The sequence below is a fragment of the Mus caroli genome, unplaced genomic scaffold (genome assembly GCF_978045245.1).
Source record: "Mus caroli unplaced genomic scaffold, Mus_caroli_1 scaffold_11, whole genome shotgun sequence".
NCBI lineage: Eukaryota > Metazoa > Chordata > Mammalia > Rodentia > Muridae > Mus > Mus caroli.
Window position 1 is genome coordinate 118,559,742 of NW_028227266.1, and position 144,179 is coordinate 118,703,920.

The following is a 144,179-nucleotide window of genomic DNA, read 5'->3' on the forward strand; positions in this document are numbered from 1 at the left end:
GAAGAGGCGCCATGACCAAGGCAACTCTTACAAAGGTAAGCTTCAAAGCCCACCCTCACAGTGACACACTTCTTCCAACAAGGCCACACCTCCTAAGGGTGCTGCCTCCATGGGACAAGCATATTCAAACCACCACAGTGTGCATGGCTCTTGAATCTCATGTGCATGGATTTGTTTGGGTGCCCTTCCCAGAGTGGAAATGAACTTGTGTGCTTTTAACTCCTCTAGATAAAGTGATGCTGTTTTCTGAAACTGGCTGTATCAATTTATTCGCTCTCCAAAAGTACACAAGAGTGCTTGTCTTTTCTCATTGTTGCCAACATTTGATTTTTATTGGACTCTAATTTTTTTTTTTTTTTGTAGACTCGGCGGACACATAATGGTATTTCCCAGTGGTTTTAATTTGCATATTTTTCCTGATTGCTAATTAGGTTGCGCACCCTTTTATATGTTTATTAGTTATTCAGATTTCCTCTATTATGAAGAGCCTCTTCAAATCTATTTTTTTCTATTTTATTAATTAAATTTGTTCATTGACAGTATCACACATATACATAAAGCATACTGACCACTCTTCTCTCATGCTCTTCCATCTTCCTGATAGACCAGGCCTCTCTTATCTTCCTAAGCATCTCTGTCTCATGCACATGCCTATTGGTTGTTTTGTGAGCCACTGGGTTTAAACAGGGCTGTCTGCGCGGCCCTGGGTTTGGAGCTATCCACTGGATTCTGGTGGCTCAGCGGTGGATACACAACAGAAGACAATGATTTCCCAATATCTATCAATAGACAATAGTTCAGCAGTAAAGAGTACAGCCCACAGGCCACACCCCTTCCATGACTGATGGTCAACAGGGCCAGTCTTGTGGGGGCCCAGTGCAGGTAGCTGTGCTGTAAGCTCATGCTCGCAAAGGCTGTGTTGAACCTAGGGGGCAGCGCTTTCCAGCCTTAACCCTTCTTCTGGCTCTTTTAGTTACTTGTTGATATTTATAGGATTCCTCTAGTCTTATGTGCAGCCTTTCAGAAAACTTAGGTTTGAAGTAAGTGGGCATTCTATAGAAATTATATATTTGAAATGTTTTTGTTTTTTCTAAATCAAGGTAGTCTCAGTGTAGTCCTGGCTGGCCTGGAACTCACTCTGTAGACCAGGCTGACCTCAAGCTCACAGAGGTCCTCCTGCCTCTGCCTCCCAAGTGCTGAGATTAAAGGTGTATGCCTGGTTATGTTTGAAGTGTTTGTTGTTGTTGTTGTGATTTTTAAAGATTTTATTTATTTATTTTATGTATGTGAGTACACTGTAGCTGTCTTCAGACATACACTAGAAGAGGGCATTGGATTCCATTACAGATGGTTGTGAGCCACCATGTGGTTGCTGTGAATTGAACTCAGAACTTCTGGTAGAATAGCCAGTGCTCTTAACTGCTGAGCCATCTCTTCAACCCCCTATAATTAAAGTGTTAAGGTCCTGCCTGACATTATTTGCCTATTTTCTGGAGCATTTAATCTGTTTTTATGTAATGGAATTATTGGCATAATTAGTTGTTTGAGAAAATAGTTCAGTTGGTAAGGTGTTTGCTGTGTGGCTGTGTGAACTTGAAGACCCAAGTTGGAATCTTTAGGGCCTAGGTGAGAGTTAGGTGCACCTGGTGTGTACCCCCAAACTGGGGGGGGTGGTCTAGGGGGTGGAGACAGGAGGATCCTTGGGACTTGCTTGTCAGCCAGCCTAGCCAACCAGTGAGCTCCAGGTTCACTGAGAGATCGTGTTTCAGAAAGTAAGGTAGAGACAGCTGAAGAGGGGTGCTGGCTGGTTTTGTGTTAACTCGACACAAGCTATAGTAATTTTGGAAGAGGCAACCTCAATTAAGAAAATACTACCTGCCACCAGATTGGCCCACAGGCAAACCCATGGTGCTTTTTTTTTTTTTTGATTGATGATTGGTGTGGGCTGGCCTAGCTCACAGTGGGCAGGGCTGCTCCTGAGGTGTAGTCCTGGGAGCCACAAGGAAACAGCTGAACAATAAATGGGGAGCAAGTCAGGAAGACGCACCCCTCCTTGGCCTCTGCATCAGCTCCTGCCTTCAGGTTCCTGCCCCAACTTTCCTCAGTGACGGACTACAGTATAGAACTGTAAGGGACATAAACCCTTTCCTCCCCCAAGTTGCCTTTGGTTGCTTTATCACAGCAGTAGCAACTCTAACTAAGGCAGGAGGACACCTTATGTCAACCTCTGCCCCCCCCCCCATGCATGTGCAGTACGCACCACCACACTACATGACTGTGTCTTTTCTACTTGTTCCTCTTGCTCTGTTTCTAATGTTTTACCATATTGTGTGTGTGTGTGTGTGTTCATGTGTGTAAAAGCGCATGTGTACATATGTGCACATACGTGTGGAGGCCAAAGATCAATCTCCGGTGTCTTCCTCAGTTGCTCTCCATCTTCTGATTTGAGATGGGCTCTCTCACCTTGACCACTCATTTGGTTAGGGTAAGCTGACTGCTCAGCCAGCCCCAGGCTGTCCCTTGTCCCCCATCTCTCCCTCCTGGTTGCTGGGATCACAAGCATATGCCACCATGCCTGGAGCTTTTTTGACGTAGGTGCTGGGGCGATCAAACTCCAGTCCTCACACTTCCATGGCAAGCCATTTATCCCCCAGACACCTCCCAGCCCCGTAAGCTTCTTTCCTAATTGTTTCTTAGTGTACTCCTCCCTGTCTTATTGGAAATTATATACTCTCCCTGCTCACTAGTGGTGACTCTAGTAATTAAGCCACACATCTTAACTTACCAGAGTCTAAACATAATAAAAACCTTTATTTTCCTCCCGGCTAACAATGCGGCTTTCTGAGCATTACTGCACCACATCCTCCCAATGTGTTGCTTGTCTGGTATTTAACTAGGCAGCAGAAACGTTTAAATATGCTGCCCTGTCACTACTGGAACCTAAGAACTGCCCTTTCATTTGTCTGTTTGATGCCTTCAGCCCGTGTTTCAGCCACTCACTCAGAATCTGTCGGATGCCACAACCAGGGTATCGAGGAAAATGTCTTAACCTTTGTCTAAAGGCAAAAACCTATGCCTGTCCTTCTCGGTGAGAGTGTTCTTTTTAAACTATGTCTGCAGGTTGATTAGCTTAATGGGATAAAAAATTAGTAGTTTTCTAATTTAAATTTTAAAAGCTTTTTTAAGAAAAGAATTTCCGTGAGTTTTGCACTTAATAACATTTCTGCTCTGTCTCTCATCTTCTAACTCCTCCTGTGTCTCCCCCACGCCCTCTCAAGCTCTGATCCACTTGTCATTGTCCATTGTCACACACACATACATGTGTATATATAACTATATCCTATATCCTGCTGATAGTGTTCTGTGTTGTGCATATACATATATATGTGTGTATGTGTGTGTGTATATATATATGTATATACAGACACACACATATATATGTTTTTAGGGCTGACCCCTTGGGATTGGATACCTACCGAAGAGTGGGTCCCTGGGAAGGACTGGTCCTTCCACCCTCAGCAGCCATTAACTGCCTGTAGCTTTTCATCTAGGGTGCAGGTTTGTAAGATTTCCCCCACTCACACCTGCATGACAACTGGTGTTACCACTGTGTAAGTCTTGCTTAGGCAGCCATGGTTTGTGCTATGTCCTGGTTGTCTGGTTCTTACAGTCATTCCCCTTCCTCTTCTGAGACATCCCCTGAGCCTTAGATGTGGATATATCAACTGGGATTGGTCAGCCCATGGTCGGTTGCTGTCTGTGTTTTGACCAGTTGTGGATCTCTTTAATGATCTGCCCCGCCCTGCAAAAGCAGGCTTCTTTGGTGAGAGTAAATGCTTCACCACGGGAAGTGTTTATTAAAGAAAATGCATGTTTTATGGATGTTTGCATGGTCAGCACCACTGCTCTGTCTGATCTCCAGAGCTGAGGGCTTCTCACATATTCTGATCGCAGATGTTCGAGTGCCATCTCCTGTGGGGTAGGTATGGGGCTGGATTCCCACGTGCCCGTGCTTTTCACATCTGCCCAGACCAGCTCTTATCTTATAACGGGGCCACTAGGAAAACTCCAGAAGTGGATTTAGTGAAGTTTTAAAAATTACAATGACTTATTCTGCGTGTGACGGGGTAGGCGTGCATGTGCCGCAGTACACGTGTGGAGATCAGAGGATAACCCAAGGACTCAGTTCTCTCTTTTCCTCCCCGAGAGGTCCCAGCTAATACTCCTCTGGGGTTGGCAGCAGGCGCTTTAATGCACTGAGCCATCTCACTGAGCCAAGATTTAGTGAAACTTGACGCTCTTGCATTTGCATTGAGCACATTCCTGAAAACTATGAAGGCCTCAGTTTGCACTGTGTCCCTGTTTTAATGGTTCCCATCGAACCTTGACAGATGCCTCTGTGTGGAATAAACACAGCGTGTATTTGTTTCCCAGGGATGCTATAGCACAGTACCACAGGTTAGGTGGCTTCAAGAACAGACATGAATTTCCTTATGTCTAGTCTTCCTGGAGGCTAGACATTAACGACCAAGGCGCTGGCTGTGCTCTCTCTGACATCTAGGGGAGAACCCTTGTCTCCCTCACAGTCTCTGGGCTTCTGAGGAATGTCAGCAAGTTTTCACATTCCTTTGCCATCAGCCAGATCTGTCTTCACACAGAGTTTTCTTTGCATGTGCACTGTCCTGCTGCACGTCCCCTCTGGATGTCCAAACCACACTCATAGAGTAACAGCAGCCCTCTGGCATTAGGGCCCGATTGAGTACGGCCACATCTTGGTTTGGTTATCCCTGCAAAGAACCCACTTCCAAATGAATCCGTATTAACAGATCTCCTATTTTAGGACCTCAATAGATCTTTTGGGAGGGCACAATTCAACCTACAAATTGGGGTAGGAGGTAGGATAAGAAGTACGGTCATAGACAGAGTCAGTTGTCGACTTGACATACTCGAGAAGAAATGCCAAATGAACTGCCTCCATCAGACTGGCCTGTGGCCATGTTTTCGAGAACACTGTTTTGATTGCTAGTTAATGTAAGGGGACTCAGCCCCCTGGGCAGGCACAGGGGGACTGGGTTGTATAAGAAAGGCACTGAGCAAGCCAGAAAGCAGAATTCCTCATGGTCTCTGCTTCAGTTCCTGCTTCCAGGCTGAGTTTCCGCCTTGGCTTCCCTTGATGATGGAAATTCTAAGTTGGAAAGTCTAAGATGAAATAACCTTGTTCCTCCTCAAATTGCCTTGCTTTGCTTTTTTTTTTTTTTTTTTTTTCTGATCAGTGTTTTATCACAGCAACAGAGACACAAACTAGAACAAATACCTCTGAGAATAACACCATCGATTTTGTAAAAAACAGTCTGCTATTTGGCTACTTCTAATTTTTTCACATTACACTGTAAAAATAAGATGGTCCCCAGGCTGTCTGTCTACCCAACTGTCTTGTAAACACTTGTGCAAATGTAATTTCAGATAGTTTCTGGTTTGACTGCATGGGGCTGAGATGTTGACAGAGTACTCGGCAGTCTGTGTCTGTGTCCCTTGGATCAGTGGCACCCGGGACTAAGCACTGCCAGGTTGAACTCATTTTTCAGATGTGACCTGAGAGTGTGGCTTGGGCTGTGATGGCTCACACCTCCACTAGCCCATCACCATCGTGCTCCTGTGCACCTGTGGGTGCTGGCAGTCCCTGCTAGAACTTGGAAAGCTTTTGGTCACTGCTGGGCCAATGGTGTCAGCGAAAGGGGGATTAGCATCTGTGAGAGACATACGGTGAATCAGTCTCTATGGTTCATAACTATTTCAACAGAAAATACTACCGTGCAACACACAGCCAGTGAATCGACCTGAGCTTTTTGATCATGGCTGGGAACGTCTCAAGAGTTCACAGATGATGATAACTTCCGTGAGGATTCCGTGTGACCAGCTTTGTCATGTGACAGCTAATCTTCACTGCCAACTTGGCAGGCTTTAGAATCACCACCATAAAAGCACATCTCTAAGTGTGCCTGTGACGATGTTTCTAGAGAGGTTTAACTGAGGAGGGAAGACTCATTCTAAGTATGGGTGACACCATCCCATGAGGGAAACCAGGTGGGGCGCCAACATCCATCTCCCTCTGCTTCATGATTGTGGATATGATGGGACCCATCAACTCATGCTTGGATGGTGTACCCTAAATCTGTGATTCAAAACACATACATATACATCTATCTATCTATCTATCTATCTATCTATCTATCTATCTATCTATCTATCATCTCTATCATCTAACTCTATCATCTACATCTATCTTCCGTAAGTGGTCCTATTGAGTATTTCGTCACACCAATAAGCAAAGTGTCTAACACACTGTCCTAGTTTGCCTTCTGTTGCTGTGCTAAATATCACGACAAAAGCCACTCGGGAATGAAAAGGTTTATTCAGCTTACAGATTATAATCCTTTATTGAGAGAATCCAACGAAGGAACCTGGAGTCAGGAACGGAAGCAGAGACCATGGAAGGAATGCTTCTTACTGGGTTGCTTTCTCTGGCTCATGCTTAGTCAGCTTTCTTAAAAGCCAGGACCACCTTCCCAGTGATAGCACTGTCTACCATGAGCTGGGTGGGCCCTTATACATTAATCATCAATCAATACAATTTCCCACAGACATGGCAGCGGGTCAGTTTGATCTGATCTTAGGGCCCTTAATTGAGACTCCCTCTTCCCAGATACTCTTGGTCGTGTCGACTTGATATACCAGGGTATACACCAAATAAACTTCAATTCGTCTGTGGAGCTTAGCTCCTGTTTTGTTTTTTTGTTCTTAGAGCAATGTTTGCCATATAACAGGTACTTACAAATGTTTGTTGGATGGATAAAAACCTACTAACTGTAATATTTTATTCACCAGATTTTTCTTGAAATATCCATTAGCCTTTAATTATACTAATTGTGGAGTCCTGGTACCATGGGACTATGGTGGCCTTCTTAAAGTTCTATTATGAGATATAAAACAGAATCTAGAACATAATCCAAATCTGCCTTGGCCAATCACAGAAGGAAGATCTGGACATGGCAATGCTGTCCTCCCCATCCACTGGTCTGAGTACCACTGAGCTTTGAGCATGAGACTGAGTTGTCTAATCGGTTCCTAGTCCTACAGACTTTAAAAGTGAGAAACTGGGTTCATAGGGGAAATATCTTAGCTCTAGGTAGCCAGGCAATCAGTACAGAGTTAAAATAGAGTCAGTTAGGGCTAGGTGGTTAAGAGTACTTTCTCGTCTTGCAGAGGACTTGAATTTAGTTCCCAGCACCGACATCAGGCGACTCACAAACATCTGTAAACTCCAGCTGCAGGGGACTCAGTGCCATCTATGGACTTGTACTCACATGTACAATTTCATATATATATATATATATATATATATATATATATATATATATATGTATATCGCAGAGCATCAGGAGCCCTGAGAGTAAAGGGAAAGTAGCTCATGGCACATGTTAGTATCATACATGTATGGGGAGGGGCATAAACTGATACTTTAAGATATATAACAGTAGGGGTCTGGGGAGATGTCTTGGTTTATAAACAAGCACCAGGACTTGAATTTTACCTCCCATAACCTATGTAAAAACACCAGGTATTTGGAGAGTGTGCCTGTAATCTCACAGCTGGGGAGGGCAGAGGTAGGTAGATCCCTGGGGCTCATGCCCTGCCAGCAGAGCCTACGAGAGCTCGAGGCCAGCGAAAGACCTTATCACAAAAAGTGCCTGAAGAATGACACCAGAGATTGACCTCTGGCCTCTAAAGGCATGTGTACATGTGTACACATAACACACACATGCGTGTGCACACACATACACACAAAAGATATGTTACTCTGGCTATACCTTTAAAAATATCAATTTTAATGGCTGACCCACAGGTATTGTCCGGCAGCTGCGAGCATGCAGTCATGCAAACCCTCATTAGCAGTGCCATCCCTATGCGACAGTGCCACCCCTATGCAACAGTGCCATCCCTCTGCGACTTCTCCAAGATCGCCTGAGACCACCAGAAATGTCCTTGCCATGCGTCTCTGGAAGTTCTGGTTCCGAGAAGTTGGTAAATTACATCTCTGGTCACAAACAACCCAAAGCGATGTCATCTTCTGAAAGTTCGGAAGAGACGTCAAAGTGGAGGAGTACTCTTGGCTTTTGATACCTATTGGGGTGGGGGCTTTCTCAAGGATGTCCCTATTCAGCTCTGACACTATGACCAGTGACATGCATCGGTGAGGCTGTAAGTCGGTGCCACCTCTGGAGGGAAAGGGTCAGCACGGCAGAGGAAGACATTAGAACCCGCCCCGTGCATGCTGGAGTGTCTTCACTGAGGTCCAGGGCTCTTCCCTTCCTTAGCAGTGACTTCATCTTCATTTTGCATTGAGCTAGATGTGCTAATGTTAGCCCTGTCACTCAGGCCCCTGGTGACGCTGTCATAGGATGGTGGGAAAGACGTAGCAGAAGCAGTTTCCGATTTGTCTGGGAGCCCACGGTTGTCATTTGCCATGAATGTAACATAGCCTTCCCCGGGGAGCGACACGCCATCCTCCTCAGCCCTGGGCACATGCAGGGGGTTGGAGAGCGTCAAGGAGCGTTGCAACATGTAGTTCCGATAGGCCTTTTGAATGATGGTGGCTGAGATGTCTTCCTGCTTCCACCGGAGGGTGGTTGCTATTGGCTCATAGGATGCTTTTGAAAGGTTAGTTGCCATAAACTTCTCTTCCATATTAGTCTTCAGAGAATCCAACTCCCCAGATTCTCCCAAGACATTCTTTGTGAAGGCAAAAAGGATGTCCAAACAGTGGATCTTATCTCCGGGGACCAACGGCAGGTCCATCTGGATTAATATATTCTGATTGGGTTTTGGGATTCTAAGAGGGCCAGAGAGCGTGTCTGCAAAGTCTGAGAGGGCAGAAAAGGCAATGAACTGGGTGGCCTCTGGGTCAAACTTCTCCCAGGTCTCATAGAACATGTCAAAGTCGTCCTCACTCAGGGGCTCCGTGCTCTCTTCTGTGGCCACATTGAAGTTCTCCAGAATCACTGCAATGTACATGTTGACCACGATGAGGAAGGAGATGATGATGTAGGTGGTGAAGAAGAGGATGCCCACCGCTGGGCTTCCACAGTTCCCCTTGGAGCCATTGCTGTTGGGCCGGTTGGGGTCGCAGTAGGGGGGTCCTGTGTTGAGGATGGGGCTGAGGAGGCCGTCCCAGCCAGCCGACGTGGTGATCTGGAAAAGGCACAGCATGCTGTTGCCAAAGGTCTTGAAGTTGAACATGTCGTCGATGCCAGCCTCATCTATGACATTAGCGAAGCTGGCCATGCCGAAGATGGAGTAGATGAACATGACGAGGAAGAGGAGGAGGCCGATGTTGAAGAGGGCGGGCAGGGACATCATGAGGGCGAAGAGCAGCGTGCGAATCCCCTTGGCTGCTCGAATCAGCCTGAGGATACGGCCGATCCTGGCCAGACGGATGACGCGTAAGAGCGTTGGGGAGAAGTAAGTTTCTAGTGAGTTAAGGATTGCAGAAAACAACAGACCTGTGAAACGGCAGAGAATTATCTAATTAGTGTCTCAGATCGTGAGCTCTGATTAGGTTGGCTGTGATCACATTTCTCAGTATAGGCATCTGTATCCCAGGAGTCTGGGTTGGGAGCCTGACCTAGGTGTTGGTCCGACAGACCATTCAGCAACTGTCCACTGCAGTAATCATCCCTTCCTTGGGTGGTGTTTCAACTTTTCTGCTACATTCTTATCTTTCTCCCTACCCAGAATATCTTATTAGTTAGCTTCTGTGGTTTGGTTAAAACCTTGTCTTCTTCATCTTCTTCTTCTTCTTCTTCATCTACAAGCATGTATAGGGATATCACAGTGAATCCCATTAATTTGTTCAATTAATATGTATTAATAATCACAATGAAACCCCCTCTCTTCCACAGCCAAGTTCAGCTGGAAGTGACTGTGGTCTAGTCCACGTACCCATAGTGCTTTGCTTTCAACATGACAGTACCACCATACCCACTTCTCCTTCCTGGTCTGTGCTCTGGGTAGGCCAGGACCACCCTATGATTCATCTCCCTGTCTCCTACTGTGAAGATTGACTCAGTTCCTGGCACACGGGCACACAGATAATTGTACGGAACTCACACTAATTATAAGGGAGGCTAGGAGTTGGGTAACTTGCTGACAGATGAATGAGATTGGTTCTGAATGGCCAGCTGCCTGCACAATGGTTTTAATTTATCTCTTTCATGTCCAGCTGTACTTGAACCCTAGGTTAGGGCCCAGAGATAGGCATTTTCAGGGTCAGTTATGTCTCCCATCCTACCCATGATGAGGAAGGGCAGGAAGATGAAGAGTGCGTGTAGCCACTATGTCATCTCCTGTGGGATTGTGTGCACATACGGGTTACGGATGCTCTGGGAAAGTTCTCGGGAAGTCCACTTCAACTCTGGCACTCTTCCTCCCTGGAAGGTTTCTCTCCTTCCAGACAAGTGCTGTGCATCTTTGGTTTTCCCAGGATTGTTCAGGAGAGAGAGAGAATGCACACTTGCAACAATAAATGTCCTTCTGGTGGGAAAGACAAAGAGGAGGAAGCAAAGGAAGATGGAGAGGCAGCCTCTTCAGGCAGTTTCCACCATAGTGGACTCTCCTGCCCAGTGGATGGGGCTGCCACAAAGGGACCAGGAACTGGTAGTTGGAAGCCCTCATCACAGGGCACAGGACACATGGTTGTTCTATATCATTGATATGGTTGGCCAGACAAGCAAGCTCCCATCCAAATGTCCTTGTGAATCTCTTACTTTGAAAGACAGATGAAACAAAATAAAAAACCCAAACCCACTAGCCAACCGACTACAAAACCTCCTGTTGTGTGAAGTCACATGAGCCTGAGAGGGAGGGCTCTCGTTTGTTTGCTTTTTGTTTGCTTTTTAAAGGAAGTCTCACTCTACAGCCAAGGCTCGCCTTGAATTCACTGTAACCCAGCTGACCTCAAATTCACAGTACTCCTCCTGCCTCAGCTTCTCAAGTGCGCGGATTATAGGCACTTGGCTTTACTAGCTGGGATACCACACCCAGCCAATAGTGTAAATCTCAGCACTAAGGAACGAATGAACTGACTAATTAGAAGGGAGAAGACTTTCAGAGGCAATGGATGCCCTTATGGTGTTGACTGTAGAAATGCTTTCGTGGATATACAAACCCCCAAGCCTGACAAGTTGTATATATTTAGTACATGCAGTATTTCTTTTTGTATGTCAATTTTTACTCAATAATGTAGTTTTAAAAATCCCAGCAACAACCCAGCAGTAATACCAGGACAAAACAAAGACAGATTTAAAAAAAATCTCAAACAAATAAATGCCACCCAAGATACGGTTTTAACACTGGAGTCAGGGTTGGGAGGATGGCTTGCCATCACTTGTATAAAGATGCTGCCAGGGATTGGTAGCAAATCAATCAGTGGGAAATTAAACCCATGAGAAGTGGGTGGCCCAGGGTATAACTGGCCAGTGCATGTTTATGATTCAATACCAAATTGGTGAGTCAGGATGTGTCCTTTGAAGAATCAGAGGTCAATTAAACCACAGGCCCAGGGACAATGTGACAGTCTTCACTGTCAACTTGCCTGGACTTAGGATAACCTGGGAGACGCAGTTCAGGGTATGTCTCAGGTCATTTCTGAAAAGTTTAGCTTTTAGATCAGCCCTGAACGTGGGTGATACCATGCCACGGGCTGGGGTCCCGGACTAAATGGAAAGGAGAGCTCGAGCCGACTGGGAACACAGTATGACAATTCACCCTACGCTATTGCTGCGGCCTTTCCCTCAGATGGCTGCATTCCTTAGGAGCCTAAGCAAGTTTGTTCGCTCAGCGGGCCTTGGTTGTTGTGTCGAGGGAGCACAGCCTGGTCTGAGTTTGGATTTACTCTGTAACTTTGACCTAACATTGCTAACCTCCAAGGCCCCATTGTAAATATATAACATGAGATCAGTGGCCCCTCCTACACAGGGCTGCTGAAGATCTGTAGCCCCCAGCCTGGTCCTCCTACACAGGGCTGCTGAAGATCTGTTGCCCCCAGCCTGGTGCTCAGAACCCCGTAAGTAGGCAGTTAGAGTGGCTTCGTTTCTCACATCAGATCTCAACCCCAGAACCACTGCACCCAAAATATAGGGGCTTCACCAACACCCAGTGTCTTTATAGCATTGATCTCAATGCATAGACCCTCACTTTTCTGTTCCCGTGATAACAAGGTGAAGCTCTCTGAACATCATCTTCTGGGAACATCCTGTGGGTATTTAAAGTCTGCTGCCTTTGAAGGCTGCACAGACTGGGATCTTCTAACCTAGACCATGTGCTGGGAAATGTGAGCTGAGCCTGGGGAGATGGCTCCCTTATAAAGCAGGGTATAGGAGCATGCGCAGGTAATTCCAGTGCTCTTACAGCAAGGGGGGAGGTGGAGGCAGAAGGATCACCTGAAGTGTGAGCTAGTTAGCCTGGTATAAAACTCGGAGAACAGTAAGAGTCTTTGGCTCAAACAATGTGGAAGATGAGGGCTGATACCAGAGGAGCCTTCTGACCACCACATGGACATCATGACACATTTGTGCCTGCACACACACACACACACACACACACACACACACACACACACCGAGAGAGAGAGAGACAGAGAGACAGAGAGACAGAGAGACAGAGACAGAGACAGAGACAGACAGAGAGAGACAGAGACAGAGAGAGACAGAGACAGGCAGACACATACACACCATGAGAGAGACAGACAGATAGGCAGACAGACAGGCAGACACAGGCACAGGCACAGAGAGAGAGGAGGGATTTTTTAATAAATCAAGTTAGCAGCTTCCTTGAATTGAAAGGAAGAGCTAAACACCCCCAAGCAGGCACGAGGCTCCCCCAGCACACGGCTGCCACTTACTAGAAATGGACAGAATCACCACGATGAAGTCGAACACATTCCAGCCATTGGTGAAATAATACTGCCGAAGGGCGAACATCTTCATCACACACTCGCCTGTGAAGACGGCCACGAAGAACTGGTTGATTTTGCCCAAGACCTTCGTCTTCTCCTCGCTCTGATCGTCAGTCTCCACCATCATGGTGATCATGTTGAGGCAGATGAGAGCCATGATGATGATGTCAAATGCTTGCCTGGTCACAATGTCAAACACAAAGCCCTGGTACTTATTCTGAGAGAGAGAGAGAGAGAGAGAAAGAGAGAGAGAGAGAGAGAGAGAGAGAGAGAGAGAGAGAGAGAGAGAGAGAGAGAGAGAGAGAGAGAGAGAGAAGAGGAAACCTCAGGCCAGGCTGTTTCAGTCTCCTGTATCCAACTCCTAGCCATGAGGGTTCCTCTAACTCCAGTCTTTCTTACCCCATTCTTCCTCCCTTTGCAAGCCCTCCAGCCTATAAGCTGACAGTGTGTGGTTTCTGCTAGTTATTTGCCTCTATCACCAAACTGCAGCCTCTCTGAGGGCAGTTCCTGTGTCCACCTTGCTTACAGTTTGAGTTCTAGCATCTGCATAGTGCCCTCCATGCAGAAGGTCCTCAGGAAATTGAGGGAACAGAAGACAGAACGAGCACTGCGAGTTAAATGCCTCAACATTTGATAGCTGACTAGTGTGCACTATATCTATAACTCTCGCTGGATGGATACTGTGTCCAGGGTTCCATGTGTGTGGCCACAAGGGTCTGGGTGAACAACCTTCCAGGATTCTTCCAGAAGCTTTCAAGTGGGTGGGGGGAAGTGCTCCTGCAAAGCCAATATCTACTGATGCTTCACAGTGGGGGTGAGGTTGCTACCCTGCTGGGTTAGAGCAGAGAATCAGACCAGAGAGGACCTGGCTCTGTGTGTGACTACTGGCTTAAGCCACTTAGCCCCTCCCATGTCATCACTGAAAATGCAGAGAAAAATATAGAGGCCGGTTCATGGTTACATGACTTCTACTCAAACCATGCAAGCATCAGATTAGGGTAGGCAGCCCAACTTTTGGCTGTTCCAAGCTCAACCTGTGGGCAGGGCTCACATCACGCTCTGTGCCCTCAGGGATGGTGAAGGGTGATTGACAACAGGATAGCCCAGAGTCTATTATTTTCTCATAATGTGGAGTATGTGAAACCTACTCTTAGTGATTTCTATAAGAGAGAGCACTATAGAATAAAATCACCCAGTCTTGTAGAGCCTTTAGCTTTCCCAACAATTAAGACAAGATTCAGAATGTGGGCTTTACCATAGGCAAGGGGTGGGGTGCCTGCATGATTGGGAATTCCTTTTGTGGTCCTGTGTTAGCTCTGCCCTGAGCAACACCCACACACAGTGTCTCAGCCAATGCTCTGCTTGGCTCCCAAACACATCGGTGGAACATTCCAGAGACAGATGCCGGATGGAAAGAAAGCTGGTCCTGGGAGGAGTGGAGGCCTTTGTGCCCCTCCGTTTGACCATCGGACTACTGGTACACAGACCCTGAGCAACTGAATTTCCCTAGGAGTCTCATGCTGGGTGAAGGAATAGAAGAGCAAAGCCCTGTGCCAGCCAGAGGGGAGCTTGTCTCCCTGGAAGAGATTTTTCACAGTTTTGGCAACTGGTCAAGCTACAGGATAGACTGGAAGTGAGTTAGTGACAGGTCAGTGACAGGCAGGACCACACTTGGCCAGGGCTTCCTATGCATATCTCCCACTGTCTATTTCAACCTAAAACTCAAATCAGGACTTAGAGGATAGACTCGGGCATCTGTGATCTCTTTATTTCTTCCTCTTTATTTGTGGCCATGTTGAATAATCTCCTCTCTCTGGTTTCCAGTCTTACTTGTCTCTCTACTTAGCACTTTGAGGATGGGAGTTAGAGTCCCACTTGTTAGGTCTGCCAGAGCCAGGCTTGTACCCTAAAATTTCCAGTAATATTGGATAAAGTAGGAAAAATCTCCCTTGCATTTCCTTCTTTGTTCTAGGCATTAGGTAAGATCAGGCTTATGTGGCTGAGCAGGTGGTATCAGGTTATGAATGCTGGCCAGAACACAGACCATGTTGCCTGGAATTCCAACAGTAGCTCCATATATTTGTATCTACAGGGCAGTTTTTGAAATGGAGCCCACCTCATCCCAGGGATAATGAGAGGAAGAAGCTCCAGTGGCCTGTGGGCTGCTGAAGTGTGGAGAGGCTGGAGAGAAACATCAAAAGCTTGCTTACTCTAAGGAGTGGCTCGAACACAGGGCTCTGGTTTCCTCGGGAGCTCAGTGATGGTGTGAAGCCAGCGAAGGCCCTGGAGCTCAGCTGCTTGCTTCTTAGCCTCTCACTTGAGTCTCACTGGCTGGACTCAGCTCCCACCTGAATCTGTTAACTTTGAGGTTGTTCTCACCCACTGATGTGTGCGCACAGGTGCTTGTGCACATGTGTATGTGATATGATGTGTATAAATGTGTGTGTGTGTGTGTGTGTGTGTGTGTCCATCTTCAGGAAGCCCAGCACACTCTTGCACAGACTCACCCAAACCCAGTTATCTTCATCTTATAGGATTTTAAAGGTGCCCCTGCCATTCTAGAGCCTGGAACCTCCTGCGGTTCATTCCTGATCCGATACTTCTGACCAGATTCTAGATAGCAACAAATCGATTCTCATTATCGACACACAAAGTGTGTTGAACGTGACAGCTCTCTCCTCCCTGTAAATGTCCTGACAGCCTGGACTCACTGGAGTAACCCATAGGAGGGCCACACCATGGGGTAGAAATTCTAACCACCCTTACTATTTTGTACTGTTTCCAAGGCCACCATGGAAGCCTAAGGTTGTTGGGCAGTATAGAACTCATCAGACAAGCGTGACGGACGCACCCACAGAGCTGCTTTCACTTTATTTAAACTTCTCACTTTTGGGGCCTGGGAGCCTCATCACTTCCACCTCTAAACTCACCCCAGATCTCCCCACACAGAGCTGGCCAGGCTTCTGTTCAGCCCAGGCTTAGGATGAATTAATTTGCAAACCTGCTCAGGAAGAGAGAAACCCAGGGGCTCACCAAAGGCCGTGGGATGGGCTTCTGGGGTTTCTTGGAGCCCAGCTTCTTCATGGCATTGTAGTACTTCTTCTGCTCCTCTGTCATGAAGATGTCCTGGCCCCCTAGGTAGAGGAGAAGGACCTGCTGATGTTATTAAAATAACAAGATCCCCCAGACATGCCAAAACCTGAGTGTTCTGAGAGGAAGGGCCACGTCAGCCTTCCTATCTCCTCTGCGAGAATGATCAGGGAAGGCCTGGCCTGAGAGGGAATGGCCCATTGCAGACTCCCTGCAGAGGTTTGTTTCTACAGCCAAATGCTCTACCACAGTGCTATGCCCACTAAAGACTCTGAGGTGAGCACCTGGGTAAGACCCAGTGCCCGGGTTTCTGAAGCAAAGCTTGTTTCTATTCTACAGTACTGAGAGTGGAGAGGGCTTGGGGATAGGACTCTAGGAGTAGATGCGGGCACAATGGGAAAGTGTTTTATACCTTTAACACTCCTATCTTATATTATAAATATAGCTAAATAATTGGGATAGGTTCCTATGAAGCTACGGGGAGGGTGGAGGTAAGAAACTCCTTCCCCAGAAGGTTGGGATTCTGAGAGTGCCTACGGCGGCGGCGTTGGTCCTTCCTGAGACGTCCTGACTCTGTCTCTTGGGGGCTTAACGCTAGAGTGGCAGGTGCTAGAGCTCTCTCTCCCTATCGGAACTTCTTAAGGCTTCCTCTGGGACTTTGGCTCCAGCTGAGGAGGCCACAGTCACTTTCCCAGAGAATGGGACTCTCGAGGAGCATGGCTAACACTGCAAACATAGCTCCCCAAGCAGTAGCTGCGGCAGTCACCAGACATCGGTGAGGACCAAACCCAAGGATCGAATATCAGCTTGTCCTACAGACAGGAAGCACTGTAAGTCTCACTGGCTTCTAGCCACGAGGCCACGGCTGACTGAGGGAAGGGAAGCCCAAGATTCATTGCTGCGGCGGACACGCCGGAGGCCCACTTATCTTTTTTTTCTGTTGATTGAAGTTGTCAATGATGACCCCGACAAAGAGATTCAGCGTGAAGAAGCCACCGAAAATGATGAAGACGACGAAGTATAGGTACATGTATAGGCTCTCCTCCCAATTGGGCTGACTGTTGATCTGTGGTCAAATAAAACAGGAGATGCAACGAGGGCGAGTGGCTTAGGTTCCCCTGAAAGCCAATGCCAAGACATGACCCTGGAGACATGACCCTGGTTTTTTATCCCATGAAGGGGGGTTTGAGGGGGCTAGGAAGAAGCCGCAGGTGAGAGGTGCTGAAGGGGTATTAATAACTAGGTGGCTGCTGCTGCAGGCAACTGTAGCTCCACCCTGGTGGAGAACACAACCCACAATGGGACCACCAATGAATAAGGAAGTATGATGCTTGTCTATGAACCCCACAACAAGAGGTGTCCAGGAACATCCCACCCCTGTCCTGCTGGGTGAAGCCACGGAGCAAGATCCGAGGAGCTGAGAAAGGCTTCAAACAGAGGATGGGAACCCCAGGGGACGAGGGGACACTGGCAGGATGTCAGTTGTGCCTACCATAGCAGGAAGGGGCCCTTCCCCTCACCAGTACTACTGTTAGGATTTGAATGTGGAACGACTCCCAGAGGTTCATTAGTGTTTGGATATTTGGTTCCCAGTTGGTGCTGCTGTTTAGGAAGGTTGTGGAACATTTAAGATAGAAAAGCTGGCTGAAAGATGTGAATTATTTCCTGTCTACTCTGCTTCCTGACTGGGTGTGCAATGGGACCAGATGCCTCCCTCTCTTATCATGTCTTCCAGGCCAGGGGAGACCATATCCCCTTTGAACTGTAAGCCAAAACAACTTCTTTACATTGTTTCTTGTCAGGTGTTTAGTCATAGCAACAAGAAAAGTAATACATCGAGCCACCTCTCTACACAGCTGTTGACGCTAAACAGTGGCAGCAGATATGCTGGAGAAGTCTAAGGAGCACGCACAGAAGGAGGCAGGCTAGCAGGGCTCAAAGACCCAAAAACATAGCCGCTGGATGTTGCCACAGAGATGGGTTGTGGGAAGCTGTGCGTGCCTGACTCTTCTGGCACCAAGGCCTTTTAAATTTCATCACACAGAGTCGCTGCAACAGGACACACAGACGGGAAAGCACACGAGTGGAGACTCACATCTCGAGAATCGACAGCTGCATACATAATGTCCATCCAGCCTTTGAAGGTTGCCTGGAAACGAGAAGGTGGATGACAATCAGTGTCTGTCTGTTTAACTGGACCCGTCTGGCTCTAGGTGGCTCAATGGGAGAGAGCAAGACACTGGGTAAAAACATCTTTAAGTTACCTGACTAATTTCACATGTCTCCATGTAATCCAGAATAGCGTGGTACCAAAGACATGGAACTTCCTAGAACATAGCTTGAGCTGGGGCGCTACTTGTCTAGTGATAGGGACAACAGGTACAGGCTGTTCTGTGCCCTGCTGGGCTGACATTTTCTCAATCATTTCCCCGCTAATGCATGTGACAAAGATAAGAAGAAACACATCTGAAAGTGTGAACAAGACCACATCTCTTGTCTCCAGTTTTACCATTCTTTCTTTTCAAAAGGTCAATGGTTTTAAAATGTATGTATGTATGTATTTATTTATTTATTTAAAATTTTAATTTATTATTCTCTCATATACTACATCCTACCCGAAATTTCCTCTTTTCCCTCTTCCCCACCCAGTTTCCTGCCCTTATTTTAGCATTCTTTGTGTGTGTGTTGCCTGTTTTCATGCACATGTGTGCAGAAGACAGAGGAAGTTGTCTAGCATCCTTTTCAATTGCTGTCTGCCTTATTCCCTTGAGGCATACTTGCTCACTGAACCCGAGGCTCACACTTTATTCTTCAGCTAGGATGGTGGCCAACAAGCTCTCCTGATGCTTCTGATTTCACACCCCCAGCACTGGGGTTAGAGGCGAGTGCCGACACACCCAGAATTTTACATGGGCGAAGAGGATCTGAACTCACGATTACATAGTAATTGCTCATGAGCCACCTCCCAGGCCCAGGTTTAGCATCCTTGAAGTCTCAAAAGCAGATGTGCTTTTAACATATCCCAGGCATGAAAGAGACTTAGCTCTCTCCAGCCTGTTACAGGGTCTGATGGGCTATTTGAATAACACATTTGTCCAGTTTTCTCATAAAGCCCCAGTTCCTGCATCCTGTCCTGACTATCATCTCCAGGGGTTAAACCTAGTGCCTGATAGACCACAGCTACACAGCGGTTACTTGTTCCTTCAACGCATGAACCAGGGGGTGGAATACAGGAACTCATAGGCAAATAAATGGGACAAATGTGTAAGTAACTGTAACCACACCACAGTGAACACAGGACTGAGTGAAGGTATAGATATAGACAAGTGTACAGCATGAACACACTTGGCCGTTATCACCAATAGTATCCATCATCGCAACAAACTCAATTAGCTGTAATTGATTTATCATACAGGAGATAGCAAGAAGCGAAAGATAAAGCCCTGTATACAAGCCTGCTCTGTAACCCTACCAATCACAAGCCTCATGGACGGTCCATCTTTTTATTTTATTATGTAGACTTAGCCAACAGTATCCCTGTGAGCTCACACTCATTAGTGAGGTCTTCTCATCTAGGGCTGTCATCTGTGGAAATAGAGTGGTTTCAGCTCACACTCAGTGCTGCCTCTTGTAGCATCTCTATGTAGCATCTTACGGAAGTATCTGGAAGCTCCATTTACTAAGCAGCCAAAGGCACAGAAAGGATGGATCTCAGACTTGACTTACCACCTGGAGAAGCGCGAGGTAGCCCATAGCAACGTTGTCGAAGTTGACTTTGACGTTAACCCAGAAGAAGTGGCCAGTGTTGTTTTGATTGTAACACTCAGACTTGTTAGTCACGAATGTCGAATTCACGACGGAAAATGGGTTGCTTCTGGTGTCGACACATCTCGAAAATTTCCCGGCGAAGAGGTTCACACCCATGATGCTGAAGATGAGCCAGAAGATGAGGCAGACGAGGAGGACGTTCATGATGGAGGGGATGGCGCCCACCAGGGCATCCACCACTACCTGGTGGGAAACAGAAGAAGACCTGAAATCCCCAAATGCCACTTGTCTGTGCTTCTTACACACATACCTGCATGTGGAGACTGGAAGACAGTCTTCAGTGTCATCTTCAGGAATCCCACCCACCTCCTCTGAGGCAGTCTCTCATGGCCTAGAACTCACCAGGTAGGGTAGGCTGCCAATGAGCCCCAGGGATCTGCCCACCTCTACCTCCCCAGCTGAGATTATACACATGCACCTCCAGGCCAGTCTTTTAAATTATGCTTTTTACATGGGGTCTGGGGCTTGAATTACGTCCTTATGTTTGCAAGGTGAGCTCTGTGCTGACTGAGCCATCTCTCCAGCCCACAGCTGATCTGAAAACTACACTGCTATTTGCAAAGCTATAGTGATGGCTTTGAGCCACTGGTGGAGGTGAGACTGGGAGGAAACTGACTGCAGTGAAGGACAGGGTGGGCGGGGAGAAATCAACAGGACATAGAGGCTGTATCCAGAGCCAGGACACCTTCAGGTGGACTCTGGCTGAGGTGCTGGGTGGAGGTTATCTCTACATTTACGCAGAGTACCAGAAAAAAGACTCACTTGAAATGCAACAGTGAGAGCTCTGGACGTACTTAGGGATAAGACCAAGAGGTAGAGAATAACCAGGTCCCCTTCCCTGAGGGTGTAAGGTCTGAGTCATGGGGGTGGTGGCATTTGTGGGTGACAAGAAAAGAGGTTCTTAAGATCAGACTTGAGGGAGACAAGAGAGTTAGATGACACAGTGTCATCAGACCCTGATCAGGAAGGGACAATGCAGAGCTGATAACTGGAAGTGGGACCTGTCACTTTGAGACAGCGGTATGGAGGACATAGCGGTGGGGGAAGTTAGAGAAGGTTTGCAGAATGGTGCTAATCAGAAAAGTTCCAAAACGGGGTCTTACCCTCATGCCTTCGAATCGAGACAGAGCCCGCAGCGGCCGGAGGGCACGGAGAGTCCGAAGGGCTTTGATGGATGCCACGTCTGAATACTCAAGGATCTTGGCTATGAGGCTTGTGAGGGAGATCTGGTGCAGGCAGAGACCAAAGCATTATCCTAGTGTTCTGGAATGTCTCTGCCCAGCCTCCTACTTCCTGCTTGCTCTGTCTCTCTAGACAATTGTCCTGGCTCCCACTTTTTGCTGAACCTTGAAAGTCCTTTTCTTTTACTGAATCAAAGTGTTTATTACTGTATATTAATTATACATAACGATGGACTTTATATTTTCACACACACACACACACACACACACACACACACACGATATTCACCACCCATGATTCCCTGTTATCTCCCTCATCCACCCACTGACCCCTCCCTCCTCCAATCAGATCCCTTTGACTTTCATATCTTATTTTTAGAAGACCCAGTGAGTTTCATTAGGGTTGCTTACAGGAGCACAGATATCTAACGAGTCTGCACCACTAAGAACAATGGCTCTCCTTCCTCCAGCAACCACTAGCTGTCTATAGATCCCTGGGGATGGGTGGGGCCTCATGAACTCCTCCTCAATCGTGACAGGGTAGCAATGGACCCAAACTTGTGCAGGTAATCACCATTGCCGAGAGTTCATGAGTGGGATGTCCATGGCACACCCAGCAGACCACATTCTACAATGCGCCATCCCTTCCTCTGGGTCTCCATTCTTTCTGCCCTGTCTTCTGTTATGGTCTCAAGACCTATTCATTACACACATGGAGTTCTGGGCAAGAAAACTCATTCTCACTCACTGCTATCCCAAGATGCATGCAGATAAAACTCCATTTCCCTTCCAAGGGCCCTAAGAACCTTAACGTTTTGATTGGCTTTCAGAGACCTAGGCGGCTGAGGTCCCTTCATTGCACGCATGATAAAGCTCATCGTGGTGGTTTGAGAGTGAAATGTCCCCCACAGACTCATGTATCTGAACACTTGGTCTCCAGCTGGTGATGCTGTTTGGGCAGGTTATGGACCCTTTAAGGGGAGAAGCCTTGCTGGAGGAAATGCATTGCTGGGATCATGGAGGCAGGGAGAGGGCTGACTTTGAAGCTTTACAGCCTTGTCCTACTTCTTGTTTCTCCCCTCCCCCCAAGCACAACCCCTGCTTCTTGAGTGAGGGCGAAAAGTGACCATCCAGTTTCCTGCTCCTGTGCCAAGCTTCCCTGTGGTGACGGACTCTCTCCCTTTGGAAGCATAAGCCCAAATAAACCATTTCTTCTCTACATTGCTTTTGGACATGGAAATTTAACACAGCAGTAGAAAAGTGACCAATATGCTTATTTCGAAGGATTTAGGGTTACTCTTGACTGTCTTTGCTCAGAAAATCGTGTTGGAACGAGTCTTGCTTATATGTATATGTTTAGGTTCCTCTTGGTCCCTTTTTTGTGACCTGCTAGATTGGGACACTTTTGCCCTTTTGTGAAGTGAGAGAGTCAAGTGGAAAGAGGGGATTCAGAAGTTAGCTAGTTCTCATAGCTGGCAGTTGTCTGAGATCTAGATTCAGTGGACATTTGAGGTACAACTGAGCAATGAATCCCTGTGGGTCTGCCAGTTTGTTTTAGGTGGTACCCCAAGGGCAGCAAAGGACACAGGCTGTCATGGAAAAATAGTCACCCTTCCCAGGAATCTCCAAGATGCTAGGGGTAATGTTCTGGGGACAAGCTTAGCTTGATGGGGCTGGTACCCAGACCCACAAGATCCTGGTTGATGTTGAACTCAGGCTGACCTTACATACTCTGGTGCTTGCACTAGGACTCCAGAAAGCAAGGGGTTGACATGTGGATCCTTGTGTCTGAAACAATACCCTTTCTCTTAATAGGCAGTCTATCCTAACAGACCCACAACAGCCAAAACAGACTGGATGGACCTCCTTCTTGCATCAATACAAGGCTGATACCATCAGGCACCCAGCTCTCTGTCTGTCTGAGGACAACAAGGTTTGGGGCAGTTTTATGTCAACTTTTTGCACATCCTCCAGGGAAGCCTGTTTCTGTTCATTTATAGATCAGGTTCTGCTTCTTTACTGTGGTTGTGATGAGACACCCAACAAAACACAGCTAAGGGAATGGGGGGCTCATCTGGCTTGACCCCAAGCTACAGTCCATCAGAGAGGAATCCCAGCGGCATCACGGCACAGCCCTAAACAGAGCAGAGGACCACGCAGGGATCTCTGCGTGATTGCTCACTGCTTCTGCTCATCTGTCTTCACTGTTGTGCAGCTCGGGGGCCAGCCCGTGAAATGGGGTCAGCACACACTCAGGGTAGATCTTCCGATTCCAGTTGACAATCAAGGCAACCCTCCACAGACATGCCTACGGGCCAACTAGATCTAGAGAATTCCTCAGCTGAGACTCTTTCTCCAGGGGATCCCAGGTGGACATCTGAAACTGACCATTAGACTGGAACAGGAAGGATGGAAAGATGGTGGACCACGTGGAGAAGAGGAGGATGGGTAGATGAGTGCTTGGGTAGATGGTAATGAAGGATGGGTGGACGGGAGGTTAAGTGACTGGCTATTCAGTTACAAGGATGAACCAAACAGTAGATGGAAGGGTTAAACACCAGTGGGTGGATGGACAGAAGGAAAGAGGCAAGGATGAAGGGAAGACAGAAAGATGAATGAGAAGGGATAACTAGATGGAAAGGGGGAGATGGGAGAAGTGAAGATGGATGGACTATAGGAAGGAAGGAAGGAAGGAAGGAAGGAAGGAAGGAAGGAAGGAAGGAAGGAAGGAAGGGAGGGAGGGAGGGAGGGAGGGAGGAAGGAGTGTGAATGGTGGAACAGATAAAAAGAGGGATGTGTGGAAGGAAGGATAGACAGCCACAAGGGAGAAAAGGCCCCCTCCTCTTCCTCATTTTCCTCCTCCTCCTCTTCGTCTCTCTCTTCTTCCTCTCCTGATTCCTCCTCTCCCTCCTTCTCCTCTCCCCCCTCCTTATCTCCCTTCTCCTCTCCATTCTCCTCCTCCTCTTTTCCTCCCACTCTGTTTTTCTTGAGACAGGGTTTCTACATAGCCCTGGATGTCCTGAAACTCACTATGTAGACCAAGCTAGCCTCGAACCCACAGAGATCTGCCTACTCTGCCTCTTGAGTGCTTGGATTAAAGGGGTGCGCCACCACATGCAGCTTAAGAAGAGACTTTAAGGTGACCAGGACTGAAAAACAAAGACCTCTACACAATCACAGCAGGCAGCAAGCCAGAAGACAACCGTTCCTTTTTATTTCACGTGCACAGAACTGTCACCTGTGATTTTGATTTTGATTCTCAGTGAGTCCCTGTGGCACGGTGGCCTGATACCACTGGCTCACTGAAGGGAGTTGCATGCAGACCTGTTACAGAGGTATTGCCAACCTAGGCTAGACAGAATGTTCTGTTCTGGAGCCCAGCCAGATTCAGAAGGCAAATACCAGATGTGGACATGTTTCCTGACATCACAAGGCCCTGGTGCAGGTGGCTGCTGAAGGAGGGAGACAGAGACAACCTACAGCTTACCCTGCTCTCAGATAGACAACAGTGAGCAAGTAACACAGGTTGGCATATTGAAAAGCCAAGAAGGAGACGGCCTGCTAGGAGGTAGGGCAGTGGAATGGGTTAGCCACTGGAAGGACGGTAGCCTGAGTGTGGGGCTCACAGCCGGTGCACTGATGCAGGGGTTAGCAGTCAGATGACAAGAGTCCCTACGTAGGAGTTCCAGCAGGACCTTCTGATGCCTTTACTGGTACCAAAGAGAAGCCAGTGCCCTCCGCTCAGCCATAGCCACACCTTGGAAATGACTGGAACTTCTTCTAAATACTGATGCCTAGAGTTGGCCCAAGACCAGAAAAGTTGGAATCTCCCAGAGTCCAGGATGCGCAGGATTGTTTTTTAAAAGCTCCATGGGTATCTTTAACTCAGTCATGGAGACCATGAAGCTAGCAAGCAGATGGGTTCTGTTTGAAGACCACAGTGCTCTGAGGTCCAGAACCCTGGTGATGGGTGAAGGAACACAGAAGCCAGGATGCCCACATTATCTTGCTGTAGTAGCTTTACTTAGCAGAAGCCAGAGACCTGCAGGCTCACCCGAGGGTCACCATCGTGTCTGAATTGTGAGCTTCCTGGAGCTCACCACTCACTGACATGCAAACTTACCCTGACTTCTCACTCAGTGCTTAAAGCAGCTCCTGAGAGACAACCGATCAGCGTGTGTTTGTTCTAGCCTTAGGCACCTGCCTCTGGTGAGAGATTCCCAGCTCCACCCCCCACAGCCCCACTCACATTCACGATGAGGAAGTCCAGCCAGCACCAGGCATTGGTGAAATATTTTTTGAAGCCGTAAGCTACCCACTTGAGCAACATCTCGAATACAAAGATGAAGGTGAACACTCTGTCAGTGTACTCCAGCACAGACTTCACTCGGGGCTTTTCTTCCAGGTAGTTATCCTCAAAGGCCTGCAGGGCAGGGAGGAGAATGACCAGGATCACAGGAGTCCTGACCCACAGCAAGGACCCCCCCTCCCCCCAGCCTGCCCACAGCGTCCGGGGAACAGCTTCAGCAGAAAGTGGAGGCGGCAACTTGAGTGGGACATAAACGGAGACTATGCAGCCCACAGGGACATCGAGCCCCAATACTGCACAGGGCTGTTGGGTACAAGTGAGAGAAGAAACCTCAAGCTGGATTTTGGAGGCAAACCAAAGCGATGCTCATAGTGACTTATTTTAAAAATAAAAGCACAGAGGGATATCCGCAGGCAGTCCACAAGAGAGGAAAGAGTTGCCAAGAGACTTCTGAAAGTGAGCGTTTTATTTCATGGGTAATCAAGGAAATTCAAATGAAAAAGAGACACCAATTTTTCCTTTTATCAGAGGCAAAGATGAGAAAGAACAGAGACGGTCCCAATGCTGGCGTGTCCATTAGGCATCCCCTCTCAGGGATGATGGATGGGAGTGAAAGACAGCCAGTCTTTGGGAGCCAAATAGGTGTCAGGAAGCTAGTCAACTTATCTTTAAGGCTGGGCTAAAGACACGGGTGCTACCAGTGTCTGCATGACTGAAGAGTGTCACACGAGGCTTCAGTCCCCAGCTGCTGGGAGTAGCTTCATGGTTTGGATCAACATGAATCCACTTTGGGAAGTGTTTAATAGATTTGGTGCCCACCGGGGCAGTCCGAGGCATCCACAGGGAGCCTTTGGTTTATATATGTTTGTCTCCATGTAGGACAACTCTGTGATGCCCTGGACGGTCAAGGCACCCCTGGGATCAACTGAGGCTGGACACTGTCTCTCAGCTCCTTCCTTCCCCTGCTTTCCTTCTGAGCTTCATCCACAAGTTCTCCTCAATAAGCTGATGGATCAAGAGACATGGCTTTAATATCTGCATCTTGGAGCAAACCTAAGCCAGGCAGGTATTCATAAATCTCCAACAACCATTCAACATCTTTGGGTATCATTCACTCTCTCCGTCTATTATTCAATATTCTTGACCATCATTAACTATCCCTGACAGCCATTAAATACCTCTCTGATCATCATTCAATATCATTCAGTATTTCTGGCAATCATTCAACATCTCTGATTGTCGTTCAAAAACCTCCAGTAAGTACATAATACCTCCAAGGTAGTGTTGAAGACGGGTGGTCTATGTGAGGTGTGAATACAGGCGCTAACTGGATATACAGGGCATGTTCCGATAATGTCGTGGCTGTTAAGTGAGTTTACATGAACATATTTCCTGAGACATTATAGAATGCACACATACATTTATTTTATAATATTTATATATTCTCTGCATGAGAATACTGGGAGAGCCACACCAAAGTGTTTTCTAAGTGGGTTTCTCTTTGAATGACAGGAAAATGGCTGATTTTCCCCCTTTACCTTTTTTTTTTTTTTTTTATAATTTCCAAGTTTTTTTTTTCCATTTTACTTTGTCAGATAAAAATTCATGTTTTTTTTTTTTTTTAAGCACTCAAAGTAAAAGCATAAAGAAGCCTAAATTTGGTGCATGTCTGTTTGGTCCCAGAGGAAAACGAGCCAGGGATTGCAGGGAAGCTGCTGGCGGTGGGGCTGGGGCAGAACAGCTGTTTCAGGATCTGAGTGCCCCCTTGGGAACAGGGAGGCTGGCACTAGACTATAGAAGAGGAGAGAGGAGGTTGCAGCAACGGGTGCAGAGAACAAAGAAGGGGACCTTTGGGGGAAGGCCTATGGAAAGATGGGAGCTGTGAGGTGTAGGGGAAGGGACCCATTCACTTAGCAGCTTTGGCCACTTCCTCGTCCCTTCCCCCACCCGGCACCGGCTTCTCCCCGATGCTCTTCCTGATGGCCAAGAGATGTACACTGAACAATTCTGGCATTTAGTCAGATCTCGGGCATTCGGTAGATTGCTTTCTTTTTAGAGAGCAAATGACACAGGACAAGCAAGACAAAAAGACACGGATATGGATAGAGCTGTAGGAAATTGGGGCTCTAGCCCCATTTCCTAAACAGATTAGCATGGACCCCAGCTGAGCCCTTGATACCAGCGATCTCATGTATGAAGCACAGCCAGCTTGGGACAGAAAGTCCCTCCTGGTGTCTGTCTACTTTGCTTAACTAGGACGAGCACTCAACAGTGCCCTGAACCTAAGTCCATGGGAAGAGGGCTCCTTTCCTGGCTCCCCAGGGCTCAGCCTTTGGCCAATGGCTTTGGGAGCATCTCAGATCCTATCCCATAAGACCTTGCTATTCAGTGTGGCTCTTGGCGGCTAGTGTCAGCCTCAAGCTTCAGTTTGTTGGAAATGCAAGTTCTTGGGTTCAGTCACCAAGCTCTCCAACTGGGCCTGCGTTTCCACAAGCTCTCCAGATGCCCAGATGTGAGGAGATGGTGCTTGAAGGAACTGTGAGATCTGAAGAAGTAGCAGGCATGCGGTTTTTTAAGACAAATGAAGACGGTCTTGATCCTCAGAAAAAGGCAGTGTGTGCTCGTGAGGTCGGGGGGTAGAAAGCCAAGGGTTTAGAGATCCACGTATGGGTGAAGTTAGGTTTTGCTACTGCCTAGTTGGTGACATTGGGAGAGTCCTCTGACCACTTGAGTCTTAGTTTTTCCATCTGTTAAGTGGGAGACATGCCCTCATTGTTCGAACAGTTTGTATCTAGGTTTAGAATATCACACGTGAGGTGCTGAGCACCTCCCATGAGGTGAACAGGGCTAACGCTCTCCTCCCATCTGTGGCTGGGAACTTTTAGCTCAAGCCTTGGGGTCAGCCCACCAAGGCAGCTCTAAAGCCTTTAGATGGAAGGCCAGGCTAGTTGGAGGCCACTGAGGCAGGGACCCCCACTTCCTCCTCCTTACCAGCGCTCCGCTGCTGAGCAGGATCATGAAGATGATGAAACTCTCAAACCAGCTGTGCTCCACAATGCGGTAGCAGGTTTTGCGCACCTGCCAGCCTGTGGCCCAAGGAAACTTACTGGTGTTCACTTTGCAGCAGGGACAGCGGCGAGTGCAGCCTAGGAGGACAGATGGTGGGCAGAGCCCTGGTTAGCTTTAATTGTCAGTGATGTAGGCGGATTCAGCCCACTGTGGGCAGCACCCTTCCCTAGGCAGGTGGTCCTGGATTCTGTAAGAAAGCTAGCTAAGTGTGAGCCTGTGATCGAGCGCAAATAGCATTCCTTCATGGTTTCTGCTTCAACTTCTTGCTTGAGCTCCCTGCCCTGACTTCTCTCAGTAGTGACCATGACTTAGAGGTCAAATAAATCCTTTCCTCCCCTTGGATGCTTTTAGTCACAGTGTTTCTCCACAGCCCAGAGGGTAAGCTAGAATAGATAGTGACAGATAATGCAATAGGATGTCGCTCTGGTCTGCAGAGAAACCATTGTGTGCACCACTGGGGGAGACTCCTTTTCTGGAACACAAGAGGAGTGGTCCCTCCCAGCTTGTCTTCCCGATCTAGCTCATTAGGGGTGGCTTTCATCATGGCCTTGATATTCAAATGCCTACCCTAGGTTCCTTCCTTAATATAAATGAACCTAGATGTCTCTATCCTTATGCCCACAGATTCCTGGAAGACTGATAAACCCCAAGTCCTGAATTTGATGGCACTGGGAAGCTACAGCCTGATCCATCCATCCATATTAGACTGGGGGAACCACTGGGATAGGACCTGGGTCCATCCAGCTTAGCTAAATGCAGGTGGAAGCAGAAACTCAACAGGATGTTGCTTCCACAATTTTCACTTATTTAAAGCCACCAAGGCTATAATCACCTTCTCAATAGGAAGTATTTGTCTGTTCATCCATCCTACAAGTGTCTATGGAGAACGTAATGTGCCTCACTTTTGTAAATACTAAAGGGGAAAGTAGATCCGTATAGACCCACTTTATGCAATGTCATCAAAGATTTAAGGGAGTAGACACCCATGACCCTTCTGGGGGTCCTTCACGGCCCCAGCCAGTCCACAATGACACCAGTATAGTATCATTTCCCTCTCTCACACTCAATAGGACTGGTTTATAATTTCCCGAAGCGTTTGGGGGGCGGGGAGGTGGGGGGGAAACAATGTGCTCTGACACAGATGTCCCAACTGGTGTGAGCCTGTTTGGTTGGTTCCTGTGAATGCCAGGTCATGGTTCTGGACACAGAAGTGCTTAGATAAGTGTTGGGCAGGATGCTGACTCTGGATAACATGAGCGTGAGGAGGCCCATGACTCTTGTACCTTCTGGGAAACAGTCATCGGGCTCGTCCAGCTCCTCCGCCAGCTCAGGGATCTTCCTCAGGATCTCCTCTGGGTCCGGGCAGTCCACCGTGCTGCCCTCGGAGGAGCTTGTATCGTCCACTCCCTGCAGGGTAGAGGCTGGGGCAGTGAACGTGGCTCTTTGAAGACTCTGGTACATCTGTACAAGGTCACTGTCTATCTGTGGGGCTGCGATCCCTGCAGGGCTCAGGCCCTGCTGTCTGCTGCTTTGGCATCCTCGTGTGTCTGGGTCTCAACACCTAAGGCCAGGACACAGATGCTCCCCGTGGAGCCCTGAGGCTTGGCCGAGCCAGGATGTAAACCTCCGGGCCATGATGGAGAGCTGGCAATGGCCCGAGACACCATAATTACATCCATAAAGATGCTCAGCTTTCAATGCACTTGAATATTTAATCGGGGAGCGGTGTTGTGGGGCCCTGCCATCCTCCCAGCAGCGCTGGCCTGTAATGTCTCCAGACGAATTCAATTAGGAGCCAGAGTTAGTGAACCTGATCGCTTGGCTAATGGAGCCAAATGGTAGGGAGGAACCCCATCTGTCACCGACAGGCCCCTCCCTGCCTGGCCAGGGTCATGGCCAAGAAAACAAAAACAAAATTAAAACCTATGCTCAGAAGTTACGTACTGAAAGCAGGGAGTAGGGAAGGCTAGTGAGGGGGTCTATTGAACAACTTAGAAGGGACGGGATGCCCACATGCGGAATGTCACAACCCCCACCCAAACTGCATTTCGGTCCACTCTGTTATCTTAGTTTGCTGCGGTCAGCCTTGCCTGGGCTCAAAGCCAGGAGCTGACATTCCTCACACTGAAGGGCTTGATAAGTCGTGTGCGTGGGTGAACTGTGTTTGTCTTATCTTGGCCAAGTCCAGTGGCTGTCACACAGCTGCACTTGGGGCCGAGGTGTCAAGTTAAAGCCTCGAGTTTCTTACAGTGGCAGTGAAAGTATCTGGAGCTCGTGTGCATGCGCATCACATGTGCATCACATGTGGGAGTGATTGTGTGAGAGTGCATTCGTGCACACACACACACACACTCTCTCTCTCTCTCTCTCTCTCTCTCTCTCTCTCTCTCTCTCTCACACACACACACACACACACACACACATATGCCTGAGGCTAGAGTTAAATGTCTTCCTTAGTCACTCTCCACAAAAGCCAGGGTCTCCCACTGAATGTGGAGTTCGGACTTGGAACATGGAACACGGACTTGGCTAGAATGACTGGCCACTGAGTGCCAAGGATCCCCTTGTCTGCCCCCTCCCCACAGCACTGGCATCCTAGGGGTGCACTACCAAGCCTGGCCTTTTTACTTGGGTACTAAGGGATACAAAGTCAGGTCCTTGTGTGCTCCCACCAAGCACTTTACTGACTGAACCACCTTCCTTGCCCCAAGGCGCTGACTCTTAGCAGGCATCTCTTTGCAGAGAGACTCTCCCCCAGGATTTGTAAGTGACACCACGGTTTATTTTTACCTCCCCAGCATCCTGCAGCTGAGTGTTCTCCCGGCTAGGTTTTTGTGAGGCTGTCAGTTCACTGTGCACCTGTAGACAGCCTCCCTCCACCCCAGGCTGCTTTTGGCGAGAGAGAATGATGTGGACAAAAGACAGAGGGGGGCATCCCCGGGAAGACTCCCCCGCCCAGGGAACACCTCCGACTCTTACTGTTGTCTCTGGAAGATTACCTGACTCTCTTTGTTCACGGTCTTTTGTCCTCTCTTTCTTGGCTGTCATTTTCTGGGCACTTACTCCATTTCAGGCAGGAACTGAACATTTGACAAGCAGCTTCTCATCTAGGCTTCCAAATAACCTTTCCAAATAGGCACTGCACACAGGCCTGCATGGGCACGCTACACAGTTCTATATAGGCACTGCCACAGAGTTCTATGTAGGCATCCCACACCGTCCTATATAGGCACTGCTACAGAGTTCTATATAGGTACTGCACACATTTCTATATAGGTACTGCATATATTTCTATATAGGTACTGCACACAGTTTTATAGAGGCACTGTCACACAGTTCTATATAGGCACTGCTGCTCAGTCCTATAGATGAAGACATACAGGCTTAGAGAGTAGAAGGTGGCTCAGGTCCTACAGCCTGGGGGACCCACACTCTCTTCCCATCCTCACAACTACATAGGGGTGAGTTTCAGCACTGTAGAATGGTGTGATTCACCAGAGGTTGGCAGATGGTCCTGCAGTGGGGTACAGCCTTGTCCAGTCCCCATCCTCCTGTAGTGCCAACCCTCCTGACAGCATCCGTCCAGCTGTTGGACCTCTCTAGTAAGCTCACATACCTACCTCGGCAGGGACCCGAGGGCTCTCTTCCCTCTGCCATCTCTCCCCCAGGTATGGAGCCAGGTCCTCAGAGGACATCCCGGAGGGTGGGCTTCGGGCTGCCTTGTGATCTTCACACTTTTGGACTTGCTGCAGCAGCTCCTGCTGATGAGAGAGGGCCCGTCTGGGAAATTGAGTCAATTTCATCACTTCTGAATCAGAAGAGCTAAGGTCTTCACATGTGCATCTTATGTGCATAGGTACCTAAGTGTGAATTAAGCTTGGGGGGGTATAGGTCTGTATACAGCTCCTGGCTCCATTTGCAGGTACATGACCTTAGGAAATTTATCTAATCTCTCTCATCTTTTTTAGCTCTATCTGCAAAATCAGGAAGGTAAGGTTTATTTCACGTTGTTCTTCTGATCACTAAATATACGAATGCTTATATAATACACTGCAGGAGGTTTGGCTCCACAGATGGTAACCATGGCCATCAGAACCTGCCAGAAGTCAAACTGGTCATGGACTAAGGTCATTTGAGCACTCATACCCCAAGGACCTCAAAGTAGCCGAACATGGCCCTGAGCTGCGGACAGCTATCACCGAGTTCATGTTCTTTACTCCCGGGAGGTGACACTCTGGCCTCGGCTGCCACTCAGACAAAGGAATCTCGAAAATGATAGTTGATAGCAGCAGCTGTTAGCGTACAAATGACAGCTGTAGGAGATGAAGGCAGTCAGGAGAGCTGTGGGTGCAGGGCATAGCTTTACAGCCTGGCCAGCAGCCCTGAGTGTCCCTAGGGACTGCCCTGGATCCCTGAACCTGGCATTGAGCACAATGGATGCCCTGAGTCACCAAGGTTTGTGAGGGCTGATGTACCAGCTTAAAGCACTAGGAACCCCTGCAAGGTATTGAGAAAGACTCATTATCAGAAGGCTCCAGGGTGCCTTCAGTTCTTTGGTTCTGAATGACTGTCATTTCCTTCTGAGGTCTCTTCTCAGGAAATAAAAGGCCTGTAAAGATGTCAGGGAATGACCAGGATTTTTCCTGTTCTGACAGAGATTAGGTGAGCCTGCTTTCTGGTGGCCTCTTGGTACTGCAGGCCTGCCCTTAGCTGTTCCTGTAAGAGCCTGGGCCACAGCTCACTTGCTGCCCCTGTGTCAAGGAGCATGTAAGGGCAAGTACCCTGGAGTGGTCTGCGGCTTACTTGCCGCCCCATCCCCACTTGCCTCCTCAGGAGGCTGACCCTTTCCTCTAGGCTTTGCTGAGGTGGGTGCCTACCCTGGAATGCTGGGTGTGGCTTCAGCTTCTATTCAGCCTGGTTGCCTAAGCCTGGTTTGCCAGGAGCTCACAGCTCTGACACTCTGGTGTTGGAAAACCTCTCTGATGGCTAACCTACTTGGTCACATTTAGAATCCCCATGGAAACACACCTGTGTCCTGTACTGAGTAATGAGCACCAGAATTGATCTGTCTCTGTTACCTGACTGAGACCCAGTGTGTCTATGTTGTCCTCACCGTGAGAGACCTGATAGGTCTTCAAACCATGAGCCAAGCAAGTCCTTCCCTCTCTGAGTTGCTTCTATAAGGTATGCAGTCACATCAGTGAGAAATGTAACAAACGCAGCCTCCTAGACAGAAGTTCTCTCTTCTGCCTAGAGCCACTCTCTGCCCAACAGCCCCTCCACCTTCCTGTGGCCATCTGTCCTCTGAAGAGACTTCTCACCTGCCCTTTGGGGCTCTCTTCCTGCCAGGAGCTCTGAGAAGCCTGCTCCACATCTTCCTCGAGCTCATCGAGGTCGGATTCCCCCTCAGCAATGGGCACAGAGACCCACACGTTAGGGTCAGTGATGAAGTCCCCGTGGTTCTCCTTGGGGCCACCAAGAGCTGGCTTTGCCAGGTTCCCCACTGTAGCATTGACAGCATCAGTAGCAATGTGGTTCTCAGCTTTGCAGCTGCTGAGTGGGGGTTTCACCCCCAGCTGGGTCTCCACCTTGGGCCAGCGGAGCCGGCAGTGGCTTCTGATGTAACTGGTAATGGCCCGACTGGCCTGATGGCCAAATACCTGAATCCGGGCCAGTGCTACCTGCAAGTTGTTCACCTCTCCATCATCTTCTGGGGCTGTGAGGTTGTCCGCGCTGAAGGAGTTCAGCAGTAAAGCGATGAATAGGTTGAGCACCTGAGAAAAGGCACGGAAGGGAAGACACATCCATCACTTTGCATGGGCAGCTGGGAGACACAGAGAGATGGCTGCTCTGCTTGGCCTTCTTCCCCTTCATTCAGTGCATTACCCTAGCACATGGGAAGGTGTCACCCACATGCAGAAGGCTCTTCCCTCATCAGTTAAACCACTCTGGAAATGTCCACACAGGCACACCCAAAGGTGTGCGTCCTAGGTGATTCTAAATGCCACCATACTGACAAGCGATATCTGCCATCCCAGAGATTTTCCAGCATCTTCACTGGCATAGTCTTGATCTCTTTGAATGATTTCTTGGGCTGTCCCTGCCCACCTGGAAGAATGGAATCTTGGCAGAATGTATTCCCTGGGCACAGCTGGAGAGAGTTTTGGGGCTCTTTTGGGTGCCCTGCACATGTGGACCCTAATCTTAGCCCTTGACCCTAAGGCTTCTAAGCACATAGCTCTCCCCGTGCAGTGGGGGATCATCCTGGCAGCAGAGGGACATTTAGAGGAATGGTGGGCTTGAGGGTCTACCATTAAGGATCAGCAGAAGGCATTTGTACCCCAGGAGCCAGGGTGGGAGACAGACAGGTGCCCTACTGTGTTTTGATCCTCTCAGCTGAGCTCCCTCCCTCTTTTTTTCTTCCATTTTTTATTAGGTATTTACTTCATTTACATTTCAAATACTATCCTGAAAGTCCCCTATACCCCCCTGCCACTCCCACTTCTTGGCCCTGGCGTTACCCTGTACTGGGGCATATAAAGTTTGCAAGACCAAGGAGCCTCTCCTGCCAATGATGGCCGACTAGGCCATCTTCTGCTACATATGCAGCTAGAGACATGAGCACTGGGGGTACTGATTAGTTCATATTATTGTTCCACCTACAGGGTTGCAGACCCCTTCAGCTCCTTGGGTGCTTTCTCTAGCTTCTCCATTGGAGGCCCTGTGTCCCTCCCTCTTTACTACAGACACAAACTGACTGACTTCTGGAGTCCTCAGTCGCTTTGGCATAAGAATGGGGCTCTTAGAAGATCAGCATAGGGAGGCACAGACACTCACAGGGAGAGGGGGTAGAGAGCCAGGGTGGGACTAATTCCTTCGCCAGAGGTCCATCCCCCCAGGGCCTAGGAGCACCTGGGGGTCCCATCCAGCTTGACGCCCCATCCAGATCCAAGCTGAGAGTGCTTTTTACTCTCTTGAAGAAAACAATTTGAGCACCCTAGACCAGGCAAGAAACTTTCCTTTGACAATGAATAGCCCATCCGCCATTCACTGAGTCCCTAGACTTAGCACTTGTCCTGCCCACACATGTGAGCAAATACCGCTTTCTTGGCTTTAAGTAAATTAGGGTTTTGGAAAGTCACTCTCCAGTCTTGAGTCCCTCAGCTAAAGAATGCTGGACGGAAATTTTCCTACTCTGTCTTCAAGCTCACTCCTGGAAAGCCAGGCTGCATGGAAGCATGAACACTTCCCAGGGTGTGGCCCACATGGCTTTGGTAAGTTTGAAGGCACTCCAACCATTCAAGACTGTATGTGTGAGCGTGTGTCTGTATATGAGCATTTGCCTGTATGTGTGAGTGTGTGCCTGTATGTGAGCATTTGCCTGTATGTGTGAGTGTGTGCCTGTGGGTGTATTTGTATATGTGAGTGTGTGTCTGTGGGTGTGAGTGTGTGTCTGTATGTATGAGTGTGCGCCTGTGGGTGTATGTGTCTGTATGTGTAAGTGTGTGCCTGTGGGTGTGAGTGTGTATATGCCTGTGTGTGTGAGTGTGTGTCTGTGGGTGTGAGCGGGTATGTGTGAGCGTGTGTCTGTATGTGTGAGCGTGTGCTTGTGGGTGTTGGTGTGTGTATGTGTGAGTGTGTGCCTGTGGGTGTGTGTATTTGTATATGTGAGTGTGTGTCTATGGGTGTGAGTGTGTGCCTGTATGTGTGAGTGTGCGCCTGTATGTGTGAGTGTGTGCCTGTATGTGTGAGTGTGTGCCTGTGGGTGTATGTGTCTGTATGTGTAAGTGTGTGCCTGTGGGTGTGAGTGTGAGTGTGTATATGCCTGTATGTGTGAGTGTGTGTCTGTGGGTGTGAGCGGGTATGTGTGAGCGTGTGTCTGTATGTGTGAGTGTGTGCTTGTGGGTGTTGGTGTGTGTATGTGTGAGTGTGGGCCTGTGGGTGTGAGTGTGTGCCTGTGGGTGTGAGTGTGTGTCTGTGGGTGCCTAAGGACAACCCCTGCTGGTATTCCTCAGAAGCAATCTAGCTTGTTTTTGAGACAGGATCTCTTGTTTGCTCAGAACTCACTAAACAGAGGCCGGGTGGTCAGCAGGTCTCAGGGATCCACCTGTCTCTACCTCCTCAGTACTGGGGTTACAAGAGGGTGCTGCCATGCCTGGCTTTTTTTAAAAAAAAAAAAAAACATGTGTTTTGGGGGATTGAACTTAAGAGCTTCATCCTTATATAGTGAACACATCACTGGCGGGGCTGCCTCCCGGCCTGTGATTCACCTGTGAGGGGTCAGCACTCACCACCAGGTTGCCTAGCACCATCACTGTCAAAAAGAGGATGAGGCAGATGTAGTCCTGGCTGACCTCCATGCAGACCCACATGTTCTCGATCCACTCCCCACAGAGGATCCGGAAGACGACGAGGAAGGAATGGAAGAAGTCGCACATGTGCCAGCGGAGCCTCTCACCATTCCACACGGAGATGCCATCCCCGCGGCACCCATAGTTCTCTGAGAGGAGCTGCTTTCCCACCAGGGCGAAGATGAAGACGATGATGGCCAGGATGAAGGTCAGGTTGCCCAGGGCCCCCACAGAATTGCCAATGATCTTGATGAGCATGTTCAGGGTGGGCCAGGACTTGGCCAGCTTGAAGACCCGAAGCTGTGGAAAGAGACGCTGTCTCAGGTCTTTTCTCACCATCTCATAACTGAAGTCTTCACTGGAAGCCAAGCTTGTGGGACAAGCACCAAGACATCTCATGAGTTTGGGGTGGGGCTCGAAAGAGGCTGTTTGTGGAGACTTTTCTTTTTACATATCACTCAGAGCTCTGATCACCTTCTAGTGGTCCCTAAATTGAAATGTACTCCACCAACTGGCAGATCCAGGGCCTCACACTAGTGAGGCTTGTCTGCCATCCGTTTCACAGCCACAGACCGGATCCTTCCTGGATACAGAGCTGACCTCTGATGTGAGTGAGTTTAGCTGTACCTGGAGCTCACAATAAGAACAGCCTCAAGACCCGGAGAGGGGCTAGCCTCCTTTGCTTAGGGCACAGTCAACTGCATTGGACACACATTGGTCAGTATTTTTGGGGCATTTTTATCCTGGGACAGTTGATAGCATCTGTTGTTGCCACTAACTCTGAAACACGAAGTATGATTTCATAGACCCAGAATGCACCCTGGGACTGATCAGCCAACTCCCTCGCCTTATAGAAGTCTAGTCATGCCTGGCATGGTAGCTAACTGGTCTGTGGGATATGTGGAGAAAGGTGGTGGGGCCCCTTCTCTTGTGGGATTAACAGTCAGTGACTGAGATAGGATGAAGACAAACTTTTCATTGTAGGGGGCGGGCTCATGGCTTGTTGTGTCCAATTCCAGTGAGATATTTCTGGTTTATCTTCTTATATTTTATTTTCTTATGTTTTATTATTATTCCTTAGAAGCCCGTTTGTTTTCTAATGAGAGACAGAAAGGAAGTGGATCTGGATGGGAGGGAAAGTGGGAAGGAACTGGGAGGAGTCGAGAGAGGGGAAACCAATCAGGATTTATTATGTGTGAAAAAAAATGTATTGTCAATAAAAGGGGGGGGGCAGAAGTGAGGAGAGTATTGAGGAAGACATGGGAATGTTGACCTCTGACCTCTGCCTTCACAAGCCCAGACATGTGTACAGTTGCCCCTTCATGAGCACACAGACATAAGTGCCTATGTAAACGTACACACACACACACACACACACACACACACACACACAGAAGGAGGGAGAGAGGGAGGGGGGAGAGGGGGAGGGGAGAGAGAGACTTAAGTTGAGATCTACAACAAGGGAGGAGTCCCATGCACAAAGATGCTTTAACATTTGAAAATAAATTTGTGTAATACTCTAGTTCTCCAGAAAGAAATGTACAGGCTCCAGTGTCGACAAGCCAGTCAGTGAGTGTGGATGGGACACCTGCTAGGAGACACGGGCAGGCTTAGGTATTGGCACCTGACATACCTCTATATCTATATATCTGTCTATCAATCGTCTATCTATAATCAACCTGTCTGTCTGTCTATCTGTCTGTCTGTCTATCTATCTATGATCTATCTATCTATGTTAGGCATTTATGTTTGCCTTAACTGGAATTCACTAAGAAAATGTGCAGTTTTCTTAAGTGAGGTAGGAGGGTTAGACATTACCATTAGAATCTCCTTATGGAGACTGGTGATTGCCATCATTAATCTGTAAGGTTAGAAGCGAATGGTGTATACTCCTCAATCTAGGACATGAATGGAGTCATCTTTTATTACCTTTTGTCTTTATAAAAGACAAAATAAACCACAACCAAGATCTACCCACTTGTGTTCCTGACTCTCAGCCAGTCAGTCAGCACACATTAGGGAGTTTGTCCACTTCTGGGGGTGAAGGGCCGCAGCCCGCTGGCTCCTGCTGATGCCCGAGTGAGCAGTACAGGCCAGGAGTGCCCTGTGTCTGCACTCCCACAGCCATCACCTTTGTCCCTCAGCTAATTGTCCTCTGCAGTCTTTGTCTAGCTTAGCATTATGACGGAAGAAACTCTTCCCACACTCATGCAACCATTTACAAACAATTATTTTGGTAGGTGTTGAATATTCATCTATCGTTAATATACCACTTCTTTAATTAATCAATCAGAATTAATATAAACACTTCACTCTGAGGGAAACAGGCTTGAGAGCAGCAGTGGTATTTATTCACTAGAACTGATGAGAAGCCAATCTCTCTCTCCTTAAACTTCTTTTCTGCCCTCCCCTCTCTCTATTCTCCATATTTCTCTCTATTTTCATATTTCTTCTTGCTCTCTCTTCATATTCTCTCCTCTCCTCTTCTCTCTCTCTCTCTCTCTCTCTCTCTCTCTCTCTCTCTCTCTCTGTTTCTTTCTCTCTCTCTCTGTCTGTCTCTCACTTGGCTAGCATGCTCAGAACACTAGGCTTGATCCCCAGTAGTTCACAAACCAGGAGTGGTGGAGCACACCCATAATCCTAGCCCTTGGGTGGTGGAGGATAGAGGAGCAGATGTTCTGAGTCATTTTCAACTGTAGAACAAGCTGGAGACCTGCTCTACACAGGCGCTGTCTCAAAAACCAAACCAAAAGGAAATATCTTGTATTTGAGTATCAATTTGTGGTTACCTATGTTTGTCCCGACATTCTAAGACAGGCACATACTATGTGCAAATACCTCACTAATTTATAAGAAATGAAAGGGAACAGAATCCAGAAGTTTAGCTCCTTGAAGATTTGGGAAAGCACACTTCTAATAACCAACATGAGGCAATGAGATCACATCTCTGGGAAGTGAAAGTGGATTCTATTTTCTAAGGAAAAGAAGCCCTTAAGACAAGACCACACTAGTGATGACTCAGCATTATTACTCTTGAAGAAGAAAGGCCTGGGGCAGGAAAGGGAAGAATTGAGAATCAGGACAGAGCATGAGCTTGGCGTGTGTGCCACATGATGCAGACCGACAGCCAGTTACATGTGTGATGGAATGATATTCCATAGTAAACCAGAAGCCCTGAGTGGAAAAGACCATGAGCTTCCAGACTTAGAAAGCCCTGCTGCCCAGTTTTCCATAAGTGGGAGGCACACTTTGAAGGCTGCAAGGTCATCTTCAGGTGCAGCAAGATCCCTTCTGCAGGAGCCCAGCCAAAGCCATGGGACCAGCATTGGACTGTTAATATTGGCGAGAGACAGAACTTCCCTGGATCCAGTTACTGAGGTTTCCCGTTCTCTACTTACTGGTATATATCTTTTGAGGAGCTTGGGGTAGATTCCAGGTCCTTGTGCGTGCTATAAAAGAACTCTATCACTGAGTATAGCCTCCAATTAAAAAAAAGATATAAAATTAAAATGCTTGATGTGGTTGTTAAGTTGGAAACAGATCATTGTTATAAAATGTTGTCCTGGGAGAAAAGTAAACAGCCTTGCCAAGTTTTGATTTTGACTAAGCTAACTATTGATGCTCTAATTTCTAAATTAACTACCCAAACAGCAAAAGCAGGATATTTAGCTTCTAAATCGGTAAATGGGGGGGGGGGGCATAATTCAAAGACGGGTAGGGGAAAGGGAAGGGAGGAGGGAGAAAAGCAGAAAGAAAGGTGAGCTGTAGATCAAGTTAATGATACATATCCAAATCTACCTGTATTTACAATGAAGTGAGCGGGCTAAGTGCCTTGGCTGGAACTTAAAGACTGGGTAGCCAGAGCTGAGTAAGGACCCGAATCAGCCTGCATGTGATTTGCAAGAGACGCATAAAGGCTATGAGTAGAAGCATAGATACAACATACTGGGAAAACTCTAAACCAGAAGATTATTGCCAAGGAAAATAGACCTTTTTTTTAATTATTATTCTTTTTTTGTTTTTGTTTTTGTTTTTGTTTTTCGAGACAGGGTTTCTCTGTATAGCCCTGGCTGTCCTGGAACTCACTTTGTAGACCAGGCTGGCCTCGAACTCAGAAATCCGCCTGCCTCTGCCTCCCAAGTGCTGGGATTAAAGGCGTGCGCCACCACTGGCCGGCTTTATTATTATTCTTAATAATAAAAGTTTGTCATTACCAGGAAGGTATAAAACTTAAAATATGTGTGCACTTGATAATCCAGACTCAAGACAGAACCACTCAAGCACAGATACACCATAATCATAGCGGAGATATTTTTAAGCACCACTTTCCCAGTAATTACTATAACAAGCAGTAGACAACAAGAAGCCGGGATATAAAATGCAGCGTGTCACAAAGTCCCTCTGCCCGCAGCACAGAGGCAGCGCTGCAGTGCTGCAGCCCACAAATGCAGCAGACACATCGTAGGTAAGTGTGTGGGAATATTTCTGATATACCGAGCCAAGGAGAAGAGATAGATAAAACGTAAAAGCCTTAAAATCTATAACATACATTGTTTGACTTGAATACAACGGAACTAGAACCCAGCAGCACAAACGAGAGATCCCACCAGCAGCACAAACGAGAGATCCCACATGCTATGGGATGAAGAACCGAGCCTCTGATTAACCTTGGAGTCCAAGGATGAATCAAAGTTGAAATTAGGAAACGTTTAGAACCAAACAAGGAAAATCTGACAGATTAAAGCCATCCTTAGAAGGAAGTAGAAGTCTTACATGAATTATAGAAGAAAAAATAGACCAAAAATTATATGTTAAAAAGCTAGGGGAGAACAAAAAAAGCAGGATGGGAAATGTAATTAAGATAAGACGCACGATTAATTGAAATCGGAAAACATCAATGATGTGGTGAGAACCAGCGAGCTGCAAGCTGCTTCTTTGAAGAAGTGAGTTAAATCGATGGCTCTCAACAAAACGGATGAAAACTAACGATTGCCACCATCCCCAGGAACGGGACAGCACAGACACTGATGACATAGATCCTAACAAAAGAGAAGAAGGCATCCACAACTTCACGTCAGTAACGCCGAACACCTAGATAAGGAAAGTCCGAATCCGCGACAAAACAATTTACAAAAAGCCAGCTTGAGAAATAAAGTCCGACTCACTTCAGAACGTCGGAAAAATCATCACTAAGGAAAGTCCTGGCCCCACAGATGGCCTCCCTACAAGCTCCACCACACGCCCAAGGAGCAAATGATTCCAAAACCACACGGAGATTCTGCAATAAAAAAAAAAGGTGTGTGTGTGGGGTATTTCCCAGCTTTTGCATGTATACTCAATACTAAAACCTGGGAAAGATTATGTAAACTTTAAAAACCTACAGGCCAACTCATCAAAATGGATGCAAAAAACTCACACTTACAAATTATTAGCAAATTGACCTTTTCTGTTTGTTTAAATTTATTTATTTATTTATTTTGGTTTTTTCGAGACAGGGTTTCTCTGTATAGCCCTTTATTAAACATTTATTTTATTGAAAATGCACCACAAACAAGTTGGGTCTACTCTACGAATGTAAAGATTCAGCAACAGAAACTCGATTTTGTTTTTTAATACTGTGAGTGTGTGAATGTGTGTGCGTGTGTGTCTGTGCGGGTATGGGCATGCGGATGCAGTTGCCAGCAAAGGCCAGAAGGGGGTGTAGGATCCTCTGGAGCAGGAATTACGGGAGGTTGTGAGCCACCTAATGGGGATGCTGAGCACGGAACTTGGGTCCTCTACACCAGCCACATATGTTTTTAACCATTGAGCCCTCTCCCTAGCCCCTACATGGCTCTCTTAATGTGATTTCCTTTTTCTTTTAGGGGTAGAATCAATCTGATGTTTTTGCTTTTTGACTGACATGAAAAAATTATGCATATAGGGACAGGAGGCGATGTTTCTGTTTGTGTCCAAATGTGTAAGATCAAATTAGGGTAATTAGCATGCATGTTGTCTTCAACGTTCGTCACTTCTTTCTGGTGACACTTAGAATTCTCCCTTGTGCTGCTTTGAAATATGCAATGCATCTTTGTTAATTATTAATGTGATTATCTTACATGCAGAACAATAGTCTGGTAAAATTAAAGACCTATTCAGGATAAGTTTTTCATTTAAGAAAAACCTGCAAAAATGTCAGACTTGTTGAAATGTTGAAAGTATCTCTTAGCAGCCAAGAAAATGAGGCTGGCTGTTATTAAGACTTCTTTTTAGCAGGGTACTAGATGTCCCAGCCAGTGTGGTCACATAGTTAGAATCAAATGGCATGGGGGTTAGAAAGGAAAAACAAAATGTATTGTTTGCACATGATATGATCATGTTGAAAAATCTAAAAGACTCTATGGATGAATCATCAGAATTAAGAAAGGGGACGTCTGGGCTCAAAGATATTGACTATCAAAATGCTAGTTAAAATTAGCAAAGACTATTTCAAAATATGTAAGATCTGTGTGGAGAAAAGGATGGAAAATTATAAAACTCGAGGGACCGAGCTAGGCATAGAGGGTACTACTGCCTCTGTAGGTCAGAGGATTATGTAATGCAGAGTTTATATCCCTTCCTAAATCGACGGCTAGATTATTGCAGTCTGGATAAAGAGAAGACTCAAGAGTTTGTGTCTGTGTTGCTGTGGACATAGCTGGTTTCTCCAGCCGTAACGGAAGTGCAGGGGCCAGGATATTCTTAGAGTAAAACCAGGTGGGTGTATCGGCTACTCCTCTCGCGGCTGTAATCAAATACCTAGCAGGAAGAATCTTAAGAGAGTTTAGGGAACATGGTCCATTATGCTGGAAAGGCACGGAGGCAGTGATGTCAGAGTCCTCAGCGGGCGGGGGGAGGGGGAAGGGTAGCAGGGAAGGGGGTGTAGAGGGCTGCTGCAGTTCAGCTTCCCTCTTTTTATTCTGTCTGCCCCACCCTCCACCTGCCCCTCACAGGCAGGGCGAGTGCTCCCTTCCCACTTAAACCTCCTTGAAGCACCCTCACAAACACACTCAGAAGTGTATCTCCTTGGTGATTCTAAATCCAGTCAAGTTGACAAAGAAAGTGAACCCCCACAGCAGGCGACTGTGTTTACAGGCACAGACATGTTCTAAGCTGCAGTAACTAAGATGGTATGGTACTGGCACAATGATAGAGTGGCAGAGCCTACCTTAAATCACGTCAAGATGGGTGGTGGCATTCGGGGAAGGGCAAAAGGAATTACATGGGATTTCTTCTCTTCTCCTTTCTTTCCTTCCTTTCCTCAACCAATCCCAACATTTTTACTGAGTCTCTCCTTATAGACGGCTTGTGCTTAGTGTCTGGGGTAGGATGGCAGAAAGGAAATCCCTGGGTTTAGCCCTATGAATTCTCGGGATATGGCATTATAATCTTAAAAGAGCCGCTTGGTTTGACGAGCGAAGCCAGGTTCAGATACCGGAGTGTGGGAGGCCCTCTGTGAAGAGGGGATGAGTCAGCCCAGAAGGCCCAAGACCAGCCAAACCAGGTGAAGACCTGGGAACAGGTGTCTGAGGCAGAGGATGGGTGGCCAGGCCTGTGGCTGAGGAAAGTGCAGAGAGAAGAGGGGCGGGGCTTGCTGGAGCCTCACAATCGCCACAAGGACTTCAAGGGGACTCCACTGAGGAACTATTTGTGACAAATGGCCCTTGCCAGTTGAAGGTGGTCATGAGAGTAGAAACTGTTGGTTTGGGGGGGGGTGCTTATAGGGAGGTATGATGGTATGATGTGCTTGACTTAAAACAGTTTTGAAGCCGGGCGTGGTGGCACACGCCTTTAATCCCAGCACCTGGGAGGCAGAGGCAGGCGGATTTCTGAGTTCGAGGCCAGCCTGGTCTACAAAGTGAGTGCCAGGACAGCCAGGGCTACACAGAGAAGAAACCCTGTCTCGAAAAACCAAAAAAAAAAAAAAAAAAAAAAAACCAGTTTTGAAGACTAAAACAACCCAAGTGATCGTCTCGGCTGTGTCTCTTCACCCAGGAATGCACACAGCTCAGGGCCAGCTCCGGCTGCGGGGTGAAGGGAAGGGGCTGGGTTTTTGTTGATAATGTAATACTGGCTGACAGAGCATGGAATCTCACCAGGCTGTAGGGAACATGGAAGGGAGCCTGCACGCGAGATTGGAGGATGCGGTTAGGGGATTGTGAACGGACTTGCATGTCACAATCAGAAGTTAGGTGTGTAGGAGACCCTCCCCTGCCTCCCTCTCACAAGAACAGGGGAGACCTGGTTGAGCCTCCAAAGGACACAGTGTCCACTGGCTCTAGTTGCTAACAAACACGCCAGTTTCAGTCATTTTTTTTTTTATGTTATGGCGTATCCTGGGAATGGCCACCCTAGCTATTCAAGTTTGTCTTTTGCTGGCTTCTAGGAGTCACTCAAATGCCAAGAATACTCCATATGGCTTGAGGACTTGAGGACATCAGTGACCTCAGACTCTCAATAGTGACCTCACTTACAGGTGGCTGATGGAAGCATTTGTGTGGTGTGGAGGGCAGACATGGAGACCAGTGATTGAGTGGAGGAATGCCTCCAGTAGAGGGCGCCCTGGAGCTGAGTTTGGAGAGGCGCCTGTGGAGGCTAAGAGGAGGCAGGCTTTTGTGGGTGCAGTATTGGGCTCTGAATTGGGCAACCAAGAAATAAGGGAAGGCCTTTTTGAGGGGGGACGGAGCTGAGACTCAGCAGTCAGGCAACGTGGATTTGAGTTCCAGGTCAGACACTAGCTCGCTGTCCTGGCGTTCGACAAACACTGAGTTCATCATTTAATGATGGTGTGTCTCAGTTTGGCTCATCCTGAGGACTTTAAAAGCAATAGTCTCTCAGGGTTGGGAGCATAAAATGAATCTTATTATTTCAAGAGCCTAGGTAGTACTATGGCTTAGCCACATATTCAGAAAATGTTGGCTGAAATGTCCCAACGTTGTTGCTGGGGCTGCTGTTTGGTAAGAGAATGGAATGCTGTTCCAAAGTCCCTTTTTGATACAAACAAGGAGATGGAGGGACAAAGAGATCAACCACCCCACATTACATCAGTGAAAAACTGGAATTGCCAAACTGAGTCTCTAGGTTCTTCAGAACCATGGCTTGCCTTGCTCCCATGAGAATAGGAAGGGTGTTGGGAACCACTGGTAGAGTCCCCAGACACACAGTGCCTGTCCCCCAGGGGTCAGCTTTCCTGAGCCTGAATGGGAGCTTCCCAAGTGGCCAAGAGAAGACATTACCAAGCGGAAGGTGCGGAGCACAGACAGGCTGCCCTTCTTGGATGCGCTCAGCTCCAGCAGGCTCACGGTGACGATGACACAGTCAAAGATGTTCCACTTCTTCTGGAAGTAGTAGTAGGGGTCGAAGGCAATGATCTTGAAGGCCATCTCCATTGTAAAAAACACGGTAAAGACCTGAGGGTGGGAACAAGTGTTCACTGCCGTGAGGTCTCTACCCGGGGACATGAAGACAAGGGCAGCAAGAAAAATAGTTTGTTTGCAAGATAGCAAAGCATGCTGGGTGTGGTGGCACATGCTTGTAACCCCAGCCTGCAGGAAACTGAGGCAGGAGGATCTCAGGGTTGAAACCAGGCTGGGTTATACAACAAAATCCTGTCTAAAAACAACATTAAAGAAGGAGGAGGAGGAGGAGAAGGTAGAGGAGGAGGAAGAGGTGGGGGAAGGGGAGGAGAAGGAAGAGAAAATGGAGGAGGAAAAAAACAGCAGATCCTCTTGTCTGTTCTTGAGGACTGTAGATGGGAATTTCTGAGCCACTGACATTCAGAGAAGACACAAAAGAACTCATGTTTCCATTTCTTCTCTCTCTGTGTCTCTGTCTTTGTGTCTCTGTGTCTCTGTCTCTGTCTCTGTCTCTCTCTCTCTCTCTCTCTCTCTGTGTGTGTGCGCACGCACGCGCGTGTGTGTGCATGGACGTGCATCAGTCTATGTAGAGCCCAGAGGCTGATATGGACGGAATGCCTTCCTCAATCACTCTTTACCTTACACGTTGCAGCAGGGTCTCCATTTGAACCCAGAGTTCACTTATTCAGCTGCCCTCCATAGCCAGCTCGCTCTGGGGTCTCCCATGTCAGCCTTCTTAGTGCTGGAATATTAGGTGGACCAACCTGCTTGAACTTGCATGGTTGCTGGGATCTAAACTCCCTCCAGTCCTTGGGTATAGTAAGTTCTTTACCTGCTGAGGCATCCCCCCTGCATCTGCTCTTCCATTCCAGTGGTGGTGGGTGCAGAGTAAGCGGTAACTGCTAGGATACACTTCACCATATAATTATGTCAACAAAAGTTACTCTGGTTCAGCAGCTAAAATGTGTAGTAAGTCTAAAGTAAAAACGCCAGCTCAGCCACATCCTAGCTTACATAAGCTTGAATAGGCAATACACCCTTTTCATGCCTCCATTTCCTCATCTGTGTAATGGGTATAATGGGAGTAAGTGCTTGGGTAGTTCTCAGTTGGCAGTAAGTCACAAAAAAATAGCATGTGACTAAGATCACATACACATATATGCACACACATAAGCACAAACATGAACAGATACATACACACATACACACACATAAGCACAAATGTGCACACATACACATAAACACAAACATACACACACATGCATGCACATACACATGCACACAAACACACATGCACATGTATACATATATGCACATATATGCACACATACATGCGCACATACACACATACATGCACATAAGCACAAACATGTACACACACATAAACACAAACATACACACACATGCACATACACATGCACACAAGCTCACACGCACACACTCCACATATTGTCTTTGATGGGGAAGTGACATTGAAGTATCTCCCTCCAGTTTAGCTTGGCTCTCCCAGCTTTGACCTCCTGAGTTCAAGCTCCATATTTCCTGATCACTGCTCGGCCTCTCCGCTCTCAGAGGCACGCCAGCGCACCACCCGTGAGAGCATGGAGCCACCCAACCAATGTCCCACGAGATGGCTGAGGCAGTATGGCCGGCTCACTCACAATGTTGCCGGCTTGGAGCATGGCATCGAAGGCATCTGTCATGGGGTAGTGTTCCATGGCCATGAAGACGGTATTCACCACGATGCACAGGGTGATGGTGAGCTCTGCGAAGGGGTCAGTCACCAGCTCGAAGAGCACCATCTTGAACTTCCTCCACTTGGGGCAGCACTCCCAGATCAGGTACTTCTGGGCTAAGCTGATCAAGCAGGGTGGGCACTTCAGCTTAGATTCTTCCAGCTCTGCATTACAGGGGAGTCAATGGCAGCTGTCATTCACATGTCACCTTGGACCCCCATCCTGTGGTCATGACCTAGACCCTGGCATACCAATACCCATGACCTTCAAGGTTCACTTCAGCCCCCCTTGCTCCTGTCACTGCAATCCACCCACCCACCCAGTCCTTCAGACTGTTGGCATGTCTTTTCTCTTCTCTCTCTCTGTCTCTGTCTCTGTCTTGCTGTCTGTCTCTCTGTCTCTGTTTCTCTGTCTCTCTGTCTCTCTGTATCTGTCTCTTTCAGACAAGGTTTCTTGATGCAGCCCTGGCTGGCCAAGAACTCACTCTGTAGAGCAAGCTGCTCTCATAGTCACAGAGATCCCTCTACCCCTGCCCCTGCCTCTGCTTCCTGAGTTCTGGAACTAAAGACATGCATCAGCGTGCTTTGGAGATGACAGTCTAGCCTGGAACTCACTAAGTAGGTTAGGCTGGCCTGCCAGCAAGTCCTAGGATCTCTGCCTTGCTAACCAGGAATTCTAAGTGTGCACTGCCTCCGCTGGCTGCTCACTGTGTGGTATCTGAGGATTGAACTCAGGCCCCCACACTTGCAAGGCTCTGGCTGAGCCTGACCTCATCTCCCTCATTTTTTACTACCCACTGCTCATACGAGACATCCCTACTTCTCAACTTAGCCCACTTAGATTTCACACCCATTCCATCCTGGCTCCTTTGCAGACGCACTCAAGTCTTTCATCCATCTTCTCCTTCCTCTGGCAAAGTACCCTATGTATTCACTCAGGTTTATTAACCTGGCCAGCTGACCGTGGTTGGACAACACACACACACACCCAACCTTACCGAGGCCATCCTTGAGCCTGTGACAATCCCTGCCCAGAAACTCTGCAGAGGCAATGGGTCCTCTTGAGCCATTTACCCCATTCAGCACATAGTGAGACCCAGTATGGTTTTTATCTTATTAATAAGAAATAATTTTAAAAATGACAAAAACTAAAGAAAAATGCCATGTGTAAATCAGACAGAAATCCAGGCCTTCATCCAATCAGTTCTGAGTTCACTCCTCCGCTCTCCCACAGCCCGAGACTCCTATCTATGCTCATGGGCATCCCTCTATCTCCTCAGAATTCAAAATCATTCATGGAACAGCTCCCCCTCCCCCTCCCTCTTCCCCTCGTCCTCCTCCTCCCACCACTGGGTCTCCATGTCTATAGGATCAGGAGAAGCTGTGCCCCTCTGACTTAGGTACACGCCCCTGGTGCCTGGCTCTTCCCCCTGCCCTGCCTCCCACAGCACTGGCAGCGTTCATGAGCCAGGCTAGGATGATGCCTTAGTTTCTCTCTCCTCACAGGGCTGCTGTTTCTCAGTTTTTGTTTCTTGCTCCCTTCCTCCCCTGGCTTGAGCTGTTGGTGAGAGCAAGCATTCTTCGCTCCATTGATTCATCTTCCCCTAGGTAATTTTATTGGACCCCATGGCCCTACAAAACCACTTCCATGCAGATCGCTCCTGAATTACATGTCCAGCTTCCGATCTCTCTCTAGAGCCCCGGGCTCATCCCCGAAGCCTCCTCCACTACATTTCTGCTTGGATATGTAATTGGGGCCATCCCTATGGAAGGTGATTTCATAGCTTTGGGCTTGTCTATAAATTCTACTGTGTGCCATACGTTGTAGAGATAGACACACCAGCTGACGTGAGTGTTTCCCCCATGTTTCCTTTCACACACATTTTGCACATGAAACCTCTTTCACGGTAAGGTTTTAATAAAACACCTATCCATATTCTCTTCTTTCTTTGTAGCCTGGCTATTTTTCGTGTCGACTTTTAGTACATTTGCAGTCTGTTTCGGCTGAGGAGTGTATTGGTATGCCTCACCTCACCCCCCCGCCCCATCTTTGGTTCTTTATATCAGCAATACTGATAGGATGACCTGGTTTTCCTAGGAAGTAGGAATGGCGTTTTTATCATGGTGTTTCCATATATTCTCATGTACACGTCCATTTCTCTTCCACAGACCAGACTATTTATTTCCACTACCGTGCTGTGCTAATAACCCACTGTGAGTTGTTTTTTTTTTTTTCAAACTACAGATGTCAAAACTGGCAGAGCATAGTTTTGCACAGAAGTTGGCGTGTTCTGGGAGCAAAATTAAGCATCCCTATTTGGAAGGAAAGTGGACTTCCCTGGACCTGTTTTGGCATCGAAAGGAAGCCTGAGAGCCAGTGCTGGGTGAGGACATTTACAGAGACCGTCCTGCAGGAAGCACAACGGGCAAGAGGTGCGTGTGTGTGTGTGTGTGTGCACGTGTGTGTGTGTGTGTGTGAGCGTGTGTGTGTGTGCGGGTGTGTGTGTGTACACTTGCAGAAGCCAGAGGCCAATGTTAGTGCCTTCCTCATTCGCCTTTTTGTTTCTAAGTCAGGGTCTCCCCAGGAACCTGGATCTAAGATCTGGGGATGTGGTATTTCCACCCCCCGTACTGAGGTCATAGGCTCAGAGGGCTGTGACCAGATAGATGTCTGGGCATCTGAATTCAGGTCATCATATTTGCACAGTGGGCACTTTATCAACAGAGCCACCTCAGCTCTATAGCTACCATGGCTGATCTTGATTGACTGAGAAACACAGAAACCAGAGCAATCACACCCTTGCTAGCCTTGAACATGGCCACGCCTCCTTCCCAGCAGTCTTTGGAAAGACAGTTCCTCCTCTTAGGAGGTGTGTCCTTCTCCCTTGAGATAACAGGCCACATTCTCCACTTGGGCACCCTCTCCTGTCACTTCCAGAATCTACTTTAATGTCCTTCTATATCCTTTCCACTGTTCCCATGCTCTAAGACCATCCCAGGTCGATATGCTCAAAGATCCCATTCTCAGAAGCTGCAAAGGTGTCCTTCAGCCCCCACTGTCCTGTTCCATTTCTCAATCCATGCTCACAGGAAAAGTCCTGGACAAGGCATCTCTATCCTCTCACCTCTCATTCTTCATGTATGTTCTCTGCTACTGTTTAGCTATGATGATCCTGGTGTGTGTGTGTGTGTGTGTGTGTGTGTGTGTGTGTCTGTCTGTCTGTCTGTCTCTCTCTCTCTCTCTCTGTATGTCTCTGTGTGTTTGTCTGCCTCTCTGTGTGTCTCTCTGTCTCTGTGTGTGTCTGTTTGTCTATATGTGTCTGTCTCTGTCTGTCTGTCTGTCTGTCTGTCTCTTTGTGTCTGTCTCTGTATGTATCTCTCTGTGTCTGTCTGTCTGTCTCTGTGTGTCTGTGTGTCTGTCTCTGTGTATGTCTGTCTGTCTGTCTGTCTCTGTATGTATCTTTCTGTTTCTCTGTGTGTCTGTCTGTCTCTTTCTCTTTTTCAGTATGTACATTCATGCCTATGCAGATGCACCAATGGTATGAGTTCATATGTGTGTTTGTGTGTGTTATGTTGTGCATTTGATGCATGCATGTCAAAGTGCAAGTGAGTGTGCCTGTTGCCTTGTGACAGAGCCTTTGATTGAACACTCAGTTCACTGATGAGGCCAGACCAACTGTTCAGTGAGCTCCTGGGTGACCCCTATTTCTGGTCCCAATACGGGGTTACAGGCAAATGCAGTTGGCCCAATTATTATTTTTTTTTTTTAGCACAGATGATGGAAATCTGAAGTCAGGTCCTCATGCTGTAAGGCAGGTACTTGACCCACTGAGCTAATTCCCTGTCTGCTTTGATGATCCTGGGTAGACCCTGTGCAGACCAAAAACTTCTGTGTGACTATAGCCCCAGTGCACATCGCCTGACATCTCCATAGCTTTGCATCTGCTGACCTTTCTTTCTATTCTCCCTGAAGGAGTTTGGGCCCTTGTCTCTTCTCCATTTCCAGGTTCTCTCTGATGTCTCCATCTTTTTATTCTGTCTCTAATGGTGCCATCTCTTCTGAGCAACCATGATGTGTTGTAGTTTCCTGAGACTCTGCCTTAATTCTCCTTGATGTTGCCTCATCTTCTTGTATCTTTTCAAAACCACCATGTCTTTAGAGCGTTATGGAAGATATAGCTGTAGGTCCTTCTCCTCATCTGGATTCCAGAACCATTAGCACGAAGCTAGCTTTCCTACCAGACACCACTACCTGGATGTCCCCAGGGGACTTCACATCCAACATGTCCCAGATCCTGGGCACCTTCTCGTGTCTTTCCTCTGAGGCCCTTGCACAATGCTCACACTGGTCACTGCACCTACAATGCTCACACTGGTCACTGCACCAGCACCTCTCCAGTTGCTTGTTCCAGAACCACATGTGTGCCATGCAGTCCTGAATCCCGTGACTCCCAGAGATCCATGCCATCCTCCTCCATTCTCTATCATCCCCGCTGCCTCTCATTCCACTGAGAGTTTAGCACCCCAGCCCTCACCTGATTTTCTCCTGCCCTCCCTGCCGGCACCTTCCCACTTACATTCCATCCTCTCAATATCAGAACAACTTATATGAAATCCAAGTCTTGCTCTCCTGCATCCAGCCCTTCAGTGCCAACCCCATTGCTCTTGGATGAAACCCAATGTCCGCTAGAGTCTAGTGGGGTGCAGTCTTGTGGATCTGGGCCCAGACTGCTTTCCTTGCCTTATTCTGAGACCCCCATTGCCTTGATGTCTATGTTCCCGATAGCTCAGGCTTTTAAATGTCTGCATTAGGATCTGTCTGCCCAGGATACTTCCCTGACCCCAGGCAAAACTCCCTCCACTTCTCTTAGTATCCTGCATGTCTCCAAGACACTCGACACCCCACTAGAAACTTGTCTCATGCCGTCCTCTCCTGCTAAGTGCGATAACAGCTGTGCTCACAGCAGCGAGTCAGACTCTGGCCTTCTGGTTTGGATGACTGTCAAGTCTCAGCTTGCATGCCAAGCCTGGATGGCTCACAGGCCTTGAGTTAAGTGAACTGTCATGCTCCTATTGGTTTGAGCCAAACCTTTTCTGGTGCAGTCGCCCTGAAGGAAGTGGTCCTGTAGATCCCGTCGTGACTCTGACAGTATGAGGCACACTCCATGAACCCCGTAATGGATGCAGCACCCAGCTAGAGAATGGGACGCACTTTACGCTCAGAAACTCTAGCCTAAGCTAGCGGTTACTAGCTTTACTCAGCTTTAATATGTTGTCCCCTGACTTTCCTGTCACTCCTGAAGCCCTCTCTCCTTCCTACCCTAAGATGTCGGATCCTTTCTCATTTTAGCTTTTCGGCTGTTCAGTTCATTACAAATCAGCACCACCCTCCAAATGTCTCCTTTGGGTCTCAGGCTCACTCACCATGAACTCAGCAACTGTTTGCTAGCGCCTGCGAAGCGCCATGCTGTTTATCTGGGTACCGAGATCCAGGTGTGAGCAGAGGAGGCGGATCTCCCGCCCTCGAGGGCTTTCAGCCTGAACAACGGAAGGTGGTAACTGGCGTGGATGCTGCAGACTAGACCTAAGTTATCCAACCTCACAAAATGCTGCGAGGCATTTCTCAGTTAACAGTATTTCACCAGTAAGAAGACTGAGGTGTAGAAAGCCAGGAGAACCCCAAAGTCATAACCTTGCTATACATGGCAGAGCTCATGTGCAAACCCAGGCACGGGGGCTCCAGATCCATGTTCTCAGTCCGGCGGTCTTCTCCACTCTAAGACTTTCTCTGTTCAAGTGCGATGTGCTTGCCTTCACATTTTTCTTGCTCCCACCCATCTTTCTTTCTGAGTCAAGGTCATGTGGTCTAGCCCTGGCCAGTCTAGAACCCACTTCTCATGTTTCTGTCTTCCTCGGTTTGGAGTTTAGGGGACACACCACCATGCCCAGCTTCTGTCTTATCCCTGGAAACTTTATTTGGTATTTACACCTGAGGATGTTTCTCTCATGGCTTTCACATGCTGATTTCCCTCGCTCCACTCAGATTTCTGGCCATCCCGGAGAGGCTGCCCTTTCTCTACCGCCCGGTCCTACACTGCCCTGTTAGAATCCAGAATCCTGAGTCTTACACTGCCCTGTCAGAGTCCCCACTGTCCCTTACCTTACTTTACTTTCCCTCCCAGCCCTTGTCACTGCTTCCACATCTACTTGTGTTGATCAGCTCTGTCTCCAGGGTGCACAGCCCATGACAGCAGGTATATATCTTGCTCACCACAAATCTCAGGCTCCTGGAGCAATGCCAGATGTCTAACAGATGCCCAACAGATGTTTGAATAAATAATTTTTTTTTAAGTTCTGAGGAATAGCTGAAAATGTAAGCTATTTGATTTGTGCAGTGCAGCCTCTGGAGCTGTCGGGGCCTTCTGTAGTGGGTACGCAGGGAGGGGATTTGTCAAAGATGAGATTCTGCCCATCCTGTAGTAAAGTAATAACTGGGATAGAATAGCCTCTGTACTCAGAGAGGACACACTCGCTGTCTTGGGACTTGTGTGTACAGGAGGCCATGAGCCAGTTTCTCCTGGTTTCCCTCCTACTCTCAGCTGGATCATAGACATATTCCCTCAGGAAACTGAGTCTGCTCCCATTTGGTTGGCAGAATTGAAAAGGATTTGGTGAAATGGATTGGCTAATTTACTTAAATTTGGCACACAATAAGAGCTCAAGACAGAAATGAAGTCTCAATAATGAAAGCTATAGCTACAGAGAACATGAGGAATAACTTTGCCAGGCCCCAAAACGAAAGACTTGAGTTCCTCACACACCCGGGAGGTGGCTGACATTGTCTCATATTTCCGAGAATCTAGTTGTGAGCATGCATGAAGCAGATGCTAATTCCAATAAGTGAACCAGGCCACTTCTTCATTGGAGTCTCTCTTGTTAGTAAAGGAGCCAGGGGGGCCTAAGGCATAAGAATGGATCTCAGGCCACAAAGAGATCCTTGGCCCGGCTTAGACTCATCACAGCACGGAAGACAGGGATTTTCATGAGCAACACTCACCCTCAATGACAGAAGTCATAATACTGACAACACTCATTGCCCTCTGTGCTCGGAAAGGTTCATTCAAGTAGTCCGCAGACAGGAAGTTCTTCTGTGCTGCAGCATCCAGTGCCTGTCGGGACACAAGCAGGGCTACCGTGAGGGCGTCAGCGGCAAGACCAGGAGGCCTTTTAGCTTCTTTTTGGCTGCTCCCACACAGTTGTGAGCTGCACTTTGAAGCCAGGAGCCTGAGGTAAAGCTTGGAGAAACAGGGATGGTGTCTGAACATCAGGTTAGGAGCTCAGCTATGAGGACCAGCACACAGAGGCAGGATGGAGACAGTGCCCAGGTTGGAAGGTATGGGCCCAGCCAATACAATTTGAGTTTATTTGGAGAATGAGCTTGCCAAGCCCCAGGGGAGGCAAAGAGGCTTGGAAAGTTAGGGATCTTGCTAAAGACAACTGAACATAGGTTTTCACGATGTAGAAGGCCTTAAAGAGTCACCCTGCACTAGCTGGGTAGTTTCACCAGAAAGAATCAAGGTTGAACACTCAAGAACGTGACTGTCCCAGGAACAGATACAGGAGAGTGAGGGGTGCATCCCAGTGACAAAATGCTGCATGAGGCATTTTCTGGGGTTCAAACAAACATTAGGGTTCAAATGGCAAGGTCAGGAGAACTGGAGAAGAGAAATAGAGGGTTTGTACCCTTACATACCCCACACCTCAGCTGGGGTTTGAGGCAGCCAAGCTAACAAGATACAAGGAAGGACCGGGATCCGGAGAAAACAGCGAAGCAGGCCTTAGCAGGCGCTGGTTGGTTCCCCTAACCTTCTCCCCGAGAAGCACACCAAGGTATGCCCTTTGCCCTTAATAAACTTCCAACATAGTGGCTACTCACATTTTTATCCACATTCTTAAATCTAATGCATCTAATTGTAACACAGTGAATCATGTATAGACGACGTCTAAGAACACCTCTACCTGTTATAGAAAGAAAACCACTCAGACTGCCCAGGCTTGGACATGAGGGAGAATCACAGTCCAGGACTCACTAAGTTCTGAAGCTGGCTGTCACTGTGTGGCTCAGATAGCTCTTAATCTGCATGGTGTATTCTCTACCTCGCTGTTCACCTGCTACAAACAGACTTTGCTCTCTCTGGCTGTTCTCCATGCAATGTCTTCTGCTGGCTCCCAAGAACTAAGACGGCTGCTGTGATCAGGATCAGAGAGAATTCTGGGGGCAAGATCTTCCCGTGCATAGCATTACAACACTTCCCAGAGAGCCCTGCAGCCTGGCTGTGACTTTATGACTCTGGATTGGAGATTCCATTTGCTCTAGAGACACACTCTTCATCTATCTTCCCGGCTCTGTGTCCAGAGAGGGCAACTTGAGCAAAATTGTCAACCCATGGCTCTAGTCAGGCTCGGCCAACAGGAAGCAGAACAGAAGGAGAGACAGAGAGAGACAGAGACAGAGACAGAGACACAGAGAGAGACACAGAGAGAGACAGAGAAGACAGAGACAGATGGAGAGGGAGAGAGGGAGGGAGAGAGGGAGAAAGGGAGAGAGGGAGAGAGACAAAGAGAGACACAGAGACACACACAGAGAGATACACACAGAGAAAGACAGAGAGAGACAAAGAGGCACACAGAGAGAAACTCATACACACATACACTGAGAGACAGAGAAACACAAAGAGAGACACAGACACAGAGAGACACAGAGAAACAGAGACAAAGACATACACACACACACACACACAGATTGGGGAGTGGCTATTTGTACCCTGTACCCTTCATCTGGCAGCAGTGTGATTCTCTGCCTGAGACCACAGGTCCCTCAGCCATGGATCCTGACAAGCTCTGATTCAGGGCCCTTCGCTGACGTTTTCAGCTTGGGCATACAGCATCTCCTCACTGTTGTTGCTCTCAGGGTCCCTCACTGCCCCTTGATTCCCTGAGCCCAGCCCACACCTCTGTGAACACTTTACCAATCCCTCCACCTGCCCCTGAAGCAGGCCATCTGCTTCTTCCTGGAATCCTGAGCCAGTGGAACCAACCACACAGTGCATCTTTACAAGCCTCTGCATATGTATCTCTGGTAGCCAGTGGGAGCATGTGGAAGTTGCAGAAGCATCGCTGGTGATACTGGAGGAGATCGCAAGTTAAATTGCACCTCCCAACCCAACAAGGCATCCTGGGGATGCCCACTGTGGATATTGACTTAAGGAGCAGGAGCCTGGCAGTTCCTGTCCCTAGTCTGTGCCATTTAATGAGTTATTCATTCTGTGCATTGAGCCAAGGTCACCGCACCTCTTCCAAGATCGGTCCTGAGAACCCCTTAGAATTGTGTCAAACCCCATGGACAGTTTGCCCAGAGTCATAGGCTTCGATAGAAGGGTCCCTTGTTTTCCTTGTCCTCGTCAGAGGAGCACCTGGGACCATCCCAAAGCAGTGATGGCCATAGGGACGGAAACACCAAGAAGAAATAGACACGAGGTTAAAGGAAAAATCAACCGCACTGTTGCATGCAGAACAAATAGAAAACGCCCTCCACCTCAGACAACCCCTGTGGCTTTTCTGGGTCTGTGGGTGGGAGGCATGGGACAGATGCTGTTAAAGACCCTTCCTTAGAGACGTTCAGTACTTATGGGCAAGAGGTCTCTACTGGAGTCTGTCAGAGTATGGAGCATGCGCGAACTCACCGGGCCTTCAGGCGCTCCAGCGGCAAGCTCACCAGTGGGCACTCCACGCTGTCCCTCTTCTCCATGTCTAGGGCCAGGGTTGGGGGACTGAGGCAGTGGGCTCCTGGGGAGAGGACCTGCCTGCCCAGCACCCCTGCCCAGCAATATGGAACTTCGACGGCTTCCCTGGTCTCCGTGAAAGACACCGTCATCCAAGATCCCGTCAGGAAATGAGACGTCTTGGCTGGGTGCTCGGAAGTGGAACACACTGCCGTGGCTAGCCCTGCGTCTTCCGGAAGAAAGGCCTAGGAAAGACTGGACATTGCCCCGGAATGAGCAGGAGATAAGATTGGATAGGATCTGTCCTCCCTAAATCCATCGTGCACTTCCCTCCACCCACACCCATGTCACATGACCTCTCCGCAGCTACGTAGAGGCCTGAAGACATCCTGGGTAGCCATGGACAGAGAACCAGGGAACCGAGATCCTAGATAGACTTGGGGAAGGACAGGAGAAGGCCCAAGACCAGCAAGTTGGTTACTGTTACCAAATTTTGCTGGCTGAGCCAGGTGTTGGCCAGCCTTTGACGACAGGCTCAGACATAGCTGTTCTAGGTTTCCATCTTATCCCTGCCTAAGGAAAAACTGGAGCTTGGGACACTGTTTTTGAATGGACGAGTATGCTTTGCTGTCTGAAAATTAAGATGTACAATTCACCAGGTTCCATCTGTGTTACCGCAAGGGTTTGTGTTGGTACAAACGGAGGAGACAAGCGCTCTACAGTGTAATGAGCTGGCAGGATCCCCTGAGGCCAGCTTTGAACAGTCAACAATAGGAAGATTGAAGGAAGAGTTGCAGCCCAATTTCTTGGAAGAATAATGCCATTCTTCCAAATCGATAAACATTTCCCATCAAAAGCTTCCACCAAGTGAGAACTGCGGGGCTTTCCGATCCAGAGGAAAGGCTCCCGGTCCCTAATTCTCAGGCGCCGGAACCCCTCAGGGCACCTGCATGGGCTTAGCTAATTCTCAGGACTGTGGGAACCTGGCCATAGCAAATCATCACTCCTATGCTCAGATCAGAAGTGGTGTCTCTAAAATCTAAGCGATGGCTCCCTACCAAACTCTTGTCATACTGCCCTTAATTTTTCTTAATTCCTTTTATTAACAGACCAACTAAAATAGGGCATGTTACCGTTAGAATTCTCCTCTATGTCATAAAACTAAGCTGTCTCCCACACACACACACACACACACACATGGCTCTGTGTGTACATATGTGTGTGTGCACATGTCAGAGGACCACTTCAGATGTTGTTTCTCAAGCACTATTTTTTTTTTCTTTTGAGACAAGGTCTATCGTTGCCCTGGAACTCACCAAACACCAAATTGTCTGCTGTCCAACAAGCCCTGCGCATCCTGCTGGCTCTGCTTACTCGACGCTGGGATTGCAGGAGTGCAGCACCATCATGACTGGCTTTCTTTTCTCCCCCAAAAGTGGGTTCTAGGAATTGATCTCATATTTTTGAGGCAAACACACCACCAGCTCAAACATCTCTCAAGCCCCTTAAGGTTTCTTTTCATGGTGGCTTGGAGCCTAATCCTGTTCAGGCACCACCATTACCAGCCTAATGTTCTACACAGAGCGCTCTGCCTAGAGTATATGCCCCAACTCTGTGGTACTCACACAAAAAGCATGAGTTGTTCCCATGTTGTAGGGGAAAAGGGAAATTGGGAAGCCTATCTTAAAGCTAAGAAGACAGAGTTGTTTTCATTTGGACAGGAAGCAAACTAAGGAAGGAACCATTAGATAATGTAGGTCCATTGTTTGACCATCAGCACCTCCTTGCCACTATTTATCTCAGAACCAATCTGTTTGTGAAGAGATGGACAATGACTTCTTTCCTGTGTCTTAGCTCTAACCTCTACATCATCACTTTGGGTATGAAAAAGTCTTTGTATGAAAACTCCCAGAGATCTATTTACCAGAAGAGCAAATATGGAGAGAGAGAGAAAGAGAGAGAGAGAGAGAGAGAGAGAGAGAGAGAGAGAGGAAGAAGAAGAAGGAGGAGGAGGAGGAGGGAGGAAGGAAGGAGGAGGAGGAGGAAGGGAGGGAGGGAGGGAGGGAGGAAGGAAGGAGGAGGAGGAGGAAGGGAGGGAGGGAGGGAGGGAAGAAGGAAGGAGGAGAAGGAAGGAAGGAAGGAGGAGGAGGAGGAGGAGGTACGTCTTGGACACTCAGGTGCTGATCTGTGTGGTTGACTGAATGAGGAAATTAAAGTCCAATTCAGTGCCACTGGCATTTCCATGGAAGCTGTGACTCAGCCTTGTCTGTGACTGTCAGAGACCTAGCCAGGTTCCCATTGAAAGCATTGAACTGTGCCCTGTGCATTCCAGGTGCTGCTCCAAAGGAACACAGAGGATGAGAAGTCACAGATGTAGACAGGTGCTCCAGTGTGGGTGTGTGCCCGAGGCCAGAGTGCATGCAAGTGTGTCTGTGAGTGTACATGCCTGCCTGTGTAAATCGGGGGATTGTCGGTAAAGGACAGCATTCTCCCGGTGAGACAAGAAAAGGGGCTAAGAAGGTCAGGGGCAGGAACTAACCTTCAGAAAGCTGTCGGATCCCTCTCCGTATGATTAGTGTGAGAATTTTTCTCCCACATGAAAAGGTATGATAACTAATACAGGTGTTCAACTTGACCTACCTGGGAAGAGAAAACCTAGGCTAAAGAGCTGGCTCTATCAGATTGGCCTGTAGGCATGTCTATGGGGGCATTTTCTTGACTGCCAATTGATGCAGGATGATCAAGCCCACTGTGGGGCTGAACATCAGCCAGGGTACAAGCCAACAAGCAGAGTTCCTTTCTGGTTTCTGCTTCAGTTCCTGACTCCAGGTGCTTGCTTTGGGTTCCTGTCCACACTTCCCTCAATATCAGGTTGTGAGCTGGGCGTTGTCTGTTCTCTCCATCTTTCCTGTGGCCAAGGTGTTTATCCCAGCAGCAGAGAAGAAAGAAGAGGCCTACAAGGAAGAGCTATTTGGTACTTGGAGCTTTCCAGGCGGTGGAGAGTTAAGAGGAAGAAAGTTCGTGAGAAAAGTTAGATCAGGACATTAATGTTAACCATTGCAGGGCAGACTGTAATGCGAGGTAAGGAAGTCATTCCTGGGTTAGGCTGTCAGAGATAGACCCTGGAGTCTTCTGTGTCAACAGCAGGTGACAGCCCTGAGCTGTGGAGTCAGAAGCAAGAAGTAAGAAAAGAGTGAGGTGTTCAGCACCAGGGACAGAGCTACTGATCAGAAAGAAGGGAAGCAGACAGACCCTTAGCTGCGGATACCACAAGGTCAGCATGTCCCAAGGGGACCTCTCCCCTCCCCTCCCCTCCCCTCCCTACACACACACACACACACACACACACAGAGGCTCTTTTCTTAAAAATCACAGCTTATCGGGGTGTCCTACCTTAAGCCTGGGAGTTGCCCTGTATCTGCTTCCCTTTCCTTATCTCCCAATCGTAATCTTGATCTCCTCCACAAAGAAAGGGCCTTATCATTAATCCCCTCCCCCAACAACTGCTGCCAACCTAGCTTAGGCCACCGATGTGGAGGGGTGTCTGCTTGTCTTACTAAATCCCTCCTCTCTCCCTGATCCCAAGCTCTGTCTGTTCCACCATGGCCAAGGCAGCTTTAAAGCCGAAGGAACCTTCGAGCCAGCTTAGCACGTCTTACCATCCTGCGCTGGTTGTAAGGGTCGGATTGTAGTGATCTGTTGTCATCTGTCGAGCCTTCTGACATCCTTGATTTCACCCTGGGTCTTCTCTCATTGGCGTTTTTGGGGGCTAAGGGTGATCCGTTGTGGGAATAGAGCGAGGTTGTGTCAATGCCCAGCGCTGCCAGCACCTGAGGAAAGAGCGGTCGTTGCAGCCCACAGGATCTAACTAATCTTGGCCTGTCCCTACAACATGGCCATGGAGATAAGGGATCTGAGGCCAAGAAGGTTGAGGGGTAGGATACAAGCAGTAGTGGGATTGGGCATGGCAGAAACGGGGATCACCTCCCTCCTTCAGCCCTTGTGGTAGGTGCTGGTACCTTTCCTGGGCCCTTTCTAACAGTCACTGTGCAAGTCTAACAGTTGATGCTCAATGCAGCAATTGTGGAGAAAGTGCCTTTGTCTTTCTGCTCCAGAGGCAGATATGGGAACACAACCAGCTGATCCTCTTGCTTCTAAGTAGGGCTAACTCTGGTGCAGGTCACTGCTAGAGATCCCCAGCAGGATCAGGCAACAGCTAACATCTAGTTGAGAACACTTTGTGGGTTAGTCCCACCCACTGTCTGATCATGCTTAGCTCACTTCCCTTGGGTCCTCATGATTCCTGAATAAATAACTTGGAAAAAGTTCGCTCATTCAGATTCTTTTGTGTGCAGGGTATGCGTGTTCATGTAGGAGCACATGTGTGTGTGCATGTTTATTATTAGACATGTTTAGCTTATTTGTGTGACAAGGTCTCTCACTGGCCCAAAACTTACCAACAAGACTGAACCCCAGCCATCCACCCAACTCTGCCTCTCCAGCACTGGGATCACAAGCATGTACCTGACTACTTTTTAAAAGATGGATTCTGGGAATTGAACTCAGGTCTTCATCCTTGCATGGCAGGCACTCTGCTGACAGCCAAAGTCCCAGCCCAGGGCTGGGAACCTGAGACAGCCCCTGAAATATGATCCATGCTTCTATAGAAGATTATAGAGGAAGACTTCTGTCCCAGGAGGTCCTGGGCGGCTGGCTCCACCCACCTTCTGGCCCCACCCACCTTCTGACCCCACCCACCTCCTGGCTCCACCCACCTCCTGTTCTTTCTGCAGCACCTCGAGGGCTTCCTTGAACTTCTTTTCCTTGGCTTCGATTTCTGCAATTGTTGCCTGGCTCTGCTCCTCATATGCCATGGTGACCACAGCCAAGATCAAATTGACCAGGTAGAATGATCCAAGGAAGATGACCAGCACAAAAAAGACCATGTACATTTTCCCGGAAGCTCGGAGTGTCTGGAGATTCAAGGGAAAGAAAAGAGGGCTCTGTGGGGGACACGTGGACCCTTGACGGTCAGTTGATTTCCATGATGAGAAGAACCATGCAGCTGGCCCATCAGGCTCTAGTCACAACTGTATAAGGACATGCAGATTGGAATCAGCTAGCACGGCCAAGCGTGGTGGTACGTGCCTGTAATCCCAGCCCTTGGGATCAGAGGCAGGAGGGTCACCACAAGTTCCATGTGAACAAAGGCTACACAGTGAAGTCCCGTCTCAAATAAACAAAACGAAGATACCTGCTGGTACAGCCGTTCCCAGGAGTCCTGCGTCATGAGACGGAACAGTGAGAGGAAAGCCCACGCGAAGGAATCAAAGCTGGTGTAGTTAAAATCCGGGTTGTCAGAAGTTTTCCGGCAGACATAATTATCAGGGCAGTGGCTGTAGCGAGAGGAGAGAAGGCCCCCAAGGAGCGGCCTCGCTGACTGGGTGCAAAGCCACCATGATGCGGCCTTGCTGACTGGGAACAAGGTAGTCTGGTGCAGTAAGAACATGGCAGGTTTGACGTCAAATATATGAGTTTAGAGCTCACCCTGCAGCCTATTAGTTGAGCATTTAGTGTGGGACTCAGTTTCCCTCATCTATAACGTGAGGATGTTCACGCTTCTGTTCATTTTGCCTGTCAAGAGGAGTAGCGTGATTCAACACCGCTCTATATGATGTCAAGTTCCTTGTTGGCGCCTACCAGGGAAAGGAGAGCCAATAGCCACAAAACAGACTAAACCCCAAGTTTCCTGTCACCATCTCCAGAGTTAGCCATCAAGGGGGACTTACATCAGCCAAGTTCAGTGGCAGATTAGATAACAATGAAAACATCACCTTCAACTTGCTAAGTGCTCACTCTATGGCTCTCTCCTCCCCAAGTGCTTCCCGGACAGTATAACGCCATCATCCCAACAGTTCTTACTTAAAGTGAGGGAGTAGGGTTCATTCAGAGAGAACTCAGCTACCTGAACCCGGAGAACATCAGCGTGATCATTAAAATGGAGGCATGCCCTGGGTGTATCAGCCACAGTCTCGGTCACCATGCCTACAGGTTGACACAAGGGGGACTCCATGTTTTATGTGCTTTTTGTTTTGTTCTGTTGTTTTTGTCTTATTAGGGTTCTTTTTGATTGTTTGTGGTTTTGTTTGTTGTTTTGTGAGACTATATATATGTGAGCAGAATTGGGGGGATATGATTTAAATATATTGTATAAAATTATTTTTTCTGAGTTTGAGGCCAGCCTGGTCTACAAAGTGAGTTCCAGGACAGCCAGGGCTATACAGAGAAACCCTGTCTCGAAAAGCAAAAAAAAAAAAAAATTATTTTTTAAAAATAAAGAATTTTAAATGGAAGATCTGGAAGAGTCTATATGTAAAAAAAATTATAATAAAGGTCACCAGGTGTTTTTTGTACTCGATCCGAGACCCTAGACCTCAGCTCCAGTTTTGCCTTGAGCCAGCCCCGGCCCCAGCCTTTATGCAGACCCCCTCAGACCTTACTCCATGACTGCCACAAGCTGGCCTCCTCCTACTCAAGCTGGGTCCATTCCTCCACTGCCTGGCTGCATCTGCCTGGTGGGAAGTCTGCCTCTCTGGTACTTGAGATGAGGGCATGGGTGAACCCAGAGCTTTATCATGGAGAGCCGTGGGTTGCTCTGGAACCATGGGCTTTAAAGGTGCCATCGTCTATGTGGGAAGAACACAAGGTTTTGATTTAAATACAAGGAAAGCGACAACCGACGTCCAAGAGACGCTTTCCCAGAGCCTAAGACTCAAGTACCTTAAGAGGGCCGACAATGACCAGGTCCTCCTGTCTGTCTCTACCCCTCAGCTGAGTCTAAGCTTACTCTTCTAGTGAGATGGTTACTGAGTTAGCTGAGGTAAGGAGACCCACCCTAAGAGTGGGCGGCACCATTCCACGGGCTGGCCCCCCACCCCCCGGGGCTGGATAAAAAGCAGACAGCAAGCTGAGCACCACTGTTTATCTGTCTCTGCCCGGAGTAGGTGCCACGTGACCGCCAGCCTCACGCTCCTGCCTCTGCTCCTTCCTCACGCTGAACTGTACCCTCAAACTGTGAGCCCAGATGAGCCCTACCCACATGTGTTTCTTCTCAGGTGTTCAGCCACAGTGAAAATGCAGCTACTATGCTCCTGTGGATCCCTTTGTCGCCACATGGGCACGCGAGGAACGTGTATGAATTATATTTCAGGCAATCAACCTTGTGAGTGGGAAGAATGAGCCTTTCTGATCTGTCACCTCTCCTGCTCCCTCTTCACCCCAGCAGCCAAAGCAGGAGGCAGAGAGGAGGGTCCTCCCCCTTAGCTCGGGTTTCTTACTTTCTGCCCTCCACGTGGGGTCACCTCCATCCAAGCACCACTGTCCGCCCATCAGTGAAGTATAATGCCCGCCCTTCAACATCAGCCTCAAATACTGCCTCCAGGAAGTCTTCCCTGACTTTCTATCCGGCCTTACAAGATTATCCATTGTGTTTATCCAGTCGATGGAACTTCCGGTACAGCATATATTTTCTACAGCACAATGTCTTTATGCACATACAAAAGAGACCAAAACACAGCTGAGCTATAGTCTGGATTCAGCCTGCGGGAATATTCTGCCTGGCCGACAAGATAGGTAGATATTTTGGGGGCGCTTGTCACCAAATTTCCGACTAGGGGCCAACACATAAAAATCAGAATTTCCCATCGCCCTCTGTTAAGCCAGCAGAGCTAGAAGCAGAGGGTGCCCATTTTCACATGACAACCAACAGCTGGCCGAGTGCTGTCTACCCCTTCGATGGGGCATGAACTCTTAGTTGCCATGGTTCCTTCCCGGCCCTCACTACTCATTTGTTGTTATGCGCCTGACCTCTGCGAGAATTTGAAATTGCAAAAATGTTATACATGTATTTCTTCCTGTTACAAAAAAAAAAAAACAAAAAAAAACAAAAACAAAAAACAAACCCAAGAACGGAATGAGCTATGGTGCTCAAGGGTAGCCTTAATGCAAACACATTTGTTTCTTCTTGGAGCTGACCACCTGTCCTCCCTCCCTTTTGGTACCCACAATCCTTTGGGATATGACCCCGCCATTCTTTTCACTGGGATGTAACGTCTGTTTTACCAGCCCTTGGATGCACTGACTTGTGACTTCCTTTGGTCAAGGAGACACAGAGAGAATGTCACTTTGTGAAGTCAAGATTTCCACACTTTACTGTTTCCCTTGGAGTCCCAAGTCTGCACAATGACAGCTCAAGCCAGACTGCTGGGGATAAAAGACCACGGAGCACACAGACACCTTGCAGCAAATCCATCTGCTGCTCGCAGATGTATGAAGAAGTCAAATTCCAGCTCCATGCTCCAGTGCTGAAGCACTGAGCCACGAGCTAAATGGTGGTTGTGTTAAGTGATAAAACCCTGGAGTCATTTATTACATATCAGAACCTGACTAATACACTTACTGTCTGTAAGACTGTGTCTGTGCATGTATATGTGTGTGTGTGTTCATATGTTGTGTGGGTCCATGTATGTACAGGGCAGGGTTCAACACCAAGGATCTTTCTCAGGTATTGAGACAATACCTTCACTGAACTTGCCGCTCATCGGTTGAGTTAAAATGGTTGTCTAACAAGCTCAGCAGCTCTGCCTGGCTCCAGCTCTCTGCCCCAAGGCCCTGCAGTGTTGTGGTCACAGGTCTGCACTGATGTGCCCAACTTCCTATGTGGGGTGCTAGGGATTCACACTTGCGCGGCAAGCACTCTATCAGCTGACCGTGGTCACAGCTCCCCTCCCTGTGAGTTTTAAGAGGCAATGTCTATGGTATTCATTAATACATTTTCTTGGGGATTCTATGGTCTCTGCTCAGAGAATGCTATGGAGAAAGGATGTTGGACACCAGTGAGGTTGCGGGATGTGTACTCACCCAGCATCAGACCCATTGCCACACAACAAGGGGTCCGTAGTACCGGGCTTGATGAAGATGTCTCCTAAGGAAAGGAAGAGATGAAGCCTCACGGTGTGTTCTGAAGCCCCTAATCTAGGCCTTGGGTGGCCAAGAGGACACTTCCTGCCTTCTGTCTAAATGAAGTCAGCCTTCAGAGGACACTCTGGAGTCCACACAACCTTCCAAGTCACTTGGAAGCTGCACAGAGCCAGAAGACCTTGCTTGTTTAGAGCTTGTTAAACTTCCCCTGCCGGGATAGCTACAGGGATGTGCAGGGCTTTGTAACCGTGTTCCCACAGCCACACAGTCCCAAGGTACCAGTGTTGGTCACTGCAGCAGAACGTCCACTCACCTGCCATTTCAGATGAGAGATTGTCAGCCTTGTGCGGATCTGTGCCGTTCTTAATGCATTTATTCTTGAGGTTCCCCTTGAAGAGCTGCAGGCCCACTAAGGCAAAAACACTCAGGCAAAAGACTGTGAGGATGGTCACATCGGCCAGCTTCCTCACTGAGTGGATCAGGGCTCCCACGATGACCTTCAGTCCTGTGGGGAGGCGACAGACATACTCCCACATGGTGAAGTGCCACCCGGAGCACAGGTATACACCCTGGCTGTCATCCTCTGACCATACACAGGTGTGACACCCTTACACATCCCAGGCAGTGTCAAACCCAGCTTCTCCATCTGCACCCTGCAATTGCCCACAGAGGCAAGTGGGCGGGGCCTGTCATCTTCATTAGAAAGCCAATCAGCTGAGGCCCTGAAAAACACATCTGTTTATCATCTCAAGGCTAATCAATGATTGACACTGGTGATTCAATGAAAATAAAACCCCTGTTGGGGTGCGGAGTGCAGTGGTCAAGCACTTGCCTACCATGCAAGTTCTAGCCTGAGTTCTAGCCTCAGCATTGGGAAACCTATATTGAGTTGCAGCTGTATTCTCAGCTCTGTTCCAGCTGTGAGATTTTCCATGCTTTTCATGGGATGATCTGAGGAGATCTAGAGCTAGCTGCAAAACTCCTCCCTTTAAGGAGGGATAAGGTTTGTTAATGGAAATTATATTCTTTGCGGGGCTCAGTGTCTCAGACAACAGAAAGTGTTCTGACCCTGCTAGCGGTCTAGGATCCAACTGTGTCATTTTGGTGGAAAAATAATTGTCTTGGCAGCACATGTGTGCGACCCTGTCCCGGGAGCTGAGTGATACATATGATGTCATGCGTGGCAGATTGTGTGACAGCTGAAGATAAACTCACAGCATTGAGGAACCAACCTCCCTTTGCCTCTCACTCAAGATCAACCCTTACCTCTGTTTCTTCTATGCTTAAAGCCTCATTTTCATTGTTAAATAGGCTAATAGTCAAGAGTCCCTGTCCTGGAACATGTATGTGTGTGTGTGTACATGTGTGTGTGTGCATATCAAAGAAGAGCTGTGGAAAAGAACAGCTGCTCTGTTGGAGCAAATGGCTGGGGAAAGCCCCTCACCTGGGATCACAGAAACAGTCTTCAGGGCCCGGAGAACTCGGAATGTCCGCAGACCTGAGATTCCTCGGAGGTCTATCGCTGCACCCACATACCTGTAGAACCGGAGGGCATTTCCTCAGGGAAAGGGCTGCAGGGTGCATGCAGCACACACAACAGGATTTCTAGGGGGAGGGGCCTTGGGAGACCCAGGACAGACACGGTGTTTCCAGCCCCATTGCCATCTACAAACACGAATGCCCCCTAAACCATCCGCAAGCTTGCTCAGAAAGATCCATTTCAAGAGGTGAACAGCTGGATTTCAAACACACAGGCGTGGTGAACCTGCCTCCTCGGACATGGTTTCCTGGGGTAGGAATGAGGCTGAGCCTCTTCTGACCTGCGTTGGCCATTTGTTAGCACAGCACTGAGTCTTTGGCTCGTCCCCATGGGCACAGGACAAGTCCAATGATATAGTCCAACACCCAGGCCGTAAGACTCCGCCAGAGGAAGCTGGATTGAAATGAGGAGGTAGTCCAGACTGTGAGCATGAACCCCGCCTCCAAATTCTACACCCCAAAGCCTACAGGAACACACAGACCAGCTGCGGGCAACACTCACGCCAGGGTAATGACACTGAAGTCCAGCCAGTTCCAGGGATCTCGAAGATAAGTGAACTCATTTAGACAAAACCCTCTTGCCAGTATCTTTATCAGAGCCTCGAAGGTGTAAACGACAGTGAAGGCGTACCTGGGGGGAGGTGGAGAGGGGGGGACATTAACTCTGGGACAGAGGGGCCTCAGGAGCGTCCTCTGCCAGCAGTGAGAATGGAATCACTGTGGCTGTTCCTAGGGGACACATATAAAGACCATTGCCAAGGCTGTGGAGGAAAAGGATGAAGAGTCCCGCAAGTGGATAGGATAGATGGAGAGAGAGTGAGAGCAAGGCTGGGAGGGGGAAGGGCTTGGGGCTGCAGCAGCTTGTGAAATGGACAGCGGACAATGTCAAGGGAAGGAACGAGTCTCCTCCTGTCCCATTGCGAGGCCCCAAACTATGGATGCTGTGGAGGTTAGGCACAGATCTCTGTTACTGTCCTCTTCCTGGTCCCTCCCTACTCTCTTTTCTTTTCTCCCCATGCCATCCCATCCCGGGACAGCTGTGCTCCTGGCATCTGTTCTGTGGAAGAAGAAAGAACATCTGAGTGCACGGATGTTCTCTTAGCAGGATGGAACGTAACAGAACTGGCCACCCCCACACAGCCCCTTTGTTCCGCTGGGCCCCTTGTTGGGTTTTGATTTGAAGAGCTGAGGTTGGGAGCAAGGTGGTGCTTCTGGAATGTTCAGAATCCTTTGACCACCAGTGGTGGTGGCTGTCACACTCTGGATACCATGAGCTCTACCTGAAGGCCTTGCTCAAATAGCTTCCTCTGCTGTCCTCTCGGTGTCTGGTTCAGGAGGTTTAAAGTGGGAATCAAAGATTAGAACTTCTAACATGTTCTCTGCTAATGTGCTGACTGGAGAATCTCTGGCTCTGGGACTCGTGTGCACACATAAATTGTTGCACTTGGTTTGGTACTGGGGAGATGGCTTGGGTTGAGTTTGGATCCTCAGCATACCTGCAAAAAGCCTGTGCTTCTAATCCCAGCACTAGGTAAGTGGAGACAAGACGATCCCTGGGATTCACTGGCTGAATCCATGAGCTCTAGGCTCAGCTAGAGAACCTGACTCAAAAAATAAGGTGGAGAGCAACTGAGAAGAAGCTAGACACCAGCCTCTATCGCACGTGCACATACACCAATCCATACATGCACACAATATGAGTGTGTGTGTGTGTACATACACATATACACACAACTAATTAAAACATTAAATTATGAACATGTGCTTTTGTGTGGAAAAATAGGAGAACTCTTGACTAAACATGTATTTAGCTCATCCTTCCTGAGAGCCCCTTCAGAATGACGGAGGATCTTTCAAAGCTATAAACCCAGAAGGATTAATACAAGCTTCTCTGAAGAACCCTGAATGGTTCAGAATGTAGAGATGCTCAGGACTCCAGAGGGTGGGCTGTGGGAGATGGAGCAGGTAGGGCTGGAAGGCCTGTTCTAGTGTCTGCAGGAAACAGCTGGCCTTCTAGACCAGACTTCACTATACCCTCAGTGAGGAATCAGCCATGACAGAGCTGGACAAGACGCCTATTCTCACGAACCAAACAGGAGGGGAATGACGCAGCCTGAGGCTGTAAGGAGAGTTTCCGCAGAAAGGCAGGCGCCTCCTGCTCTGCCTCTGCTGCGTCCCTAGAAGGCAGTCAGACTCACAGCTCATGAAGATCTACCCTGTTCTCTATCATGCTCTAGTTATGTAGCTCAGGCTGGCCTTGAACTTGTGACCCTCCAATCTCAGCGTTCTGAACGCTGGGATCACAGGTGTCCAACACCACAGCCGCATTAGATGCCACACATTTAGTAAGCCAAGGAGTGTTGTGGATGTGAGGGATGTTTGAAATCAAAACCAAAACATGAGCCAGGCACAGTGGTGCAGTCCTGTAATCCCAGCCCTGAGAGGATAAAGCGGGAGTCTTGCAGTGGTATATGAGCCAGACTGGACTGTGCATGCATATCAAGCCAACCAATGCTGTATGGCAACCCCCTGCCTCAGCAACAGTGCCATCATCAAAATAAATCAAACACCCAAGGCAACCAAAGAGGGGGGTTAAAAGTAAAAAAGGAAGCCATGAAATAAAATCTAATGGAAGAGAAAAAAAAGAACCTGCGATAGTTATTTTTAGAGAGTTAAGAGGTGAGATAAACATTTCTGAAAACAAGAATAGAAGACAAAAAAAAAAATCATTAAAGAACCAAACAGAACTTCTGAAAGTGAGATTGCAAATAAAGTTTTAGAAACCTCAGAAAATAAAACCCGAAGCAAGAATGGATAGAGCAGAGAGTGGAAATCAGGGAATTTGATTGCTATCGGGTCTGGGAAGAAAGACTGGAGGAGAGTAGCACAGGGGTTGTTCAAGGAGAAAACTTCCCCAAATTGAAAGACCTAACTTTTTAAAAACGTGGGCAAGCATTCAGGAAAGTAGATGAGACCTTGAAAAGGCCCTCACCACAGCAGGCCTCTGCAAAGTTTCAGATCATTCTGCACAAAGGAAACATGTTGTTAACATGGTGTTAACATGTTGTTAACAAGAGACTAAGAGAAAAACAGAACGCAACAGGCTACCTGCAAAAGACTGATGTCTTAGTTACCACCTTGTTGCTGTGAAGAGACACCGAGGCCAAGGCAACTTACAAGAGAACATACTTAACTGGGGGCTTGCTTACAGTTTCAGAAAGTGAGTCCATGATCATGGCTGGGAGCAGGGAGGCAGGCATAGGGCTGGAGCGCTAGCTGAGAACTTATATCCTGACTCACCGGCAGGAAGCACCAAGAGAGTGAAGCTGGGCGTGGAGTGGGCTTTTGAACCTCAAAGCCCATCCTCAGTGACAAACCTCCTCCAATAAAGCCTCTGGCTAACTCCCTAAACACGCCACCAACTGGAAACCAAACGTTCTAGTGTGGGAGCCTGTGGGAGCCACTCTTATTCAAACCACCACAGTGGACGATAAAAACACCATCAGATATTGCAGGAGCCACCTGGGCCTGGAAGATTAAAGCCTTTACACCTTTCCCACACAGAATCTGTCAGCTAACTGTCAGAGATGAAGATAAACCCCTAGGCGTGTGCAAACCTACAGTCATTTACTTCCTGCCTATGAAAATCCAGACTGACTGTCCCAGTACAACAAGAACGCCATCAACAAAGACCAGGATCCAAGGAACAGAACAGGAAAAACTCCAGGAAAGATCTTTGCCGGGGATCTATAGGTCAAGCTGAGCGGAGAGACCACGGAGACAGAAGCAATTTCTCGGGGAGGAATGGAAACTGATGGGCCAGCTTATGTATTCAGATGAGCAGAACAGTGAATAGAATCCCTGGAGGAGGCTCTTGGGAAAAAATGAGGGATACATAGATAGAACGCTGAACAAAGGAAGAACTCCTTATACAAACTAGGAGCGTAGAAGCAGTGTGGGAGAAGGAATCGGTAGGGCTGGAAAGATGGCTCAGTGGTTAAGACCATGCACTGACTGCTCTCGCAAAAAGCCTGGGTTCAGTTCCCAGCACCCCTGTCAGCTATAACTCCAGCTTCAGGGGATTTCACACCGCCTTCTGGTCTCCATGGGCACCTGTACTCACACATGCGCTGACCCCATATATATGTAAATAATAAATCTTTTAAAAATGTACAAAGCAGAACAGAGTGAGGAAGAGTCCACCTTAACATGCTGAGGGGCAGATGGTGAGGGCTGAGGTGAAGGAAGAGCAAAGAGAAATAAGAGAAAACACAGTTAACATTGGCCTTGGTCCCCATACACCTGCTCTGATCACACAGGGATGCTGTGCTGTCCCTACGTCCTGGCCCTGGGAAAGTTCTCTCTTCCAGGGTCCAGTTCCAGTGCAGCATAGGAAGCCATTTTAAGTGGCTCCTCTCTGAGCGCTTAGCTTTAGGAATAAAGTATTCTGCGTTTCGTTGCCTCCAAGACACCAAGGGTCAGTGTGCATCCACCTATTCCTGTGTTAGAGATTAGGTAAGTATGACCACAGAGGGAAGTCTTGGAGTCACCCGTGTGGACAGCCCCATGGGTAGGAAACTGGCTGAAGGCAGGGAGAAGCAGATGCCACTTCCTGCTTGGGGAAGAAGGATAGCATCACTAGCCCCAGTGACTCCAATAGTGGGATAAAACAGTTGCAAGGGACTAAATGCTAAGTGACTGACAGTGGAAGACCTGGAGGGTGGGATGGTGTTAAGCCACCCCCTACTCCCACCCCCCACTTCCCCACTCCACATCCCCATCTCCCCACCTCTCCATCCCCACCCCCATGCTCCCATTCCTCACCCCCCACCCCTCCCCTTGGGGTGTCAGTTTGGCACTGCAAGCACTTTTACCTGATGAGCCATCTCACTGGCCCCTTAGTATAGTTCTTGAAAGCTTTGTTTGTCAGAATAATACGGCAAGAAAAAAAAAATCAGAGATGCTATCAAATTCACTGAGCAACAATCTGGGGCAAAAACCCATTTATAGTAAAATACATAGCAATAAACCCAACATAATGTGTGAAGGACTTCTATAATGAAAATCGGAAAAGTGGAAGAAATCAAAAAAGATACTAGAAAGCGGCAAGAACTCCTCCCACGGTCACGACTTAGCAGAATTAATATTGAGAAATGGTTGTACTGTAGGAAGATAGCCACATAGTCAGTGTTTCCCATCAAAATTCCAGTGATGTTCCTTCAGAGAAGGAAAAGGCAAATCTTTAATTTGTCACGGAAGCACAAAAGGTCCCACATAGGCAAAACATCCTGGGCGTGGGGGGTGAGGCTGAAGGAGGAGGCTCTGCTAAACAGTAACCAAAAGTAACCTGGCAAGCATCATGGCGATGGACTTCAAACGACACTACAGAGCTGTAGCAACAAAAAAACAATATAATGTTACACTGGCAGAAGGACAGACAGACACACAGACTCAATTAGAACCCAACAGCCAACCCACACAATTAACACTGTCGGACTTTTGACAAAGATACTTTTGACAAAGATACGAGAATTGTCCCCACCCAGCCCCCCCTGTGCCTAGATCAACTCAGAATGTATCAGAAGACCACAAGGTAAGACTCAAACATTTGACATTGCTAGAGGAAAACAGGGGAGAATGCTCCAATATACAGACGTAGACAAGGACTGTCCAAAAAGAACTCTACCCAGGAGCCGGGCATTGTGGCACATGACTTTAATCCCAGCACTTGGGAGGCAGAGGCAGGTGGATTTCTGAGTCTGAGGCTAGCCTGGTCTACAAAGTGAGTTCCAGGACAGCCAGGGCTATACAGAGAAACCCTGTCTGGAAAAAACAAAACAAAACAAAACAAAACAAAACAAAACAAAACAAAACAAAACAAAACAAAACAAAACAAAAAACTCTACCCACTTGAAAATGAAGGCAAGAAGTGATGGTGGAGTCTCATAAAATCAAAAGGTCTCTGCACAGAGGAGACTGGAGAGAGGCCGAAGGATCAGTGAATCTGAGCCAACTGTAATCTGACAGGATATTAATTTCTAGAATCTATAAAGAACCCAAAAACTTAGACATCACAAAATCAAGTCGTTCAACCAATAAATAGGCCCATCAACTGCACAGACAGGTCTCAAAAGAGGAACCGCAAGAGAGTGTATAAATGTTTGTTTTCCTTAGCCATCGGGGAACACAAACCAAGACTATGCTGAGACCCTGCTTCATCCAAGCCAGTGCACAGCACACAAGAGGTGGCAAGGATTTGGGAGACAGGATCTCTGTACCCTGTTGGTGGGAATGTAAGCAAACACTTTGGAAAACAGTATGGTGACTCCTCAAAGAGCAAACAGTAAAACTGTCATATAATGTGACTCTACCACTCCTAGGTCTGTAATCCAAACAGTCAGAGAGGCGAGTACCCATCCATGTTTACTGAAGCTCTGTTTGAATTAAGCAGTGTCACAGAATCAGCCGAGGTCTTCCTTAACAGCTAAATGAATAAGGCGTGAGTGCGTCTGTGTATGAGTTATGATTGAAATACCGTGTATGCACGTATGAGAATGTCATAGTGAAACCCATTGTTTTGTATTGTTAACACATAGTAATAGAATTTTTTGAGAATATTGATGCAAATATAAAAGAATATGATATGAGTGTGTATAGAAATATCTATAATTTGTGTGACCGAATAATTACAATCAAAATTTAATTTTAAAATGAAGGTCAAATCTAAAAGACTAATATTTTTCATGTGGAGAGAGTAACAGTGCTGGAGACCTCCTGAAGAAGTCTGCTCTGGCCAAATGGCTGCTTGAGTGGTCAGTGACATTCTTATTGGATTTGTTCCCCCCATCTTTTTTGTTTTCTAAATTAGAACATTTTCGCTCCAAATTATAGGCTGTTGGGAAGCCTTGATGGGATATTTCCAGCTTTTCAGATCAAACAGACCCAGAAATTATAGAGAAACTTCTCTCTAAAGACTATGTTCAGAATTTCAGCGGAGGACGAGGACCTGGGTCTTCACTGTGGAGAGCTGGCAGCTCAGAGCCTCATTGGGCAACAGCAGGAGTGGAGGCGTGTCCTCCCCTTGGTGGGTATGGTTGCAGCAGCTGGGTGTGATTTTTTTTTAATGTATGTCCAAAGTCAGTTTTCTTAGATAAAGAAAGGAATATTAGGTAATGGGAAATAGTCTGTCTGCCTGTCTGTCTCTCTCTCTCTCCCTCTTTTTCTCTCTCTCTCTCTCATGCAGTCCTTGCCTTCCACTTTGTTCTGACAAAGCTATCTCATCCACCACTGTGTACACCAGGCTATGAACATCCTCTTGTCTCCAGTAGCAACACTGATCTTACAGATGGATACACTATGACGTGAGTTCTGGGCATGCAAACTCAGATCTTCACATGGCAAGCACTTCACGCATTTACCTAGCCTCTATACGCTTTCACTGTTTTATATAATTATTTGACATAAAGGCCTAAGCTTTTAAAAGTGGGCACCAGGATGAAGATGGTCATTGGGAGAGCCTTATTCTCTGTCATGGTTATTCTTAAGTATTTATCTGCTTCCGTGGGCTTATCCGAGTGTCTTCCACTCGTCTCATGATGGCGTGATCCCCGATGTCTTCATGGCGGAGTCTGTTCATCACCTGTATTTAAGACCCAGTGTTCCGGCTGCGGGATTTAGGTATCTATTTTTGTCATTATTATACTTCAGCAAGCCATCTTCGAAAAGATTATTCATTTTTGTAAACTGGGATATTATGAAAGGCAACAGTAACAGAGACAGATAAAACTGAACAAATGTGACCACTGTCAGGACAGGAGAACCCATTATTCAAGATAATCCGTCCTCAGCTCCTTGCTAGCCAGCGGGAGCTGAATCAGTCCTTGGAGCACGTAAGTAGCTTTTAAGGACACAAATAGTATATGATGTTAGAGTTCACCTTATACTTTATATTGAAAAACAGTGCATTATAATTCAATCACACTGTTTTCTTTTTCGAGTCAGCTGATTGACTGAGAGTACAGTGAAAGACTTCAAAGGATCAAAGAGAAGCATCCATGGGATGGGATGAGCTGAAGGGGTCTGCAAACGCAAATGAGGATTTGGAGCTCCCAGGAGACAGTAGGCAGAGTGTTGGAATGACCCAAAGGGACAGTCTGTGGATGACTACCAGCCAGCCTCAAGTATAAGAACAGATCATATGGGCTGGTGACATGCATCAGCAGGGAATGGCACTGTCACCAAGGCCAAGGAGCAGAGCTGGATTCTTGTAAACTACATAGCAGATGAAGAGAATCAACTCCTGAACACTGACCTCTGACCTACAAACTCGGAGTGAAGAGGGAGAGTGGGGCATGCACATAAATAAAGACTTTTACAGATCAAATAAAATACGCACTAGCAAATTGAATCCAGGCCAGGATCAATTGGAACCATTAAAACCAGATGAACAAACCATTCATCTAACCTATTCTCTTGATAAACATGAAAGTACTGATAAATAGGAAAATACTGATTAGACAAAAATCACTCATTCATAACAAGATTTTGTCTTCCTGATTGCTGAGATGGCAGAGACTTGCACTAAGAACTCTAGGTATGCCCGACAAATCATGCCGTCTTGAAGATGAGAGTGGATTTCTTTCAGGGTAAGTCTTCCCTGCAATCAACCGCTTTCCAGAAGATCAGTATAACCAGGCTATCAAAGACACCTTCAGTGACTCTCTCTTTGCCAGTCCCGGGGTCTGAGGAGGGTGAGAATATTCCACTAATACTTTTTCCTTAGTGTGGCTCTCACCTCTTCCTGATTCCCTTTCTAGCACATTCTCCCTCTTTAGTTTCTTGGTAATGAAAGAAGAGATTATAAATGGACTCCATATGTCTATCTTGCCCTAACAGACAGGCAAGAAGAGAGAGAGAGAGAGAGAGAGAGAGAGAGAGAGAATATTACCCAGCAGATAATAGCACTTTGCTAATGCTTCAGAGACACACAATGGGAAGCCAAGGAACAAGAAACACTGTATCTATCAGATAGATTGTATCAAGGACAAGGCTAGTCCATTGGCTTCTGTGTCTTGACTGGCTACAATTTATTTTCTTCCTAAAACACACACACACACACACACACACACACACACACACAATATGATATGTGGGGCAGGATCTATTCCAAGGATATGTATTCTCTTCTCTGGTCCCAGCAGCAAACAGCTAATGGTGTCCGGCTCCCACTCTGAAGGCCACCAGAGCTACTCTGGTGTTTCCACAAGGCCAAGGACACTCAGCTTTGCCCCGAGCTGGAACCAGACAGAAATAGTTCTGCTTCTTTTCAAAGTGTGTTTATAAAAGAAGTTATGTAAACATTTCAGTTACTATGGAGCCTAATAAAGAATGTTCTTAATAATCATTGGGAGTCAAAATTGACCCAGCTTTGGAATGTGATTTGGCAATACTGTAAAAATTAATGTTATGCTGTCTGAGGGCAGAGCTCTGGCAGAGGGGATGCCTAGCGTGCACACGCCTGAGGTCAATCCTGTGTAAATGGGGTAGGGGAGAACACACGTGGTGTCCCCAGCACTCAGGAGTTGCAGGCAGGCCAATCAGACACTCAAGGCTACACAGGGAGTGGGGGGATCAAGGCCATTCTGCAATACATGAGACCCAGTCTCAAAGAAAAAAAATTAATTAAATTATATGCCCCTTGGTCCGAGCACAAGGTCTACTTCTAAAAACTCACCTCTCAAACTTTGTTGCATTAGCTGTACAAAGATATGTGCACAAGACTATTCATCAAAGAATTAACTGTGCCACAAAAATATATATAAGGACTCTTAGGATGATTAGAGCTTATCATAGGGTATAGTTCACTTCAGCCTCTCCTGGGTGGAAAGACCCATCCATCCAACTTCTACAAAACCAATTGCTGCCGAGGGTCTTTAGTGAGATTTCACTGAATCTATAGATAAATTTGGGAGGCGCTAACAATTTAATAACAGTAATCTCCTCATCCATTATCACAAGACAGATTTAAATTTATATAAGTACTTTAAATTTCTCTCAATAATGATATTTCATTTTTTCAGTACAGAGGTCCTGGGCATATATTTTGCGGCACCGTTGGAATCGATGCGCCCCGCTTTGCTGCTTACCTCGCCTTCCTCTGGTTACTGATTTCTGCTTGCCTTTCACTTACTTTAACGTTTCTCTTATTCTATGCCAGCCACTCTTTAGCCTCAGCTGATATTAAGATGCCACACTTCTGAACCATAAATCGCCTCCTGAGTCCCTGTAGGCTCCGATTAAATTTGTTTTTAATCTTTTTGTCCCCAGTGTTGTTTCTGCAGCTTTAGTTTGTAATTGTCTTTCTTACAAGAGTTCTTTAAGAGTGCTCGAAAGCAGCCAAGTGTAAAGATTCCCTCTCCTCCCCTCCCCAGTTTCCTGCCATTTTCTAATTGTGTTGCAGAATGACAAGAGAACCTGTTGTTTGTTACTGCTGCTTTGTGGAACTTACTGGGTCGGGTTTTGTGGCTGTTGTTTTGTTTTGGGATGGGCTACCATGAGGTTAACTTGTACTGTCTTGTGACTTAGATGGTCTGCACTGCATGAACCAGAGGCAACCTACTCCTGTCCCTTCTTCATCTTTACGGACGTTTTACACAGTATCTGTTACAGGCAAAGAGAACTGCAGCTCTTCAGGCCCTCTAAGGGTTTTCTTTAATCACTCTCACATTCGTAGGTTTGTAAATATTGTCCCCCACATCATTCACTGCAAAACTCTAACTTGCCCTGTGTTTAGCATTCAGAGTGTTATGTTTTGCTGGCCTCCTGACCTTTGCTGTAAATTCCATTTTCTCTGGTCATGGCTCTTGCTAGCTTTCTGTCTGTCCTTCCTTCCATGTTTGTCCATCCTTTTGTTCTGTTTGTTTTGAGACAGGGTCTTATGTAGCTCAGGCTGGTCTAGAACTTGCTATGTTGCTCAGGCTGGCCTTGGACTCCTGCTCCCCCTGTCTCTGCTTCCCGAGTGCTGGGGTTGCAGGTGTGTGCTATCAAGCCTGGATTTCCCCCATTCTTTAAACCTCTCTGTATCATTTTTGTGGGGGATGTGGGTGTATGCCCACGTGTGCAGGTGCAACCTGTGTGCACACGGACATGGAGACCAGAGGTCAACCCTAGCCATCACTCTTTGGGAGGACAGGAATATCCAATCTGTGTTTTAGAGGCAGGGTCTCTCACGAGCCAGGAACTCGCTAGGCTGGCTGGCCAGTGAGCTCCAGGGTCTGCTTGTCTCTGGCTCCCCAGCACTGTGCTACCACATCTAACTTTTTACATACTGCCGGGAAACACCATCTCAAGACAATTAAAACAAAAAGTTTTACATTTATTCTACCTGTTCCCCATACCAACCCTATCTTACACCTATATGCATAGAGACAGGCAGAGGACCCGCTTGCCAGTGTGTGTTCTCTTTTAACTAAGTGGGTTCTGGGATGAAACTCAGGCCTTTGGGCTTAGCACCAAGCATCCTCCCCACCTAGCCATCTTGCTGGTCCCCAGAATGTCTTTTGGATTTAGGGAAGCAGTGGCCCATGACTGCCTCTCTCCCACATCCTGTCTTCTTCTGCTCTGGGTGTTTCTCTGTTTGTGTCCTGCCAACTTTTCCAGAGACTTTGGAGCTTGTGGTGGGTAAATGCCAGGGTCTTGCGTCTCTCAGTCTGCGGCGTGGCTTGAGGACAGCCGGCCTGCACAGGGGCTTGCTTTTCCTCCACAGGCTTTTGGTCTTCCAGCTTGTTTTAACATCTCTGTGCCTGGGTCGCCTTCCCTCCTGCCTTTGTTCTGGTGTTTATTTCTGTTCCTACATCCACGCTGTCGCTGAGCTGGCCTTGTGAGAGAGGGTAAAACATATGCATCCCGTCTTCTGTATTTAACCACAGTCCCCAGGTGACTCCCAAATGGCACACCGAGAAGAGAAATGCTCACACTAGAAGTTCCAAATGACAGAAAATCTAAAAGCAATACCATCTCAGCCATATAAAATATGAGCTTTATAATTTACCTAGGCATTATATCCTGGTTTATATTTTGTAGCCCTCATTTATGCACTGCTCATTTATTTCGAATTTTAAATTTTATTATTATTATTATTGTTGTTGTTGTTGTTTTGGACAGTCTTACTCTAGCCAAAGCTGATCTGGAACTCTCTATGCAGATCAAAATTGCCTTGAACTTGTCATGATCCTCCTGCCTCAGCCTCCCAAATGCTGGGATTATAGTCTTATGCCCCTACTTCAGGGTTACAAATTGTTTTTGATTTTTTAAATGCATCTCACAAGGGCACACAATGCCCAATAAACAAGTGCAGTATGGACAGTAAAGTCGTCACTGTAGAGTGAAGGCTCTGCTAATCAGTCTAGTTGTAAGTAAATGCCATCAGCTGGGTGCCTTGGACAACAGAAATGAAGTTCCTCATGGTTTGGGAGACTGGACAAGGCCCTGGCATGGTGAGGGGACGGGAAGGTGCCCTTTGGGCTGTAAGTGGCTGTCTTCTCCTGCATCCTCACAGGGCATGGAGGATGCCCTCTTCCTTGCTTAGCAGATAAATTCTATTTGCTACCCTAACCCTAATCCTGGTGTCCTCACAGATAGCCTTAGCCACCTCCTTGAGGGCCCCTATGTAGTAACATAAAGTGTCAAGGTCCCAACTTACAAATCAGGGGACAGGGTATCATTGTGTGTGACAGCTGTCCATGTCCCAAAATGGGATGGCTCAACACTTTCTGGTCCCCACTGGATCACATGCTCCTCTGTCTCAGGGCTTATTTCGCTTCTATTTTTAACCCTGTTATGCTGTGGTTTGAAAGTGACCAGGTGTGGTGACTGATATGTGCAGCTCCAGCCCTGACTCTAGCACTTGAGAGATGTGTCTTACAGTCTCATAGTACCAGGAGGGACACAAGTTCAAGGCTAATCTAAGGCACATAGCAAGTTCAAAGCCAGCCTGGGCTTCATGACACCGTCTCAAAATAAAACATATTTTACAGATTTAATTCATTTCATGTATTTTAGATTATTTGCTACATATTTACTAATCAACTTTTATGTGTGCACACACACAGACACATATGAGTGCATGTGTGTCATAATGTGTGAGTAAGGGTCAAAAGACAACCTATGGAATCACTAGGTGGGTCCCAGAGACTGACTCTAGTCAGGTTGGGCAGCGGGTATCTTTAACTGTCTTATCTGCTTGCAGTTCATATATTCCCAAGGTGAGTATTTGGGGGTGGGGGGTAACTGGCACTCGATGAGGTCACAGGGGTGGGGGGCAGGAGGAAGGCCTTTGTGGTGGTTTCCTAAGAAGACAAGACTAAGATGGCCGCCATGTTTGTGGTCTCCTTGTGCTGGGATGCTGCAGTTGACCCTCACCAGAGGCCACACGGGGACTGGCGTGGGCCACAGTGACCTTGGATTCCCCGCCCCTCCATGACTGTGAGTCAACAAACTTGATCCACAGATTCCTACGCCTTGGGCATTTTCTTACAGCAGGAAGTGGATGAGGCCCCAGTCGAAACTGCCTTCCTTGCCTTCAGGCTTTGTATTCGTGGAATCATAACTATGGATTCCTCTAGTTTTGGCCAGCATCCTGAGGTTTATCTACATTCATCATTACAAGTTATCCAACTGATGTTATAACACACACTTGGTGCACTGAACAGTCATGGGCATTTGAGTTATTGACCATTTTCATTGTAAGTAATGTCCACAGGTGTCCTCAGATCTGGGGCTTGGTGCCCATGGGGAATAATTTGGTTGTGTGTGAACACCTGAGTGTAACAGAAGAGCACAGTGTACGGACACCATTTTCTTTACTGATTGGTAGCCACTGCTATCAATCACATCCCAAATCGGTGCTCTGCCCACATCCAGCCCAGCAGCTTCAGGCTCTCCGTATCTTCTCAGATACTTGGAATGGTCCCACCTCAAGCCTTTCCATTACACAATGAATGTCTAGTAATCTTTCACTGTAATTTAACTTTGCCTTCCTTGATTAGAAAAAAGAGAGAAAGAAACATTCGGGAGTTAATGGAACATTTGGATTGGGCTGTCATGTTTTTCAAATTTGACTTTTAGAGCTGGGTCATGACTCTGGGTGTGAGCTGGCACAGGTGTCTTCGTTTTCCTGAGAGTTATCTCCTAGGGTTCTCTCAACCTGTGGGCTGCAACCCCTCTGGGGGTCAAATGACCCTTTCCCAGGGTCACCTAAGACCATCGGGAAGCACAGATATTTACATTATGATTCATAACAATATCAAAATTACAGTTATGAAGTAGCAACAAAAATACCTTTAATACTCACCACCACATGAGGAGCTGCTTTCAGTGGTTGCTGCTGCATTAGGAAGGGTGAGAACCACTGCTCTAGGAGGTAGCAAGATGGCTCAGCAAGTTATGAGCCCTTGCTCCTCTTAGAGCGAACCTGGGTTCCCGGCACCCATTTCAGGCAGCTCACAACCATCTGTAACTTCAACTTCGGGAGATCCTCTGCCCTCTGCTGGCCTCTGTGGGTACTGCACTAGGGTGTGCATATGCTCAGATCCACATAAATCTCAAACAGTTATTATCGTCGGGTCGGGTGAAACAAAAATTCTTAGTTTTAGTATACCAAGGTGTACCTGTTTTTTTCTCCTGGTTAGTGTTTCTTATATCATATGTAATAAGACTTTCCCTTCCCTGAGGGCATAAAGACATTCCTCTGGTTTTTTTTTTTTTTTTTTTTTTTTTTGGTTTTTCGAGACAGGGTTTCTCTGTATAGCTCTGGCTGTCCTGGAACTCACTTTGTAGACCAGGCTGGCCTCGAACTCAGAAATCCGCCTGCCTCTGCCTCCCAAGTGCTGGGATTAAAGGCGTGCACCACCACCGCCCGGCTCCTCTGGTTTTTGTCTTTGTATTTCACCAAGAAATGGAGAGCTGACTCGGGAGTACCGTGCTGAGTTTCTTACTTGGTTGGATTATTCCTCTAGATCTCCTGATTCTTCACCGCCCTTCACCACAGACTGACCCTCCCTGTTCTGTGGAGTGACCTTTATCACAGGTCAAATGCCTGCACACACATACTGCTGCTCTGTTTAGAGTCTGGCTAACCTAGCGGCAATCAATGGCTTCATAGTTCAATTTAACCCCAGTGGGGTGATTTCTCCTTCCTTGCTTTCCTTCCTCAGAAGTTGTCTTGGCTATAATTTGCTCTTTGTATTTCCACATACATTTCAGAGTCAGTGTGCCAAATAATGCCATAAAAGCTTATTGAGACGGCATTGGAAATCTCACTAAATTGATTAGTCATCTGTGCAGTTTCTACAATATTGAGACTTGGAGTCCAACAACATAACATTAGCTCCCCGTTTGGGGGGGTTGTTTCTGTAATTTACTCAATGTTTTGATATCCTTTTTTTTTCTCCGTAGGAGCTTGATATTTTGAAATGCTAGTATAAAGGATACTTCAAAATTTATTTTATTTCCAGCTTGTGACTGCTACAAACATACATAGCTGACTAATGTATATTAATTCACACAGCTATCTTGATGTATATAGTATTATTAATTTCAGTAGATTTTAAAAATCTATTTTTGTAATTATGTATGTGTGTACATGTGTGTCTGTTATGTGTGTGTGTGTGTTCACACACACGTGAGCATGGATGCCCATGGAGGCCAGAAGAGGGTGTTGGATCTACAGGAGCTGGCCTCCATGGGCAGCCACACTCACGCGCATTGCCAGCTGCCCACTGTACGTGTCAGGAACTGAGCTCCAGCCTGTGGGAGAGGCTCTGCTGAGCCAGCTCTAATGCTAACAGATTCTCTCTAGGTTATGTTGGATATTTTAGGTGCTCTACATACTTTTCTGTAAGGACCTGCCCAGGGCATTGGAGTTGAATGAAATCAGTCCCTTTAGGCATCTGAGTTTTCAAAGACCTTCTTAAAGTTCCAAAGTGGAGTTAAGGTTGATAACCACTAATCTACACTGCCTTGAAGTTTAAAATCATGCATGCACTTGGGGGAAAGGTACAGAGAAGAAACCTGACCATTGCAACGTCAGAGAGGCAACAGAATTCAGACTTGTCTAAATGGAAGCTGGCAGGGTCTACAGAAAGAAGAGGAAAAGGCTTTCAAGAGGGAGAAGGCACAGGAATGGTGGCAATGTTACTCACTCGACTTTCTCTGGAAGTTCAGTTTGGGTCATGCATACACAGTTGACCAAAATAGTGACAGTGATGAATATGGAGAACCAGCTGTGAGGTCCATGTTAAGGAAGCAAGAAAGAGTTACCATCATCTCCCAGTCTCAGATCACCTTGATGCTGATGGAAACGTTGGCAACTCAGCTAATATCAGCTTTGTGGTCTTGTCACAAGGTTACTGCTAACACCTGTTGAGCGCCTAGCCCATGCCGAGAGCTCTGTCTTTATAATTAGAATTAGCAGAAGCAGTTGTAATAGCAGTAAGTAGTGTTGGACAGCAAACCCAAGGCCTCCCACTAGGCAAACACTTTACCACTGGGCCAAATCCCTAAACCTTGTCCAAATTATGCCAAATGCCATTAACCCACGGGTAGCTTTTATCATTTACATTTAGGATCTGGGCGAACAGCATGATGAGTCTTAAATAGCCTGCCTGAATTGTGTGGCATCCTGCAGCCTGGTAACCATAGTAACCAGGTGAAGGGTATTTTTTTTTATGAATATTAGTTTATTTAGATTGTTTTCCTAAGCTGAGATCAACCACACTGAAGCAATGGATTCTGGGTAGGGATGACCAAAGCAGGCTCAGGAAGTGAAATCCTGGCTCTGGGAGGATATCCCAAGGAGAACGGGGTGTTACTGCCTAGAGAGACTCTTAGGAGTGGAGGTTTGGCTAAGGGATACTCGAAAGGGGAGGGAGGTTTTGAAGGGGAGGAAGGAGCACAGGAGTGAATAGACAGAGGCAGGATGAGTCTAAACAGACCTCGCTCAGGCAAACATCTGCTTAGTATGAGCTCCTACCGAACCTAGACAGAAGCTTCGCCTACCGGGGAAGAAGAGCACTCAGCCCTCCTCACTTCAACTCAAGCAGAAACATGAAAACCATTTTGGTTTTCTGTAGATACCTGCCTTGTTTTTGTTTTGCAGTTACTCAGGAAAACATTTCTCAGAACAGGGAAATTGTCCCAATGACACCACATTTCCCCACTAATATACAATTAAGAGATATGCTCACCTAGTCGGGCACTTAACCCAAGGATGAAAATGAAAACTTGCCTCTCTAGTTTTGCGAACAAGTCGTATGATATCCCGGGTCTATGAAGGGCGTTCACAAAAATGCCACTGGAGTTATAACCTTGAGTGAAATATTATTATTGGAGTGCAGATTCCACACCTTGAAGAATCTTGTTTGGGGCTATAGCCATCAAACTGGTAAGTCTATCTGCACGTGGGTGGTGAGGGGGAGACCCCTCCATGGAATTCTGACCAGCTGACACTCCCCCAGGTAATTAAGCACTCACCGATTTCAAGGCAGAAGGACTAGTCCGTGCTCACTTGGTTGCTGCTAGAAATCGTATTTCTAATTAGCTGTTGTTTACTGATCTCTGTATAATTCAGCTGGGACTCACAGAGGACCCCAGCTGCATTGGGTCATTGTATACATCTTCTTTTAAAGCATAAAGAGCAGTTTTGGTGAGCAGTGTAATTTTAAAAATTTTATTATTCTCTCATGTATCGAATCCCAACAGCAGTTTTTTTCTCCCTCACAGCCCCCTCTCAGTATCTCTCCCCCAGATTCATCCCAGCCCCCCTCAGAAAATAGCAGGCCTCCCAGAGACATTGATCAACCACTGCCTAATAAGCTACATTGTATCAAGGCTGGATGAAGTAGCCCAGTAGGAGGAGAAGGAGGATTCTTGTTTGTTTTGTTTGTTGTTGTTGTTTTTGTTTGTTTGTTTGTTTGTTTGTTTTCGAGACAGGGTTTCTCTGTGCAGCCCTGGCTGTCCTGGAACTCACTTTGTAGACCAGGCTGGCCTCGAACTTAGAAATCCATCTGCCTCTGCCTCCCAAGTGCTGGGATTAAAGGGGTACGGGAGGAGAATTCTTGGAGGAGAATTCTTAAGGAGTGGGATGGAGAATGTGTGTAACATCTTGAATCTCAGTAACACTACTTCTTTAAACATATTTTAAAAACAAAATCCTATGTTTTGTTTTATGTAGAACAATATAATTAATATAGCAAATAGACTATAATAGACTGACTTGGCATAGTTTTAAACAGAAGAACACCTGGAAAGAATTCAGGTTACCAGACCCTTTGCCTGCGAATGACTTTTTAAAAATTCCTCAAAGCAACAGATGTTCCCAGTGACTGGTCACATCTGATCCCAGTGCACCAAAGAATGAAGGAATTTAAAAGAAAACCCAGCTTTCCCACTCATGCCTGCTGGAGTCTTTGTGATGCAAAACTGGGTCTTGCTGCTACAATGTCCAGAAGTTGAATTCAAAGGTATTTAAAAAAAAAAAAAAAAAAAAACACAACATTTTGCCAGAGTAGAGATGGCCCGCTGAGAGAATTATTACCTTAATCTGTGTCTGTTCACTTGCTGTCTACTTTCTGGCTGAAGACACTGCCCATGATGTGCTGGAGACTGGACCTCTTAACTAGCTGTGTGACCTTGGCGTTTCTGCAATGCCTCGGAGTGTTGGTCTCATTATCTGTACAATGAGGTACTGCTAATCCTTTCCAAGGCTCTTGTACCTGTGACAGTGTTGACACTTGGAAGGTACTTAGCCACTGGGGGGCCTGCGATTATCATGAAGTATTCTGAAGAATCTAAAATCCCAAGATTCAACTCAGAAAATAGAATTCCTATTGAGTAAGCCATAGAGATACCCACATCGAGAGAAAACGGGCTGCATGCCATCAGCAGGGCCTCGGTGAGTACACAGTGAGTACGTGGAAGGTTCTGTGCCAGGCTTCTTAGCGCAGGTACCACTGGGCAATTTACCAAGCTGTTTCACAGTGGCTGGGGTTATCTAAGGAAAGAATAAATTCTCTTCTACTAACCGACACTTGGGTACAGAGGCTGGCTGCCATCTGTCCTGCAATGGAGCAAGGCTGATCTGAACATGAACTTCTGGGAAACTGGGGCTGCACTTGATGCTGAGAAGTCCCAGTTTGAAAGATGCTTGGAAGCCAAGCCCAAGTCAGCACCGAAGGGGACGTCTAATGCTTCCCAAAGGAGCCAAGGTTACACAGCTCAGGGACTGATGTGTCTAAGTACTATTCCTTGTGGCAGGAACCTCGGGCAAACTATATCTTTAACCTGCCCTAGATGAATGAGGTTCCCATTGAAAATGACCAGGGCATTGCTTGCAATAGAATGTTCTCTTTGCTGTCTAGGAGGCATTTCTCTGTTATGTAATGAGCAACTACCCGCAGCATGGTCAAGGATAGTGTGACAGCTCGTGCCTGTGTATCTGGCCAAAGAGCCTTGGTGTCTTCTAACCAGCCATTACCTCATGGGGAAAGCAGGCCGTGCTCGGTGGTATGGCTATGCCTGGGGCATCAGTAAAACTCACGCCAAAAAAGAGGCCATTTGAGTGCTCCCTGTGTGGTACCACAATCCGTGCTTTCAACGTGGTGATGTCACTATCTGGGGATTCCACCGGAGGAAGGCTCTGCTGCTGAATTCTAAGAAAGGCGCCAGACACCACAGGCAGAGCATGCGTCTGAAGCAAGGAGAGCAAGCTGTGCAAAGGATACGAGTGGACGGACACTTTGATGGCTGTTCTTCTGATCAGGTTGAAGGGACTGAAGAGCCACAGGGCCCAAGTGGCACTGAATCTGGAAATGGTCCTGCTTTTATCCAACACGATGAATGTCTAGAACAAAGCAAAACACAAGTGGGCTCCATGAGAAACAAGAATCCCGAGTGGCCTCCTGGTAGAAGCCTGAGCAGGAAGAACCACAGCTCACTGAGCGTCTAGAGGAAGGGCAGAGGCCACATCCTTAGCCCTCTCCACAGGAATGTGGACTCCGTGGCTGACTGAACCACGGGCAAGCCCACTGAGAGTGCTTCATGGGCAGGCTGCTCACTCGAGGCCTGGATAGTGCAGCACACCATGTCGGGATTCTGACTACAGGTGGTTGAGCTCAGTTGCACTCAATCCAACGTGTGTGCATACAGTTGGTGTGTGTGTGTGTGTGTGTGTGTGTGTGTGTGTGTGTATGCTTGTGTGTGCTTGTGTGTGTTGATGGGGAAATTCGAATGTCATTCCTCAGGAGCCTTAGACAAACTCTCAGTGGCCTGGAGCTAACTGAGAAGGCTAGGCTGGCCAGACAGTGAGCCCTAGGGGTCCACCTGCTTCTGCTGCCACCTCCTCCTCCTCCTCCCCTTCCTCCTCCTCCTCTTCCTCCCCCTCCTCCTCCTCCTCTTCCTCCCCTCCTCCTCCTCTTCCTCCCCCTCCTCTTCCTCCTCCTCCTTTTCCTCCTCCTCCTCCCCTTCCTCCTCTCCCTCCCCCTTCCCCTCCCCCCTCTTCCAGAGTGACATTACAAGTGTGTTCCACTTTTTGTCCCCACGTGTTTTTCTAGGGATCAAACTCAGATTCCCGTGCTTGTTCAACAAGTCCTTTACTGACTGAGCCATGTCTGCAGCCTGGAATTGAATGCCCTGAGCCATGTCTGCAGCCCCGGAATTGAATGCCCTGAGCCATGTCTGCAGCCCCGGAATTGAATGCCCTTCTGACTGGAGGACCCTGGTCCTGTGATGTTCCTGTTTCTACTACCTGAGCCTTGGCTCTAAACCATCTCAGTTCCCTCCTCTGTGCATTGAGGAGGGATGGGTTCTTGGGAAGAGAGAGATGGGGAAAGACATCCCATGTGTCCCATCTCTTCTACAACTATATCTGCAATGGCTCGTTCAGTTCTTTCTCGTTTCCAAACACGTACTTACCATGTTTGGCTGCGTAGAACGTCTAAGGTGCAGCACAGGAGAGGAAACTGTCACCTCATGAGACTATTAGCTCTCACTCTTTTGATTAAAAAGAATCATTAAATAATCTAGTTTATTATATTTATTCTTTTGCTTTGCTCATGCGTGTTTGTATGTGTATATATATGATAGAAATTTATATATGTCTACCTATGCAACGTATATATTTACCGATCTGTTGTAGTTTGAATATGCTTGATCCAGGGAGTAGCACTATTAGGAGGTTTGGCCTTGTTGGAGGAAGTTTGTCACTGGGGGTGGGGTGGGGTGGGCTTTGAGACTCTCCTCCTAGCTATCTGGAAACCAGTCTCCTCCTATTTACCTTCGGAACAACACATAGAACTCTCAGCTCCTCCAGTGCCATGCCTGCCTGGACACTGCCATGCTTCCTACCATGATGATAATGGGCTGCATCTCAGAACCTGTAAGTCAGCTCTAAATGAATGTTGTCCTTTATAAGAGTTGCCATGGTCATGGTATCTCTTCACAGCAATAGAGCCCTAACTAAGATGGGGGAATTGTTTCGATCATGGTAATTAAGGTGGGAGGACCGACAATCCCTGTGGATGGCACTATCCCAGGGCAGATGATCCTGACCGTGTAAGAGGAGAGAAAGGAAACTGAGCACAGGTATGCTGCATTCGTCGTCCTCGTCGTCCTACAGACATGATGTAGCCTGCTCCCTCACACTCCCGTTCCCATGACTTTGCTACCTTGATAGCGTGTAGCCTGGAACAATAAGCTAATAAATCCTTTCTGCCTTAAGTTGCTTCAGTCCAAGTATGTTATGTTATCACAGCATCATGGAAGGAAAGAGTGTCCCCATGCTATATTAGAAATATTACACATACACAATATGTATATATATATATACATATATATATATATATATATATATATATATATACACACACACACACATATATAACTTTAAAACGCAGAAGCACATAGGCACATCTTCCCGTGGCTGCTGTGAATGATGTTGTTCCCTTTGTTACAATTATACGCTTACAAGATGTAAGTAAGAGACAGATGATAATAAACTACTGTTTTAAGATGGTTTGATTTCAGTAGCCCATGGGAGAGTTTGGAAAACTCCAGGGCTCTGAGACTATACTTTAGAGGACCCTGGTTCAAGGCATCTCTTTCAACTTCAAAATCCCTGCTTTTGTTGTTGTTGTTTTTTTTTGTTTTGTTTTTTTTCCAGACAAGGTTTCTTTGTGTAGCCCTGGCTGTCCTGGAACTCACTCTGTAGACCAGGCTGGCCTCGAACTCAGAAATCCACCTGCCTCTGCCTCCCAAGTAATGGGATTAAAGGCGTGCGCCACCACTGCCCAGCAAAATCCCTGCTCTTGATCTGCAAAGAGAGATAACATCTCTAGAGGCTCTAGGCTGGGTCTCATCCATGGGAACAGCCAACTTTCCAAGCAAGTTCTGCAGCAGCTGTCTGCTTTGGGGATTTGGTTTTAGTTTACCCCATCACAGAGTTCCTACAGATTCAGAGAGAGGTGCACTCCCCCTCCTTTACCTCGGCCTATTCTTTGGTGAACAGCTACTACATGGGGGTTGGGGGGGGCGGGGTCAGGACTTCCTGGGTTGGGTGGGACTGAGGCTCCCTCCGCAAGAGCTGAGTGCAGACGTTCTTACCCGGTGTGTGCTGTAGAAAGGATCCAGGTCCTCCAGGGGTTCCCCGACCAGCTCTGCTGGGAGCTCGCCATAGAACCTGGGCAGCTGGTTACAGGCCTTCAAGTCCAGCTGAGGCCTGGGCTTCTCACTCTTGTCCTTCTGTCCTCTGTGCTTAGGTCTGCCCTTCTTGGCGGCGCGGTGGGCAGCGATCTGCTTCTCGATCTCTGCCAGCGACTCTGGAGTGAACCGTCTGAAGTTGGTAGTTCCCACGGAGCCAAAGGGGAACTCCATCTTCTCATTCTTCTTGGGGGAAGGATTTACACTCTTCTGGGAGGAAAATAACCAGAGAGTGGTGACAGCCTGACCACTGCAACCCTCCTGTCCATCACCCCTACTTGATTGACAGAACAGCCCCCTATCTCTGTCTCCAGCTCCTCAATACCCGCTCCTCCCATCCTCTGCAGTCCCTCTACAAATCCAGGTAGCACAGGTGTGTCTTTGCTCCATATCCCCGAAGCCATTGCTTCCTCCTTGCTTTGTAAGAAGCTCCATCCCATTCTCCCACAAACTAGCTTTATAAATTTTGACATCTTTCCCTCATTGCAGTGAAAATTTTGCTTTCTTTAAGAAGAAAATCACAGAAATATTATGAGTATGTCTTTGATTTAATCCCAGGACTGGGATATGGAGCTGCTTCAGATTGACCACAGCAGCTGACTATGATTTGCCTCTTGCTCTAGCAGGGGTGTGATTTTGTCAGTAGCAGATAGTTTCTGCAAGTGTGTGACATTTGGAATTCTGGGGACTTTCAGAGGGCATAAATTCTAGAGCCCCTATGGGTAGGTTGCTGATTGTTGGTTGTCATTTGCTACATAGTCATGCGAAAGGAACAATGAAGAAAGAAGAAGAGAAGGAAGAAGAGGAAGGAGAAGAAGGAGGAGGAGACGGAGAAAGAGGAGGAGACAGAGAAGAAGGAGAAGAAGAAGGAGAAGAAGAAGAAGAAGAAGAAGAAGAAGAAGAAGAAGAAGAAGGAGGAGGAGGAGGAGGAGGAGGAGGAGGAGGAGGAGGAGAAGAAGAAGAAGAAGAAGAAAGAAAGAAAGAAAGAAAGAAAGAAAGAAAGAAAGAAAGAAAGAAAGAAAGAAAGAAAGAAAGAAGAAGATATCCTGAGAGCAAAGATTAAATTTGCCCCAAGGAACTGGACACTCCTAATCAGCAGTTAGGGGTTGAAAGAATGGAAAGGGGTGGAGAAGGATGGAAGGACAAAGAACCCACAAAGCAGCCAAAGACCAGCTATACCTCATCTCTAGGATTGCCCAGCTACAGCCTGTCCCTGGCCTCACCAAAAACTTTGGCTGCTCATCTCTGTCTTAAGCCTCACTCCACCTTCTGACCATGGCCTTTTCTCTACTCCTATTCTTTTCTGTATTTCTCCCTTTCTTTGAACTGCCACTGGGTCCCACTGTCCACAGCAGGAGAGTTCTCTTCACAACATTAGATCAGATTTCCCCACTTAAGTCCCAAGCCCAGGTCAGTCTAGAACAGTTGGATTCAGTTTCCTTTGAACCTAGGCTGCTCTAAGTTGGAGCAACAAAGATGATCTGTATGGGCTGGGATTCCCTAGTTAGCAGTTTCCTCTAGTGTGAGATTTCAATGATCAACTCTCTGCTGACTAGTCCCTGTCTCTTCATGGAGACAGCCAAAGGCCATGTTTTCCAGTTGAGGCAGAAAAACAGATCAGAACTCTGGCTCACCTGTGTTCACAGTCTACGTCACCCTTCCTCCCTGCCAGGGTCAGCCCTTGACTCCCCGCTTCAGCTCTTGTCCCCGCCCTATCCTGTCCCCGTTACTTTCCTGGCTCCTAACTACCAGCAGTTAGAACTGCTTAACTCTGTTTGTTTGTTTGTTTGTTTTATCGTTAACAACATTTATTTAGTGAGCCAGTTCAGTTGATGAAGGTACCCACTGTACAAGCCTGGGGACCTACGTTCTATCCCTGAAACCCATTAAGAGCTGAAGGAGAGAAATGACCCCAGAAATTCATCTTCTGATCCACAGACATACACCATGGCATGCATGCCCACACATATGCATTGTGAAAACACGTGGGGACATACACAAATTAAATTACTAATTTTGAAAACCTTGCTTGGGGCTGGGCAAATAACTCAATGGCTGGAGGCACTTACTGCGCAAATATGGAGGCCAGAATTTAATTCCTGAAATCCACATAGAGGTAGAAGAAGAGAACAGACTCCACACAGTTGTCCTCTGACCTCTACACATGTGCGTGTGCATGTGCGTGCATGCAGGCACATGCACACAAATATTAAGTAAACACTATGTTAACGATTGTCTGATGCACAGCCCATGCTGGCCCTGCCTCCTCTCCAAGCTCGTTCTCCACTGAGTTTCACAGAGGACGTGTTCCCCCTGATGGTCTCCAACCACTCTGACATCCTTGCAGCATGTCCTTTGCCCTCACCTCCCTGAAATGCATGCTGCCATGGACACCAGAGACCTTTTGGTGGCTAACTCAGGGGGCTGTCCTTGATGCCTTCTTGGTGATCTTACTGGCTGTCTTAACCACCTGCTGCTTGAAATACTCTCTTGTCCTGGTTGCTGGGACACCTCTTGGGTTCTCTCCCTAGATCTGTCTGCTCCTTCTCCATCCCTACTTCTTCAGCTTTGCCTGGAAATCGCTATCAGTCTTGGGGTTCTTCCTTATCTGTGGTATTTTGAAGAGTAACAGCATCTGCATCACTGGTAACGGCTGACATTTATGGAGACCCCATTATGTTCCTGAGTGTGGGTTAAGCAATTTGAGCACATGGTCATAAAGCCATCAGTGGGCCCTCTCAGGTATTAGCCTCAGCGTACAGATGTAAGAGAAGAACGGAGAGGCAACCTCAGACTTTCCAAGATGACATTGCTAATGTGGTGGGACTCAGATGCAGGAAGTAGCTCACCCCTTCCTCCAGGTCAAGTCTCATTTCTCTACAGTGAGTATTCACTGAGTCTGTGCCCCAGGTCTCACTTCTGTAGGGCCTAAGACCTCATCTGGCAACTCCTCAAGGGTGTCTGATGGGCACCTTAAACCTAGCCTGCCTCAAACTGAGCCCATTATCATCTGCCACTCTTTCTAATCTTGACCCTCTTTTATGACTCTCTGGCTCTATGAATGGCCCCCAAATAGCCTATTCCTGTGCGTGTCCACAACTCAGGTCCTATCTGTCTAATTCACAACTATAATTTCATGCACCTCCTGTCCGTGCCTTCTCTCTAATGCTGTAGGCACCAGCCATACCCTAGGTAGCTTTCTCTTGAACTTCATTCATTCTTGTGCCTGCAGTTAGTCTGCCCTCAGATAAGTCCTTTCTCAGCCCTGAGCTCTTTACTGTGAAGATGCTCCTTGTCTGCTCCTTGTCCCTATACAAAGACTACACTCGGTTCCCATTCCGTGCTTCTATAACCTCGTTTCCTCCATAAACCTGTGGCCTAGAATTGCTCTTGAGTTTCCAGATCCACTACCAGAGAATAAGTAGAGAGGCCATGATATGCAATTTCTCTTGACCCCCTAGAAAGCCTGATGTTTAGAATCTATCACCAATAGATGTGTGCCAAACAAATAGCAGAAATAATAAAAATGAACACATCTTGCTTAGAAAAGTAGAACCAACCATCAGAGTCCATAGAACCAAAGAAATGGACAAATTTAGTGACTTTTAGTAAGGTAGTTAGTGTGCCTCAAAGTCAAGCAGGTGGTAGAAGGGAGGGGGAGGGGGAGGGAGAGGGAGGGGAGGGGGAGAGCAAGGGATGGGGAGGGGGAGAGGGAAAGAGGGGGAGGGGGGAGAGGGAGAGGGAGAGAGGTGAGCTTCATTTAGTGAGACCCTGGTTGTTTCCACCATACTCAGAGACAGCTCTTAGTTCAGTGGCCCTGTGATGGAGACCCTGCTTGCTGACCCTGTCTGGAGCCAGAGCCCATATTCAGTACTAACTTGAGGAATAGCCTATTTGTTTTTGCTAACCCTCCAGTGTACTGCTGTTCTGGGGAGAGACTTTCCTGTACACCCATCTTGGTTAGCTTGACACAGTCCTAGAGTCATCTTAGAGGAAAGCCTCCATTGTCAAGATCAGATTGATCTGTGCATATGTCTCTGAGTGACTGTCTTGATTATTTATTGACAGAGAAGGGCCCAGCCCATTGTGGGCAGCACCATCCCAGCAGGTGATCCTGAGCTTTATAAGAAAGCTGCTGAGTATAAGGCACCTGAGAGTCAGCTAGCATGCAGCATCCTCTGTGGAGCATCCTGCTAGACTTCTTTGGCTGTAAAATGAGTTCCTTGGTCAGAGATAATAGTGTGTGGAATAGCTAGCATCTTTAAGGCCCTGCCTTGATTTTCCCTAATGATGGACAGTGACCTGGGATTGTAAGCCAAATAAACCCTTTTCTGCCCAGAGTTGATCTTAGTCATGGTATTTTATCATCGCAGCTCCCTGTCTTCCTTAATGCCTCTGTCACTTCTGGTACCTTCTCTGCCTCCAGCTCTCTCTTTCTGCCCTTGTATTTGGTTTCTCTTGATTGACAGGTAAGTGAGCCTGCCTCTACTCCATGCAGAATCAGACTTTTCTGTGTCTCATGCCACTTTCCTGCGTTCCTATCAACCCACAGTGGCCATTCTCATGTGGGCATCCCCACACCAAGACCTTTCCTCTCATCTCTAGACTTGTCACCCAAACGTCTCTGAACACACCAGCTTGAGTGCTTGGCACTTTGATAACTTTGGGTCTCCTGACATTCACACCTTCCCTCCACAAAACCCAGTATCTTTCTAAGATGAAAATTCAGATGCCTCTTTATGCCTCTTTATTCCCCAAACCTTTCTTCTTTGTGCCAGGCACTAGTTTAGACTCTGAGATACAGCAACAAATGAGATATGGCTCTATAGCTTGGGAACCTTATTTGGCTAGTGTCATAGACCTTAACTCCTGAGAGGACAAAAAGGTGACACTGTGACTAGAACCTGTCCAAAGCACAGTCTAATGTCACAGACCTTTCCCCTGCATCCTACACTTGGTGATAATCAATCACTCACTCATCTCCCCCCCACCCCCCGCCATGTGTAGATGGCCGATGGTTGTGAAGGTCCAAGCCCACATATGCTCTTCCTGTAATCTTTTCAATGCATGAAAACTTCATACTTTCCAAAGGCTTAGGTTCCAAGCCTTGAAATTTCATACTGTTCTAGTAGGTTATGTGTGTCTGGTTTTTTGTTGAGGTCTTTGACCCACTTGAACATGAAGTTTGTGCAGGGCAATAGATATGGATTTACTTGAATTCTTCTACCTGCCAGCATCCAGTTAGACCAGCACCATTTGTTGAAGATGCTTTCCCTCCACTGTGTATTTCTAACTTCCTTGTCAAAAACCTAGTGTAGATTAATGTCTGAGTCTTTGATTCCATTCCATTGATCAATGTGCCTGTTTTTATGCCAATACCATGCAGTTTATATTACGATAGCTCTGTAGTACAGCTTGAGGTCAGGGATGGTGATACCTCTGGAAGTTTCATTATTGTTCAGGATTGTTTTAGCTATTCTGGGATTTTTGATTTTCTATATAAAGTTGAGTACTGTTCTTTCAAATTCCATAAATAATTGTGTTGGAATTTTTATGGGAATTGCATCAAATCTCTAGATTGCTTTTGGTGGGATGGCCATTTTTATGTTAATCCTACCAATCCATGAGGATCAGAGGTCTCTCCATCTTCTGAGCTCTTCTTCAATTTTTGTCTTCAAAGACTTGAAGTTTTCATTATACAAGTCTTTCACTTGCTTGGTTAGAGTTACCCCAAGATATTTTATATTAGTTGAGGTTATTGTGAAGGGTGTTGCTTCCCTGATTTCTTTCTCAGTCCATATGTGCCATTTATATATAGGAAGGCTACTGATTTTGGGGGGGAAAGGTAATTTTGTATCCAGCCACTTTGTTGATGGTACTTATCAACTGCAGGAGTTCCCTGATAGAATTTTTGAATCATTTATATATATATATACTATCATATCATCTGCAAATAATGATACTCTGACTTTATTTCTAGTTTGTATCCCCTTGCTCTCTCTGTTGTCTTATTGCTCTAGCTAGAACTTCAAGGACTATATTGAGTAGATATGGAGAGAGTACACAGCCTTATCTCATTCCTGATTTTAGGGGAATTGTTTTGAGTTTCTCTCCATTTTATTTGTTGTTGGCTATAGGCTAGCTGTAAATTGCCTTTGCTGTGTTTAGGTATGCCTCGTGTGTCTCTAATCTCTCCAAGACTTTTATCATGAAGTCTCTAATCTCTCCAAGACTTTTATCATGAAGGGCTGTTCGTTGGATTTTGTCAAAGACTTTCCAGCATCGAGTGAGATGATCATGGGGGATCATGGGGGTTTTGTCTCTCAGTCTGTTTACATTGTGGATACATTGACTTGTTTTCATATGTTGAGCCTTGACTGCATCTCTGGCATGGCAGATAATCTTGATGTGTTCTTAGATTCAGTCTGAGGGCATTTTATTGAGTATTTTAGTATCCATGTCCATAAGGGAAATTGGTCTGTAATTCTTTCTTTGTTGAATCCTTATGTGGTTTGTGTATCAGGGTGACTGTGGTCTCATAAAATGAAATTGGCAATGTTCCTTCTGTTTCTGCTTTGTGGAATAATTTGAGTAGTATTAGCATTTACTCTACTTTAAAAGTCTGGTAGAATTCTGTGCTAAAATTGTCTGGCCCTGGGCTTTTCTTGGTTGAAAGACTTTTAATGACTGCTTTGATTTTTGTAGGGGTTATAGGTCAATTTAAATTGTTTATCTGAGCTTAATTTAACTTTGGTAAGTGATATCTATTAAGAAAAATCACTCATTTCTTTTAGATTTTCCAATTTTGTGGAGTAGAGGTTTTTTTACTTGATAGAAGAGAAAGCGAGGATTACCAGTGAATTCATTGGCACAGGAAATAACTTCCTGAACAGAGCACCAACATCATAGGCACTAAGATCAACAATTAATAAATGATACCTCATTTATTAAGTTGAAAACCTTCTGTAAGGCAAAGAACACTGCCAATAGGACAAAATTGCAGCCTACAGATCGGGAAAAGATTTTCACTGACTCCAGATCTAATAGAAGGCTGATATCCAAAAAGAACTCAAGAAACTAAACATCAACAAACCAGGCAATCTAATTTAAAAATAGGGTACAGATCTAAACAGAATTCACAAGAGAGGAATCTCAAATGACTGAGAAACACTTAAAGAAATGTTCAACATCCTTAGCTATGAGGGAAATGCAACTCAAAACATCTCTGAGATTCCATCTTACACCCATCAGAATGGCTAAGACCAATAACAGAAGTGACAGCTCATGCAGATGAGGGTACAGAGCAAGGGGAGCACCCCTCTGTTGCTGGTGGCAGTGCAAACTTGTAGAGCCACTATGGAAATCAATATGGCAGTTTCTCAGAAAATTGACCTATCTCAAGACCCAGCTATATCACCCCTGGGCACATGCCCAAAGGACACATTATCCTATCACAAGGACACTTGCTCAACTATGTTCGCAGCAGCTTTATTCATAATAGCCATAAACTGGAAACAAGCTAGATGTCCCCCAACTGAACAACAGATAAGAAAATATGATACATTTACACAATGGAGTATTACTCAGCTGTTAAAAACAAGGACATCATGAAATTTGCTGGGAAGTGTATGAAACTAGGAAAGATCATCCTGAGCTCGGCGACCCAGATCCCCCAAAGACAAATGTGAAATGTACTCACTTATAAGTGGATATTAGCTGTTAAGTGGAAGATACACTACAATCCACAGACCCAAGGAAGGCTCTGGGGGAATACACGGACTTCTTTGAAAAGGGGAAATAGAATAGATTTTGTGGGTGGACTCTGGGTGGGTAGGCATGGGAACAGGAGGGATCACTTTGGTGAAGAAGGGATGGAGTAGGGGGAGAGTACAGGGAGGGACAACTGGAATTGGGAGGCGTTTATGGGATAATATGGAAACCTAGTGCCGTGGAAACTTCCTGGAACCTATGAGGGTAACCTAGCAAGGAGTCCTAGTAATACAGGATACAGAGCCTGAACTGGCCATCATCTATAACTGGGACATTGACCCAGCCACAAAACATTTAACCCACACCTGTCCGGCCTGCAAGATATTTTGGGGCAATGGTAGTTCAGAGCTTGTAGGTAGGTGTGACCAACCAATGACTGGTCTAACCTGAGGCCCAAGCCATGAGAGGAAGCCCATTCCCAACACTGCCTGGATGGCCAGGAACTGGAAGCCAGATGGCTCAGAGACCTAGGGTAGAACCAAACACAACTGAAAAGAAAAAGTCAATGGAATGATTTCTAATGATATCAGAATCTGCTACACTCAGATTCGCCCTAGGCCAGTTGTCATCACAGAGGAATCCTCCAGCAACTGATGGAAACAGATGCAGAGACCCACACCCAAACATTAGGTGAATCACAGGGAACCCCACAGAGGGGACAGAAGCATTGTAGGGACCAGAGGGGCCAAGTAGACCAGGAGAACATGGCCCACACAGTCAACTAGGCAGGGCTCATAGGGCTCATAGAGACCGAAGAGACAACCATGGAGTCTGCATAGCTCTACACAAGCTCCTCTGCATATATGCTGTGGTTGTCTAGCTTGGGTTGTTGTTATTGTTGTTGTTGTTTTTGTTTGTAGGAACCCTAACAGTGGGAGTGGTGGAGGCGTCTCTGCTCTCAGGATCCTTTTCCACCTACTGGGTTGCCTTGTCTAGACTTGATAGAAGGGCTTGTGCCTAGTTTTATTACATCTTGCTATGCTATGTTCATTTGGTATCCCTGACTAGCCTGCTCTTTTCTGAAGGGAAATGGAGGAGCGGTGGATCTGGGGGAGGTGAAGTGAGGAAGGACTTGGAGGAGTGGAGAGAGAGGAGGCTGCAGTCAGATTATTGTAGAGAGATGAATGCATAAGAAGGAAAAAGAAAATGTGGTACATTTACACAATGGACTATTATTCAACAGTTTTTTTTTTTAAATGACATTATGAAATTTGCAGGCAAATGTATGAAACTAGAAAAAAAAATCATCCTAAATGAGGTAACACAGACCCAGAAAGATAAATGTGGTATGAATCATTCATAAGTGGATATTAGGTGGTAAGTAATTGATAATCATGCTATAGTCCACAGACCCAGAGAGTCCTAGTAACAAGGAGGGCTCTGGGGGGATGCATGGATCTCCCCGGAAAGGAGAAACAGAAGGGAATTTGCAGGTGGACATGGGCAGTTATGGATAAAAACAGGAAGGTGAGATGAGGGGAGGGGTAGGGAGAGGGTATGGGACGAGATGACTGGTGAAGGGAGGGATAGAGAGAAAGAGAGTATGGGATGAGATTGCCGCAGACCCTCTGGGTCCCTGTGTCTGCGTGGAACAGGGTCTCTCGACGCGGGTGGGCAAAGCGTGGATGAACGACAAACAGACACACACACAGGAGAGTTCGTGTGGAATCTGAGTGTAATTTTCGAATCGAGCCTCAGACTTTTTATGCAGAGGACAATAAGGAAGTTGGGTGACATATTCGCAAGGTACAATTGAGGTAACCAGAATCTTACATAAAACAGAGGAATGCAAACACAAAAGGTCTAACAGGAACCACCTGGGATAAAATTCATTGATAACAGCTGGGATCAACAAGGTCTCCACCTAAGATTCACTAATCTTAGAAGCCAGGGTCAAGGGCTTCGCGTCCTTGCCATAGTTCCTATTTTAGTCTCTTGTATAGTCCACCTTCCCCTTAGGCCATTGTAAATATGTGTGTATAGGTGTAACTCTGCTACAGTTCTAAGTATCTATTCTGGTTTCTCCTTTGGTCTGAAACTTCCTTCTTCCTTAGTGATGGTAAATTCCTGTGAAGGGCAGTGACCTAACTTTTACTCAAAGAGATAGTGTAATACCAGGGGCAGTACTGAATTCCAAGCCCAAGGTCTTGCTAAGGACAAACTAGGATTGTTGGAACACTGGAGGACGGCTTTAGCTATGTCAAAATTCAATCTTAAAAAGCACTTACGATAGGAAAATATTGAAAGAGAGCACGTGGATCCATACACTAGACTAATGCGGGAATGAAACTCGGGAATGAAAAATTACTGTATGGGTAGGGAACGCTAGACTCCAGGAGGAGAGCTTCCTTAAAACTCTTTTGCCTCATGAGTGACTTTTAAGCCTCTCGGCTTGTCCAGTTGACTCGACCAGAAAGCATAGCATGAGATGACTGGTGAAGGGAGGGATAGAGAGAGATGGTATGGGATGAGATGACTGATGAGGGGAGGGATAGAGAGGGTATGGGGAGAGATGACTGGGATTGGAGAGCATTTGGGGGTGGGGAATGTGGAAATTAGTGCAGTGGAAACTCCCTGGGATCTGTGAAGGTGACCCTAGTGAGGACTCCTAGTAATGGAGGATACAGAGCCCGAACTGTTCCTCTTCTGCAACCAGACATGACTTCCAGTGCTGGGACTGGGACACCAATCCAGCTACAAAACCTTTAACCTACAATCTGTCCTGCCTGCAAGATATGCTGGGGCAATGGCGGTGCAGAACTTCTGGGAGTGGCCAACTAATGAGTGATTTCATTTGAGGCTGGTGCCACGAGAGGGAGCCCATGCTGGACATGGCCTGAATGGCCAGGAACTGAGGCTGGATGGCCCAGAGACCTAGGTTAGAACCCAGCATGACTGATCAATAAACCAACAATGGTTCAGTCATCACGAGAGATAGCTCCTTTCCATCTGAGCTTTGGGAACCTTGTGGAAGAGGGAGAGGAGGAATTGTGGGAGTCAGAGGGTTGAAGGACACCAGGAGAGCACGGCCAACAGAATCAACTAAGCAGGGCTCTTGGGGGCTCACAGAGACTGACGCAGCAGTCCCAGAGCCCTTGTTGGTTTGCACTAGGCTCTCTGTATGTATGTTTTTGCTGTTGTTGTTAAGGAGGGCTTGATGTTTTGGGGGGGGCTCCTGACAGTGAGAATGGGGGTGTCTGAGAGTCTTTTGCCTGTTCTTAATACCCTTCTCCCCTTACTTGGTTGCCTCCCCCAGCCTTAAGGTAAGGGTTTGTGCCTGGTCTTATTGTATCTTGTGCCATGTTTGGTTGATGTCCCTGAGACACCAGCTCTTTTCTGGGGGCATCAGATGGACCAGGGAGAGAAAGGAGGTGGGGGGGAAACTGGGAGGAGTGGAAGGAGAGGAAGCTGTAGCCAGGCTGTATTGCACAAGAGAATAATAAACTAAAGACAAAAACCAAAAACTTTCATACTGATTGGAAACCCTCAATCTGAGGGCATGCAGTCCCTCAGATACCCCTGGTCCCCAAGTGTGGTTGTATACATTCCCTCACAGTCATGGCTAAAGCCTTTCCATTCCACTGCCACCTACCTCTACCACTGGTCCATAGCCCAGGGCCCCATAACCCTTCACTTGACTGTGAGTGCGTTATCTTAGCTTGTTTCACTGTACCAGTCTCTGGCCCCTCTGAAGCCTGTACTTGCAGTGACCAGCATGCACCCTGTGGTGTGATCTCATCAATTTAGTCTGGGTACTATGAGGTGGCCCTTGTTGTCTCTCTTGCTTCCAGGACTGCAGTTCTACCCCCAGATTGCCTTGCTCATCCCCCTCTCTGTCCCTCTCCATCTCTCTCTCTCCCATCCCGCTTATGTGTGTTCACACATGATTGTGTGTGCACATGCATAGTTCTGATGCACTTGCTCATATGTGTGCAGACCAGAAAACGACCTCAATTGCCATTCTTCAAGTGCCTTCAAGGGTCTCTCGCTGGCCAGTCACACACCAAATAGGTCAGGCTGGCCATCAAACTCAGGGAGCCTATCTGTCTCCACCTTCCCAGAGCTGAGTCTAGAATCTTGCACCACCATGTCTGGCTGGTTTTTGTTTGTCTATACAGTTTTTCAGGAGTCAAACTCAGGATCTCCTGTTTGTAAGGCAAACATCTTACCAATGTAAGTTATCTCTCCAGCACCCAGCCTTGCTATTTCTTAAACATGCAGAGCATAACCTATTGAGTCAGGATCTCACTATGTAGCCTGGTCTGGGATTCACTAAGATGCCCAGGCTGGCCTTGAGTTCATGATTCTCCTGCCTTATCATCCTGAGGGCTGAGATTATCATTGCATGGCCACCACAGCTGTCTTATGAAGCCCATTTTGCCTCAGCTTCCCCAAGCCTCCTGTCCCCTCTGGCCAGTACTGTGTTCATTTTCACATCTATGCACACACCTTCCACTATGGCTGTGCTAGCCGAGGCTCCCCAGCACTCTCTCCTGAACAACAGTCCCTGTCCACTGTCCTTCCCTTTACCTTCCATGATTCTTAGTAACATTTTGCACCTAATGGTAATTTTCTGTTTGCTCCTTATTTATCTCCTTCAGCAGAAGTGTTTTCTCCAGAGTCTGGATTTTTGTCTGTTTGATTAAGTGAGGAACCCCTAACACTGAAAAAAAAAAAAAAAAAAAAAACCAAAAAACAAAACCTGGCACATTGTAAAGAGATCAACAAATATTTGTTGGGTAAAATGGATGGATAATCAAGGGACCTGAAGGGGCACAAATAAAATATTTATGGACTATATTTTGTCATCTGGCCCAGGATTAGACTCTGGGAAGTTAGGGGGAAAAAATCAAATGTTTTTAAAATGTCAATCTAGGGTGTAGATTGCCTCATGTTGCTGCTGTAAAAACAAACAAGCAAACAAACACATGCGCCTTGTATTTGATTTTAAAATGTACTAAACTCTACCGTGCTATCATAAGTACCGTTCTCTAAACAGAAGGGAGAAATTGGAGACTGGGAGTGGAGAAATACTGAACCACAGGACAGCCAGTGCATGGGAACACCAGGCAGACACATTTAAGAATGGACCAGGCTTATTCTGGAGAAGCAGTGATTTTAGTAAGGAGGGCCATGAGTAAGCTGCCTCCCAGAATGGTGATCCTAATTAACAGCAAGAAATAAGAGGGCACAGCTGGATTGCTGAATTGCAGAGAGAGCAGGATTGGTGTATTATATAAGGATAAATGACCAAGCTCGCTATAGGAGGCACCCCCAAAGTGGAGTCACACCAGTCTCAAGTTCCGCTGGTCACAGACAGTCTGCTGTGAGGGTAATGTGGGGACTGAGGCTGCTCAATGTTGGGAGTGTGTTAGGTTCTCTGGTCCACAGAGCCAATAACAGAGCTAGCCAGAGCGTTAGCTCACACTGGACTTCCCATCGCAGTAGGAATGTGGGGTTAGATGTCCCTGGTCTGTGTGATGTGGGCAGTGTGGACAGACTGATCAAGACTTAGAGATTGTTCCTAAGATATCTATCTATCTATCTATCTATCTATCTATCTATCTATCTATCTATCATCTATTCACCCAACCATCCATCTATCTATGTTTATATATGTATATATCATATACAGCATATACATACATATCCTATACATCAGTAACACTGGCATGCTTCTAAATAGGCTGCCTGCTATCATGAAAGGTTTTATCTTTAACCTGTCATTGGAATAACAGGGTCTCTGGGTAGATATGCTCTCTAGGGAAGAGAGAGAATGGAAGCAGCTATACCATGAAGACATGGAGCAGTGTGCAATCCTGGAACTATACATTGACAGCACAAGCTGTGATCCTGTGCAGTCACCAGAGATGGCCCTTCAGATATCCTTACACCAGGAAGAATGCCCAGGGAGGGAGGGCGCACAGGATCCTGGCTGGCCCTCTATTGCAGAGCTGGATCCACTTCTGGAGGCTGAAGGAGCCCTGCAGCTGGGCTCTGCTCTGTCCGTGGTGCTGAACCTCAAGGGCAAGGGTGGGTATGCACTGAGTCTAGCGGGTTCCTGTGAGCCTCGGTGAGTGAATAATTTGCAGCACTAGGGATTGTGTCTGGCTGGAGGGATGAGGTTAGCTGTACCTCTGTGGGAGCTTAAAAAAAAATATGTAGAAGTTGGCTGAAAAAAATGAAACTTGAGTGTTTCCGTTATGAAATCAAGACAGCTTTACACTGCAGGGTAGACAGCCAAATGAAATTGAAGAAGAGGAATATTTAATCGCAAGAGTTTCCCTAAATTATTGAAAATTAAAAAGTTTATTTGCTAAAGAGAAAAGAAACAAAAAGAAACAAAAATAAAAGACATCCCCTATCATAAGATCTGAGAATGTGGTGGCCCCAGAAACTCAGAAAGTTGAGGCAAGTCAGATCCACGCACTTCGAACTGTAACTACACAGAAAGCTGAGAGATGGCTCTGTTTGTTGGTAGAATGCTCACGTTGCATAAAAAGGACCCAAGTTCAATCCACAGAGCTCATCCTTAAAACGAACAAACAAAGCCAGGAGTGGGGGAGTGTGCTGGCAACCCCAGTGGTGAGGAGGTGAAGACTGGAGGATCCCTGGGGTCACAGGCCAGCCAGCCTAGCCTACTTGGTGAGTTACAGACAGGAAGGGACCCTCCCTCAAAACACAACAAAGTGAGTCGTGCCTTCAGAGCAACCCCTGAAATTACCCTCTAGTCTCTAAACATACACACGCACACATATACACACACATGCACACACAGAGAACACAGAGGTCTCATGGTTTTCTTGGAATAGCCGCTAGGCTTGGAGACATAAAGTATGGATTGGACCCTGACTAAGCCTTTGAAATTCTTTGAGCCACAATTCTGTGGAGTTGATTACTTCTGCTCTACTCACCTGACACCATTGTTCAGAGGAACAGATAATGTATGTGAAAGCATTCGTAAGCTAATTGCTTTGCAAACACAGAACGGCTATGTTAACACTCCCATTACATATGTGATTTAATAGCCGATAGCCACTTAGCCTATTTCCATAACACACCATTGGCTCTCAGGCACATAAATTAAATAAATGTGTGGGCTCATCTGCAATTAAATCCAATCCAAAAACAAAAAACCTTACAGTGTTTCACTTTATTTCTCTACACACCATCTTTAGTGTGTGAATACTTTTAAATATGATTCAGCTGACCAAAATAAAAGCACTCGTTCAGTGAGGCCATTTAAATGACAACGCCCCCAAGAAACTGAGGGAGACTGTGCTGTGGGTGAGTTTCTGTTTAAAGCATACAGAATCTACTTTCCCCCACGTCTATACTATTTTACTGGATGGATCTGAGCACATTACTTGCAGAGCTCTGGGAGGAGGGCAGCTGGCAAGAATTGAATTTTTATCATTTTTAAGACTACAGTTTTCCACTGCCAGGTATATTTAAGGACCCCAACAATTCTGCCAGGTTGAAGCATAGGCTTGATTCAAATGTAATCATAAAGTGACCAAAGTGATTAAGGTGTGTGTGTGCTCGCGCACATGCATGTATGTGCATACACACATACACATCTGGAACTCAGAGAACAACTCTGGTGTTATTCATCTTATTTGTTGTTTTGTTTTCTTTTGAGACAGGGTCTCGCTGTGTAGCCCTGGATGCCCTGGAACTCACTATGTAGACTAGGCTAGCTTTGAGTCACACAGACCTTTCTGTTTCTGCCTCCTGAGTACTATAATGAAGGGTGTACAGTACCACTTCTGGCATACCTTGTTTTTGTGGCCAGAGGGTCCCCGGGATCCACCTGTCTGTCTTCCTAGTTCTGGAATTACAAGTGTGCACCACCATGCCTCCATGCCTGGCACTTTTACACAAGTTCTGAGGCTCAAATATAGGCCTTCCTGCTTGCACAGTGAGCACCTTACTGCCCAGGCTACCCGCACCCCCACCCCAGCCTTAATTAAGCTGTTCTAGGGGTGCTGGCCTCACTGGTTCAATTAGGGGGCCTGTTACTGCCGAGGACATGTGTGAAACACATCCACTCGTGCTGTGTCTCCACAGTCCACTACACTGTGTCTCCCTGGCTCCTTTCAACACAGCTTTTACTAAAGCTCCAACGGCCACCAGGGTGCCAATTCCAGGCACACTCCCAGGCCTCCGGTTTTGCTTGTGTTGGCAGGATATGACATAATTGACCATTCCATTTTCCTTAAAATCTGCTCTGTGAGTTCTCTATGAAACTTCATTAGAGGTTTCTTTTTTCCTAAGCCATTAAATATTGGAGCTTCTTGAGATTCCGCCCAGGCGCCCTAATATGTCCTTTCTCAGAGGGACCTAGAATTTTCTCTTCAGGTTTCAACAACCACTCCAACCTCTCTCCTGATGTTTAATCTACCTGCTCTTTTGAAATCTACCTATATTGTCTAAGTTGGCTTTTTCTTCTGTATCTTTTACTATAGTAAATTATACATACCATCAAGCACCCAGTGTCTCTATCACAAACATCCAGACACACTCACTCCCCCGCTCCAGTCACCACGTCCTGGTCAGCTGTGTAGCATCTGTGCTTGCTCACGCCCAAGCTTCTCTCCGAGCTCTTTCCCCTGTATTCACAGCAACCAATATAGTTTTATAATGCATGTGTTTATCTGTCTGTCTGTCTACCTATCCATCTATGTGTGTGAGAGAGTGTTTATATGTGTGTATGTGTGTGGGTGCATGTGCATACATATGTATGTGTGTGTGTGTGTGCCAGAGTACCCTGGTATACATGGGCATTCACACTGTACCATGTGCATTGAAGTGAATGGACAGCTTGCAAGAATCTGCTCTCTCTCTCCCTCCAGCATGTGGGCCCCAGGGGTCAATCTCCAGTCATCAGGCTTGGAGGCCAAGCCTTTGCCCTCTGAGCCTTCTCACCAGCCCCCAACGTGATGCTTGAAAATGGAGGCTGAATGGTCTTATTCCTGTGATTATTCTTTTCAAAGGCTTCTTGCCAGCTTCAGCCCAGGTGCACATCCACACACCTGGCTCAGCCTGGTGTCACCTGGTCTGTCCCCATTCTCACCACTGTTTCCCTTGTATGCTTCCTGGAAGTTCTCGTGGTCTCCTTGGTCCTCTCTGCTCTGGTCCCTTCACACTTGTCTGATACCCATCCCTGACCCCTAGCGCTGTATTTTCCATCCTTTGCACCTGACCTTCTTCTGCTCTACCAGTTGCATTTGAATGTCCCTTCTTCAGAACAATCCTCCCTGGCCCTCTAGACCAGGGAAGCCATCTTCCTTATTCTTGTACAGCAGCCTCTACTGCTAAACGCCATTTCAATGTCATCTGTTGAGACGCTCCCTCTTGTCCTGAAGGCAGCCGTCCCGACACCCACAAACACACCCATCACTCTCCAGCTGCATCCCTAACATGCCAGACAATGGGACATTGGTCAGTATGGATGATTTGAGGGTAAAAGGATCAATGGGCAGATGTAGGGAGCTCTCCCAGACACCCTTGGAGTGGAGGGTCATAAATGTGAACCACTCTTGTTCTGTCTAGTTTCTACCATCAGTGTCTTATTTGAGCGAGAGCAAAAGCTATTTTTCCCACTCCTGTAAGATGCTAAGCATGACCGGGGACTCTTCTGACGGGAGAGAAGTCGTGGCTGAAATCTGAGGTAAGAAAACAGAAATGGCAGGGGTGGAAATAAATTCAGTGGTGTTTAGTAAGAGTCAAGGATGCAGTGGGAAAACTCTCTGGTGTGAGAGTAAGGAGACCTGGAGTTTATAGCCCAGGACCTCCTGCTGACTGGGATTCTGAGCTTGAGCATCAGTTTCACTTCCGAGAAACTACCACACAGAAAACAGCAGAGATCTCCCTGTGTCCGGCTGCCTTAAGAACCTGGAAGTCTTATGGGGAATCATAGGCTTTGTCTGATTATGGGAGACCGAGTTCCACGAATGCAGGGGCTTCTGCAAAACTGTCTGAGGGCAGGGGTCCTGTCATGCATCTGGCAGGAGTGTGTCTCACAACTGTAATATATCACCTTCTGGACACAGCTCCTAGAGGGGTAGAGGCCACTGTGTACGTTCAAGTAAACACGGACCTCTGTGTCCATGTCTATACCCAGGAATGGGCGTGGCCTTGGTTTTTGACAGCTCAGGACCTTCTCTCTTGAAACCGTCATGGCCCAGAGGGGTGAGCTCAGTTGCTATCAGATGGGGGGTGACTCTGAACCCCACTTTCCTCAGTCTGACACTTCACTGCCTTTAATTGCTGGAGGCCAGCTATGCGCCGGATGCTATTAGACACGAAGGAAGCAGTAATGAGAGGAAAGAGCATTTAGCTAGAAGGTGGGCGCCTGCGGGCCCAGGCCCAGGTTCTGAAAAGCTCTGCCTGTCTCGAAAAGAAGAAGAAGAAGAAGAAGAAGAAGAAGAAGAAGAAGAAGAAGAAGAAGAAGAAGGAGGAGGAGGAGGAGGAGGAGGAGGAGGAGGAGGAGGAGGAGGAGGAGGAGGAGGAGGAGGAGGAGGAGGAAGGAGGAAGAAGGAGGAAGAAGGAGGAAGAAGGAGGAAGAAGGAGGAAGAAGGAGGAAGAAGGAGGAAGAAGGAGGAAGAAGGAGGAAGAAGGAGGAAGAAGGAGGAAGAAGGAGGAAGAAGGAGGAAGAAGGAGGAAGAAGGAGGAAGAAGGAGGAAGAAGGAGGAAGAAGGAAGAAGAAGGAAGAAGAAGGAAGAAGAAGGAAGAAGAAGGAAGGAGAAGGAAGAAGAAGAAGGAAGAAGAAGGAAGAAGAAGAAGAGGGGGAGGGGAGGGGGGAGGAGGAGGAGGAGGAGGAGGAGGAGGAGGAGGAGGAGGAGGAGGAAGAGGAGGAGGAGGAGGAGGAACCATCATGTGGCTCTGGCTGTGGGGTTTTAAGAAATAAAGTAGTTTGAAGTGTGAATGAAAGAAATAACCAATACGTCTGTGAGTGTCCTTTTAAAATCTCTAAAACTAAAAACTTTGAGAGTGTGTACGTGTGTGAGAGAGTGTGTGTGAGAGTTTGTAAATATGTGGGTGTGTATGTGTGTGTGAGTTTGTGAGAAAGACTTGTGTGTGTGAAAGTATGCATGTGTATCAATGAGTGTGTATGTGTGTGTGAGGGAGGGAGTGTGTATGTGTGTGCATGTGTGTGTATGTGAGAGAGTTGTGAGAGTGTGTATGTGTGTAAGAGTGTATGAATGTGTGTGAGAGAGTGTGTGTGTGAGTGTGTGTGTGTGAATGTGTGTGAGAGAGTGAGAGTGTGTATGTGCATGCAAAAGACTGAGTGAGAGTGTGTATGTGTGTGTGAGAGAGGAATTGTGTGACTCTGTGTGTGTGTGTGTGTGTGTGAGAGAGAGAGAGAGAAACTGTGTGAGTGTGTGTGTGCGTGTGCAGGCATACACGTGTATGGCATGTGTGGATGTCAGAGAGCAACCTCTGATGTGGCCTTCACCTCTGTCCTTGTTTGAGGCAGGGTCTCTTTGTTGATTATGATTGAGCGTGCCAAGCTAACTGGGCTGCAAGCTTCTGAAATTCTTTGTCTTCTGCCTATCATCTCGATATAGGAGCACAGGAGTTTCAGATACAGCTACAGTCCCCAGCTTTACATGGGTTCTAAGGACTTGAAACCAGGCACTCCCACCTGCATGGCATTACCCGCTGAGCCATTTCTCTAGCCTGGGTAGTGTTTAAATGGCAGCTATGCTGCAATAGGTGTGGGAGAGGCACGGTGCACCCGAGCTCTGGGCCCTGGAGGTTATGCAGACTTGCACCCTGTCTGGAGGTCCCCCCTGGGACCTTTCCCCTCTAAATCTGGTTTCTGTTGGTTACATCCCCAAAGCAGGGGCACCTATGTAGGACCTCTGCCATGAAGCAATTCTATGGTAGTTAATCTTCTTAAGCATTAATTACTTTAGAGCCAAATATATTTCTCGCAAAGAGTAATTCCCCCTTTCTCTGCTAAATTTCTAAAGAAAAATATGCAAAGTCTAATAAAAATTGACAGGCAGAAATGGGTTTTGGACACAAAGTTCTAAGGCAGGAGCACTGTGCACATTATGTAAATGCCAAGCAGTATAAAGCAGCCCTTCGGTTTATTCTGGGGAGGCAAAGGGCACTGGGAAAATCCCAGGCGGCCTTGCAGCTCCTGGCATTGAAGGAATTCGCCTTTTGTTCACAAGTCACAATTTTGGTTTGGTCCTTAAATCTCCTGTCCAAATGAGGAGTTCTGACAGAATCGTGTGTCTCCTATTTGGCTGCAGCTTCCGTGTGGCTTCCTCAGTGAGCCCTTTTGGGTCTTGCCTGTCTGAACCAGCTGTGCCCAAGGGTGCCTCTCTAAGGACCCCGTTTTGATCTTCCTCACTGCACTCGACAGTGGTACTTATCTGTGTGTTTGCTCAGTTCCTGTGTGTCTGCCCTGCTGTCTCTGAGTTCTATGCCGGCAAAGGGACATCTATTCCATCCTTAGCTCTGTGTGCTCAGTGCCCAGCACAGCGAGCAGCACACATAGAGGGTCCGAGTGGGTTTGCTGACTTCTTGCATCAGATATTATCACTGGACTAAAACTATGTTCTAAGGAAAAGAGTCACATTTTGAGAACTTTGTGGCATACGTCTAGTTTTAGACTTCACAACGTGCAATAGATGGAATCTGAGCTTTGCCCCTCCTAAGGAATATCCCTGACCCGTTTTTTATACCTGTCACATCTCTTCCCTTGCACCTCAAACCAACCTTCAGAGAGGAGCGAGTGCTCTCGTGAGTTCGTTATATCTGGGAGCCAGGAGCTTTGGCTTCAAATCCTCACTTTAAGGGACATCGAGGAAGGGGGGTTATGGAAAGATTGTAAGATCTGGAGGATGGGAGGAGAGAGCCACGGGATGGGATGCTGTCTTCTAGACAAGGCGCAACTGCTGCACGCAGGGACTCACAGCAGCTATCCTCACCTGCACCAGACCAGAGAAAGAGCAAGCCAGTAGACCTACCAACATCGACAGGGGAGGGGCCTGCCAAGCTCCACCCCTCTCCAAGGAACAACTGGTTGTGGACGATTACTGACGAAGGCAGAGTCACTTTTCCTTGGGGACCCAGTTACTGGTAGGATGTCCATGCCTGTGGTGTATGGGCAGCACAGAAAATGAGAATATGTGTGTGTGCGCACTCACACACACACACACACACTCACACACGTGAGCCTGGAGGGAAGCTGGGGGTGAATACCATCAAAACTCATTGTATGCTTGTATGGAATTTTCAGAGAACAAGCAAAACACTAGTTAAAAACAAATGAAGGAAACAAATGTCCGAATTACAAATCACTAGCTGTGGTCTACGGGAGATCAGGTCACTCCTCTGAACCTCTGTTTCCTCGAAGCAGTCACGGTATCAGTCCCACGAGGGGATCAGGTGAGTTAAAGGTATATGTGGCTTAGAAGCGTCCGTGCTAATTTTATTGTCGGTGGTTGCTAAATAGTTGACTTAACAACAGCAAACATACCGGATTCACATCAAACTGTATGGACTCTCAGGAACGTCACTTCCCCCAGCCAGGCAGAGAACCTGAGAGTCAGGGGAGTCGTGGACCCTTCTAGCTATCCAGAAGCAGCTTTAGGATGGCAGGGCACGGTTACAGCCCGAATCAACACAATCTCTAGATTCCTCCCTCTTCCCCTCTGCTGGCATCCCACTGTTGGAAGGAACTGGCTCTGCAGTGTCAAGATAGTCACCCCCGCCCACACCCCGCCCCCAATCAACCTCTGAGTCAGTGGCCCAACTAGGATGCTTTAAGCCATTCTTCCTGTCCCTCGGCTTCTAGAGCCAAGAAGCAACCAAGTTCGGATGTTCTGACCCGTGCCTGGCCTATGACCATCCAAGGCTCCAGCTTACACTGAATAGGAAAGAGCACCACAGCTTCCTCTGCTTTCAGAGACAGACAAATCCGATGGCCTTGCTCACCACACTGTCCATTCAGTTCGCCTTCAGAGCGCTGAACATAGTGACAAAAACAGCAAGCACACAGTGCGTCTTCATCCTCACCCCGGCACACCAGGCTAGCCCATTTAACCCTTTCCTAAGATAAGGCTACAGTCAGTCGGCCTGGAGGCTGACTTAGCCAAAGCCAAGCCACTGGAGATCTCAGTCAAGATTCTTATCTCTCCTACAGCCTCGCCAACTGCTCTTGGGCTTGGAATTGAACTCCTTGGTTTGCTTATCTTAAACCAATAGTTGGATGGTTCCTTTCTAACACAAGCAGATTCCCCTGTGATCACCACCATGACTGGCAGGTAGAGAATCTTCCAACAGAAGCCTCCGAGGCCAGCCTCTCCCACCTAGAGGTGACTCCAGCTCTGGTTTTTTATCACCACAGACAGCACAGTCTGGATGCTTCTGATGCTCTGCCTGCCCCTGGGCCCTGAGAGTTCTGCCTAAAGCCCACCCACCACTTGAGCCCCCTCCCCCACCTCCTTTCTTGGAAAAACCCTCTGATTTATGCTTATAATCAGCATTGTGAGCCACATGGCAACAATAACAACAACAACAACAACACACAGAGCTCACTCCTTTTTTCCTCTCCTCAGACCAGGTGTAGTACGAGGTCAAGCTACAGCCCCGTGAAACATTTCTGTGGGGTTTTGAATGCCATGGCGTTTCTCTACAGAGTACGAACGAAGCCTTAGAGACAGACAGTGCTGAACCATGTCCAGAGGACGTCTCACTCTGGGAACCGTGGACAGGACTGTTCTCTGTGTCAGAAAATCAGTTATATGACCTTGAATAAGTCCTCAGAACAGAAAGTCCAAGTCTCAGTTTTAATTAGATGACACTGGGCATTGGAGCTGAGAAGAAGGGCTAATTTGTTTCTGAGCATCTGCCTACCTAATCCTTACACTGTCTTGTGACTTGGGTTTACTAAGGCCATTTCAGAATTGTAGTAACAAGGAGAAGAGGAAGGTTACCTATGACACTAATAACAGCAAAGCCTGGACCATAAGGTCTGGCTCAGGCCATGAGCCTGTGTTCTTAGTCACCGTACTTGCTGCTGGGCCATGGTCACCTCGACCTAGTCTTACTCTTAGGAACTAGTTCATAAAATGTGGCTTTCATCATCTTTGGAGACTCAGAGAGAAGCACAAAAGAATAAAAAGCTAAGATGAACAAGTGGAAAATATAGGAGCAGAAGGGACCAGCAGGCTATCTGAGGACACCAAGCAAAGCCTCTCAGAGAGGACGCTGGCGGGGAAGGGAGGGGCTTGAGTGGAGACGGCGAGAGTGTGTTCATACATCCGAATCTTCTCGTATACTTCAGGACACCCAGCCATGGTTTTGATTCCGCCAGTACTCACAGAGCTGTTAACATGTCCGAAGCCTTGGTGAAGCTGTAAGAATAGAGGAGGCTGAGATCCCGGCCCACCTACACTCACAGTCCGGCAGGAGCCGTGCAAGCACAAGCGGCATCTAAATAGGTGAAGTGAACTTAAGACGGTGAAGAACGGAACGAAGCAGAGAAAGGAAAGGTGGTTGTGTCTGTCGGAGGACAAGGTGTGGTCAGTCAAGACTTGGAAAGGCAGGCCAGATGAGGGTAGACATGGCGATACAGAAAGGGCATGCCAGTGAATGGAGAATGAACAAGAAGGGGACAAGGACCAGCGACAGGGACAGGAAGGCTCCAGAGTCAGTGTCTGCCATTCCATATCTCTGCTCTGAGCGCAGGAGGCCTTCAGAAGCTAGAGCTGATGCTTAAGTTCCTAGGAGCCTCGTGACTTGATTAGGCTTTGAAACTCAGGAACACATGCCTCCACCTGATCAGAGTCAGGAAAGACTGGTTTTGTCCTCTTGGGACAGCATTTCCTTGGCAATATTTATTTGAGGGGATATAAAAACAACCTCTTTGTCACATTTTACCATTACAGAGCATTCTCAGATTTCTCTTCCATTTCCTTCTGGCAGTCATGAGGACCAGCCTTGTAGATATATGCTCTTTTGTATGCCAGGAAAGTACGCTGGTGCTCCCGTCCCTATGATTGCATATCATCATCACCATCATCATCACCACCATCATCATCATCATCATCACCACCATCATCATCCACTTGCTAAGCAAGTGGACAGGGAACTAGGAAATTACTCCTTAAGACCACTTCAAAACCTTCTAACGTTTCAAACCAACTTTAAGCCATTTCAAAACAAATTTGCCCATCAGTCTAAAAGCAATTCATTTCTCTATGTCATTTCAACCTTCCTCCCACACTGTGTGGTTAGAAAGCCCAACCTTTGGCTTCTGTTACTCAAAATATGCATCTGTGACTCCTGCCTGCATCTGTTTTTTGCAGTAAAACTGATTCAAACTGTGTTTTAAAACCACAGCAGATAGACAGCCTGTGTGCCTCTTTCTTTCCGGCACCAATCGAATCAGGTAATCTCAAAGAACAAAACCATCATTAAGAGAGAAGCCTTACACTATGTATACTAGAGCAAGATGAAGGAAGAGGAAGGGGAGAGGAGGATGATGAAGAGGGGAGGGGAAAGGAGGAAGAGAAGGAGGAAAGTTAAGGATAAAGAGAAAGAGGAAAGAGAAAGAGGAAAGAGGAGATGAAGATAAGAAGGAAAAGAATAAGAAGAGGAAGAGAAGGGGAGGAAAAGAGGAAAGGGGAGAGAGGAGAGGAGGGAGAGAGGAGGAAGAGAAGGGAAAGAAGGAGGAAGAGAAAGGAGGAGGAAAAGGGAAAGAGAAGGGTGGAAAGGAAGATGATGAGGAAGAGGAAGGAGGAGGAGGAAGATTGCTGCCCAAACACAGCTAGACCCACAGAGAGATCTGAGCGAGTCGTTTTTCCTGGAGTCAGAGTGGCTGTCCGTGTGACTGACTCTGACTGAACACACAGAAACATTCCACAGCAGGTTGGAAAATCCCCCTCCTCACCACCTCCATTGTTGTTTCTCATCACCAGATCCCCAAGGCCCAACCACTCTCTCTCAGAACTCTGAAAATTACAGATTCTCGTCCGTTACTCCTGAGATGCTCGGAGCCAGCTGAACCAGCGGCATCCAGCAGCCCCTGAAACATCTGTTGATTCTAGAGTGTGAGCAAGAATGGAAGCCAATGGTTTCCTCTCACCTCCATCTCCCTACCAAGACTGTTCGCTGCCTCGAGACTGAGGCCAAACTCATCTCCCAACGCCCAAGGAGGCTCAATGTCTCTCCATTTTTAAGATGTAGAACCCTCACCAATGCCTCCAGGATTGGTGTCATCTGTTTACCATTGTTTTGGTAAAACTTTCTAAATATCACACCATCTAATAAAGAAAGTATGTTTATGTCAGCACAACTTATTCGAAAGCACCGACTTGGTAGAGCATGCAGGAAAGACCAGTGCTTGAATTAGCCACGACCTTTTACCGTTCAAAGAAAGAGAACACTAGCCCTCTCCACAGATGAGTATTTTGTGAAGGCCACTCTTTTAAAGCACTACGCTTTGTCCATGAGTAAATCTGAAATCCTCCCCATAACGTCCCTAAGCGTGTGTCTCTCTATCGTCAGTCACAGACTGAACCCCAAGTTCCACATCCAAACCTTTGCTGCTCCGTAAGTCGGAGATCTCTTCTTAGCCCAGGTTGCCTCTACTGAAAACCATGAGCTCCGGGATCATGAGATCCGCTCAGCATTCGCGCATGGCAGGAAGAAACTCCATCTGCCATCTGTTCTCCGTCTAAAGGCCTGGGGTAGCATTAGCAGAAGTAAGCTGGAGACCCCAGCTCTGCGAAACTTACACTTGTCCGGGCTCCTCCACGAAGGTGGCTGAGCTTGCCTGATGGAAACCTCACCCGTCACTCAAGGATCTACAAGGAATCACGCCTTCGTGGGTGCCGTTCCCATTTCCCGTCACGAGTTCCACCCTGCTTGCTGGATGGTGCTCCAGAAAGTACACTCTGAATGGAAGGAGGGTGGAGGGTATGGGGAGAGGCTTATGTGTGATTAGATGGTAAAGTAGTAAATGTGATTTTAAATGCTCTCTCGGGACCTGCTGAAACCTAAGGAAGAGAAAAGGCTGCAATTAGATAATGATTCGTCTGGCAGCCATGACAGACTCCCAAGCCTGGCCCAGGCTGCCCGTCCTTAGCAGGATGGGCTGAGCCCCACCGCTGCCCCTGTGTGGCAGAGCGGCACCCATTGAAAGCTCCCTTCCAGACTCTGGGTTTGTGTTCCAGAATAAACACTCGCACTCACCAAAGCGTGTTTTGTCCCCCTTTGACAAAAAGAAACAAATTAAAAACAATCTACCCAGTCTCCCTCTTTGGCCTTAGGAGTTCTTTACCGATAAGTTTTGGTGTGGTTTGTGAACGGTTTTTTGCAGACTTGGTGACGTGAAACCGTGGCTTCAGATGAAGTGCTGAAACAAAAATGTTCTCTGACCCCAGTGAAAGCTGAGAAGGGAGCTGGGTAGGGAAAGTGCCCTGTCTGTAGGGTTGTGGGACCATAAGAAGGGAGGCTGCACAGAGAGCCCCCTGTCTGAGCTGAGCCCTCTATAACAGTGCAACCCACTTAGCCTTAGGAAGCCGTGCTATACCACAGGAAACTGGCGAGAGCCCATGCTTGCCCATTACAGCTTCATTTACTCAAATGTCCCAAACCAACTCAAAATTATTGGCTTCTTTGAGTCAATAATCCCCTCTATTTGGGTGGGGTGGGGTTTGTTTGGGATTTTTGTTTGTTTGCTTGGTTGGTTGGTTGGTTGGTATTCCATGCAGGGTCATACTATGGAGATTTGGTTGACCGGGAACTCACAGAAATCCACCTGCCTCTGCCTCCCAAGCGCTGGAATTAAAGGAGTGCACCTCCACACCCTGCAAGGCTCCACTTTTTCTAGCAGAGACTGAATCATAAAGAGGCAGGGGAAGGAAAGCTAAAATTCTTGCTCCCAAAACTTGAGTATTTGTATGTATACGGTAGAATTATGTACAATCCTGGTTGCTTTATTAAATTAAATGCCTTTGATGGTTTCCTACAGACATTCTATGGCTCCCGATCCTGCCTTCTCTTAACTCCCTCCCTTCCCATTCTCCCTCCACTGCCCTTTCTCCTCCTCCCTCCCTCCCCTTCCTCCTCATTCTCCTTCCCCATCATTCCTCCCCATCTTCCCTCCCCTGTTCCTCACCTTCTCACTTCTCTGGTCCCCACAGTCTTATGCTAATTTAGGTCCTTCTGAGTTTGACCAGTGTCCTTGTGTATTAAATGTTATAGAACTTGATGGCTGTGGTAGCTTGCTCCTGTAACCCCAGGACTGGAGTTGGGGTGGGAATGGGGGGGGGGGCAGAGCTGAGGTAGAAGAATTGCCCTAAGTTCAAGTCACCCTGGGATAAATAATGATAAATAGTTGCAGGCTAGCCTGGGCCATAGTGTAAAAAGATATCACAGTCAAAGGTAATGTACTCCAAATAGGGTTTTCACCAAAATCAGTCGTGTTGTATGAATGTTAGTTTTCTCATTTGACAATGTACTATGGTTAAAGAAGATATCATAACTGGGGAAATGGGGTTGGGAGTATACAGAAGCTGTTACTTTTTTTTTTTTAACTTTTTGTGAATTTTAAAAAGGTCAAGCTTATTTTACGTTTTAATACCTGGAGGGATAGCTCAGTGGTTAAGAGCATTCGCTGCTCTTGCAGAGGACCTGTGTTCTGTTCTTGGCACCCACATGGCAGCTCACAGCCACCCACAGCTCCAGCTCCGGAGCATTCAGCAACTGCTTTTGGGCTCCACGTGGTGCATATACAGACATACATACAGTAAAACACTCATACATACAGAATAAAAACAAACATCTGGGAAAGAGTCAAACTGGGCATGGCAGCTCACATCCTAGTTGGGGGTGGGGGTGGGGGAGGGAAGAGGATTGCTGCAAACCCAAGATCAGCTTGAGCTGTAGTGTAAGACCCTGTCTCGAAAAAAAATTCAAAGAATTTACTAAAAATGTCATGTTTTTAAAATGCCAGAGCAAGGTGGAAACAGATGGTAAGGTCAAAGTGTGTCACATGGAGAAAGGCAAGCCTTGTGAATGACTGTCACCTCAGTACCCTGATCACTCCTGGCACCACAGTTATTTTAGTGTGTGTACAAGTGTAGTGTGTATACTTACGCACGTTCAGGTGTGTAAGGGTACATGTACATGTGCGTGTCACGTTGATATCTTGAGTTCTGTCCTAGGTTCCAAGGTTCTGTTGCATGGGAAATGCTGTGTGTCATGCTAACAGACCCTCTTCCTCAGAGAAGCCTGCTGATTGGGGTCAAACTCAGAGCAGGGCATGTGGATCAGCTGCCAGGTAGCAATCAGACCAGGGGAGAAAGGAGCAGAGGAGGCATCTCTTCAGTGCTCTGATGATGTCAGGTCTTGGGGGAGGGCACCTGTGGGTGCTGGGGAGCCTGGGAGAGGTGAGACGGAGGCCATTTCTGGCAAGTTCAAACTCAAGCTGTTGGGATAGCGTGCCAGCCACTAACTGATAGCATAGGCTTTGTGTGGTGGCAATTATTCTAAAGTCTCTCCACCTTGTCACTAGCTGTCATCCCTCTCACCACCCTTCCAGAAGAGCAAACTGGATGAGACAGGAGAATGGGTGTACCCAAGTGTGGTGATCTGAAGGAGATGTCGCTCCTAGTCTCGGGCATCTGCGTGCTTGGTTCCTAGTTTGTGGTGCCCTTTGGGGAGTTTGAGGAGGCATTGCCTTCGATGGAGGGAGCATGTCACTGAAGACAGGTTTCAGGTTCCAAAAGCCACAAGTCATTCCCAGTTGGCTCTCTCTGCTTTCTGTATACAGATAAAGATGTAAGCTCTCAGCTTCAGCCCCAGCCACCATGTTTGCCCGCTACACTGGTTCCCCACCACGATCTCCATGTATTCCTCTACCTCTGGACCCGAAAGCCCAGACAATCCTCTCTTCTTTGAGTCGCCTTGGTTAAGGTGTTTCATCACAGTGACAGAAAAGTAACTTCCCAAGGAAGGAAGAAGTGTGCATCCAGAGGCAGCCCTGAGACACCCGGAATCTCAACAGGTTTCTACTGTTCTCCCTGTGGTCATGTGACTCCTCTCCGGTGCTCTCATCCTAGGGGCTCCGCAAGATTGGCTGCGTGGTCCTTGCACCACACTCCACCCTCTTAACTTCTGTTTTCAGAGGAACTTCTCTGGCCTGGGCTGCCTCCTCCTCTGCCACCTGGAAGTAGTTGGAGAATCGTTTTAAGATTCCATCCTAAGCCTCTTCTTCCCCAGGGCTTCAGTCGCCTACCTGACATGGCACCTGAGTCTGTCAGCTCCATCATAAATCTCTCTCCTGGTGTCAGATTTAAATATACACTAATGTGGTAGAAGCCTAAATTTCCCTTCATGGACACTCCACCAACATCTCAGACATGTTTACAGATGGACTAATGATTTCTGTGTCTGTGCCCTGCTCAGAATGATCCTCACCCGGAGAAGCCTCACCAAAAACACTCTGCTTGCCTGGACTCACAAGCCCAGCATCTAGAGGTTATCCAAGAGCTGTCCCTCATCCACAGCCCTCTTTCTGGGACCTCTAACTTGAATTCCTAGAGTCCTCCTGATTACATCATCTCTCCATCTCTGAGACCACCATCATAGCGAGGTCACTATATAATTTCAAGGACCTCTAACAGACCTTCCCACTGTCCTTCCATGACCCCACAGTGCTCTCTCCACTCAGCAACTGGAATATTCTCTACAAAAACACATGTCTGATCATGGCTTGCCTCTCTAAGCACCCTTGTCTGCCCGTTGCTGCTGCAGTGATGTTCCTGAGGCCCCAGGTAACTTACAGCTCCATCCCCATAATTCTTCCACAGAACCCTGACTTCTATGCCCCAAACACTGCAGCTCTTCCAGGTGCTCAGGTACCCCACACTTGCAACTGGAAGCCTTCTTGGACATCATTCTTCCTTTTTCTCTCCCCTTTCGCCTGTCTCCTTCTCCCTCACCCGCTCATTTGGGCCCATCCTTCCACAGACAAGGCATCACTCCCTTGAGAATACCTTCCCTGTGTCTCCGCATCGATGGATGTTGGATCTGTTTGCTTCCTGTTGCTGTGACAAATACCATGGCCAAAGCAGCTTGGGGAGGAAAGGGTTTACTTCAATTACAGTTCACAATCCATCATGGAGGAAAGTCAGGACAGGACCTCAAGGCAGGAACCCAGAGGCAGGAACTGAAGCAGACAGATTCCGTGAAGAGACACTATTTACTGGCTTGCTCCTCCAGGGTTGCTTGGCTTGCTCTCTTATACGATGTAGTACACCTGCCCAGGGGTACACCATTCCAAGTGGGCTAAGCCCTCCTACATTAATCGTTAATCAAGAAAAATGTTCATAGGCTTGACCACAGGTCAAATGGAGGCATTTTCTCAACTGAGGCTCCTCTTCCCTATTTCCCAGATGACACTAGTTTGTGTCATTGAAACACACACACACACACACACACACACACATACACATACACACACACACACACACACACACACACACAAAACCTATTCTGAACAGATTCTATACCCTTGTGTAATTTCATCTATCCATTTGTTCCATATGTGTACAAGGAGCTCATAATGGGGAGGCAGGAGCACTCACCGTGACAGGGTCATTGGCATCTCCTTTGATACAGCAAGTGATTGCAACTAGAGAGCAGCTCTTCCTCGGACCTGGCTGCCTGGAGTCTCCTGGCAAACCACATCCTTCATGACTGAACTTCTGCGGCTGTTCTCAGCTTCCGGACAAGATTTTGTTGTTTTACCATAAAAAGGGAGTTTTGAGAAGAAGACACAGAAATGGAAACTTAACTCACGCTGGATATAAAGTAACTCCTCAGAGCACATATTCTTCCCTGGTTTCCCTGCAGGTGACTCTGTTAGCTGTCAGTGAGAAGTTACTGTTTCTGTCTTGTTTAATGTTGTCAACTTGATGGGACCCGGAGTCTGGAAAAGACAAGCCTCTGGGTATGTCTGGGAGAGAGTTTCTAGACTGTGAATTGAGATGGGAAGACACACCCTGAATCCCAGCATCCCCCATCCTGGGAGCCTGGATTGAATAAAAAGGGAGACTTCTTGGTGTCTGAGATGAGGACTTGCTAGGCAGACTAGACTGGCTTTGAATCCAGGGTTGTCTTGTCCCAGCCTCCCCAGTGCTTGGATTAAAGGAATATGCTTACTGTGCACAGATTATCTAATTCTTGTGTGTGCACGTATGTATATAAGTGAGTATGTTCATGCAGGTGTACATATATATGAGTGTGCATTCACATGTGTGTGCATGCAAGGAAGCCAAAGATGATAAGATGATAATCTAAGCTGTCATTCCTCAGGAGCCATATAACTCTCTCCTCCTCCTCCTCTTCCTCTTCCTCATCCTCTTTCTCTTCCTCCTTCTCCTCCTCCTTCTCCTCCTCCTTCTCCTCCCCCTTCTACCACATTCTTTTTTTTTTTTTTTTGATACAGGGTCTCTCCATATAGTCCTGGCTGGCCTGAAATTCTTTATGTAGACCAGGCAGGCCTGAAACTCTCTATATTGACCAGACTAGACTCAAACTCAGAGATACCTGCCTATTTTTGCCTCTCAAGAGCTGGAGTTAAATGCATGCCTCCCCACAGCCAGTTCACTTTTCTTTTTGAGGTATTCCCATGTCCTGGAATTCGGCAAATACATAAGTCTTAAGAAACAGCCATCTCTACCACCCTAGCACTGGGATTGCAGTGGGTGCCATCATGCCTGAACTTTTAGGTGAGTTTTAGGGGTCAAACTCAGGTCCCTGTGCTTACAAATACAAGCACTTTACCCACTGAGCTGCCCCAGCTCAGCTTATCTAATTATTCTGAGTACAGTTATATCCCTAAACGGCTCTAGTGACCCACGAGGGCCTCAGGTTTACCCGTGAGTAGGGTATTTGATGAGGACCTGGCAGATTGACTGGTCTTCATCTCCTGTGAGGGGAAAGCGGGCACGGGGAAGCTGAGAAGCTTCCATCACCTGTGATGACCAGCTGTGAAGTACTAGCAGGGACAGGAACACAAAACCTCCTGTCCCAAAGCTCCAGGCACCAAGCATTTCCTACCTGCGACACTTGCCTCCTTCCCAGCAGTACCTGGTCTAAGACACTGTGGCAGTGGTCAGAGTCAGAAAGAGAGAGTCGTGGCCAACTTCTCTGTCTCTCTGCATGTCCCACTCCTTGAGAACTCTGACCCATCTCTGTGCCTGCTGTGTACTCTGGACACAGGCTGAGAAGGTGGGGAGGAGCCCGGGGGAGTGTGTGCTGGTAAAGCCTGGCCTCTGTCAGAACTCTAAACACCAGAGAAAGGCCAGCAGTTTGGTTTCCATGACAACCTGCCCACCCCGTCCCTGCAGCTGCAGCCCCTCACAGGCCTTGTGGTGGGGGCTATGGGTGCCCTGAGCTGGCCCTGTGCCCACATCAGCCCCCACTGGGCTCTAGGGCCATGGCAGGAGGGAGGGAGTTTGGACTCAGAGCATACTGCTCGCTCAGAGTTGGAGATTTGAGGGATATGGTTCCCATGGGGACAGCTGTGGGCGGGTGCTACCTGTGATCGGATGCCTGAATCCAAGCTGCCCCTCAGTTCCACCAGCTCTTCCTGGCCTCTGAGGAGAAAGTCTGAGTCTGAGGTGCTTTCTACCACACCCTAGTCAAAGGGGGCTGTCAGCACTTGGAGCTATCTGGCTCTCTGACTTCGTCACACCCCATCTGTGCTAGGCCCTCCTGACAGCAGGGTGACTAAGGTACCGTCTCCATCTTCATCACAGGTCACTTTCCGGTCAAGAGCAACAACATAAGGTTTGAGGAAGTTTGAGGACATAGCCCATCACGGCGGGGATGCCATGAGCAGGGAAGTGTGAGGGGGCTGGTCACACTGTGCTCCAATCAGGAAGCCAAGAGAGATGAGTGCTGGTGTTCAACTCGCTTGCCCGTTCTTATTCTTTTGGGACCCCAACCTATGGAACGGCACCATACACATTTAGAGTGGGGTTTCCTGCCTCAGTCAACTCAATCTAGAAGCTTCTTCAGAAGCAGCCCTGGAGGTTTTCCTCCTGGATAATTTCAGATCCTGTCAAGTCGGTCCTCTTAGCTGTCACACTGCCCTTAAGAGCCGCCGAGGAAGAGCTGTGCTATTATTAATAATCGCAGTACAGGGTAACCCAGCAACAGCTCAGGGATGGAGACGTGGTGAGGACTCCCTCACTCTGGGAACAGTTCAGAGATGAAGGGGACACTGCAGATGAGGGAGATCCTGCAGAACTATAAAATGGAAGAACACGCTGTGCGCTGTGCGGATCACAGCCTTTGGGGTGGAGCCTGCCTGGGGGTGGGCAGGGCTTCCTGAACTGAGACACCATAGAACTCTGAAGAGGTGGAGCTACATCCTACAAGAGAGTGGAGTGGAGTGACCCAAACAGAATCTCAGCTCTCAGGAAGCTGAGGCAGGAGGATTGTGAGTGTGAGACTCATTCTCAAAACAACAGCAGGGCAAACAACAATGGGTGGGTCACTCTGTACGGAAGGACATCCCAGTGCTCTGAGATGCTACATTTAAGCAGAGGGGTAAAACCAGAAGCACGGTAACACAGCTACAGACATCCAAACGAGGATGCAGAAGAGAAGGACCAACCACCGAGTCAGAGATCTCTGTCACCATGAGTTGTAGCCAAGCCACTGACTCTGTGCTTATTGGAAATGACACCGGTGGAAGCCAGTGGGACACTGACTGACACAGGCTACCTGCTATAGGAGATTGGCTCTTGAGGGATGCTCAGAGACACAGGGAAGGCTGGGGGAGTTAAATAGGGATTGAGGGAGGCAGGCCTCAGGGAGTCTGGATAAACCCACAGATAGCTCTAGAGCTGCGAGGTCTGCTGGCGTTGGCCTGTTTGGGGTGCAATGCCCAGGACGAGTCACATGGTACAAAGCAATGCTGGGCAGGCATGATCTAGGTCTAACAGACATGGCCTAGGCAGGTGTCTAGCTCAGATGGGCCCTGGAAAACTGACAGCCCCGGTATGCCTTCAGGAGTCCCAGGGTTGACCTGTGGGTCCTTTGCTGAATCATATCCACTTATGGGTAAAACCATGAACTCTGAAACTACCTCTAACTGCCTTGCTTGCTGTGGAACTCTCGGCAGCTCTCGTGAATGGGAAATGAGTGGGTCTGGATGAAGTAGTCTAGATGCCAGCTCCTGAACTGTAGATTGTGACTTCTTATGGGGTCACACAACTGAATATGAGGAGGGTCACCAAAGGGTTGGCAACAATAAAGGGTTTTTGAGTACTCAGCCCCATAAAATTAATTCAAAATCAAAGGCCACGCCTCCAAGGCTCTCCTGGCGTCATTCAGCCATGTTGTGTCATGTGACTTCACTGTGGGCTTGCTTCTGAACACATGCAGGTACACCTTGCTCTGCATGCTCACACCGGAAGCCATAAATGCTGCCCCAAACCTCAGCTCAGGTTCAAACTCTTCTCTCTTATGGACTGCAGTGTTTTTCCTGTAAATATGAGATCTTCTCTTACAGAAACATAACAGCTTAATTACAGAAAACAGAGAGTTTTCACGTTCCCCTACCATTGCTCCCCGGTGTGTAAGCATCAAATTTGCACAACTTTACATCGTCCTGTGCTAGATGCTTTTTAAAACTACTGTTTGATGGCTGACTTGAGTTTCATTTAAAAAAAAAAAATTCAGTGAACTTGGTCTGGCCCTAAACAGATGTCTTCCATTTATACTATGAATTTATGCAAAAACAGTATACTCAGAATTGGTGATTATGAATAGAAAATATCAATCAATTCTGAAAAGCGTTGTAGAGGCTCTGTGTGTCCTCAGTATGGAACATTCAGCCAAGATTTAATTCTCAGGTAAAAATAAGCAAGCTCACCCACCTCATCAGCATGCATTTCTCTTTTGTCTTTAATAAATGGTAAATTATATGTACACCAAGGGATTGTTTAAAATAAATGTATGATTTGATATCAGCAAATTTTTGATTTGTAAATCTATCTTAGACACCTGTGTATCAAGGACTGCATCAAAATTTATCGGATATAAAGAGATTGTGAATGGAGAAAATTTAAGAAGCCCCATTCCAGAAAGTCCTCTCAAGCCCGGGTCTCAGCTTTTATGCTCTAAAGTCAAGAGGCTGTAATAGAAGCAAAAAATTACGAAGTTGGTACGGCCCATGGCAAGGGCATAGATACCAGCCTTTTGCAGCATCTCATGGAACTGTAGCTTGTTCTATAGGAGAAAAGGCCAGGCTCAGAGGCATGCTGTGCCCTGCTGGAGTCCACGGTGCCTGGTGACAGAAGAAGGTCTGGCTTCCATGTCCAGCCCCTGCATGTTTATCTTCACCGAGCACCCTCAGCCGTGCTATCGGTTGGCTCCTGACTGGTCCCCACCCTTGTAGGAAGACAGGGAGGATGAATGGAGCTAGGGAGATGGCCCAGTTGTTACACTGCTTGCCTTGCAAGTGTGAACACTCAAGTTCAATACCCTAGTACTCAATACCCTAGTACTCAATACCCTAGTACTCAATACCCGAGTACTCAATACCCAAGTACTCAATATCCTAGTACTTGATACCCGAGTACTCAATACCCTAGTACTCAATACCTGAGTACTCAATACCCTAGTACTCAATACCCTAGTACTCGATACCCTAGTACTCGATACCCTAGTACTCTTGGGGAGAGCAAAGCATGGTGGTACATGCTTCTAATCCCAGTGCTAGGGAGATAAGGACAGGCCGGTGTCTGGGCCTTGCTGGCCAGGCAGTTTAGCCAAATCATTGACCTCCAGGCCAATGAGAGAGCCTGTCTCAAAAACACAAGAGGGAGAGTAACTGAGGCCTGACACCCTAAGTTAATCTCTGGCTTCCACAGGCACACATACACACATACACACACACACACCTATACACACCTATACACAAATATGCATATACAAAGTGAGCACAGGTCACTCAAAAAGCCTTCTAGAGATACAGTACCCTTCCCCCCAGTGCTCAGGGTGTGTGTCTAGGGTCCAGGATGTCTAGGCTCCTGCCCAAAAGCCTTGGGAGCGATGCATGTTGGAAAAGATGGTCTTTGAGTGGCTGAGGATGTGGCTAGAGTGACAGAGCACTTGCTAACATGCATTGAGCCCTGCAATCAATTGACAGTACTGTATAAAGTGGGCCTGGTGCCACTGGTGTCATGTCCCCATTACCTGAGCACCCTGGGGGTAGAGACAAGAGGATAGATGCTAGCATCCTTGCCTCCAGAGAATTCAAAGCCAGCCTGGGTGTCTTAGTCAGGGTTTCTATTCCTGCACAAAACATCATGACCAAGAAGCAAACTGGGGAGGAAAGGGTTTATTCAGCTTACACTTCCACATTGCTGTTCACCACCAAAGGAAGTCAGGACTGGGACTAAACAAGTCAGGAAGCAGGAGCTGATGCAGAGGCCATGGAGGGATGTTTCTTATTGACTTGCTTTCCCTGGCTTGCTCAGCCTGCTCTCTTATAGAACCCAGGACCATCAGCTCAGGGATGGCACCACCCACAGTGGGCCCTCCCTGCTTGATCACTAATTGAGAAAATGCCTTACAGCTGGATCTCATGGTGGCATTTCCTCAACTGAAGCTCCTGTCTCTGTGATAATTCCAGCTTGTGTCAAGTTGACACATGAAACCAGCCAGTACCAGTACACTGGACTACATGACTTTGTCTCAAGAACAAAACCAAAGACAAGCTTGAGTCTTGGCGCCTGCACCTATCTGGGCTCCCAGCAGAATCCACGCGGTGAATAGGGCAGGTTGGGGAACTACATTCTGAGAATCCTGCGGTTTACCTAGGATCATCTCCCTCTAGGGTCTGTATCTCCTTCCCTTGTAAATACCATTGTGAGCTGCACTCTCTCCTTCTGTCTCCTGGGAGCCACTTCTCAGCACTGCCAGGCACTGAGGAATTCTTCTTGCTTCACAGTAAAAGCAGGTGCTACCTCTCCAATTCTGCAGATGAGAAAGCTGTCTCAATCACACAGCTATCACAAAGCCCTGGTGTAGACAGATTGACAGGGGCATCTGGATAGTGGTTGGCGGGACCACAGAGGACACAGCTTTGCTGGCTCCAGCCAGAAGGAAGGAGAAGCTGCCCAGAACTGGAGGGCTACTCAGGTTGGCTGCTAGAAGCTGCAGCAAGGGTCCTTCCCTCCCCACGAGGGATTTGAAGTCAGGGGAAAGAATACTGGAGGTGGCTGGCTTTGGAGGGATATCTCAGGAGTCTTAGAGAGTAAAGTTTGAATGACAGTGAACTATGACTCAGGAACCTGCCCTCTCCTGTCTGGGTCTCGGGGTTCCTTAATGCAGGCAGCAGGGTGTCCTCTAAGGACCCCGAGGTGCTTGGAGCTGAAACAGCAGAGAGGTATTAGAGTAACTGAGGTGCTTGCTAAAGTGGATTAGCCCTGGGCACCACTCTAAGGACCTGGCACGAGAGGCCAGATTTGGGGGGAATTCCTCTTTTCTGGGAAGCTGCAGCAATACTGGGCTCCTCTCTGTGTGCTTCACTGGCTGCCTCTCCTGCCCTGGTCACCCTGCTTCCCCAACCTCTGTTAACTAAGACTCACTCACCCAGGAAGGGCCAAGATGGCCTTTTTGCTCTGGGAATCATGATAGAGAGTGGCCATCACTGAGCACATGGTGTGCTTATGTTTGTCTGGGTGTGTGCCTGTTTCTGTGTGTGTGTGTGTGTGACTGGGTGTGTGCCTATGTCTATGTCTGGGTATGTGTCTATGTTTGTGTGTGTGTGTGTGTGTGTGCTTGTGTTTGTCTGGGTGTGTGCCTGTTTCGGGGGGGGGTGTCGGTGTCTGGGAGTGTCTGTCTGTGTGTGTGTGTGTGTATGTCTGGGTGTGTGTGCGTGTGTGAGACTGGGTGTGTGCCTATGTCTATGTCTGTCTGTCTGTGTGTGTGTGTGTGTGTGTGTGTGTGAGACTGGGTGTGTGCCTATGTTTATGTCTGTGTGTGTGTGTGTGTGTGTGTGTGTGTGTGTGTGTGTGACTGGGTGTGTACCTATGTCTATGTCTGGGTATGTGTCTATGTTTGTGTGTGTGTATGTGTGCGTGTGTGTGTGTGTGTGTGTGTGTGTGTGTGTGTTGTCAACCTTGGATTTTATGCCTTAGGCACCATCTACGTTGGGTTTCTTTGAAAAGCTAGGGTCTTTCACTGGCCTGGACTAGGCCAGGCTGGCTGGTCAGCAAACCCCAGGAGTCAACCTGTCTCATTCTCCCAGCCCTGGAATCACAAACACACACACCAGGTCCAGCTCTTTCTAACACCAGGTCTGCATGTTTATCAGACAAGCGGGAGTTATCTCGCCAGCCCTGGGTGCATGGGTTTTGTTTGTTGGTTTGTTTTTGTTCCACATTTACAGATACAAACCCAGAGCTCAGAATGGCTTTCAACCACGAGGCTACAAAATTCACAAATGGCAGAGTCAGTACCTAACCCGGGAGTTTAGCCGAGACCTTAGAGAGTCGGACACAGAAGCGCTGGCGGACTCATGTAAGACCCTCCTTTCAGCAGGAAAGTAGAGGTGACATTCGTTTGGGAGGCCTGTGGCTCTGTAGAGAGCAGATTCATTGATTTAGCCCCCAATCCAAACTCCTGGGACAAGAAGGCTGATGGGATTAAAGAGATGCAGTCTGCTGAGGGGCCACTGGGACAGAGTGGATCAACTTCCCCTGCTGGGGCTCGGACAGAGACCGACCAAGTTCACAGAGGTATGAGCTGGCAGAACTCAGGAAAAAAGCCCCTTTGCAAGGAACAGCTGGGAGGGAACCTGGTATTATGCTCATCAGAATACTAAAAGAGATATGGTTTGTTTTGTTACCCAGGCTCCCCCATACAATAGCCTGGGAGGTGGGTGGTGTGGGGAAGAAAGCTACACACATTATGATCGTTTAAAATAGATTCATATTCTTTTAAATGACAATTGTTTCAGAGTCATAACTGATCCCTGTTTTTATCATTTCAAACTACGAGGGAGGAAATAGTAAAAGAAACAACACCTAAGCCAGAGCCACCGGAATCTGAAGCTGCTGCCTTACAAACAATAGCACTTTTTGTATAGAGCTTGGCTCAAAGGAAGCTGCCCCTCCTGGTGTGGACTCTGAGCAAGCTGGAGGGAGCGGCTTTCATAAAAGAAGACATTTAGGATGTCTACCCTCTCAGTTCTGAGCAGGAAGAAAGCTTGGAGTGGGCTGAAGTAAGCAAGCAAGGGCGTGCCCTAAGAGCTGCTGCATGCCCAGGAGAGCTGGGGATCGGAACGCAACTGAATCTAAATGGACAAAGGAAATTCACAGTGGATGTTAATGGAGATTTCAATCTGAGATGAAATTTGAGTACAAGGAACATTTCAATATAATATATATTTAATTGAAATGAACCGCACACATCTTAAACCAGAAATGATGTTGCAGTTCCACCCAGGATAAGAGCTACTCGACAATCTTCCTTCCTCCCTCCGTGATGTTCATTTCAGAGAAGATTGTTAACTCAAATATTTGTTGAATTAATGATTTGATTAAGTGTATGAACAAAACAAATCAGTAGAGAAAGGTGTAACATATATACTTCGAGGGGACAGAGGAGGTGGCGGGGTGGGTAAGAACGGTTCACCTGGGCAAGCCTGAGGGTCTGAGTTAGGGCCTCCATTTCAAGCCAAGCATGGCTGGATGAGTCTGTACCTGCAGCCCTGGGGAGGGTGATGGCCAGCAGAGCGGAAAAACAGTGAGCTCTGAGTTCAGTGAGAGACCCTGCCTCAAGGGAATATGGTGGAAAGGGATAGAAGGACATACCAGCATCCTCGCCTGGCCCATGCACTCGCACATGATTAGAACACACACACACACACACACACACACACACACACACACACGGAGTGAACCTTGAATTATGCAATTAATGTCCTGTGCATTCTAGGTTTCCCCACAGTGGAGCCGTATGACTTTGATGGTTGGACTAGATTGAAAGCTGGGTGGGGAGGAAGAGTTCTGGGGAAAAAAATCCCTGAAGGGAATTGGTGAGGCGCCCGCTCTCCTGGGTCAGAGATATTTCTCCGGAGCCAAGAATAAACCATGAAGGGACAGTTGAAGGAGGATGCCAGTCACAAGGCTGGACTGCCACCAGCTGGGACTGGGCTCCTTCTGAATAAGAAACTGTGGCAGACAAGGGAGCGATATTAATATTTATTGCACATAACTCTCTCTGACACTGTGCTATGCAAGGTGGATGCAGCGTTTATGAGAGGCAAGGTCTGACCCCAGGCAGTTTGGGGCTGGGATTTGACCCTTCCTACCACATTAGCTGCTGCATTTCCGCCATACCTTGTCCAGGAAAGGGCAGAATTTTCTTCTCTCACTTCAGCCTTAGCTCCAACCATTCCCCTAGACCACAGTGTATCGATTAATTATCCTTTGTTGTATGAGGTTATCATGCATTGATTAACTATGTGTTACATTGTATGGGATTCTAGTTTTTAGTCCATATTTAGACCTCACAGTTTTGTATGTTTCGAATTTATATCTTTTCTTTTAGTAGACTATAAACTAAGGCACTAGTTTGGTCTGTGAGTGGAACCTTGTGAGTGCTTGATCCTCCGTTGCTAGCTATTGATTTGACTTTTGTGGGTGTGAAGGAAATAATTCATAACTAAGCTAACCCGAAATATCGATCACAGAACCATGTTAAGGTATTTACAATAGATAGAGTTCATGGGAATTTTTACTACACTTTTATGGTATGTGTGCATGCATGTATGTGTGTGTGTGTATTCCAGAGTACCCTGGTATACATGTAGGGATCAGAGGACAGCTTGCAGGAATCCGCTCTCCCCTTCCACCATGTGGGTATTACAAATCAAACTCAGGTTGTTAGGCTGGGTGGCAAACACTTTTACTGGCTGGGCCACTTGCCAGTCCTCGGGGGACGTTTACATTAGAGAGTCAGAGAGATGGTTGGAGCAAGAAATGGGATGCTGATTTTGAGAAGATCTGTATTATTAAGAATTTCAATTTAAACATTTCATTACTTATTTAAAAAAAAGCCAGGGAGGGTGCACCAGTGGCCTCTTTCCTTGTGAGTCCAGAGCTAACTGTCCTTGTGACCACAAGGAAGCATGCTGGGATGGGAGTGGGGACAGAAGGCAGTCGGCGGGAAAAGCGCACCTAACGAGAACTGCAATGACCTCAGAGAAGTGTAAGTCACTGGTCAGACATGGTGGGGACACAGGGTGCCACCCTCCATCACCTTCCTGGGCTTCCTGGCACTCAGTGGGCGATCCATGCAATGATTTCCCTGGGAGCTGGGGTGGAAAGGGGCTAGCCAGGGTGCCTGATGGGTCCATATGAAACATGTGAGGGGGAGGGTGGTTTCGGGTTGGAATCTGAAGTGTCCCCGAAAGTCTCACACATCGAAGGCTTTGTCCCCAGCCTGTGGTGCCATGGGTGCTGGACCATTAAGAGGCAGAACCCAATGGATGTGAGGGTGTTAGGTCATTGTGGGTGCACCCTTGAAAGGAATACTGAAATGCTGGTCTCCTTCATTGCTTCCTGGCTGTTGGGAGGTGGAGGAGTTTTTTTTTTCTCTACAACATACTGTCCTCATGATGTCATGCATGACACAAGTCCTTTACAACAGGCTCACACAACCATGGGCTGAAACCGTAAGCCAGAATAGACCCCTCCTTTCTCAAGCTGCTCCTGTCCATTGCGGTTGGGGCATAAGACTGGGGAGAGAGGCATCCAAAGAAGTCAGTGAACAGAAGCCCTGGGAAATCCTGCCCACTGAGGTTACACGCAACGGGCAGAGCAGTGCAGGAAAAGTATGCCGTGTGCAATGGATGTAGGTGACCCATAAAGGGTCATGGCTCTCCTGTCCATGGGTTTCCACGTCTTTGACACACTTCTCTTCATAGTAAGTTGTCCCTACTTCTAACACTGTCCACATGTGTGGGGTTGGAATCTTTGTTCTGAGACACCAGAGCCTGGAAATCCCAGCAGGTGTGTCCTCTGGGCTTTATAACATTATGACACAGTGGTAGAAAACCGGACAGCACAAGTAAGGAAGTCTCCCAGAATCCCCTGGAGGAGTGCCCTGCACGAGCTCCGGAATCAGCCAGGAGCTTCCCCAGAGAAGCAGCTGACACCCAACCAGGAGCCACTCTGCTTGGCCCTGTTGACCACAGCTCCCCAAATGAGACCAGAAGGAGCCACTGAAAGGAAATTGTCTGACTATAGGCCCTAAAGCGCATCTTACTTCCCAGGTCCTGACCGGGGCTGGTGGCAGGAGAGGTGGCCATGGGTGTCAGGCAGCAGGAGTCACTTTCAGGAAGATTAGGACGACAAGCTCACTGAAGCTAGTTCTTCCCCTGGGAGCTACGTCCTGGACTGAACCCAAGCAACCTCGGTAGGAGCTACAGAGAGTCAGTCAGCAGTGTACTCTAATCAGATCGTATGAAGGTAGTGACAGGGACAGCCCACATGCCCCAGCTTCACCTGGCTTTCTGAGTTCCCACCGCAGCCCCAGATACACTCAGTTCTCTGTCTTGCATCTATTTGCTTGTCTGTCTGTTTGTGATGGACTCTCAGGTAGAGTTTGGGATTGACCTCAAACTCTCTATGTAGGGGAGACTGGCCTGGAATTTCTGAACCCCCTGCCACCATCTCCCAAGCCCACATCCTCATGCCAGGCTTTCTATTGCATCTTAAGCAGGAACAGTGATGTGCTTTGTCCAGAAGAGGGCCCGGTGAGATGCTGAGGAGGCCTGTGCACTGAGCACGTGGGAACCTCTTTGGGGATTTTCTCAGGTACCTGACTCATGGCTCCCCCTGAAGTTGCACCCCAGGCTGTTCTGCAGCATCTCCTGACCTCTTGACAATCAAGGCATGGAGCCATTCTTCCAGGGCCGAGTGAGTCCAGGAGCTCCGAGAGGACCAGAGCTGTTCTTCTGTCTTCTTTGTACCCTGTTCCAACCCTTCAAAGTTTAGCAAAAGTGCGCTAACTATTTGATACATCCTCATGGTGTTCAGTACCAATGGCTATTTGCTTATGACGATTGGCTTCCTCATGGATCGCTATCATTATCACCTTCGCTTTTATAAGATTAGAGCGTTAGAGAAATGAGGAGTGGAGCCAAGGCCACACACTGTCTGCCTCCATGTCTCCCCAGAAAGAGCCACGCCCTGGAGATGCTGAGCACCCACAGACCAGCACTACTGCTTCAAGCTCAATCCAGCCAAATCTGTCCATTTCTTGTCTTTTAAAATCCAGCTTCAACCCTGTTGTTTCATTCTGGGAATAGATTTATGCAAAAGGAGATTTTGGATCCCCCTTCAGGGTTTGTGGCATGCTGTGTGTCGGTTAAGAACCCACAACCACTTGAGGGTGAAGCCGAGAGGCTAACAAACACTCAGGTGTCCTTTCCTCTGATGTACAGATGCAGGCGGCCCCTGATAACCATGCAAATCAGGTGTACTGCTATCAGGTCTTATGCGCATTCTCTGCAGTTCTTGCCTTCCGTTCCACTGAAGCCTGACTCTCACATCTGTATTCCAGGTAGCAAGAAAGAGAGATGAAGAGAGCAGGATTTTAAAATGCACAGACTAATGAATTTATCTCATTTTAATGTTTAAACTGTGTTTATTTATCAGAGAATGCATGCCGCAGGATGCGACGGAGGTCAGAGAACACTTTGCCTAAGTTGATTTTCTCCTTCCACAGTGTGGGTCCTGGGATTGAACTCAAGTCCTCTGGCTTTGTGGCAAGTGCCATCTTGCTTGGCCATTGCGTATTCTTTTAAAAGACTTTTCCACAGAACCTGATATAGTGATGTCCAGTTATACTTTATGGCTGGAGCTTGCCACATAAAAGTCTAAACTCAAGGCAGAATAGAAAAATCACAGTTTGTAAAATCAGGTTGCTTCAATGCCTCCAATAAAATCAGGTGTGTGTGAGTGTGTGTGTGTGTGTGTGTGTGTGTGTGTGTGTGTGTGTGTGTGTGTGGTACATGTGTGTATGAGTATATAAGTGTGTATATGTGTGTGACTATGTGTGTGTATTTGTGTGAGTGAGTGTGTGTGTGTGTGTGTGTGTGTGTATAAGTGCACAGCTGTGTGTGCAGGCACATGGGAATTCCATGACCCACATGTAGAGATCTGAGAGCGAGCTCAAGCGTCAGTCCTTGTCTTCCTCATTTGAGATGGGGTTCTTCTTCATTGTTGACTTCTGTGCTTCATTCACAAGCTTCCAGGGATTCCCCTGTCCCCATCTCACCACAGAAGCGCTGAGATTGCAGACACACGTCACCCTGTCTCATGTGACATAGACTCTGGAGGCTGAAGCCAAGATCTCCTGCTCATGAGTCAGGCACTTTGCCACTGACCCCTCTCTCCAGTCCGATGTCTTCTAAGACGTACAGGAAGGAAACCGTCTCAGTTAGGGTTTGTACTACTGTGGGGGGAAAAAAAAGACCAAAAGTAAGTTGGGAGGAAAGCTTGACTTCAGCTTTACAGCTCCAGGCCACAATCTGTCGTCCAGTAAAGTCAGGGCAGGATTCTGGAGGCAGGAACTAAAGCAGAGATCATGGGTGGGTGCTGCTAACTGGCTCGCTCAGTCTGATTCTTTATAACACCCAGGACCACCAGCCCAGGGATGGCACTGCCCACATTGTGCTAGACCCTCAAACATTAATCACTAGTCTTTTCTGAAGGGGAATGGAGGAGGGGCAGTGGGTTTGGAGGTGGGGAGGAGCTGAGGGGAGAAGGGGGGAAGCTGTGGTAGGGATGTGTTGTATGGGAGAATACATTTTTAAAAGATAGGGGAAAAATAAAGAAACCATTCCACAGACTTGCCTCCAGCCTTTCCCAATGAAGGTATCGTCTCAGATGTGGTTCTGTCTTCTCAGATAACTCTAGCAAGAGCCAAGTTGCCAAAAACCAAACAAACAGGAGAGGAGAGACTGCAGGGTCTGATTCCTGCTTACAAGTGTCTGTGCTTGTTCTTCAGAGCATTTCACAGAGACTAACTTGGCTGCTGTCTCTACTTTAAGGCCTTTCTCCCACATCAGTCTTCCAAGTAAAGCCAGGGTGGGACGGGACAATGAAGGCCTTTGTCTTGGCAGTGCCCTGGGCTTTCTGTTCCCAGGTCGCTGAGCCTGCGTTAATTATGCTTATCTTGTTTGTTGGATGGTGTTGCTGTCACAGAATACTTGAGGCAGGGCAAGGTCGAAGACTAAAAACCTTTTTCCTCACCATTCCTCAGGCTGGAAGTCCAAGGTTGGATGTGGACCCCTGTGGAGGCTTTTACTTTTACAAGGCACAGAGCAGAGAAAGACAAGAGGACTGGGCACACCCGATTAGAAATATTGATATTAAGATACCTAACCCTAATTAACTCAAACAAGTCAATGCCTTTCTCTACACAAAGAATAAACGGGCTGAGAAAGAAATTGGGGAAACAACACCCTTCTCAATAGTCACAAATAATATAAAATATCTTGGCGTGACTCTAACTAAGGAAGTGAAAGATCTGTATAATAAAAAATTCAAGTCTCTGAAGAAAGAAATTAAAGAAGATCTCAGAAGATGGAAAGATCTCCCATGCTCATGGATTGGCAGGATCAACATTGTAAAAATGGCTATCTTGCCAAAAGCAATCTACAGATTCAATGCAATCCCCATCAAAATTCCAACTCAATTCTTCAACGAATTAGAAAGAGCAATCTGCAAATTCATCTGGAATAAAAAAAAAACCTAGGATAGCAAAAACTCTTCTCAAGGATAAAAGAACCTCTGGTGGAATCACCATGCCTGACCTAAAGCTGTACTACAGAGCAATTGTGATAAAAACTGCATGGTACTGGTATAGGGACAGAAAAGTAGACCAATGGAATAGAATTGAAGACCCAGAAATGAACCCACACACCTATGGTCACTTGACCTTCGACAAAGGAGCTAAAACCATCCAGTGGAAGAAAGACAGCATTTTCAACAAATGGTGCTGGCACAACTGGTTGTTATCATGTAGAAGAATGCGAATCGATCCATTCCTATCTCCTTGTACTAAGGTCAAATCTAAGTGGATCAAGGAACTTCACATAAAACCAGAGACACTGAAACTTATAGAGGAGAAAGTGGGGAAAAGCCTTAAAGATATGGGCACAGGGGAAAAATTCCTGAATAGAACAGCAATGGCTTGTGCTGTAAGATCGAGAATTGACAAATGGGACCTCATGAAACTGCAAAGCTTCTGCAAGGCAAAAGACACTGTCAATAAGACAAAAAGACCACCAACTGATTGGAAAAGGATCTTTACCTATCCTAAATCAGATAGGGGACTAATATCCAATATATATAAAGAACTCAAGAAGGTGGACTCCAGAAAATCAAATAACCCATTAAAAAATGGGGCTCAGAACTGAACAAAGAATTCTCACCTGAGGAATACCGAATGGCAGAGAAGCACCTGAAAAAATGTTCAACATCCTTAATCATCAGGGAAATGCAAATCAAAACAACCCTGAGATTCCACCTCACACCAGTCAGAATGGCTAAGATCAAAAATTCAGGTGACAGCAGATGCTGGCGAGGATGTGGAGAAAGAGGAACACTTTCATTGTTGGTGGGATTTCAAGCTTGTACAACCACTTTGGAAATCAGTCTGGCGGTTCCTTAGAAAATTGGACATAGTACTACCGGAGGATCCAGCAATACCTCTCCTGGGCATATATCCAGAAGATGTCCCAATCGGTAAGAAGGACACATGCTCCACTATGTTCATAGCAGCCTTATTTATAATAGCCAGAAGCTGGAAAGAACCCAGATGCCCCTCAACAGAGGAATGGACACAGAAAATGTGGTACATTTACACAATGGAGTACTACTCAGCTATTAAAAAGAATGAATTTATGAAATTCCTAGGCAAACGGATGGACCTGGAGGGCATCATCCTGAGTGAGGTAACACAATCACAAAGGAACTCACACAATATGATCTCACTGATAAGTGGATATTAGCCCAAAACTTAGGATACCCAAGATATAAGATACAATTTGCTAAACACATGAAACTCAAGAAGAATGAAGACTGAAGTGTGGACACTATGCCCCTCCTTAGAATTGGGAACAAAACACCCATGGAAGGAGTTACAGAGATAAAGTTTGGAGCTGTGACGAAAGGATGGACCATCTAGAGACTGCCATATCCAGGGATCCACCCCATAATCAGCTTCCAAACGCTGACACCATTGCATACACTAGCAAGAATTTGCTGAAAGGACCCAGATATAGCTGTCTCTTGTGAGACTATGCTGGGGCCTAGCAAACACAGAAGTGGATGCTCACAGTCAGCTAGTGGATGAATCACATGGCTCCCAATGGAGGAGCTAGAGAAAGTACCCAAGGAGCTAAAGGGATCTGCAACCCTATAAGTGGAACAACATTATGAACTAACCAGTACCCCGGAGCTCTTGACTCTAGCTGCATATGTATCAAAAGATGGCCTAGTTGGCCATCACTGGAAAGAGAGGCCCATTGGACACACAAACTTTATATGCCCCAGTACAGGGGAACGCCAGGGCCAAAAAAATGGGAATGGGTGGGTAGGGAAGTGGGGGGGGGTTATGGGGGACTTTTGGGATAGCATTGGAAATGTAATTGAGGAAAATATGTAATAAAAAATATTTAAAAAAAAAAAAGATGCCTAACCCTAGCCGTGAAGGTGGATCACAGTGTAGTGTCACCTCTCAAAAGGGCCACACCTCGGGTCTGGAGATGGCTCAGTCAATAGGGTACCAGCCTTGAGTGAGTTTGAGTCCCCAGCACACACTAAAGCTGTCAGACATGGTGTGAGCCTTGAGCCATGATCCCAGCAGTAGGAAGACAGAGACAGATCGCTGGAGTTCACCAGCAAGACAGGCGAACCTACTTAGTTAATTCCAAGCCAGTGACAGACAGCTCCTGGGACCAAGATCTGAGTCTGAACCCTTGACCTTTTACCTGCACACACAGACATGCGTTTTTAAAAAAGTCTTGTCTTTTACCATAAATGTCAACACTTATTGAATGGCTGTACACACACACACACACACACACACACACACACACACACACATGCATGAATGCAGGAATACAATCATGCCTCTGTATCTCTGTGTCTCTGTCTCTCTCATGTTCCACTTGTTGTTTGTTGTTGTTGTTATTGTTGTTTTCTTCAAGGCAGGGTCTCTCTGTGTAACAGGCCTGGCTGACTGAGAACTTGCTCTGTAGACCAGGCTGGCCTTGAACTCACAGATCAGATTGCCTAGGGGGAGGTGGGGGACCAAGTGCTGAGATTAAGGGTGTCACCACCACTGTCCTTGTTCTACCCCTATAACACTGTTGCAATGTTACTAAACACCCACCTATGTTTGGAAGAGTCCGGGGTCTGAGCCACAACACTATCATTCACTGGGGATCTTGCTCACCCCGTGGGGTCCGTGCACTGTTGGGCAGCTGCAATCTCAGAGAGCTGGTGCAAGGCCACCTCTGCCACCACAGCTGTAAGGCATCAGACTGAGGCTGCATTTTCAAAAGCTCCTGGGAGGCTCATGTGTGCAGAGAAGCCCTTGCCTGAGGGCTCTGGGACTAGCCACACAAGGCAGATAACAGCTCCTAAGCTGCCTCCCGAGCCCTCCCTGCAGTATCCTGGGGAAGGCATCTTCCTCTGGGCTCAGTCTTCCCAGTGCAGTTTGAAGGGCATACTCCACGCTCTGGGCTCCTCAAGCGTGTTTGGGGCCTGAAGTGTCAGTACCAGCACTGCCTTGAGAAATGTGGAGCCCAAGATCCCACCCTGACTGAAGTCAGGCACTGAAGATGTGCTGTAGCCTGCACCCTGTGCTCTGGGCGCCAGGGATTAGGTAGGAGAAAGGTGAAACTCACACAGCAGCTATTCCCAGGCGTTTGTGCAGTGGTATAGAGAATGCTTTCTAGATCCTTGGAACTCAAGTGAGGTCGAATGATCCTCCTTTGTGCCTCAATAGTTGGCAGGTTTGTGGACTGGGGAGCTGTAAGAAGGGCAAGCCATTGGGCTGGTACCACAGCTGTCTGTGCCAGGTCTTTGAGTTCCACACCTGGCATGTCCCTGTTGCTAGCTAGATACATGGAGACAGAAACGGGAGAGCAGCTGGGCTCTGGGAATGGCCCTGGACCACCAATGTCCTGCGTCCTCTCCCCTCCCCAGGTCAGATAGGTACCCTGAGGTGCACCTCCCCACAGAGCCTGCCTTCCCTAACCATCCTGGCAGGAAGGAAGATAATCTACAGAGAAGCTACACCCCTCCCCTGGGCCATCAGAATACTGAGAGGAGGTCTCCAAGGAACCGGAAGCTCCCCAGGCAAGAGGGAAGGAAAAGGCTGGAGCCAGGCGCCAGCCACAGAGGGAAGCCCCAGGAAGAGACTTCATACACTTCCAATAACGAGTCATCCAAGAATGGCTGGGGCCAGGACAGTGATGTGTGTGATGGCTGGGCCTGCACCACGACCGGGACTGCCTAGAGACGCACACCTCTTGCCTTCTGTTTACCTACTTATCCGTATGTTTTGCCTGCTTGTACATAGGGGCACTCTGTGCATGTACATATGAGCATTGTGTGCACACGTTTACTGTGTGCATGTACATATGAGCATTGTGTGCACACGTTTACTGTGTGCATGTACATATGAGCATTGTGTGCACACATTTACTGTGTGCATGTACATATGGGCACTCTGTGCATGTACATATGAGCATTGTGTGCACACATTTACTGTGTGCATGTACATATGGGCACTCTGTGCATGTACATATGAGCATTGTGTGCACACGTTTACTGTGTGCATGTACATATGGGCACGCTGTGCATGTACATATGAGCATTGTGTGCACACGTTTACTGTGTGCATGTACATATGGGCACGCTGTGCGTGAGGTGCCATGGGGACTAGAAGTGGGTGTCAGATCCTCCAGAACTCACAGACACTTGTGAGACATCATGTGGGTGCTGGGAACTGAACCAGAGGCCTCTGGAAGAGCAGCCAGTGCTCTTAACTGCTGAGCCATCTCTCCAACCCCTTTCTTACTATTGAAACCTAAACTTCCCTCATATCAAGAACCCAAAGATGGAGTTGGAGGTCACCAGACCTCTTTATTTGTTGATTTTTCCCCCGTTGTAGAACATTGAACGACTCTGCCTCTCTCTATGACTTGTATCTTTTTTTTTTATTCCAGATAGGACAATTTTTATTTATTTATTTATTTATTATTAGATATTTTCTTTATATACATTTCAAATGCTATCCCGAAAGTTCCCTATACACCCCCCCCCCGCCACCGCCCTGCTCCCCTACCCACCCACTCCTGCTTCTTGGTCCTGACATTCCCCTGTATTGGGGCATATAAAGTTTGCAATACCAAGGGGCCTCTCTTCCCAGTGACAGCTGACTAGGCCATCTTCTGCTACTTATGCAGCTAGAGACATGAGTTCTGGGGGTACTAGTTAGTTCATATTATGGTTCCACTTATAGGGCTGCAGACCCCTTCAGCTCCTTGGGTGCTTTCTCTAGCTTCTCCATTGGGGGCCCTGTGTTCCATCTTATAGATGACTGTGAGCATCCACTTCTGTATTTGCCAGGCACTGGCATAGCCTCATATGAGACAGCTGTTATGACTTGTATCTTTAATCAGCCTGTTGAGACTGGTGACTGAGGCTGGCTTGTTAGGCCACCAGGGCCCAGGCTCTGACACTAGAAGCCCTAGTAGCAATTTTGCTGGCCTTCCTGCTATGGAAGATTAGACCTTTAAAACCATTTGATTCTTGGGGCTAAATAAAGCTGTGTTCCTGCTCCAAGTGAGCCCATAATAGAGTCTAATTTTAAAAAAGAAACCAATTAATAGCTTTGTAAATATAAAAGAAAGGATCCCTTCTCCCCCACCAACTTCTTGACCAAAAGACCTTAGAAGTTAGTCCTGCAAAAATGTCAGATTTTGCTCTAAAGAATGGCAGGACTTCTTAGAGGAAATAACAGGAAATGAGTCACAGAGGGTACCCCGAGGTCACTCCGCCTCACAAAGGGGCCCCCTGCATAGTAATGCCTGGTTGCTGGCCTCAGCCAAAGGCAGGGAGGAATGTGTCCCCCGCCTACAAGAAGGGGATGCATCTTTTCCACCAGGCAGGATTTGGTGCCTCTGTTATTGACGAGCTCCTGAGACAAAATAGCTGATGGTGGGGAGTTATTTTGGCTCCAGTTTGACATCCAAAGTAACATCACGGGGAATCCCTGGCAGCCAGAGCTTGAGGAGGCAGTGGGTCACATGACACCCGTAGTCAGGATGCAGAGAGCCATCAGTGCTGGTGTTTACCTTTCTCCTGTGTATTTAAATCCAGGAACCCAGCCCAGGAGATGGTGCCCGGTCACAATTGAAGTAAGACTCCCCAACTTAATTAACCTAATCAAGATAATTCATCACAGGGGCTGGAGAGATGGCTGGCAAGTTACTGCTCTTGCAGAGGACCTGGGTTCAGTTCCCAGCACCTACATGATGGTTCATAGCCATTTATAACTCTCGCTCTGAGGGATCCAAGCCCTCTTCTGGCCTCCATAGGCTCCAGCATGCACATGGTACACAGACATTCACACGTACATATAAAATGAATAAATAAGATTTGAAGAGTTAATCCCTCACAGATGTAGCCAGAGACTTGTCTTCTCCATGAATGTAGATCCTGTCAAGTTAGTTACTGACCGACTTCAACCATCACAGTGCCCGAAGGAAACCTCTTGCATGTTACAGTCAGTCAACACGGTCACTGCTCTGGGGACAACTTATTACCCTCATGAAGTCCTCTTAGGCTCCTGTGTAGGTTCCATGATGGGTTAAGTGAGTTTGTGGCAGAGCAGACCCTACAAAGACAACTTCCTCCCTGAACTCTTATGAACTAACTCAGGCCTGAGTTGTACATATGTGTGCACATGTGTGTGTATGTGTGTGTGTGTATGTGTGTGTGTGTGTGTGTGGTTGTATATGAAGGCTAGAGATCAACTGTAGATGTTGTTCCCCAGACACCATCTACCTCAGTTTTTAAACAGTCTCTCTCATTGGCCTGGAGCCCTCCAAGTAGGCTCAGCTGACTGATCACTGACCCCTAGGGACCCACATGTCTCTGCCTACCCAGCACTGAAATCAGAAGTCCATGCCACCACTCCAGCTTGCTTGTTAGTTGGGGGGGGGGTGTTCGGGGGGGGGGGAGTTCTCTGTGTATCCCTGGCTGTCCTAGAACTTACTTTGTAGACCATGCTGGCCTCAAACTCAGAAATCTGCCTGCCTCTGCCTCCCAAGTGCTGGGATTAAAGGCGTATGCCACCACTGCCTGGCATTGTTGTTGTTTTAACATGAGTTCTTGACATCAAGCTCAAGGCCTGGTCCTCACTCTCCCACAGCAAACACTCTACAGACTGAGCGTCTCCCCAGCCCAGCCTGAATCTCTGTAGGCAGTCTCTCTTTCCTCTTCCTCTACTTATTTCCTCCCCAGGCCTGGGGCTGCCGCCTGTGTGTGTGAGGCTGTGGCTCTTTCCAAACCTAGGTATTTCAGGGATGGGTGAGAAGAGACTCAGATCAGACACAGCAGCACAGCTGTCATCCAGGCACTAAGAAAGCATAATGGCTGGCGGCTTCAGCATCCCTCACGGCTTGCATGTTGAGTGTTTGGATCCCGGCTAGTGGTATTATTTTGAGAGGTACCAGAAACTTGGGCAGGTGGGGCCTAGATGGTAGAGGTGGATCACAGGGGTGCCCTTGAAGGTGACACCAGCCCCAGGTTCTCATCTTCCTCTCTCCCTCTTGCCTGCAGTAAACAGCTGTCCCCACCACACGTCCCAGCAGCCATGGGCGTTCCGCCCAAATAAAACGGAGCCAAACAACGGTGGCCCGAATCTTCTTGGAACTGTGGGCCCAGATAATGCCTTTCTCCCTTGAGCTGTCCGTACCAATTATTTCCATCAGAGAAGCAGAAGCTAAACGACCCAGCAGTGTCCCACGAAGGCTGCAGCCTTGAGCTGTATCAGCAAGCAGAATCCTCCTCGGGTAGTTCACAAAACAAAATTTGACTACGCAGGTATCCATGCAGCTGTGTTAGTCATCTATGGCCGTGTAATGAAGTACCCAGTACTTGGCAGCTGAAAACAATAAAGGCTTATGACTGCTCGCAGCTTCTAAAAGATGAGGATCAAGCCGGGCGTGGTGGCGCACGCCTTTAATCCCAGCACTCGGGAGGCAGAGGCAGGCGGATTTCTGAGTTCGAGGCCAGCCTGGTCTACAAAGTG

The 144,179-nt window shown here is 47.4% G+C and overlaps 1 protein-coding gene across 4 annotated transcripts; it reads right to left on the reverse strand.

Annotated features, from left to right (window-relative positions):
* Positions 1-7,876: 7,876 nt before the first annotated feature.
* On the reverse strand, positions 7,877-91,172 carry Scn10a (sodium voltage-gated channel alpha subunit 10). 4 transcript variants are annotated; one of them, XM_085828308.1, is made up of 28 exons: positions 90,903-91,172; positions 88,028-88,146; positions 84,449-84,529; positions 68,752-68,880; positions 68,155-68,246; positions 67,024-67,215; positions 66,832-66,834; positions 66,651-66,711; positions 62,986-63,127; positions 62,507-62,704; positions 61,391-61,561; positions 57,693-57,986; positions 55,007-55,118; positions 47,876-48,114; positions 46,095-46,268; positions 36,781-37,140; positions 33,811-34,263; positions 32,110-32,250; positions 29,773-29,896; positions 28,412-28,566; positions 25,361-25,534; positions 21,034-21,156; positions 19,829-20,113; positions 18,198-18,251; positions 17,031-17,168; positions 16,046-16,150; positions 12,959-13,229; positions 7,877-9,560 (listed from the first exon to the last, which is right to left on the reverse strand). In XM_085828308.1, the coding sequence occupies exons 1-28, from the start codon at positions 91,170-91,172 to the stop codon at positions 8,344-8,346; spliced, it is 5,877 nt and encodes a 1,958-aa protein (XP_085684434.1). In that variant the 3' UTR covers positions 7,877-8,343. The 4 variants fall into 4 exon arrangements, with proteins under 4 accessions (XP_085684434.1, XP_021028827.1, XP_021028826.1 ...); XM_021173168.2 differs by lacking the exon at positions 66,832-66,834 and having other exon boundaries at positions 32,110-32,247; positions 66,651-66,714; XM_021173167.3 differs by lacking the exon at positions 66,832-66,834 and having other exon boundaries at positions 66,651-66,714.
* Positions 91,173-144,179: the final 53,007 nt, after the last annotated feature.

Coding starts and splice junctions, on each gene's coding strand:
- Scn10a (XM_021173167.3), bottom strand. CDS start 91,172: ATGGAGTTCCCCTTTGGCTCCGTGGGAACTACCAACTTCAGACGGTTC. Junction 32,251..33,810: donor AAGAGAGCCCCAAAGGGCAG/GTGAGAAGTCTC, acceptor CTCTCTCATCAG/CAGGAGCTGCTGCAGCAAGT. Junction 9,561..12,958: donor GGTGATTCTGTCCATTTCTA/GTAAGTGGCAGC, acceptor GCCGTTTCACAG/GTCTGTTGTTTTCTGCAATC.